This window comes from Dermacentor variabilis, chromosome 5 (assembly GCF_050947875.1).
Source record: "Dermacentor variabilis isolate Ectoservices chromosome 5, ASM5094787v1, whole genome shotgun sequence".
NCBI lineage: Eukaryota > Metazoa > Arthropoda > Arachnida > Ixodida > Ixodidae > Dermacentor > Dermacentor variabilis.
Genome location: NC_134572.1, coordinates 119487066 through 119631244, shown reverse-complemented (window position 1 = coordinate 119631244; position 144179 = coordinate 119487066). Strand labels below are relative to the sequence as shown.

The 144179-nt window shown below is 43.9% G+C and overlaps 1 protein-coding gene across 1 annotated transcript; it reads right to left on the bottom strand.

Moving 5' to 3' along the window:
• Positions 1–61792: 61792 nt before the first annotated feature.
• On the bottom strand, positions 61793–115528 carry LOC142581958 (uncharacterized). Its single transcript, XM_075691392.1, has 4 exons — positions 115409–115528; positions 105118–105235; positions 76681–76896; positions 61793–62098 (listed from the first exon to the last, which is right to left on the bottom strand). The coding sequence occupies exons 1-4, from the start codon at positions 115517–115519 to the stop codon at positions 61905–61907; spliced, it is 639 nt and encodes a 212-aa protein (XP_075547507.1). The 5' UTR covers positions 115520–115528; the 3' UTR covers positions 61793–61904.
• Between the last annotated feature and the right edge of the window lie 28651 nt (positions 115529–144179).

Sequence of the window (144179 nt, the reverse complement as noted above, 5' to 3'; positions counted from 1 at the left end):
GTTAAATAGGTTGCCTCAAAAGTGCTAGATCTTTGTTTAAATCACTCCCGACGCACGCGCGGACCCACATTTACGCAATAAATGAACGAATAGGCAGAAATAAATTTTCTCGAAAAATGGAAAAAACAGTAAGGCTATAGCCCAGGGAAATGCCGTCTCAGCCGCGTTAAATAGGTTGCCTCAAAAGTGCTAGATCTTTGTTTAAATCACTCCCGACGCACGCGCGGACCCACATTTACGCAATAGATCAACGAATAGGCAGAAATAAATTTTCTCGAAAATCGAAAAAACAGTAAGGCTATAGCCCAGGAAAATACCGTCTCAGCCGCGTTAAATACGTTGCCTCAAAAGTGCTAGATCTTTGTTTATATCACTCCCGACGCACGCGCGGACCCACATTTACGCAATAAATGAACGAATAGGCAGAAATAAAATTTCTCGAAAAATCGAAAAAACAGTAAGGCTATAGCCCAGGGAAATACGGTCTCAGCCGCGTTAAATAGGTTGCCTCAAAAGAGGTAGATCTTGGTTTAAATCACTCCCGACGCACACGCGGACCCACATTTACGCAATAAATGAACGAATAGGCAGAAATAAATTTTCTCGAAAAATCGAAAAAACAGTAAGGCTATAGCCCAGTGAAATACCGCCTCAGCAGCGTTAAATAGGTTGCCTCAAAAGTGCTAGATCTTTGTTTAAATCACTCCCGACGCACGCGCGGACGCACATTTACGCAATAAATGAACGAATAGGCAGAAATAAATTTTCTCGAAAAATCGAAAAAACAGTTAGGCTATAGCCCAGGGAAATACCGCCTCAGCCGCGTTAAATAGGTTGCCTCAAAAGTGGTAGATCTTAATTTAAATCACTCCCGACGCACGCGCGGACCCACATTTACGCAATAAATGAACGAATAGGCAGAAATAAATTTTCTCGAAAAATGGAAAAAACAGTAAGGCTATATAGCCCAGGGAAATACCGTCTCAGCCGCGTTAAATAGGTTGCCTCAAAAGTGCTAGATATTTGTTTAAATCACTCCCGACGCACGCTCGGACCCTCATTACGCAATAAATGAACGAATAGGCAGAAATAAATTTTCTCGAAAAATCGAAAAAACAGTAAGGCTATAGCACAGGCAAATACCGTCTCAGCCGCGTAAAATAGGTTGCCTCAAAAGTGCTAGATCTTTGTTTAAATCACTCCCGACGCACGCGCGGACCCTCATTTACGCAATAAATGAACGAATAGGCAGAAATAAATTTTCTCGAAAAATCGAAAAAACAGTAAGGCTATAGCCCAGTGAAATACCGCCTCAGCCGCGTTAAATAGGTTGCCTCGAAAGTGCTAGATATTTGTTTAAATCACTCCCGACGCACGCTCGGACCCTCATTACGCAATAAATGAACGAATAGGCAGAAATAAATTTTCTCGAAAAATCGAAAAAACAGTAAGGCTATAGCACAGGCAAATACGGTCTCAGCCGCGTAAAATAGGTTGCCTCAAAAGTGGTAGATCTTAATTTAAATCACTCCCGACGCACGCGCGGACCCACATTTATGCAATAAATGAACGAATAGGCAGAAATACGATTTCTCGAAAAATCGAAAAAACAGTAAGGCTATAGCCCAGTGAAATACCGCCTCAGCCGCGTAAAATAGGTTGCCTCGAAAGTGCTAGATCTTTGTTTAAATCACTCCCGACGCACGCGCGGACCCACATTTACGCAATAAATGAACGAATAGGCAGAAATAAATTTTCTCGAAAAATCGAAAAACCAGTAAGGCTATAGCCCAGGGAAATACCGTCTAAGCCGCGTTAAATAGGTTGCCTCAAAAGTGCTAGATCTTTGTTTAAATCACTCCCGACGCACGCGCGGACCCACATTTACGCAATAAATGAACGAATAGGCAGAAATAAATTTTCTCGAAAAATTGAAAAAACAGTAAGGCTATAGCCCAGTGAAATACCGCATCAGCCGCGTTAAATAGGTTGCCTCAAAAGTGCTAGATCTTTGTTTAAATCACTCCCGACGCACGCGCGGACCCACATTTACGCAATAAATGAACGAATAGGCAGAAATAAATTTTCTCGAAAAATGGAAAAAACAGTAAGGCTATAGCCCAGGGAAATACCGTCTCAGCCGCGTTAAATAGGTTGCCTCAAAAGTGCTAGATCTTTGTTTAAATCACTCCCGACGCACGCGCGGACCCTCATTTACGCAATAAATGAACGAATAGGCAGAAATAAATTTTCTCGAAAAATCGAAAAAACAGTAAGGCTATAGCCCAGGGAAATACCGTCTCAGCCGCGTTAAATAGGTTGCCTCAAAAGTGCTAGATCTTTGTTTAAATCACTCCCGACGCACGCGCGGACCCTCATTTACGCAATAAATGAACGAATAGGCAGAAATAAGTTTTCTCGAAAAATCGAAAAAACAGTAAGTATAGCCCAGGGAAATACGGTCTCAGCCGCGTAAAATAGGTTGCCTCAAAAGTGCTAGATATTTGTTTAAATCACTCCCGACGCACGCGCGGACCCTCATTACGCAATAAATGAACGAATAGGCAGAAATAAATTTTCTCGAAAAATCGAAAAAACAGTAAGGCTATAGCCCAGGGAAATACGGTCTCAGCCGCGTAAAATAGGTTGCCTCAAAAGTGGTAGATCTTAATTTAAATCACTCCCGACGCACGCGCGGACCCACATTTACGCAATAAATGAACGAATAGGCAGAAATAAGATTTCTCGAAAAATCGAAAAAACAGTAAGGCTATAGCCCAGTGAAATACCGCCTCAGCCGCGTTAAATAGGTTGCCTCAAAAGTGCTAGATCTTTGTTTAAATCACTCCCGACGCACGCGCGGACCCACATTTACGCAATAAATGAACGAATAGGCAGAAATAAATTTTCTCGAAAAATCGAAAAAACAGTAAGGCTATAGCCCAGGGAAATACCGTCTCAGCCGCGTTAAATAGGTTGCCTCAAAAGTGCTAGATCTTTGTTTAAATCACTCCCGACGCACGCGCGGACCCACATTTACGCAATAAATGAACGAATAGGCAGAAATGAATTTTCTCGAAAAATCGAAAAAACAGTAAGGCCCAGGGAAATACGGTCTCAGCCGCGTTAAATAGGTTGCCTCAAAAGTGCTAGATATTTGTTTAAATCACTCCCGACGCACGCGCGGACCCACATTTACGCAATAAATGAACGAATAGGCAGAAATGAATTTTCTCGAAAAATCGAAAAAACAGTAAGGCCCAGGGAAATACGGTCTCAGCCGCGTAAAATAGGTTGCCTCAAAAGTGCTAGATATTTGTTTAAATCACTCCCGACGCACGCGCGGACCCTCATTACGCAATAAATGAACGAATAGGCAGAAATAAATTTTCTCGAAAAATCGAAAAAACAGTAAGGCTATAGCCCAGGGAAATACGGTCTCAGCCGCGTAAAATAGGTTGCCTCAAAAGTGGTAGATCTTAATTTAAATCACTTCCGACGCACGCGCGGACCCACATTTACGCAATAAATGAACGAATAGGCAGAAATAAGATTTCTCGAAAAATCGAAAAAACAGTAAGGCTATAGCCCAGTGAAATACCGCCTCAGCCGCGTTAAATAGGTTGCCTCAAAAGTGCTAGATCTTTGTTTAAATCACTCCCGACGCGCGCGCGGACCCACATTTACGCAATAAATGAACGAATAGGCAGAAATAAATTTTCTCGAAAAATCGAAAAAACAGTAAGGCTATAGCCCAGGGAAATACCGCCTCAGCCGCGTTAAATAGGTTCCCTCAAAAGTGCTAGATCTTTGTTTAAATCACTCCCGACGCACGCGCGGACCCACATTTACGCAATAAATGAACGAATAGGCAGAAATAAATTTTCTCGAAAAATCGAAAAAACAGTAAGGCTATAGCCCAGTGAAATACCGCCTCAGCCGCGTTAAATAGGTTGCCTCAAAAGCGCTAGATCTTTGTTTAAATCACTCCCGACGCACGCGCGGACCCTCATTTACGCAATAAATGAACGAATAGGCAGAAATAAATTTTCTCGAAAAATCGAAAAAACAGTAAGGCTATAGCCCAGGGAAATACCGTCTCAGCCGCGTTAAATAGGTTGCCTCAAAAGTGGTAGATCTTGGTTTAAATCACTCCCGACGCACGCGCGGACCCACATTTACGCAATAAATGAACGAATAGGCAGAAATAAATTTTCTCGAAAAATCGAAAAAACAGTAAGGCTATAGCCCAGGGAAATACGGTCTCAGCCGCGTAAAATAGGTTGCCTCAAAAGTGCTAGATATTTGTTTAAATCACTCCCGACGCACGCTCGGACCCTCATTACGCAATAAATGAACGAATAGGCAGAAATAAATTTTCTCGAAAAATCGAAAAAACAGTAAGGCTATAGCACAGGCAAATACGGTCTCAGCCGCGTAAAATAGGTTGCCTCAAAAGTGCTAGATCTTTGTTTAAATCACTCCCGACGCACGCGCGGACCCTCATTTACGCAATAAATGAACGAATAGGCAGAAATAAATTTTCTCGAAAAATCGAAAAAACAGTAAGGCTATAGCCCAGTGAAATACCGCCTCAGCCGCGTTAAATAGGTTGCCTCAAAAGTGCTAGATCTTTGTTTAAATCACTCCCGACGCACGCGCGGACCCACATTTACGCAATAAATGAACGAATAGGCAGAAATAAATTTTCTCGAAAAATGGAAAAAACAGTAAGGCTATAGCGCAGGGAAATGCCGTCTCAGCCGCGTAAAATAGGTTGCCTCAAAAGTGCTAGATATTTGTTTAAATCACTCCCGACGCACGCTCGGACCCTCATTACGCAATAAATGAACGAATAGGCAGAAATAAGTTTTCTCGAAAAATCGAAAAACCAGTAAGGCTATAGCCCAGGGAAATACCGTCTAAGCCGCGTTAAATAGGTTGCCTCAAAAGTGGTAGATCTTTGTTTAAATCACTCCCGACGCACGCGCGGACCCACATTTACGCAATAAATGAACGGAAAGGCAGAAATAAGATTTCTCGAAAAATCGAAAAAACAGTAAGGCTATAGCCCAGTGAAATACCGCCTCAGCCGCGTTAAATAGGTTGCCTCAAAAGTGCTAGATCTTTGTTTAAATCACTCCCGACGCACGCGCGGACCCACATTTACGCAATAAATGAACGAATAGGCAGAAATAAATTTTCTCGAAAAATGGAAAAAACAGTAAGGCTATAGCCCAGGGAAATGCCGTCTCAGCCGCGTTAAATAGGTTGCCTCAAAAGTGCTAGATCTTTGTTTAAATCACTCCCGACGCACGCGCGGACCCACATTTACGCAATAGATCAACGAATAGGCAGAAATAAATTTTCTCGAAAATCGAAAAAACAGTAAGGCTATTGCCCAGGAAAATACCGTCTCAGCCGCGTTAAATACGTTGCCTCAAAAGTGCTAGATCTTTGTTTATATCACTCCCGACGCACGCGCGGACCCACATTTACGCAATAAATGAACGAATAGGCAGAAATAAATTTTCTCGAAAAATCGAAAAAACAGTAAGGCTATAGCCCAGTGAAATACCGCCTCAGCAGCGTTAAATAGGTTGCCTCAAAAGTGCTAGATCTTTGTTTAAATCACTCCCGACGCACGCGCGGACGCACATTTACGCAATAAATGTACGAATAGGCAGAAATAAATTTTCTCGAAAAATCGAAAAAACAGTTAGGCTATAGCCCAGGGAAATACCGCCTCAGCCGCGTTAAATAGGTTGCCTCAAAAGTGGTAGATCTTAATTTAAATCACTCCCGACGCACGCGCGGACCCACATTTACGCAATAAATGAACGAATAGGCAGAAATTAATTTTCTCGAAAAATGGAAAAAACAGTAAGGCTATATAGCCCAGGGAAATACCGTCTCAGCCGCGTTAAATAGGTTGCCTCAAAAGTGCTAGATATTTGTTTAAATCACTCCCGACGCACGCTCGGACCCTCATTACGCAATAAATGAACGAATAGGCAGAAATAAATTTCTCGAAAAATCGAAAAAACAGTAAGGCAAATACGGTCAAATACGGTCTAACGCAAGCACAGGTCAAATACGGTCAAATACGGTCAGTAAGGCAAGCACAGGCAAATACGGTCTCAGCCGCGTAAAATAGGTTGCCTCAAAAGTGCTAGATCTTTGTTTAAATCACTCCCGACGCACGCGCGGACCCTCATTTACGCAATAAATGAACGAATAGGCAGAAATAAATTTTCTCGAAAAATCGAAAAAACAGTAAGGCTATAGCCCAGGGAAATACGGTCTCAGCCGCGTAAAATAGGTTGCCTCAAAAGTGGTAGATCTTAATTTAAATCACTCCCGACGCACGCGCGGACCCACATTTATGCAATAAATGAACGAATAGGCAGAAATAAGATTTCTCGAAAAATCGAAAAAACAGTAAGGCTATAGCCCAGTGAAATACCGCCTCAGCCGCGTAAAATAGGTTGCCTCAAAAGTGCTAGATCTTTGTTTAAATCACTCCCGACGCACGCGCGGACCCACATTTACGCAATAAATGAACGAATAGGCAGAAATAAATTTTCTCGAAAAATCGAAAAACCAGTAAGGCTATAGCCCAGGGAAATACCGTCTAAACCGCGTTAAATAGGTTGCCTCAAAAGTGCTAGATCTTTGTTTAAATCACTCCCGACGCACGCGCGGACCCTCATTTACGCAATAAATGAACGAATAGGCAGAAATAAATTTTCTCGAAAAATCGAAAAAACAGTAAGGCTATAGCCCAGGGAAATACCGTCTCAGCCGCGTTAAATAGGTTGCCTCAAAAGTGCTAGATCTTTGTTTAAATCACTCCCGACGCACGCGCGGACCCTCATTTACGCAATAAATGAACGAATAGGCAGAAATAAGTTTTCTCGAAAAATCGAAAAAACAGTAAGGCTATAGCCCAGGGAAATACGGTCTCAGCCGCGTAAAATAGGTTGCCTCAAAAGTGCTAGATATTTGTTTAAATCACTCCAGACGCACGCGCGGACCCTCATTACGCAATAAATGAACGAATAGGCAGAAATAAATTTTCTCGAAAAATCGAAAAAACAGTAAGGCTATAGCCCAGGGAAATACGGTCTCAGCCGCGTAAAATAGGTTGCCTCAAAAGTGGTAGATCTTAATTTAAATCACTCCCGACGCACGCGCGGACCCACATTTACGCAATAAATGAACGAATAGGCAGAAATAAGATTTCTCGAAAAATCGAAAAAACAGTAAGGCTATAGCCCAGTGAAATACCGCCTCAGCCGCGTTAAATAGGTTGCCTCAAAAGTGCTAGATCTTTGTTTAAATCACTCCCGACGCACGCGCGGACCCACATTTACGCAATAAATGAACGAATAGGCAGAAATAAATTTTCTCGAAAAATCGAAAAAACAGTAAGGCTATAGCCCAGGGAAATACCGTCTCAGCCGCGTTAAATAGGTTGCCTCAAAAGTGCTAGATCTTTGTTTAAATCACTCCCGACGCACGCGCGGACCCACATTTACGCAATAAATGAACGAATAGGCAGAAATAAGATTTCTCGAAAAATCGAAAAAACAGTAAGGCTATAGCCCAGTGAAATACCGCCTCAGCCGCGTTAAATAGGTTGCCTCAAAAGTGCTAGATCTTTGTTTAAATCACTCCCGACGCACGCGCGGACCCACATTTACGCAATAAATGAACGAATAGGCAGAAATAAGATTTCTCGAAAAATCGAAAAAAACAGTAAGGCTATAGCCCAGTGAAATACCGCCTCAGCCGCGTTAAATAGGTTGCCTCAAAAGTGCTAGATCTTTGTTTAAATCACTCCCGACGCACGCGCGGACCCACATTTACGCAATAAATGAACGAATAGGCAGAAATGAATTTTCTCGAAAAATCGAAAAAACAGTAAGGCTATAGCCCAGGGAAATACGGTCTCAGCCGCGTAAAATAGGTTGCCTCAAAAGTGCTAGATATTTGTTTAAATCACTCCCGACGCACGCGCGGACCCTCATTACGCAATAAATGAACGAATAGGCAGAAATAAATTTTCTCGAAAAATCGAAAAAACAGTAAGGCTATAGCCCAGGGAAATACGGTCTCAGCCGCGTAAAATAGGTTGCCTCAAAAGTGGTAGATCTTAATTTAAATCACTCCCGACGCACGCGCGGACCCACATTTACGCAATAAATGAACGAATAGGCAGAAATAAGATTTCTCGAAAAATCGAAAAAACAGTAAGGCTATAGCCCAGTGAAATACCGCCTCAGCCGCGTTAAATAGGTTGCCTCAAAGTGCTAGATCTTTGTTTAAATCACTCCCGACGCGCGCGCGGACCCACATTTACGCAATAAATGAACGAATAGGCAGAAATAAGTTTTCTCGAAAAATCGAAAAAACAGTGTCTATAGCCCAGTGAAATACCGCCTCAGCCGCGTTAAATAGGTTGCCTCAAAAGTGCTAGATCTTTGTTTAAATCACTCCCGACGCAAGCGCGGACCCACATTTACGCAATAAATGAACGAATAGGCAGAAATAAATTTTCTCGAAAAATCGAAAAAACAGTAAGGCTATAGCCCAGTGAAATACCGCCTCAGCCGCGTTAAATAGGTTGCCTCAAAAGTGCTAGATCTTTGTTTAAATCACTCCCGACGCACGCGCGGACCCACATTTACGCAATAAATGAACGAATAGGCAGAAATAAATTTTCTCGAAAAATCGAAAAAACAGTAAGGCTATAGCCCAGTGAAATACCGCGTCAGCCGCGTTAAATAGGTTGCCTCAAAAGTGCTAGATCTTTGTTCAAATCACTCCCGACGCACGCGCGGACCCACATTTGCGCAATAAATGAACGAATAGGCAGAAATAAATTTTCTCGAAAAATCGAAAAAACAGTAAGGCTATAGCCCAGGGAACTACTGTCTCAGCCGCGTTAAATAGGTTGCCTCAAAAGTGCTAGATCTTTGTTTAAATCACTCCCGACGCACACGCGGACCCACATTTACGCAATAAATGAACGAATAGGCAGAAATAAATTTTCTCGAAAAATCGAAAAAACAGTAAGGCTATAGCCCAGGGAAATACCGTCTCAGCCGCGTTAAATAGGTTGCCACAAAAGTGCTAGATCTTTGTTTAAATCACTCCCGACGCACGCGCGGACCCACATTTACGCAATAAATGAACGAATAGGCAGAAATAAATTTTCTCGAAAAATCGAAAAAACAGTAAGGCTATAGCCCAGGGAAATACCGTCTCAGCCGCGTTAAATAGGCTGCCTCAAAAGTGCTAGATCTTTGTTTAAATCACTCCCGACGCACGCGCGGACCCACATTTACGCAATAAATGAACGAATAGGCAGAAATAAATTTTCTCAAAAAATCAAAAAACAGTAAGGCTATAGCCCAGTGAAATACCTCCTCAGCCGCGTTAAATAGGTTGCCTCAAAAGTGCTAGATCTTTGTTTAAATCACTCCCGACGCACGCGCGGACCCACATTTACGCAATAAATGAACGAATAGGCAGAAATAAATTTTCTCGAAAAATCGAAAAAACAGTAAGGCTATAGCCCAGTGAAATACCGCCTCAGCCGCGTTAAATAGGTTGCCTCAAAAGTGCTAGATCTTTGTTTAAATCACTCCCGACGCACGCGCGGACCCACATTTACGCAATAAATGAACGAATAGGCAGAAATAAATTTTCTCGAAAAATCGAAAAAACAGTAAGGCTATAGCCCAGGGAAATACTGTCTCAGCCGCGTTAAATAGGTTGCCTCAAAAGTGCTAGATCTTTGTTTAAATCACTCCCGACGCACGCGCGGACCCACATTTACGCAATAAATGAACGAATAGGCAGAAATAAATTTTCTCGAAAAATCGAAAAAACAGTAAGGCTATATATAGCCCAGGGAAATACCGTCTCAGCCGCGTTAAATAGGTTGCCTCAAAAGTGCTAGATCTTAATTTAAATCACTCCCGACGCACGCGCGGACCCACATTTACGCAATAAATGAACGAATAGGCAGAAATAAATTTTCTCGAAAAATCGAAAAAACAGTAAGGCTATAGCCTAGGGAAATACCGTCTCAGCCGCGTTAAATAGGTTGCCTCAAAAGTGCTAGATCTTTGTTTAAATCACTCCCGACGCACGCGCGGACCCACATTTACGCAATAAATGAACGAATAGGCAGAAATGAATTTTCTCGAAAAATCGAAAAAACAGTAAGGCTATAGCCCAGGGAAATACCGTCTCAGCCGCGTTAAATAGGTTACCTCAAAAGTGCTAGATCTTTGTTTAAATCACTCCCGACGCACGCGCGGACCCACATTTACGCGATAAATGAACGAATAGGAAGAAATAAATTTTCTCGAAAAATCGAAAAAACAGTAAGGCTATAGCCCAGGGAAATGCCGTCTCAGCCGCGTTAAATAGGTTGCCTCAAAAGTGCTAGATCTTTGTTTAAATCACTCCCGACGCACGCGCGGACCCACATTTACGCAATAAATGAACGAATAGGCAGAAATAAATTTTCTCGAAAAATCGAAAAAACAGTAAGGCTATAGCCCAGTGAAATACCGCCTCAGCCGCGTTAAATAGGTTGCCTCAAAAGCGCTAGATCTTTGTTTAAATCACTCCCGACGCACGCGCGGACCCTCATTTACGCAATAAATGAACGAATAGGCAGAAATAAATTTTCTCGAAAAATCGAAAAAACAGTAAGGCTATAGCCCAGGGAAATACCGTCTCAGCCGCGTTAAATAGGTTGCCTCAAAAGTGGTAGATCTTGGTTTAAATCACTCCCGACGCACGCGCGGACCCACATTTACGCAATAAATGAACGAATAGGCAGAAATAAATTTTCTCGAAAAATCGAAAAAACAGTAAGGCTATAGCCCAGGGAAATACGGTCTCAGCCGCGTAAAATAGGTTGCCTCAAAAGTGCTAGATATTTGTTTAAATCACTCCCGACGCACGCTCGGACCCTCATTACGCAATAAATGAACGAATAGGCAGAAATAAATTTTCTCGAAAAATCGAAAAAACAGTAAGGCTATAGCACAGGCAAATACGGTCTCAGCCGCGTAAAATAGGTTGCCTCAAAAGTGCTAGATCTTTGTTTAAATCACTCCCGACGCACGCGCGGACCCTCATTTACGCAATAAATGAACGAATAGGCAGAAATAAATTTTCTCGAAAAATCGAAAAAACAGTAAGGCTATAGCCCAGTGAAATACCGCCTCAGCCGCGTTAAATAGGTTGCCTCAAAAGTGCTAGATCTTTGTTTAAATCACTCCCGACGCACGCGCGGACCCACATTTACGCAATAAATGAACGAATAGGCAGAAATAAATTTTCTCGAAAAATGGAAAAAACAGTAAGGCTATAGCCCAGGGAAATGCCGTCTCAGCCGCGTAAAATAGGTTGCCTCAAAAGTGCTAGATATTTGTTTAAATCACTCCCGACGCACGCTCGGACCCTCATTACGCAATAAATGAACGAATAGGCAGAAATAAGTTTTCTCGAAAAATCGAAAAACCAGTAAGGCTATAGCCCAGGGAAATACCGTCTAAGCCGCGTTAAATAGGTTGCCTCAAAAGTGGTAGATCTTTGTTTAAATCACTCCCGACGCACGCGCGGACCCACATTTACGCAATAAATGAACGGAAAGGCAGAAATAAGATTTCTCGAAAAATCGAAAAAACAGTAAGGCTATAGCCCAGTGAAATACCGCCTCAGCCGCGTTAAATAGGTTGCCTCAAAAGTGCTAGATCTTTGTTTAAATCACTCCCGACGCACGCGCGGACCCACATTTACGCAATAAATGAACGAATAGGCAGAAATAAATTTTCTCGAAAAATGGAAAAAACAGTAAGGCTATAGCCCAGGGAAATGCCGTCTCAGCCGCGTTAAATAGGTTGCCTCAAAAGTGCTAGATCTTTGTTTAAATCACTCCCGACGCACGCGCGGACCCACATTTACGCAATAGATCAACGAATAGGCAGAAATAAATTTTCTCGAAAATCGAAAAAACAGTAAGGCTATAGCCCAGGAAAATACCGTCTCAGCCGCGTTAAATACGTTGCCTCAAAAGTGCTAGATCTTTGTTTATATCACTCCCGACGCACGCGCGGACCCACATTTACGCAATAAATGAACGAATAGGCAGAAATAAATTTTCTCGAAAAATCGAAAAAACAGTAAGGCTATAGCCCAGGGAAATACCGTCTCAGCCGCGTTAAATAGGTTGCCTCAAAAGTGCTAGATATTTGTTTAAATCACTCCCGACGCACGCTCGGACCCTCATTACGCAATAAATGAACGAATAGGCAGAAATAAATTTCTCGAAAAATCGAAAAAACAGTAAGGCAAATACGGTCAAATACGGTCTAACGCAAGCACAGGTCAAATACGGTCAAATACGGTCAGTAAGGCAAGCACAGGCAAATACGGTCTCAGCCGCGTAAAATAGGTTGCCTCAAAAGTGCTAGATCTTTGTTTAAATCACTCCCGACGCACGCGCGGACCCTCATTTACGCAATAAATGAACGAATAGGCAGAAATAAATTTTCTCGAAAAATCGAAAAAACAGTAAGGCTATAGCCCAGGGAAATACGGTCTCAGCCGCGTAAAATAGGTTGCCTCAAAAGTGGTAGATCTTAATTTAAATCACTCCCGACGCACGCGCGGACCCACATTTATGCAATAAATGAACGAATAGGCAGAAATAAGATTTCTCGAAAAATCGAAAAAACAGTAAGGCTATAGCCCAGTGAAATACCGCCTCAGCCGCGTAAAATAGGTTGCCTCAAAAGTGCTAGATCTTTGTTTAAATCACTCCCGACGCACGCGCGGACCCACATTTACGCAATAAATGAACGAATAGGCAGAAATAAATTTTCTCGAAAAATCGAAAAACCAGTAAGGCTATAGCCCAGGGAAATACCGTCTAAACCGCGTTAAATAGGTTGCCTCAAAAGTGCTAGATCTTTGTTTAAATCACTCCCGACGCACGCGCGGACCCTCATTTACGCAATAAATGAACGAATAGGCAGAAATAAATTTTCTCGAAAAATCGAAAAAACAGTAAGGCTATAGCCCAGGGAAATACCGTCTCAGCCGCGTTAAATAGGTTGCCTCAAAAGTGCTAGATCTTTGTTTAAATCACTCCCGACGCACGCGCGGACCCTCATTTACGCAATAAATGAACGAATAGGCAGAAATAAGTTTTCTCGAAAAATCGAAAAAACAGTAAGGCTATAGCCCAGGGAAATACGGTCTCAGCCGCGTAAAATAGGTTGCCTCAAAAGTGCTAGATATTTGTTTAAATCACTCCAGACGCACGCGCGGACCCACATTTACGCAATAAATGAACGAATAGGCAGAAATAAGATTTCTCGAAAAATCGAAAAAACAGTAAGGCTATAGCCCAGTGAAATACCGCCTCAGCCGCGTTAAATAGGTTGCCTCAAAAGTGCTAGATCTTTGTTTAAATCACTCCCGACGCACGCGCGGACCCACATTTACGCAATAAATGAACGAATAGGCAGAAATAAGATTTCTCGAAAAATCGAAAAAAACAGTAAGGCTATAGCCCAGTGAAATACCGCCTCAGCCGCGTTAAATAGGTTGCCTCAAAAGTGCTAGATCTTTGTTTAAATCACTCCCGACGCACGCGCGGACCCACATTTACGCAATAAATGAACGAATAGGCAGAAATGAATTTTCTCGAAAAATCGAAAAAACAGTAAGGCTATAGCCCAGGGAAATACGGTCTCAGCCGCGTAAAATAGGTTGCCTCAAAAGTGCTAGATATTTGTTTAAATCACTCCCGACGCACGCGCGGACCCTCATTACGCAATAAATGAACGAATAGGCAGAAATAAATTTTCTCGAAAAATCGAAAAAACAGTAAGGCTATAGCCCAGGGAAATACGGTCTCAGCCGCGTAAAATAGGTTGCCTCAAAAGTGGTAGATCTTAATTTAAATCACTCCCGACGCACGCGCGGACCCACATTTACGCAATAAATGAACGAATAGGCAGAAATAAGTTTTCTCGAAAAATCGAAAAAACAGTAAGGCTATAGCCCAGGGAAATACGGTCTCAGCCGCGTAAAATAGGTTGCCTCAAAAGTGCTAGATATTTGTTTAAATCACTCCAGACGCACGCGCGGACCCTCATTACGCAATAAATGAACGAATAGGCAGAAATAAATTTTCTCGAAAAATCGAAAAAACAGTAAGGCTATAGCCCAGGGAAATACGGTCTCAGCCGCGTAAAATAGGTTGCCTCAAAAGTGGTAGATCTTAATTTAAATCACTCCCGACGCACGCGCGGACCCACATTTACGCAATAAATGAACGAATAGGCAGAAATAAGATTTCTCGAAAAATCGAAAAAACAGTAAGGCTATAGCCCAGTGAAATACCGCCTCAGCCGCGTTAAATAGGTTGCCTCAAAAGTGCTAGATCTTTGTTTAAATCACTCCCGACGCACGCGCGGACCCACATTTACGCAATAAATGAACGAATAGGCAGAAATAAATTTTCTCGAAAAATCGAAAAAACAGTAAGGCTATAGCCCAGGGAAATACCGTCTCAGCCGCGTTAAATAGGTTGCCTCAAAAGTGCTAGATCTTTGTTTAAATCACTCCCGACGCACGCGCGGACCCACATTTACGCAATAAATGAACGAATAGGCAGAAATAAGATTTCTCGAAAAATCGAAAAAACAGTAAGGCTATAGCCCAGTGAAATACCGCCTCAGCCGCGTTAAATAGGTTGCCTCAAAAGTGCTAGATCTTTGTTTAAATCACTCCCGACGCACGCGCGGACCCACATTTACGCAATAAATGAACGAATAGGCAGAAATAAGATTTCTCGAAAAATCGAAAAAAACAGTAAGGCTATAGCCCAGTGAAATACCGCCTCAGCCGCGTTAAATAGGTTGCCTCAAAAGTGCTAGATCTTTGTTTAAATCACTCCCGACGCACGCGCGGACCCACATTTACGCAATAAATGAACGAATAGGCAGAAATGAATTTTCTCGAAAAATCGAAAAAACAGTAAGGCTATAGCCCAGGGAAATACGGTCTCAGCCGCGTAAAATAGGTTGCCTCAAAAGTGCTAGATATTTGTTTAAATCACTCCCGACGCACGCGCGGACCCTCATTACGCAATAAATGAACGAATAGGCAGAAATAAATTTTCTCGAAAAATCGAAAAAACAGTAAGGCTATAGCCCAGGGAAATACGGTCTCAGCCGCGTAAAATAGGTTGCCTCAAAAGTGGTAGATCTTAATTTAAATCACTCCCGACGCACGCGCGGACCCACATTTACGCAATAAATGAACGAATAGGCAGAAATAAGATTTCTCGAAAAATCGAAAAAACAGTAAGGCTATAGCCCAGTGAAATACCGCCTCAGCCGCGTTAAATAGGTTGCCTCAAAGTGCTAGATCTTTGTTTAAATCACTCCCGACGCGCGCGCGGACCCACATTTACGCAATAAATGAACGAATAGGCAGAAATAAGTTTTCTCGAAAAATCGAAAAAACAGTGTCTATAGCCCAGTGAAATACCGCCTCAGCCGCGTTAAATAGGTTGCCTCAAAAGTGCTAGATCTTTGTTTAAATCACTCCCGACGCAAGCGCGGACCCACATTTACGCAATAAATGAACGAATAGGCAGAAATAAATTTTCTCGAAAAATCGAAAAAACAGTAAGGCTATAGCCCAGTGAAATACCGCCTCAGCCGCGTTAAATAGGTTGCCTCAAAAGTGCTAGATCTTTGTTTAAATCACTCCCGACGCACGCGCGGACCCACATTTACGCAATAAATGAACGAATAGGCAGAAATAAATTTTCTCGAAAAATCGAAAAAACAGTAAGGCTATAGCCCAGTGAAATACCGCGTCAGCCGCGTTAAATAGGTTGCCTCAAAAGTGCTAGATCTTTGTTCAAATCACTCCCGACGCACGCGCGGACCCACATTTGCGCAATAAATGAACGAATAGGCAGAAATAAATTTTCTCGAAAAATCGAAAAAACAGTAAGGCTATAGCCCAGGGAAATACTGTCTCAGCCGCGTTAAATAGGTTGCCTCAAAAGTGCTAGATCTTTGTTTAAATCACTCCCGACGCACACGCGGACCCACATTTACGCAATAAATGAACGAATAGGCAGAAATAAATTTTCTCGAAAAATCGAAAAAACAGTAAGGCTATAGCCCAGGGAAATACCGTCTCAGCCGCGTTAAATAGGTTGCCTCAAAAGTGCTAGATCTTTGTTTAAATCACTCCCGACGCACGCGCGGACCCACATTTACGCAATAAATGAACGAATAGGCAGAAATAAATTTTCTCGAAAAATCGAAAAAACAGTAAGGCTATAGCCCAGGGAAATACCGTCTCAGCCGCGTTAAATAGGCTGCCTCAAAAGTGCTAGATCTTGGTTTAAATCACTCCCGACGCACGCGCGGACCCACATTTACGCAATAAATGAACGAATAGGCAGAAATAAATTTTCTCAAAAAATCAAAAAACAGTAAGGCTATAGCCCAGTGAAATACCTCCTCAGCCGCGTTAAATAGGTTGCCTCAAAAGTGCTAGATCTTTGTTTAAATCACTCCCGACGCACGCGCGGACCCACATTTACGCAATAAATGAACGAATAGGCAGAAATAAATTTTCTCGAAAAATCGAAAAAACAGTAAGGCTATAGCCCAGTGAAATACCGCCTCAGCCGCGTTAAATAGGTTGCCTCAAAAGTGCTAGATCTTTGTTTAAATCACTCCCGACGCACGCGCGGACCCACATTTACGCAATAAATGAACGAATAGGCAGAAATAAATTTTCTCGAAAAATCGAAAAAACAGTAAGGCTATAGCCCAGGGAAATACTGTCTCAGCCGCGTTAAATAGGTTGCCTCAAAAGTGCTAGATCTTTGTTTAAATCTCTCCCGACGCACGCGCGGACCCACATTTACGCAATAAATGAACGAATAGGCAGAAATAAATTTTCTCGAAAAATCGAAAAAACAGTAAGGCTATAGCCCAGGGAAATACCGTCTCAGCCGCGTTAAATAGGTTGCCTCAAAAGTGCTAGATCTTAATTTAAATCACTCCCGACGCACGCGCGGACCCACATTTACGCAATAAATGAACGAATAGGCAGAAATAAATTTTCTCGAAAAATCGAAAAAACACTAAGGCTATAGCCCAGTGAAATACCTCCTCAGCCGCGTTAAATAGGTTGCCTCAAAAGTGCTAGATCTTTGTTTAAATCACTCCCGACGCACGCGCGGACCCAGATTTACGCAATAAATGAACGAATAGGCAGAAATGAATTTTCTCGAAAAATCGAAAAAACAGTAAGGCTATAGCCCAGTGAAATACCGCCTCAGCCGCGTTAAATAGGTTGCCTCAAAAGTGCTAGATCTTTGTTTAAATCACTCCCGACGCACGCGCGGACCCACATTTACGCAATAAATGAACGAATAGGCAGAAATAAATTTTCTCGAAAAATCGAAAAAACAGTAAGGCTATAGCCCAGGGAAATACTGTCTCAGCCGCGTTAAATAGGTTGCCTCAAAAGTGCTAGATCTTTGTTTAAATCACTCCCGACGGACGCGCGGACCCACATTTACGCAATAAATGAACGAATAGGCAGAAATAAATTTTCTCGAAAAATCGAAAAAACAGTAAGGCTATAGCCCAGTGAAATACCGCCTCAGCCGCGTTAAATAGGTTGCCTCAAAAGTGCTAGATCTTTGTTTAAATCACTCCCGAAGCACGCGCGGACCCGCATTTACGCAATAAATGAACGAATAGGCAGAAATAAATTTTCTCGAAAAATCGAAAAAACAGTAAGGCTATAGCCCAGGGAAATACCGTCTCAGCCGCGTTAAATAGGTTGCCTCAAAAGTGCTAGATCTTTGTTTAAATCACTCCCGACGCACGCGCGGACCCACATTTACGCAATAAATGAACGAATAGGCAGAAATAAATTTTCTCGAAAAATCGAAAAAACAGTAAGGCTATAGCCCAGTGAAATACCGATTCAGCCGCGTTAAATAGGTTGCCTCAAAAGTGCTAGATCTTTGTTTAAATCACTCCCGACGCACGCGCGGACCCACATTTACGCAATAAATGAACGAATAGGCAGAAATAAATTTTCTCGAAAAATCGAAAAAACAGTAAGGCTATAGCCCAGGGAAATACCGTCTCAGCCGCGTTAAATAGGTTGCCTCAAAAGTGCTAGATCTTTGTTTAAATCACTCCCGACGCACGCGCGGACCCATATTTACGCAATAAATGAACGAATAGGCAGAAATAAATTTTCTCGAAAAATCGAAAAAACAGTAAGGCTATAGCCCAGTGAAATACCGCCTCAGCCGCGTTAAATAGGTTGCCTCAAAAGTGCTAGATGTTTGTTTAAATCACTCCCGACGCACGCGCGGACCCACATTTACGCAATAAATGAACGAATAGGCAGAAATAAATTTTCTCGAAAAATCGAAAAAACAGTAAGGCTATAGCCAAGTGAAATACCGCCTCAGCCGCGTTAAATAGGTTGCCTCAAAAGTGCTAGATCTTTGTTTAAATCACTCCCGACGCAAGCGCGGACCCACATTTACGCAATAAATGAACGAATAGGCAGAAATAAATTTTCTCGAAAAATCGAAAAAACAGTAAGGCTATAGCCCAGGGAAATACTGTCTCAGCCGCGTTAAATAGGTTGCCTCAAAAGTGCTAGATCTTTGTTTAAATCACTCCCGACGGACGCGCGGACCCACATTTACGCAATAAATGAACGAATAGGCAGAAATAAATTTTCTCGAAAAATCGAAAAACCAGTAAGGCTATAGCCCAGGGAAATACCGTCTCAGCCGCGTTAAATAGGTTGCCTCAAAAGTGCTAGATCTTTGTTTAAATCACTCCCGACGCACGCGCGGACCCACATTTACGCAATAAATGAACGAATAGGCAGAAATAAATTTTCTCGAAAAATCGAAAAAACAGTAAGGCTATAGCCCAGGGAAATACCGCCTCAGCCGCGCTAAATAGGTTGCCTCAAAAGTGGTAGATCTTGGTTTAAATCACTCCCGACGCACGCGCGGACCCACATTTACGCAATAAATGAACGAATAGGCAGAAATAAATTTTCTCGAAAAATCGAAAAACAGTAAGGCTATAGCCCAGGGAAATACCGTCTCAGCCGCGTTAAATAGGTTGCCTCAAAAGTGCTAGATCTTTGTTTAAATCACTCCCGACGCACGCGCGGACCCATATTTACGCAATAAATGAACGAATAGGCAGAAATAAATTTTCTCGAAAAATCGAAAAAACAGTAAGGCTATAGCCCAGGGAAATACCGTCTCAGCCGCGTTAAATAGGTTGCCTCAAAAGTGCTAGATCTTTGTTTAAATCACTCCCGACGCACGCGCGGACCCATATTTACGCAATAAATGAACGAATAGGCAGAAATAAATTTTCTCGAAAATTCGAAAAAACAGTAAGGCTATAGCCCAGTGAAATACCGCCTCAGCCGCGTTAAATAGGTTGCCTCAAAATTGCTAGATCTTTGTTTAAATCACTCCCGACGCACGCGCGGACCCACGTTTACGCAATAAATGAACGAATAGGCAGAAATAAATTTTCTCGAAAAATCGAAAAAACAGTAAGGCTATAGCCAAGTGAAATACCGCCTCAGCCGCGTTAAATAGGTTGCCTCAAAAGTGCTAGATCTTTGTTTAAATCACTCCCGACGCAAGCGCGGACCCACATTTACGCAATAAATGAACGAATAGGCAGAAATAAATTTTCTCGAAAAATCGAAAAAACAGTAAGGCTATAGCCCAGGGAAATACCGTCTCAGCCGCGTTAACTAGGTTGCCTCAAAAGTGCTAGATCTTTGTTTAAATCACTCCCGACGCACGCGCGGACCCACATTTACGCAATAAATGAACGAATAGGCAGAAATAAATTTTCTCGAAAAATCGAAAAAACAGTAAGGCTATAGCCCAGGGAAATACTGTCTCAGCCGCGTTAAATAGGTTGCCTCAAAAGTGCTAGATCTTTGTTTAAATCACTCCCGACGCACGCGCGGACCCACATTTACGCAATAAATGAACGAATAGGCAGAAATAAATTTTCTCGAAAAATCGAAAAAACAGTAAGGCTATAGCCCAGGGAAATACCGTCTCAGCCGCGTTAAATAGGTTGCCTCAAAAGTGCTAGATCTTAATTTAAATCACTCCCGACGCACGCGCGGACCCACATTTACACAATAAATGAACGAATAGGCAGAAATAAATTTTCTCGAAAAATCGAAAAAACACTAAGGCTATAGCCCAGGGAAATACCGTCTCAGCCGCGTTAAATAGGCTGCCTCAAAAGTGCTAGATCTTTGTTTAAATCACTCCCGACGCACGCGCGGACCCACATTTACGCAATAAATGAACGAATAGGCAGAAATAAATTTTCTCGAAAAATCGAAAAAACAGTAAGGCTATAGCCCAGGGAAATACCGTCTCAGCCGCGTTAAATAGGTTGCCTCAAAAGTGCTAGATCTTTGTTTAAATCACTCCCGACGCACGCGCGGACCCACATTTACGCAATAAATGAACGAATAGGCTGAAATAAATTTTCTCGAAAAATGGAAAAAACAGTAAGGCTATAGCCCAGGGAAATACCGTCTAAGCCGCGTTAAATAGGTTGCCTCAAAAGTGCCAGATCTTTCTTTAAATCACTCCCGACGCATGCGCGGACCCACATTTACGCAATAAATGAACGAATAGGAAGAAATAAATTTTCTCGAAAAATCGAAAAAACAGTAAGGCTATAGCCTAGGGAAATACTGTCTCAGCCGCGTTAAATAGGTTGCCTCAAAAGTGCTAATCTTTGTTTAAATCACTCCCGACGCACGCGCGGACCCACATTTACGCAATAAATGAACGAATAGGCAGAAATAAATTTTCTCGAAAAATCGAAAAAACAGTAAGGCTATATAGCCCACGGAAATACGGTCTCAGCCGCGTTAAATAGGTTGCCTCAAAAGTGCGACATCTTTGTTTAAATCACTCCAGACGCACGCACGGACCCACATTTACGCAATAAATGAACGAATAGGCAGAAATAAATTTTCTCGAAAAATCGAAAAAACAGTAAGGCTATAGCCCAGTGAAATACCGCCTCAGCCGCGTTAAATAGGTTGCCTCAAAAGTGCTAGATCTTTGTTTAAATTACTCCCAACGCACGCGCGGACCCACATTTACGCAATAAATGAACGAATAGGCAGAAATAAATTTTCTCGAAAAATCGAAAAAACAGTAAGGCTATAGCCCAGGGAAATACCGCCTCAGCCGCGTTAAATAGGTTGCCTCAAAAGTGGTAGATCTTAATTTAAATCACTCCCGACGCACGCGCGGACCCACATTTACGCAATAAATGCACGAATAGGCAGAAATAAATTTTCTCGAAAAATCGAAAAAACAGTAAGGCTATAGCCCGGGGAAATACCGTCTCAGCCGCGTTAAATAGGTTGCCTCAAACGTGCTAGATCATTGTTTAAATCACTCCCGACGCACGCGCGGACCCACATTTACGCAATAAATGAACGAATAGGCAGAAATAAATTTTCTCGAAAAATCGAAAAAACAGTGAGGCTATAGCCCAGGGAAACACCGCCTCAGCCGCGTTAAATAGGTTGCCTCAAAAGTGCTAGATCTTAATTTAAATCACTCCCGACGCACGCGCGGACCCACATTTACGCAATAAATGAACGAATAGGCAGAAATAAATTTTCTCGAAAAATCGAAAAAACAGTAAGGCTATAGCCCAGGGAAATACGGTCTCAGCCGCGTTAAATAGGTTGCCTCAAAAGTGGTAGATCTTGGTTTAAATCACTCCCGACGCACGCGCGGACCCACATTTACGCAATAAATGAACGAATAGGCAGAAATAAATTTTCTCGAAAAATCGAAAAAACAGTAAGGATATAGCCCAGGGAAATACCGCCTCAGCCGCGTTAAATAGGTTGCCTCAAAAGTGGTAGATCTTAATATAAATCACTCCCGACGCACGCGCGGACCCACATTTACGCAATAAATGAACGAATAGGCAGAAATAAATTTTCTCGAAAAATCGAAAAAACAGTAAGGCTATAGCCCAGGGAAATACCGTCTCAGCCGCGTTAAATAGGTTGCCTCAAAAGTGCTAGATCTTTGTTTAAATCACTCCCGACGCACGCGCGGACCCACATTTACGCAATAAATGAACGAATAGGCAGAAATAAATTTTCTCGAAAAATCGAAAAAACAGTAAGGCTATAGCCCAGGGAAATACCGCCTCAGCCGCGTTAAATAGGTTGCCTCAAAAGTGCTAGATCTTTGTTTAAATTCCTCCCAACGCACGCGCGGACCCACATTTACGCAATAAACGAACGAATAGGCAGAAATAAATTTTCTCGAAAAATCGAAAAAACAGTAAGGCTATAGCCCAGGGAAATACCGCCTCAGCCGCGTTAAATAGGTTGCCTCAAAAGTGGTAGATCTTAATTTAAATCACTCCCGACGCACGCGCGGACCCACATTTACGCAATAAATGAACGAATAGGCAGAAATAAATTTTCTCGAAAAATCGAAAAAACAGTAAGGCTATAGCCCAGGGAAATACCGTCTCAGCCGCGTTAAATAGGTTGCCTCAAAGGTGCTAGATCTTTGTTTAAATCACTCCCGACGCACGCGCGGACCCACATTTACGCAATAAATGAACGAATAGGCAGAAATAAATTTTCTCGAAAAATCGAAAAAACAGTAAGGCTATAGCCCAGGGAAATACCGCCTCAGCCGCGTTAAATAGGTTGCCTCAAAAGTGGTAGATGTTAATTTAAATCACTCCCGACGCACGCGCGGACCCACATTTACGCAATAAATGAACGAATAGGCAGAAATAAATTTTCTCGAAAAATCGAAAAAACAGTAAGGCTATAGCCCAGGGAAATACGGTCTCAGCCGCGTTAAATAGGTTGCCTCAAAAGTGGTAGATCTTGGTTTAAATCACTCCCGACGCACGCGCGGACCCACATTTACGCAATAAATGAACGAACAGGCAGAAATAAATTTTCTCGAAAAATCGAAAAAACAGTAAGGCTATAGCCCAGGGAAATACCGCCTCAGCCGCGTTAAATAGGTTGCCTCAAAAGTGGTAGATCTTAATTTAAATCACTCCCGACGCACGCGCGGACCCACATTTACGCGATAAATGAACGAATAGGCAGAAATAAATTTTCTCGAAAAATCGAAAAAACAGTAAGGCTATAGCCCAGGGAAATACCGTCTCAGCCGCGTTAAATAGGTTGCCTCAAAAGTGCTAGATCTTTGTTTAAATCACTCCCGACGCACGCGCGGACCCACATTTACGCAATAAATGAACGAATAGGCAGAAATAAATTTTCTCGAAAAATCGAAAAAACAGTAAGGCTATAGCCCAGGGAAATACCGCCTCAGCCGCGTTAAATAAGTTGCCTCAAAAGTGGTAGATCTTAATTTAAATCACTCCCGACGCACGCGCGGACCCACATTTACGCAATAAATGAACGAATAGGCAGAAATAAATTTTCTCGAAAAATCGAAAAAACAGTAAGGCTATATAGCCCACGGAAATACGGTCTCAGCCGCGTTAAATAGGTCGCCTCAAAAGTGCTAGATCTTTGTTTAAATCACTCCCGACGCACGCGCGGACCCACATTTACGCAATAAATGAACGAATAGGCAGAAATAAATTTTCTCGAAAAATTGAAAAAACAGTAAGGCTATAGCCCAGGGAAATACCGTCTCAGCCGCGTTAAATAGGTTGCCTCAAAAGTGCTAGATCTTGGTTTAAATCACTCCCGACGCACGCGCGGACCCACATTTACGCAATAAATGAACGAATAGGCAGAAATAAATTTTCTCGAAAAATCGAAAAAACAGTAAGGCTTCAGCCCAGGGAAATACGGTCTCAGCCGCGTTAAATAGGTTGCCTCAAAAGTGCTAGATCTTTATTTAAATCACTCCCCACATACGCGGACCCACATTTACGCAATAAATGAACGAATAGGCACAAATAAATTTTCTCGAAAAATCGAAAAAACAGTAAGGCTATAGCCCAATGAAATACCGCCTCAGCCGCGTTAAATAGGTTACCTCAAAAGTGCTAGATCTTTGTTTAAATCACTCCCGACGCACGCGCGGACCCACATTTACGCAATAAATGAACGAATAGGCAGAAATAAATTTTCTCGAAAAATCGAAAAAACAGTAAGGCTATAGCCCAGGGAAATACCGTCTCAGCCGCGTTAAATAGGTTGCCTCAAAAGTGCTAGATCTTTGTTTAAATCACTCCCGACGCACGCGCGGACCCACATTTACGCAATAAATAACGAATAGGCAGAAATAAATTTTCTCGAAAAATCGAAAAAACAGTAAGGCTATAGCCCAGGGAAATACCGCCTCAGCCGCGTTAAATAGGTTGCCTCAAAAGTGGTAGATCTTAATTTAAAACACTCCCGACGCACGCGCGGACCCACATTTACGCAATAAATGCACGAATAGGCAGAAATAAATTTTCTCGAAAAATCGAAAAAACAGTAAGGCTATAGCCCAGGGAAATACCGTCTCAGCCGCGTTAAATAGGTTGCCTCAAAGGTGCTAGATCTTTGTTTAAATCACTCCCGACGCACGCGCGGACCCACATTTACGCAATAAATGAACGAATAGGCAGAAATAAATTTTCTCGAAAAATCGAAAAAACAGTAAGGCTATAGCCCAGGGAAATACCGCCTCAGCCGCGTTAAATAGGTTGCCTCAAAAGTGGTAGATCTTAATTTAAATCACTCCCGACGCACGCGCGGACCCACATTTACGCAATAAATGAACGAATAGGCAGAAATAAATTTTCTCGAAAAATCGAAAAAACAGTAAGGCTATAGCACAGGGAAATACGGTCTCAGCCGCGTTAAATAGGTTGCCTCAAAAGTGGTAGATCTTGGTTTAAATCACTCCCGACGCACGCGCGGACCCACATTTACGCAATAAATGAACGAATAGGCAGAAATAAATTTTCTCGAAAAATCGAAAAAACAGTAAGGCTATAGCCCAGGGAAATACCGCCTCAGCCGCGTTAAATAGGTTGCCTCAAAAGTGGTAGATCTTAATTTAAATCACTCCCGACGCACGCGCGGACCCACATTTACGCAATAAATGAACGAATAGGCAGAAATAAATTTTCTCGAAAAATCGAAAAAACAGTAAGGCTATAGCCCAGGGAAATACCGTCTCAGCCGCGTTAAATAGGTTGCCTCAAAAGTGCTAGATCTTTGTTTAAATCACTCCCGACGCACGCGCGGACCCACATTTACGCAATAAATGAACGAATAGGCAGAAATAAATTTTCTCGAAAAATCGAAAAAACAGTAAGGCTATAGCCCAGGGAAATACCGCCTCAGCCGCGTTAAATAAGTTGCCTCAAAAGTGGTAGATCTTAATTTAAATCACTCCCGACGCACGCGCGGACCCACATTTACGCAATAAATGAACGAATAGGCAGAGATAAATTTTCTCGAAAAATCGAAAAAACAGTAAGGCTATAGCCCAGTGAAATACCGCCTCAGCCGCGTTAAATAGGTTGCCTCAAAAGTGCTAGATCTTTGTTTAAATTCCTCCCAACGCACGCGCGGACCCACATTTACGCAATAAATGAACGAATAGGCAGAAATAAATTTTCTCGAAAAATCGAAAAAACAGTAAGGCTATAGCCCAGGGAAATACCGCCTCAGCCGCGTTAAATAGGTTGCCTCAAAAGTGGTAGATCTTAATTTAAATCACTCCCGACGCACGCGCGGACCCACATTTACGCAATAAATGAACGAATAGGCAGAAATAAATTTTCTCGAAAAATCGAAAAAACAGTAAGGCTATAGCCCAGGGAAATACCGTCTCAGCCGCGTTAAATAGGTTGCCTCAAAGGTGCTAGATCTTTGTTTAAATCACTCCCGACGCACGCGCGGACCCACATTTACGCAATAAATGAACGAATAGGCAGAAATAAATTTTCTCGAAAAATCGAAAAAACAGTAAGGCTATAGCCCAGGGAAATACCGCCTCAGCCGCGTTAAATAGGTTGCCTCAAAAGTGGTAGATGTTAATTTAAATCACTCCCGACGCACGCGCGGACCCACATTTACGCAATAAATGAACGAATAGGCAGAAATAAATTTTCTCGAAAAATCGAAAAAACAGTAAGGCTATAGCCCAGGGAAATACGGTCTCAGCCGCGTTAAATAGGTTGCCTCAAAAGTGGTAGATCTTGGTTTAAATCACTCCCGACGCACGCGCGGACCCACATTTACGCAATAAATGAACGAATAGGCAGAAATAAATTTTCTCGAAAAATCGAAAAAACAGTAAGGCTATAGCCCAGGGAAATACCGCCTCAGCCGCGTTAAATAGGTTGCCTCAAAAGTGGTAGATCTTAATTTAAATCACTCCCGACGCACGCGCGGACCCACATTTACGCGATAAATGAACGAATAGGCAGAAATAAATTTTCTCGAAAAATCGAAAAAACAGTAAGGCTATAGCCCAGGGAAATACCGTCTCAGCCGCGTTAAATAGGTTGCCTCAAAAGTGCTAGATCTTTGTTTAAATCACTCCCCACATACGCGGACCCACATTTACGCAATAAATGAACGAATAGGCACAAATAAATTTTCTCGAAAAATCGAAAAAACAGTAAGGCTATAGCCCAATGAAATACCGCCTCAGCCGCGTTAAATAGGTTACCTCAAAAGTGCTAGATCTTTGTTTAAATCACTCCCGACGCACGCGCGGACCCACATTTACGCAATAAATGAACGAATAGGCAGAAATAAATTTTCTCGAAAAATCGAAAAAACAGTAAGGCTATAGCCCAGGGAAATACCGTCTCAGCCGCGTTAAATAGGTTGCCTCAAAAGTGCTAGATCTTTGTTTAAATCACTCCCGACGCACGCGCGGACCCACATTTACGCAATAAATGAACGAATAGGCAGAAATAAATTTTCTCGAAAAATCGAAAAAACAGTAAGGCTATAGCCCAGGGAAATACCGCCTCAGCCGCGTTAAATAGGTTGCCTCAAAAGTGGTAGATCTTAATTTAAAACACTCCCGACGCACGCGCGGACCCACATTTACGCAATAAATGCACGAATAGGCAGAAATAAATTTTCTCGAAAAATCGAAAAAACAGTAAGGCTATAGCCCAGGGAAATACCGTCTCAGCCGCGTTAAATAGGTTGCCTCAAAGGTGCTAGATCTTTGTTTAAATCACTCCCGACGCACGCGCGGACCCACATTTACGCAATAAATGAACGAATAGGCAGAAATAAATTTTCTCGAAAAATCGAAAAAACAGTAAGGCTATAGCCCAGGGAAATACCGCCTCAGCCGCGTTAAATAGGTTGCCTCAAAAGTGGTAGATCTTAATTTAAATCACTCCCGACGCACGCGCGGACCCACATTTACGCAATAAATGAACGAATAGGCAGAAATAAATTTTCTCGAAAAATCGAAAAAACAGTAAGGCTATAGCACAGGGAAATACGGTCTCAGCCGCGTTAAATAGGTTGCCTCAAAAGTGGTAGATCTTGGTTTAAATCACTCCCGACGCACGCGCGGACCCACATTTACGCAATAAATGAACGAATAGGCAGAAATAAATTTTCTCGAAAAATCGAAAAAACAGTAAGGCTATAGCCCAGGGAAATACCGCCTCAGCCGCGTTAAATAGGTTGCCTCAAAAGTGGTAGATCTTAATTTAAATCACTCCCGACGCACGCGCGGACCCACATTTACGCAATAAATGAACGAATAGGCAGAAATAAATTTTCTCGAAAAATCGAAAAAACAGTAAGGCTATAGCCCAGGGAAATACCGTCTCAGCCGCGTTAAATAGGTTGCCTCAAAAGTGCTAGATCTTTGTTTAAATCACTCCCGACGCACGCGCGGACCCACATTTACGCAATAAATGAACGAATAGGCAGAAATAAATTTTCTCGAAAAATCGAAAAAACAGTAAGGCTATAGCCCAGGGAAATACCGCCTCAGCCGCGTTAAATAAGTTGCCTCAAAAGTGGTAGATCTTAATTTAAATCACTCCCGACGCACGCGCGGACCCACATTTACGCAATAAATGAACGAATAGGCAGAGATAAATTTTCTCGAAAAATCGAAAAAACAGTAAGGCTATAGCCCAGTGAAATACCGCCTCAGCCGCGTTAAATAGGTTGCCTCAAAAGTGCTAGATCTTTGTTTAAATTCCTCCCAACGCACGCGCGGACCCACATTTACGCAATAAATGAACGAATAGGCAGAAATAAATTTTCTCGAAAAATCGAAAAAACAGTAAGGCTATAGCCCAGGGAAATACCGCCTCAGCCGCGTTAAATAGGTTGCCTCAAAAGTGGTAGATCTTAATTTAAATCACTCCCGACGCACGCGCGGACCCACATTTACGCAATAAATGAACGAATAGGCAGAAATAAATTTTCTCGAAAAATCGAAAAAACAGTAAGGCTATAGCCCAGGGAAATACCGTCTCAGCCGCGTTAAATAGGTTGCCTCAAAGGTGCTAGATCTTTGTTTAAATCACTCCCGACGCACGCGCGGACCCACATTTACGCAATAAATGAACGAATAGGCAGAAATAAATTTTCTCGAAAAATCGAAAAAACAGTAAGGCTATAGCCCAGGGAAATACCGCCTCAGCCGCGTTAAATAGGTTGCCTCAAAAGTGGTAGATGTTAATTTAAATCACTCCCGACGCACGCGCGGACCCACATTTACGCAATAAATGAACGAATAGGCAGAAATAAATTTTCTCGAAAAATCGAAAAAACAGTAAGGCTATAGCCCAGGGAAATACGGTCTCAGCCGCGTTAAATAGGTTGCCTCAAAAGTGGTAGATCTTGGTTTAAATCACTCCCGACGCACGCGCGGACCCACATTTACGCAATAAATGAACGAATAGGCAGAAATAAATTTTCTCGAAAAATCGAAAAAACAGTAAGGCTATAGCCCAGGGAAATACCGCCTCAGCCGCGTTAAATAGGTTGCCTCAAAAGTGGTAGATCTTAATTTAAATCACTCCCGACGCACGCGCGGACCCACATTTACGCGATAAATGAACGAATAGGCAGAAATAAATTTTCTCGAAAAATCGAAAAAACAGTAAGGCTATATAGCCCACGGAAATACGGTCTCAGCCGCGTTAAATAGGTCGCCTCAAAAGTGCTAGATCTTTGTTTAAATCACTCCCGACGCACGCGCGGACCCACATTTACGCAATAAATGAACGAATAGGCAGAAATAAATTTTCTCGAAAAATTGAAAAAACAGTAAGGCTATAGCCCAGGGAAATACCGTCTCAGCCGCGTTAAATAGGTTGCCTCAAAAGTGCTAGATCTTGGTTTAAATCACTCCCGACGCACGCGCGGACCCACATTTACGCAATAAATGAACGAATAGGCAGAAATAAATTTTCTCGAAAAATCGAAAAAACAGTAAGGCTTCAGCCCAGGGAAATACGGTCTCAGCCGCGTTAAATAGGTTGCCTCAAAAGTGCTAGATCTTTATTTAAATCACTCCCCACATACGCGGACCCACATTTACGCAATAAATGAACGAATAGGCACAAATAAATTTTCTCGAAAAATCGAAAAAACAGTAAGGCTATAGCCCAATGAAATACCGCCTCAGCCGCGTTAAATAGGTTACCTCAAAAGTGCTAGATCTTTGTTTAAATCACTCCCGACGCACGCGCGGACCCACATTTACGCAATAAATGAACGAATAGGCAGAAATAAATTTTCTCGAAAAATCGAAAAAACAGTAAGGCTATAGCCCAGGGAAATACCGTCTCAGCCGCGTTAAATAGGTTGCCTCAAAAGTGCTAGATCTTTGTTTAAATCACTCCCGACGCACGCGCGGACCCACATTTACGCAATAAGTGAACGAATAGGCAGAAAAAAATTTTCTCGAAAAATCGAAAAAACAGTAAGGCTATAGCCCAGGGAAATACCGTCTCAGCCGCGTTAAATAGGTTGCCTCGAAAGTGCTAGATCTTTGTTTAAATCACTCCCGACGCACGCGCGGACCCACATTTACGCAATAAATGAACGAATAGGCAGAAATAAATTTTCTGAAAAATCGAAAAAACAGTAAGGCTATAGCCCAGGGAAATACCGTCTCAGCCGCGTTAAATAGGTTGCCTCAAAAGTGCTAGATCTTTGTTTAAATCACTCCCGACGCACGCGCGGACCCACATTTACGCAATAAATGAACGAATAGGCAGAAATAAATTTTCTCGAAAAATCGAAAAAACAGTAAGGCTATAGCCCAGGGAAATACCGCCTCAGCCGCGTTAAATAGGTTGCCTCAAAAGTGCTAGATCTTCGTTTAAATCACTCCCGACGCACGCGCGGACCCACATTTACGCAATAAATGAACGAATAGGCAGAAATAAATTTTCTCGAAAAATCGAAAAAACAGTAAGGCTATAGCCCAGGGAAATACCGCCTCAGCCGCGTTAAATAGGTTGCCTCAAAAGTGGTAGATCTTAATTTAAATCACTCCCGACGCACGCGCGGACCCACATTTACGCAATAAATGAACGAATAGGCAGAAATAAATTTTCTCGAAAAATCGAAAAAACAGTAAGGCTATAGCCCAGGGAAATACCGTCTCAGCCGCGTTAAATAGGTTGCCTCAAAAGTGCTAGATCTTTGTTTAAATCACTCCCGACGCACGCGCGGACCCACATTTACGCAATAAATGAACGAATAGGCAGAAATAAATTTTCTCGTAAAATGGAGAAAACAGTAAGGCTATAGCCCAGGGAAATACCGTCTCAGCCGCGATAAATAGGTTGCCTCAAAAGTGCTAGATCTTTGTTTAAATCACTCCCGACGCACGCGCGGACCCACATTTACGCAATAAATGAACGAATAGGCAGAAATAAATTTTCTCGAAAAATGGAAGAAACAGTAAGGCTATAGCCCAGGGAAATACCGTCTCAGCCGCGTTAAATAGGTTGCCTCAAAAGTGCTAGATCTGTGTTTAAATCACTCCCGACGCATGCGCGGACCCACATTTACGCAATAAATGAACGAATAGGAAGAAATAAATTTTCTCGAAAAATCGAAAAAACAGTAAGGCTATAGCCCAGGGAAATACCGTCTCAGCCGCGTTAAATAGGTTGCCTCAAAAGTGCTAGATCTTTGTTTAAATCACTCCCGACGCACGCGCGGACCCACATTTACGCAATAAATGAACGAATAGGCAGAAATAAATTTTCTCGAAAAATCGAAAAAACAGTAAGGCTATAGCCCAGGGAAATACCGTCTCAGCCGCGTTAAATAGCTTGCCTCAAAAGTGCTAGATCTATGTTTAAATCAATCCCGACGCACGCGCGGACCCACATTTACGCAATAAATGAACGAATAGGCAGAAATAAATTTTCTCGAAAAATCGAAAAAACAGTAAGGCTATAGCCCAGTGAAATACCGCCTCAGCCGCGTTAAATAGGTTGCCTCAAAAGTGCTAGATCTTTGTTTAAATCACTCCCGACGCACGCGCGGAACCACATTTACGCAATAAATGAACGAATAGGCAGAAATAAATTTTCTCGAAAAATCGAAAAAACAGTAAGGCTATAGCCCAGGGAAATACCGCCTCAGCCGCGTTAAATAGGTTGCCTCAAAAGTGGTAGATCTTAATTTAAATCACTCCCGACGCACGCGCGGACCCACATTTACGCAATAAATGAACGAATAGGCAGAAATAAATTTTCTCGAAAAATCGAAAAAACAGTAAGGCTATAGCCCAGGGAAATACCGTCTCAGCCGCGTTAAATAGGTTGCCTCAAAAGTGCTAGATCTTTGTTTAAATCACTCCCGACGCACGCGCGGACCCACATTTACGCAATAAATGAACGAATAGGCAGAAATAAATTTTCTCGAAAAATCGAAAAAACAGTAAGGCTATAGCCCAGGGAAATACCGCCTCAGCCGCGTTAAATAAGTTGCCTCAAAAGTGCTAGATCTTTGTTTAAATCAATCCCGACGCACGCGCGGACCCACATTTACGCAATAAATGAACGAATAGGCAGAAATAAATTTTCTCGAAAAATCGAAAAAACCGTAAGGCTATAGCCCAGTGAAATACCGCCTCAGCCGCGTTAAATAGGTTGCCTCAAAAGTGGTAGATCTTAATTTAAATCACTCCCGACGCACGCGCGGACCCACATTTACGCAATAAATGAACGAATAGGCAGAAATAAATTTTCTCGAAAAATGGAAAAAACAGTAAGGCTATAGCCCAGGGAAATACCGTCTCAGCCGCGTTAAATAGGTTGCCTCAAAAGTGCTAGATCTGTGTTTAAATCACTCCCGACGCATGCGCGGACCCACATTTACGCAATAAATGAACGAATAGGCAGAAATAAATTTTCTCGAAAAATCGAAAAAACAGTAAGGCTATAGCCCAATGAAATACCGCCTCAGCCGCGTTAAATAGGTTACCTCAAAAGTGCTAGATCTTTGTTTAAATCACTCCCGACGCACGCGCGGACCCACATTTACGCAATAAATGAACGAATAGGCAGAAATAAATTTTCTCGAAAAATCGAAAAAACAGTAAGGCTATAGCCCAGGGAAATACCGTCTCAGCCGCGTTAAATAGGTTGCCTCGAAAGTGCTAGATCTTTGTTTAAATCACTCCCGACGCACGCGCGGACCCACATTTACGCAATAAATGAACGAATAGGCAGAAATAAATTTTCTCGAAAAATCGAAAAAACAGTAAGGCTATAGCCCAGTGAAATACCGCCTCAGCCGCGTTAAATAGGTTGCCTCAAAAGTGCTAGATCTTTGTTTAAATCACTCCCGACGCACGCGCGGACCCACATTTACGCAATAAATGAACGAATAGGCAGAAATAAATTTTCTCGAAAAATCGAAAAAACAGTAAGGCTATAGCCCAGGGAAATACCGCCTCAGCCGCGTTAAATAGGTTGCCTCGAAAGTGCTAGATCTTTGTTTAAATCACTCCCGACGCACGCGCGGACCCACATTTACGCAATAAATGAACGAATAGGCAGAAATAAATTTTCTGAAAAATCGAAAAAACAGTAAGGCTATAGCCAGGGAAATACCGTCTCAGCCGCGTTAAATAGGTCTCCTCAAAAGTGCTAGATCTTTGTTTAAATCACTCCCGACGCACGCGCGGACCCACATTTACGCAATAAATGAACGAATAGGCAGAAATAAATTTTCTCGAAAAATCGAAAAAACAGTAAGGCTATAGCCCAGGGAAATACCGCCTCAGCCGCGTTAAATAGGTTGCCTCAAAAGTGGTAGATCTTAATTTAAATCACTCCCGACGCACGCGCGGACCCACATTTACGCAAAAAATGAACGAATAGGCAGAAATAAATTTTCTCGAAAAACCGAAAAAACAGTAAGGCTATAGCCCAGGGAAATACGGTCTCAGCCGCGTTAAATAGGTTGCCTCAAAAGTGGTAGATCTTGGTTTAAATCACTCCCGACGCACGCGCGGACCCACATTTACGCAATAAATGAACGAATAGGCAGAAATAAATTTTCTCGAAAAATCGAAAAAACAGTAAGGCTATAGCCCAGGGAAATACCGCCTCAGCCGCGTTAAATAGGTTGCCTCAAAAGTGGTAGATCTTAATTTAAATCACTCCCGACGCACGCGCGGACCCACATTTACGCAATAAATGAACGAATAGGCAGAAATAAATTTTCTCGAAAAATCGAAAAAACAGTAAGGCTATAGCCCAGGGAAATACCGTCTCAGCCGCGTTAAATAGGTTGCCTCAAAAGTGCTAGATCTTTGTTTAAATCACTCCCGACGCACGCGCGGACCCACATTTACGCAATAAATGAACGAATAGGCAGAAATAAATTTTCTCGTAAAATGGAGAAAACAGTAAGGCTATAGCCCAGGGAAATACCGTCTCAGCCGCGATAAATAGGTTGCCTCAAAAGTGCTAGATCTTTGTTTAAATCACTCCCGACGCACGCGCGGACCCACATTTACGCAATAAATGAACGAATAGGCAGAAATAAATTTTCTCGAAAAATGGAAAAAACAGTAAGGCTATAGCCCAGGGAAATACCGTCTCAGCCGCGTTAAATAGGTTGCCTCAAAAGTGCTAGATCTGTGTTTAAATCACTCCCGACGCATGCGCGGACCCACATTTACGCAATAAATGAACGAATAGGAAGAAATAAATTTTCTCGAAAAATCGAAAAAACAGTAAGGCTATAGCCCAGGGAAATACCGTCTCAGCCGCGTTAAATAGGTTGCCTCAAAAGTGCTAGATCTTTGTTTAAATCACTCCCGACGCACGCGCGGACCCACATTTACGCAATAAATGAACGAATAGGCAGAAATAAATTTTCTCGAAAAATCGAAAAAACAGTAAGGCTATAGCCCAGGGAAATACCGTCTCAGCCGCGTTAAATAGCTTGCCTCAAAAGTGCTAGATCTATGTTTAAATCAATCCCGACGCACGCGCGGACCCACATTTACGCAATAAATGAACGAATAGGCAGAAATAAATTTTCTCGAAAAATCGAAAAAACAGTAAGGCTATAGCCCAGTGAAATACCGCCTCAGCCGCGTTAAATAGGTTGCCTCAAAAGTGCTAGATCTTTGTTTAAATCACTCCCGACGCACGCGCGGAACCACATTTACGCAATAAATGAACGAATAGGCTGAAATAAATTTTCTCGAAAAATCGAAAAAACAGTAAGGCTATAGCCCAGGGAAATACCGCCTCAGCCGCGTTAAATAGGTTGCCTCAAAAGTGGTAGATCTTAATTTAAATCACTCCCGACGCACGCGCGGACCCACATTTACGCAATAAATGAACGAATAGGCAGAAATAAATTTTCTCGAAAAATCGAAAAAACAGTAAGGCTATAGCCCAGGGAAATACCGTCTCAGCCGCGTTAAATAGGTTGCCTCAAAAGTGCTAGATCTTTGTTTAAATCACTCCCGACGCACGCGCGGACCCACATTTACGCAATAAATGAACGAATAGGCAGAAATAAATTTTCTCGAAAAATCGAAAAAACAGTAAGGCTATTATAGCCCAGGGAAATACCGCCTCAGCCGTGTTAAATAAGTTGCCTCAAAAGTGCTAGATCTTTGTTTAAATCAATCCCGACGCACGCGCGGACCCACATTTACGCAATAAATGAACGAATAGGCAGAAATAAATTTTCTCGAAAAATCGAAAAAACAGTAAGGCTATAGCCCAGTGAAATACCGCCTCAGCCGCGTTAAATAGGTTGCCTCAAAAGTGGTAGATCTTAATTTAAATCACTCCCGACGCACGCGCGGACCCACATTTACGCAATAAATGAACGAATAGGCAGAAATAAATTTTCTCGAAAAATGGAAAAAACAGTAAGGCTATAGCCCAGGGAAATACCGTCTCAGCCGCGTTAAATAGGTTGCCTCAAAAGTGCTAGATCTGTGTTTAAATCACTCCCGACGCATGCGCGGACCCACATTTACGCAATAAATGAACGAATAGGCAGAAATAAATTTTCTCGAAAAATCGAAAAAACAGTAAGGCTATAGCCCAATGAAATACCGCCTCAGCCGCGTTAAATAGGTTGCCTCAAAAGTGCTAGATCTTTGTTTAAATCACTCCCGACGCACGCGCGGACCCACATTTACGCAATAAATGAACGAATAGGCAGAAATAAATTTTCTCGAAAAATCGAAAAAACAGTAAGGCTATAGCCCAGGGAAATACCGCCTCAGCCGCGTTAAATAGGTTGCCTCAAAAGTGCTAGATCTTCGTTTAAATCACTCCCGACGCACGCGCGGACCCACATTTACACAATAAATGAACGAATAGGCAGAAATGAATTTTCTCGAAAAATCGAAAAAACAGTAAGGCTATAGCCCAGGGAAATACCGCCTCAGCCGCGTTAAATAGGTTGCCTCGAAAGTGCTAGATCTTTGTTTAAATCACTCCCGACGCACGCGCGGACCCACATTTACGCAATAAATGAACGAATAGGCAGAAATAAATTTTCTGAAAAATCGAAAAAACAGTAAGGCTATAGCCAGGGAAATACCGTCTCAGCCGCGTTAAATAGGTCTCCTCAAAAGTGCTAGATCTTTGTTTAAATCACTCCCGACGCACGCGCGGACCCACATTTACGCAATAAATGAACGAATAGGCAGAAATAAATTTTCTCGAAAAATCGAAAAAACAGTAAGGCTATAGCCCAGGGAAATACCGCCTCAGCCGCGTTAAATAGGTTGCCTCAAAAGTGGTAGATCTTAATTTAAATCACTCCCGACGCACGCGCGGACCCACATTTACGCAAAAAATGAACGAATAGGCAGAAATAAATTTTCTCGAAAAATCGAAAAAACAGTAAGGCTATAGCCCAGGGAAATACGGTCTCAGCCGCGTTAAATAGGTTGCCTCAAAAGTGGTAGATCTTGGTTTAAATCACTCCCGACGCACGCGCGGACCCACATTTACGCAATAAATGAACGAATAGGCAGAAATAAATTTTCTCGAAAAATCGAAAAAACAGTAAGGCTATAGCCCAGGGAAATACCGCCTCAGCCGCGTTAAATAGGTTGCCTCAAAAGTGGTAGATCTTAATTTAAATCACTCCCGACGCACGCGCGGACCCACATTTACGCAATAAATGAACGAATAGGCAGAAATAAATTTTCTCGAAAAATCGAAAAAACAGTAAGGCTATAGCCCAGGGAAATACCGTCTCAGCCGCGTTAAATAGGTTGCCTCAAAAGTGCTAGATCTTTGTTTAAATCACTCCCGACGCACGCGCGGACCCACATTTACGCAATAAATGAACGAATAGGCAGAAATAAATTTTCTCGTAAAATGGAGAAAACAGTAAGGCTATAGCCCAGTGAAATACCGCCTCAGCCGCGTTAAATAGGTTGCCTCAAAAGTGCTAGATCTTTGTTTAAATCACTCCCGACGCACGCGCGGAACCACATTTACGCAATAAATGAACGAATAGGCAGAAATAAATTTTCTCGAAAAATCGAAAAAACAGTAAGGCTATAGCCCAGGGAAATACCGCCTCAGCCGCGTTAAATAGGTTGCCTCAGAAGTGGTAGATCTTAATTTAAATCACTCCCGACGCACGCGCGGACCCACATTTACGCAATAAATGAACGAATAGGCAGAAATAAATTTTCTCGAAAAATCGAAAAAACAGTAAGGCTATAGCCCAGGGAAATACCGTCTCAGCCGCGTTAAATAGCTTGCCTCAAAAGTGCTAGATCTATGTTTAAATCAATCCCGACGCACGCGCGGACCCACATTTACGCAATAAATGAACGAATAGGCAGAAATAAATTTTCTCGAAAAATCGAAAAAACAGTAAGGCTATAGCCCAGTGAAATACCGCCTCAGCCGCGTTAAATAGGTTGCCTCAAAAGTGCTAGATCTTTGTTTAAATCACTCCCGACGCACGCGCGGAACCACATTTACGCAATAAATGAACGAATAGGCAGAAATAAATTTTCTCGAAAAATCGAAAAAACAGTAAGGCTATAGCCCAGGGAAATACCGCCTCAGCCGCGTTAAATAGGTTGCCTCAGAAGTGGTAGATCTTAATTTAAATCACTCCCGACGCACGCGCGGACCCACATTTACGCAATAAATGAACGAATAGGCAGAAATAAATTTTCTCGAAAAATCGAAAAAACAGTAAGGCTATAGCCCAGGGAAATACCGTCTCAGCCGCGTTAAATAGGTTGCCTCAAAAGTGCTAGATCTTTGTTTAAATCACTCCCGACGCACGCGCGGACCCACATTTACGCAATAAATGAACGAATAGGCAGAAATAAATTTTCTCGAAAAATCGAAAAAACAGTAAGGCTATAGCCCAGGGAAATACCGCCTCAGCCGCGTTAAATAAGTTGCCTCAAAAGTGCTAGATCTTTGTTTAAATCAATCCCGACGCACGCGCGGACCCACATTTACGCAATAAATGAACGAATAGGCAGAAATAAATTTTCTCGAAAAATCGAAAAAACAGTAAGGCTATAGCCCAGTGAAATACCGCCTCAGCCGCGTTAAATAGGTTGCCTCAAAAGTGGTAGATCTTAATTTAAATCACTCCCGACGCACGCGCGGACCCACATTTACGCAATAAATGAACGAATAGGCAGAAATAAATTTTCTCGAAAAATGGAAAAAACAGTAAGGCTATAGCCCAGGGAAATACCGTCTCAGCCGCGTTAAATAGGTTGCCTCAAAGGTGCTAGATCTGTGTTTAAATCACTCCCGACGCATGCGCGGACCCACATTTACGCAATAAATGAACGAATAGGCAGAAATAAATTTTCTCGAAAAATCGAAAAAACAGTAAGGCTATAGCCCAGGGAAATACCGTCTCAGCCGCGTTAAATAGGTTGCCTCAAAAGTGCTAGATCTTTGTTTAAATCAATCCCGACGCACGCGCGGACCCACATTTACGCAATAAATGAACGAATAGGCAGAAATAAATTTTCTCGAAAAATCGAAAAAACAGTAAGGCTATAGCCCAGTGAAATACCGCCTCAGCCGCGTTAAATAGGTTGCCTCAAAAGTGGTAGATCTTAATTTAAATCACTCCCGACGCACGCGCGGACCCACATTTACGCAATAAATGAACGAATAGGCAGAAATAAATTTTCTCGAAAAATCGAAAAAACAGTAAGGCTATAGCCCAGGGAAATACCGCCTCAGCCGCGTTAAATAGGTTGCCTCAAAAGTGCTAGATCTTTGTTTAAATCACTCCCGACGCACGCGCGGACCCACATTTACGCAATAAATGAACGAATAGGCAGAAATAAATTTTCTCGAAAAATCGAAAAAACAGTAAGGCTATAGCCCAGTGAAATACCGCCTCAGCCGCGTTAAATAGGTTGCCTCAAAAGTGCTAGATCTTTGTTTAAATCACTCCCGACGCACGCGCGGAACCACATTTACGCAATAAATGAACGAATAGGCAGAAATAAATTTTCTCGAAAAATTGAAAAAACAGTAAGGCTATAGCCCAGGGAAATACTGTCTCAGCCGCGTTAAATAGGTTCCCTCAAAAGTGCTAGATCTTGGTTTAAATCACTCCCGACGCACGCGCGGGCCCACATTTACGCAATAAATGAACGAATAGGCAGAAATAAATTTTCTCGAAAAATCGAAAAAACAGTAAGGCTTCAGCCCAGGGAAATACGGTCTCAGCCGCGTTAAATAGGTTGCCTCAAAAGTGCTAGATCTTTATTTAAATCACTCCCCACATACGCGGACCCACATTTACGCAATAAATGAACGAATAGGCAGAAATAAATTTTCTCGAAAAATCGAACGAACAGTAAGCTATGAAATACCGCCTCAGCCGCGTTAAATAGGTTGCCTCAAAAGTGCTAGATCTTTGTTTAAATCACTCCCGACGCACGCGCGGACCCACATTTACGCAATAAATGAACGAATAGGCAGAAATAAATTTTCTCGAAAAATCGAAAAAACAGTAAGGCTATAGCCCAGTGAAATACCGCCTCAGCCGCGTTAAATAGGTTGCCTCAAAAGTGCTAGATCTTTTTTTAAATCACTCCCGACGCACGCGCGGACCCACATTTACGCAATAAATAACCGAATAGGCAGAAATAAACTTTCTCGAAAAATCGAAAAAACAGTAAGGCTATAGCCCAGGGAAATACCGTCTCAGCCGCGTTAAATAGGTTGCCTCAAAAGTGCTAGATCTTTGTTTAAATCACTCCCGACGCACGCGCGGACCCACATTTACGCAATAAATGAACGAATAGGCAGAAATAAATTTTCTCGAAAAATCGAAAAAACAGTAAGGCTATATATAGCCCAGGGAAATACCGTCTCAGCCGCGTTAAATAGGTTGCCTCAAAAGTGCTAGATCTTTGTTTAAATCACTCCCGATGCACGCGCGGACCCACATTTACGCAATAAATGAACGAATAGGCAGAAATGAATTTTCTCGAAAAATCGAAAAAACAGTAAGGCTATAGCCCAGGGAAATACCGCCTCAGCCGCGTTAAATAGGTTGCCTCAAAAGTGCTAGATCTTGGTTTAAATCACTCCCGACGCACGCGCGGACCCACATTTACGCAATAAATGAACGAATAGGCAGAAATGAATTTTCTCGAAAAATCGAAAAAACAGTAAGGCTATAGCCCAGGGAAATACCGCCTCAGCCGCGTTAAATAGGTTGCCTCAAAAGTGCTAGATCTTTGTTTAAATCACTCCCGACGCACGCGCGGACCCACATTTACGCAATAAATGAACGGATAGGCAGAAATAAATTTTCTAGAAAAATCGAAAAAACAGTAAGGCTATAGCCCAGGGAAATACCGTCTCAGCCGCGTTAAATAGGTTGCCTCAAAAGTGCTAGATCTTTGTTTAAATCACTCCCGACGCACGCGCGGACCCACATTTACGCAATAAATGAACGAATAGGCAGAAATAAATTTTCTCGAAAAATCGAAAAAACAGTAAGGCTATAGCCCAGGGAAATACCGCCTCAGCCGCGTTAAATAAGTTGCCTCAAAAGTGCTAGATCTTTGTTTAAATCAATCCCGACGCACGCGCGGACCCACATTTACGCAATAAATGAACGAATAGGCAGAAATAAATTTTCTCGAAAAATCGAAAAAACAGTAAGGCTATAGCCCAGTGAAATACCGCCTCAGCCGCGTTAAATAGGTTGCCTCAAAAGTGGTAGATCTTAATTTAAATCACTCCCGACGCACGCGCGGACCCACATTTACGCAATAAATGAACGAATAGGCAGAAATAAATTTTCTCGAAAAATGGAAAAAACAGTAAGGCTATAGCCCAGGGAAATACCGTCTCAGCCGCGTTAAATAGGTTGCCTCAAAAGTGCTAGATCTGTGTTTAAATCACTCCCGACGCATGCGCGGACCCACATTTACGCAATAAATGAACGAATAGGCAGAAATAAATTTTCTCGAAAAATCGAAAAAACAGTAAGGCTATAGCCCAGGGAAATACCGTCTCAGCCGCGTTAAATAGGTTGCCTCAAAAGTGCTACATCTTTGTTTAAATCACTCCCGACGCACGCGCGGACCCACATTTACGCAATAAATGAACGAATAGGCAGAAATAAATTTTCTCGAAAAATCGAAAAAACAGTAAGGCTATAGCCCAGGGAAATACCGTCTCAGCCGCGTTAAATAGCTTGCCTCAAAAGTGCTAGATCTATGTTTAAATCAATCCCGACGCACGCGCGGACCCACATTTACGCAATAAATGAACGAATAGGCAGAAATAAATTTTCTCGAAAAATCGAAAAAACAGTAAGGCTATAGCCCAGTGAAATACCGCCTCAGCCGCGTTAAATAGGTTGCCTCAAAAGTGCTAGATCTTTGTTTAAATCACTCCCGACGCACGCGCGGAACCACATTTACGCAATAAATGAACGAATAGGCAGAAATAAATTTTCTCGAAAAATCGAAAAAACAGTAAGGCTATAGCCCAGGGAAATACCGTCTCAGCCGCGTTAAATAGGTTGCCTCAAAAGTGGTAGATCTTAATTTAAATCACTCCCGACGCACGCGCGGAACCACATTTACGCAATAAATGAACGAATAGGCAGAAATAAATTTTCTCGAAAAATCGAAAAAACAGTAAGGCTATAGCCCAGGGAAATACCGTCTCAGCCGCGTTAAATAGGTTGCCTCAAAAGTGCTAGATCTTTGTTTAAATCACTCCCGACGCACGCGCGGACCCACATTTACGCAATAAATGAACGAATAGGCAGAAATAAATTTTCTCGAAAAATCGAAAAAACAGTAAGGCTATAGCCCAGTGAAATACCGCCTCAGCCGCGTTAAATAGGTTGCCTCAAAAGTGCTAGATCTTTGTTTAAATCACTCCCGACGCACGCGCGGAACCACATTTACGCAATAAATGAACGAATAGGCAGAAATAAATTTTCTCGAAAAATTGAAAAAACAGTAAGGCTATAGCCCAGGGAAATACTGTCTCGGCCGCGTTAAATAGGTTCCCTCAAAAGTGCTAGATCTTGGTTTAAATCACTCCCGACGCACGCGCGGACCCACATTTACGCAATAAATGAACGAATAGGCAGAAATAAATTTTCTCGAAAAATCGAAAAAACAGTAAGGCTTCAGCCCAGGGAAATACGGTCTCAGCCGCGTTAAATAGGTTGCCTCAAAAGTGCTAGATCTTTATTTAAATCACTCCCCACATACGCGGACCCACATTTACGCAATAAATGAACGAATAGGCAGAAATAAATTTTCTCGAAAAATCGAAAGAACAGTAAGCTATGAAATACCGCCTCAGCCGCGTTAAATAGGTTGCCTCAAAAGTGCTAGATCTTTGTTTAAATCACTCCCGACGCACGCGCGGACCCACATTTACGCAATAAATGAACGAATAGGCAGAAATAAATTTTCTCGAAAAATCGAAAAAAGAGTAAGGCTATATATAGCCCAGGGAAATACCGTCTCAGCCGCGTTAAATAGGTTGCCTCAAAAGTGCTAGATCTTTGTTTAAATCACTCCCGACGCACGCGCGGACCCACATTTACGCAATAAATGAACGAATAGGCAGAAATGAATTTTCTCGAAAAATCGAAAAAACAGTAAGGCTATAGCCCAGGGAAATACCGCCTCAGCCGCGTTAAATAGGTTGCCTCAAAAGTGCTAGATCTTGGTTTAAATCACTCCCGACGCACGCGCGGACCCACATTTACGCAATAATGAACGAATAGGCAGAAATAAATTTTCTCGAAAAATCGAAAAAACAGTAAGGCTATAGCCCAGGGAAATACCGCCTCAGCCGCGTTAAATAGGTTGCCTCAAAAGTGCTAGATCTTCGTTTAAATCACTCCCGACGCACGCGCGGACCCACATTTACGCAATAAATGAACGAATAGGCAGAAATGAATTTTCTCGAAAATCGAAAAAACAGTAAGGCTATAGCCCAGGGAAATACCGCCTCAGCCGCGTTAAATAGGTTGCCTCGAAAGTGCTAGATCTTTGTTATATCACTCCCGACGCACGCGCGGACCCACATTTACGCAATAAATGAACGAATAGGCAGAAATAAATTTTCTGAAAAATCGAAAAAACAGTAAGGCTATAGCCAAGGAAATACCGTCTCAGCCGCGTTAAATAGGTCTCCTCAAAAGTGCTAGATCTTTGTTTAAATCACTCCCGACGCACGCGCGGACCCACATTTACGCAATAAATGAACGAATAGGCAGAAATAAATTTTCTCGAAAAATCGAAAAAAACAGTAAGGCTATAGCCCAGGGAAATACCGCCTCAGCCGCGTTAAATAGGTTGCCTCAAAAGTGGTAGATCTTAATTTAATCACTCCCGACGCACGCGCGGACCCCACATATACGCAATAAATGAACGAATAGGCAGAAATAAATTTTCTCGAAAAATCGAAAAAACAGTAAGGCTATAGCTCAGGGAAATACGGTCTCAGCCGCGTTAAATAGGTTCCCTCAAAAGTGGTAGATCTTGGTTTAAATCACTCCCGACGCACGCGCGGACCCACATTTACGCAATAAATGAACGAATAGGCAGAAATAAATTTTCTCGAAAAATCGAAAAAACAGTAAGGCTATAGCACAGGGAAATACCGCCTCAGCCGCGTTAAATAGGTTGCCTCAAAAGTGGTAGATCTTAATTTAAATCACTCCCGACGCACGCGCGGACCCACATTTACGCAATAAATGAACGAATAGGCAGAAATAAATTTTCTCGAAAAATCGAAAAAACAGTAAGGCTATAGCCCAGGGAAATACCGCCTCAGCCGCGTTAAATAGGTTGCCTCAAAAGTGGTAGATCTTAATTTAAATCACTCCCGACGCACGCGCGGACCCCCATTTACGCAATAAATGAACGAATAGGCAGAAATAAATTTTCTCGAAAAATCGAAAAAACAGTAAGGCTATAGCCCAGGGAAATACGGTCTCAGCCGCGTTAAATAGGTTCCCTCAAAAGTGGTAGATCTTGGTTTAAATCACTCCCGACGCACGCGCGGACCCACATTTACGCAATAAATGAACGAATAGGCAGAAATAAATTTTCTCGAAAAATCGAAAAAACAGTAAGGCTATAGCCCAGGGAAATACCGCCTCAGCCGCGTTAAATAGGTTGCCTCAAAAGTGCTAGATCTTTGTTTAAATCACTCCCGACGCACGCGCGGACCCACATTTACGCAATAAATGAACGAATAGGCAGAAATAAATTTTCTCGAAAAATCGAAAAAACAGTAAGGCTATAGCCCAGGGAAATACCGTCTCAGCCGCGTTAAATAGGTTGCCTCAAAAGTGCTAGATCTTTGTTTAATCACTCCCGACGCACGCGCGGACCCACATTTACGCAATAAATGAACGAATAGGCAGAAATAAATTTTCTGAAAAATCGAAAAAACAGTAAGGCTATAGCCATGGAAATACCGTCTCAGCCGCGTTAAATAGGTCTCCTCAAAAGTGCTAGATCTTTGTTTAAATCACTCCCGACGCACGCGCGGACCCACATTTACGCAATAAATGAACGAATAGGCAGAAATAAATTTTCTCGAAAAATCGAAAAAACAGTAAGGCTATAGCCCAGTGAAATACCGCCTCAGCCGCGTTAAATAGGTTGCCTCAAAAGTGCTAGATCTTTGTTTAAATCACTCCCGACGCACGCGCGGACCCACATTTACGCAATAAATGAAAGAATAGGCAGAAATAATTTTTCTCGAAAAATCGAAAAAACAGTAAGGCTATAGCCCAGGGAAATACCGTCTCAGCCGCGTTAAATAGGTTGCCTCAAAAGTGCTAGATCTTTGTTTAAATCACTCCCGACGCACGCGCGGACCCACATTTACGCAATAAATGAACGAATAGGCAGAAATAAATTTTCTCGAAAAATCGAAAAAACAGTAAGGCTTCAGCCCAGGGAAATACGGTCTCAGCCGCGTTAAATAGGTTGCCTCAAAAGTGCTAGATCTTGGTTTAAATCACTCCCGACGCACGCGCGGACCCACATTTACGCAATAAATGAACGAATAGGCAGAAATAAATTTTCTCGAAAAATCGAAAAAACAGTAAGGCTTCAGCCCAGGGAAATACGGTCTCAGCCGCGTTAAATAGGTTGCCTCAAAAGTGCTAGATCTTTATTTAAATCACTCCCCACATACGCGGACCCACATTTACGCAATAAATGAACGAATAGGCAGAAATAAATTTTCTCGAAAAATCGAAAAAACAGTAAGGCTATAGCCCAATGAAATACCGCCTCAGCCGCGTTAAATAGGTTGCCTCAAAAGTGCTAGATCTTTGTTTAAATCACTCCCGACGCACGCGCGGACCCACATTTACGCAATAAATGAACGAATAGGCAGAAATAAATTTTCTCGAAAAATCGAAAAAACAGTAAGGCTATAGCCCAATGAAATACCGCCTCAGCCGCGTTAAATAGGTTGCCTCAAAAGTGCTAGATCTTTGTTTAAATCACTCCCGACGCACGCGCGGACCCACATTTACGCAATAAATGAACGAATAGGCAGAAATAAATTTTCTCGAAAAATCGAAAAAACAGTAAGGCTATAGCCCAGTGAAATACCGCCTCAGCCGCGGTAAATAGGTTGCCTCGAAAGTGCTAGATCTTTGTTTAATCACTCCCGACGCACGCGCGGACCCACATTTACGCAATAAATGAACGAATAGGCAGAAATAAATTTTCTGAAAAATCGAAAAAACAGTAAGGCTATAGCCATGGAAATACCGTCTCAGCCGCGTTAAATAGGTCTCCTCAAAAGTGCTAGATCTTTGTTTAAATCACTCCCGACGCACGCGCGGACCCACATTTACGCAATAAATGAACGAATAGGCAGAAATAAATTTTCTCGAAAAATCGAAAAAACAGTAAGGCTATAGCCCAGTGAAATACCGCCTCAGCCGCGTTAAATAGGTTGCCTCAAAAGTGCTAGATCTTTGTTTAAATCACTCCCGACGCACGCGCGGACCCACATTTACGCAATAAATGAAAGAATAGGCAGAAATAAATTTTCTCGAAAAATCGAAAAAACAGTAAGGCTATAGCCCAGGGAAATACCGTCTCAGCCGCGTTAAATAGGTTGCCTCAAAAGTGCTAGATCTTTGTTTAAATCACTCCCGACGCACGCGCGGACCCACATTTACGCAATAAGTGAACGAATAGGCAGAAATAAATTTTCTCGAAAAATCGAAAAAACAGTAAGGCTATAGCCCAGGGAAATACCGTCTCAGCCGCGTTAAATAGGTTGCCTCAAAAGTGCTAGATCTTTGTTTAAGTCACTCCCGACGCACGCGCGGACCCACATTTACGCAATAAGTGAACGAATAGGCAGAAATAAATTTTCTCGAAAAATCGAAAAAACAGTAAGGCTATAGCCCAGGGAAATACCGTCTCAGCCGCGTTAAATAGGTCTCCTGAAAAGTGCTAGATCTTTGTTTAAATCACTCCCGACGCACGCGCGGACCCACATTTACGCAATAAATGAACGAATAGGCAGAAATAAATTTTCTCGAAAAATCGAAAAAACAGTAAGGCTATAGCCCAGTGAAATACCGCCTCAGCCGCGTTAAATAGGTTGCCTCAAAAGTGCTAGATCTGTATTTAAATCACTCCCCACATACGCGGACCCACATTTACGCAATAAATGAACGAATAGGCAGAAATAAATTTTCTCGAAAAATCGAAAAAACAGTAAGGCTATAGCCCAGGGAAATACCGTCTCAGCCGCGTTAAATAGGTTGCCTCAAAAGTGCTAGATCTTTGTTTAAATCACTCCCGACGCACGCGCGGACCCACATTTACGCAATAAGTGAACGAATAGGCAGAAATAAATTTTCTCGAAAAATCGAAAAAACAGTAAGGCTATAGCCCAGGGAAATACCGTCTCAGCCGCGTTAAATAGGTTGCCTCAAAAGTGCTAGATCTTTGTTTAAATCACTCCCGACGCACGCGCGGACCCACATTTACGCAATAAATGAACGAATAGGCAGAAATAAATTTTCTCGAAAAATCGAAAAAACAGTAAGGCTATAGCCCAGTGAAATACCGCCTCAGCCGCGGTAAATAGGTTGCCTCGAAAGTGCTAGATCTTTGTTTAATCACTCCCGACGCACGCGCGGACCCACATTTACGCAATAAATGAACGAATAGGCAGAAATAAATTTTCTGAAAAATCGAAAAAACAGTAAGGCTATAGCCATGGAAATACCGTCTCAGCCGCGTTAATTAGGTCTCCTCAAAAGTGCTTGATCTTTGTTTAAATCACTCCCGACGGACGCGCGGACCCACATTTACGCAATAAATGAACGAATAGGCAGAAATAAATTTTCTCGAAAAATCGAAAAAACAGTAAGGCTATAGCCCAGTGAAATACCGCCTCCGCCGCGTTAAATAGGTTGCCTCAATAGTGCTAGATCTTTGTTTAAATCACTCCCGACGCACGCGCGGACCCACATTTACGCAATAAATGAAAGAATAGGCAGAAATAAATTTTCTCGAAAAATCGAAAAAACAGTAAGGCTATAGCCCAGTGAAATACCGCCTCACCCGCGTTAAATAGGTTGCCTCAAAAGTGCTAGATATTGGTTTAAATCACTCCCCACGCACGCGCGGACCCACATTTACGCAATAAATGAACGAATAGGAAGAAATAAATTTTCTCGAAAAATCGAAAAAACAGTAAGGCTATAGCCCAGTGAAATACCGCCTCAGCCGCGTTAAATAGGTTGCCTCAAAAGTGCTAGATCTTGGTTTAAATCACTCCCCACGCACGCGCGGACCCACATTTACGCAATAAATGAACGAATAGGCAGAAATAAATTTTCTCGAAAAATGGAAAAAACAGTAAGGCTTATAGACCAGGGAAATACCGCCTCAGCCGCGTTAAATAGGTTGCCTCAAAAGTGCTAGATCTTTGTTTAAATCACTCCCGACGCACGCGCGGACCCACATTTACGCAATAAATGAACGAATAGGCAGAAATAAATTTTCTCGAAAAATCGAAAAAACAGTAAGGCTATAGCCCAGTGAAATACCGCCTCAGCCGCGTTAAATAGGTTGCCTCAAAAGTGCTAGATCTTTGTTTAAATCACTCCCGACGCACGCGCGGACCCACATTTACGCAATAAATGAACGAATAGGCAGAAATAAATTTTCTCGAAAAATCGAAAAAACAGTAAGGCTATAGCCCAGGGAAATACCGCCTCAGCCGCGTTAAATAGGTTGCCTCAAAAGTGCTAGATCTTCGTTTAAATCACTCCCGACGCACGCGCGGACCCACATTTACGCAATAAATGAACGAATAGGCAGAAATAAATTTTCTGAAAAATCGAAAAAACAGTAAGGCTATAGCCAGGGAAATACCGTCTCAGCCGCGTTAAATAGGTCTCCTTAAAAGTGCTAGATCTTTGTTTAAATCACTCCCGACGCACGCGCGGACCCACATTTACGCAATAAATGAACGAATAGGCAGAAATAAATTTTCTCGAAAAATCGAAAAAACAGTAAGGCTATAGCCCAGGGAAATACCGCCTCAGCCGCGTTAAATAGGTTGCCTCAAAAGTGCTAGATCTTTGTTTAAATCACTCCCGACGCACGCGCGGACCCACATTTACGCAATAAATGAACGAATAGGCAGAAATGAATTTTCTCGAAAAATCGAAAAAACAGTAAGGCTATAGCCGAGGGAAATACCGCCTCAGCCGCGTTAAATAGGTTGCCTCGAAAGTGCTAGATCTTTGTTTAAATCACTCCCGACGCACGCGCGGACCCACATTTACGCAATAAATGAACGAATAGGCAGAAATAAATTTTCTGAAAAATCGAAAAAACAGTAAGGCTATAGCCAGGGAAATACCGTCTCAGCCGCGTTAAATAGACCTCCTCAAAAGTGCTAGATCTTTGTTTAAATCACTCCCGACGCACGCGCGGACCCACATTTACGCAATAAATGAACGAATAGGCAGAAATAAATTTTCTCGAAAAATCGAAAAAACAGTAAGGCTATAGCCCAGGGAAATACCGCCTCAGCCGCGTTAAATAGGTTGCCTCAAAAGTGGTAGATCTTAATTTAAATCCCTCCCGACGCACGCGCGGACCCACATTTACGCAATAAATGAACGAATAGGCAGAAATAAATTTTCTCGAAAAATCGAAAAAACAGTAAGGCTATAGCCCAGGGAAATACCGCCTCAGCCGCGTTAAATAAGTTCCCTCAAAAGTGGTAGATCTTAATTTAAATCACTCCCGACGCACGCGCGGACCCACATTTACGCAATAAATGAACGAATAGGCAGAAATAAATTTTCTCGAAAAATGGAGAAAACAGTAAGGCTATAGCCCAGGGAAATACCGTCTCAGCCGCGTTAAATAGGTTGCCTCAAAAGTGCTAGATCTTTGTTTAAATCACTCCCGACGCACGCGCGGACCCACATTTACGCAATAAATGAACGAATAGGCAGAAATAAATTTTCTCGAAAAATGGAAAAAACAGTAAGGCTATAGCCCAGGGAAATACCGTCTCAGCCGCGTTAAATAGGTTGCCTCAAAAGTGCTAGATCTTTGTTTAAATCACTCCCGACGCATGCGCGGACCCACATTTACGCAATAAATGAACGAATAGGCAGAAATAAATTTTCTCGAAAAATCGAAAAAACAGTAAGGCTATAGCCCAGGGAAATACCGTCTCAGCCGCGTTAAATAGGTTGCCTCAAAAGTGCTAGATCTTTGTTTAAATCACTCCCGACGCACGCGCGGACCCACATTTACGCAATAAATAACCGAATAGGCAGAAATAAACTTTCTCGAAAAATCGAAAAAACAGTAAGGCTATAGCCCAGGGAAATACCGTCTCAGCCGCGTTAAATAGGTTGCCTCAAAAGTGCTAGATCTTTGTTTAAATCACTCCCGACTCACGCGCGGACCCACATTTACGCAATAAATGAACGAATAGGCAGAAATAAATTTTCTCGAAAAATCGAAAAAACAGTAAGGCTATATATAGCCCAGGGAAATACCGTCTCAGCCGCGTTAAATAGGTTGCCTCAAAAGTGCTAGATCTTTGTTTAAATCACTCCCGACGCACGCGCGGACCCACATTTACGCAATAAATGAACGAATAGGCAGAAATGAATTTTCTCGAAAAATCGAAAAAACAGTAAGGCTATAGCCCAGGGAAATACCGCCTCAGCCGCGTTAAATAGGTTGCCTCGAAAGTGCTAGATCTTTGTTTAAATCACTCCCGACGCACGCGCGGACCCACATTTACGCAATAAATGAACGAATAGGCAGAAATAAATTTTCTCGAAAAATCGAAAAAACAGTAAGGCTATAGCCCAGTGAAATACCGCCTCACCCGCGTTAAATAGGTTGCCTCAAAAGTGCTAGATATTGGTTTAAATCACTCCCCACGCACGCGCGGACCCACATTTACGCAATAAATGAACGAATAGGAAGAAATAAATTTTCTCGAAAAATCGAAAAAACAGTAAGGCTATAGCCCAGTGAAATACCGCCTCAGCCGCGTTAAATAGGTTGCCTCAAAAGTGCTAGATCTTTGTTTAAATCACTCCCGACGCACGCGCGGACCCACATTTACGCAATAAATGAACGAATAGGCAGAAATAAATTTTCTCGAAAAATCGAAAAAACAGTAAGGCTATAGCCAGTGAAATACCGCCTCACCCGCGTTAAATAGGTTGCCTCAAAAGTGCTAGATATTGGTTTAAATCACTCCCCACGCACGCGCGGACCCACATTTACGCAATCAATGAACGAATAGGAAGAAATAAATTTTCTCGAAAAATCGAAAAAACAGTAAGGCTATAGCCCAATGAAATAACGCCTCAGCCGCGTTAAATAGGTTGCCTCAAAAGAGGTAGATCTTGGTTTAAATCACTCCCGACGCACGCGCGGACCCACATTTACGCAATAAATGAACGAATAGGCAGAAATAAATTTTCTCGAAAAATGGAAAAAACAGTAAGGCTATAGCCCAGGGAAATACCGCCTCAGCCGCGTTAAATAGGTTGCCTCAAAAGTGGTAGATCTTGGTTTAAATCACTCCCGACGCACGCGCGGACCCACATTTACGCAATAAATGAAAGAATAGGCAGAAATAAATTTTCCCGAAAGATGGAAAAAACAGTAAGGCTATAGGCCAGGGAAATACCGCCTCAGCCGCTTTAAATAGGTTGCCTCAAAAGTGCTAGATCTTGGTTTAAATCACTCCCGACGCACGCGCGGACCCACATTTACGCAATAAATGAACGAATAGGCAGAAATAAATTTTCTCGAAAAATGGAAAAAACAGTAAGGCTATAGCCATGGGGAAATACCGCCTCAGCCGCGTTAAATAGGTTGCCTCAAAAGTGGTAGATCTTGGTTTAAATCACTCCCCCCGCACGCACGCACCCACATTTACGCAATAAATGAACGAATAGGCAGAAATAAATTTTCTCGAAATATCGAAAAAACAGTAAGGCTATAGCCCAGTTAAATACCGTCTCAGCTGCGTTAAATAGGTTGCCTCAAATGTGCTAGATCTTTGTTTAAATCACTCCCCACGCACGCGCGGAACCTCATTTACGCAATAAATGAACGAATAGGCAGAAATAAATTTTCTCGGAAAATCGAAAAAACAGTAAGGCTATAGCGCAGGGAAATACCGCCTCAGCCGCGTTAAATAGGTTGCCTCAAATGTGCTAGATCTTTATTTAAATCACTCCCCACATACGCGGACCCACATTTACGCAATAAATGAACGAATAGGCAGAAATAAATTTTCTCGAAAAATCGAAAAAACAGTAAGGCTATAGCCCAGTGAAATACCGCCTCAGCCGCGTAAAATAGGTTCCCTCAAAAGTGCTAGATCTTCGCTTAAATCACTCCCCACGCACGCGCGGACCCACATTTACGCAATAAATGAAGGAATAGGCATGAATGAACTTTCTCGAAAAATTGAAAAAACAGTAAGGCTATAGCCCAGGGAAATACCGTCTCAGCCGCGCAAAATAGGTTCCCTCAAAAGTGCTAGATCTTTCTTTAAATCACTCCCCACGCACGCGCGGACCCACATTTACGCTATAAATGAACGAATAGGCAGAAATGAATTTTCTCGAAATATGGAAAAAACAGTAAGGCTATAGCCCAGGGAAATACCGTCTCAGCCGCGTTAAATAGGTTGCCTCAAAAGTGCTAGATCTTTGTTTAAATTACTCCCCACGCACGCACGCACCCTCATTTACGCAATAAATGAACGAATGGGCAGAAATAAATTTTCTCGAAATATCGAAAAAACAATAAGGCTATAGCCCAGGGAAATACCGTCTCAGCCGCGTTAAATAGGTTGCCTCAAAAGTGCTAGATCTTTGTTTAAATCACTCCCGACGCACGCACGCACCCTCATTTACGCAATAAATGAACGAATCGGCAGAAATAAATTTTCTCGAAAAATCGAAAAAACAGTAAGGCTATAGCCAAGGGAAATACCGTCTCAGCCGCGTAAAATAGCTTCCCTCAAAAGTGCTATATCTTTGTTTAAATCACTCTCCACATACGCAGACCCACATTTACGCAATAAATGAACGAATAGGCATGAATGAATTTTCTCGAAAAATCGTAAAAACAGTAAGGCTATAGCCCGGGGAAATACCGTCTCAGCCGCGTACAATAGCTTCCCTCAAAAGTGCTATATCTTTGTTTAAATCACTCCCCACGCACGCCCAGAGCCACATTTACGCAATAAATGAACGAATAGGGATGAATGAATTTTCACGAAAATCGAAAAAACAGTAGCCCAGGGAAATACCGTCTCAGCCGCGCGAAATAGGTTCCCTCAAAAGTGCTAGATCTTTCTTTAAATCACTCCCCACGCACGCGCGGACCCACATTTACGCAATAAATGAAGGAATAGGCATGAATGAACTTTCTCGAAAAATTGAAAAAACAGTAAGGCTATAGCCCAGGGAAATACCGTCTCAGCCGCGCAAAATAGGTTCCCTCAAAAGTGCTAGATCTTTCTTTATATCACTCCCCACGCACGCGCGGACCCACATTTACGCTATAAATGAACGAATAGGCAGAAATGAATTTTCTCGAAAAATCGAAAAAACAATAAGGCTATATTGCCAGCGAAATACCGTCTCAGCCGCGTAAAATAGATTCCCTCAAAAGTGCTAGGTTTTTGTTTAAATCACTCCCCACGCACGCGCAGACCCACATTTACGCAATAAATGAACGAATAGGCTGAAATGAATTTTCTCGGAAAATCGAAAAAACAGTAAGGCTATAGCCGAGGGAAATACCATCTCAGCCGCGTAAAATAGGTTCGCTGAAAACTGCTAGATCTTTGTTTAAATCACTCCCCACATACGCGAACCCACATTTACGCAATAAATGAACGAATAGGGATGAATGAATTTTCACGAAAATCGAAAAAACAGTAGCCCAGGGAAATACCGTCTCAGCCGCGCGAAATAGGTTCCCTCAAAAGTGCTAGATCTTTCTTTAAATCACTCCCCACGCACGCGCGGACCCACATTTACGCAATAAATGAACGAATAGGCAGAAATGAATTTTGTCGAAAAATCGAAAAAACAGTAAGGCTATAGCCTAGGGAAATACCGTCTCAGCCGCGCAAAATAGGTTCCCTCAAAAGTGCTAGATCTTTATTTAAATCACTCCCCACATACGCGGACCCACATTTACGCAATAAATGAATGAATAGGCATGAATGAATTTTCTCGAAAAATCGAAAAAACAGTAAGGCTATAGCCAAGGGAAATACCGTCTCAGCCGCGTAAAATAGCTTCCCTCAAAAGTGCTATATCTTTGTTTAAATCACTCTCCACATACGCAGACCCACATTTACGCAATAAATGAACGAATAGGCATGAATGAATTTTCTCAAAAAATCGTAAAAACAGTAAGGCTATAGCCCGGGGAAATACCGTCTCAGCCGCGTAAAATAGCTTCCCTCAAAAGTGCTATATCTTTGTTTAAATCACTCCCCACGCACGCCCAGAGCCACATTTACGCAATAAATGAACGAATAGGGATGAATGAATTTTCACGAAAATCGAAAAAACAGTAGCCCAGGGAAATACCGTCTCAGCCGCGCGAAATAGGTTCCCTCAAAAGTGCTAGATCTTTCTTTAAATCACTCCCCACGCACGCGCGGACCCACATTTACGCAATAAATGAAGGAATAGGCATGAATGAACTTTCTCGAAAAATTGAAAAAACAGTAAGGCTATAGCCCAGGGAAATACCGTCTCAGCCGCGCAAAATAGGTTCCCTCAAAAGTGCTAGATCTTTCTTTAAATCACTCCCCACGCACGCGCGGACCCACATTTACGCTATAAATGAACGAATAGGCAGAAATGAATTTTCTCGAAATATCGAAAAAACAGTAAGGCTATAGCCCAGGGAAATACCGTCTCAGCCGCGTTAAATAGGTTGCCTCAAAAGTGCTAGATCTTTGTTTAAATTACTCCCCACGCACGCACGCACCCTCATTTACGCAATAAATGAACGAATCGGCAGAAATAAATTTTCTCGAAATATCGAAAAAACAATAAGGCTATAGCCCAGGGAAATACCATCTCAGCCGCGTAAAATAGGTTCCCTGAAAACTGCTAGATCTTTGTTTAAATCACTCCCCACATACGCGAACCCACATTTACGCAATAAATGAACGAATAGGGATGAATGAATTTTCACGAAAATCGAAAAAACAGTAGCCCAGGGAAATACCGTCTCAGCCGCGCGAAATAGGTTCCCTCAAAAGTGCTAGATCTTTCTTTAAATCACTCCCCACGCACGCGCGGACCCACATTTACGCAATAAATGAACGAATAGGCAGAAATGAATTTTGTCGAAAAATCGAAAAAACAGTAAGGCTATAGCCGAGGGAAATACCGTCTCAGCCGCGTAAAATAGGTTCCCTCAAAAGTGCTAGATCTTTATTTAAATCACTCCCCACATACGCGGACCCACATTTACGCAATAAATGAACGAATAGGCATGAATGAATTTTCTCGAAAAATCGAAAAAACAGTAAGGCTATATCCCAGGGAAATAACGTCTCAGCCGCGTAAAATAGGTTGCCTCAAAAGTGCTAGATCTTTGTTTAAATCACTCCCAACGCACGCGCGAACCCTCATTTACGCAATAAATGAACGAATAGGCATGAATGAATTTTCTCGAAAAATCGAAAAAACAGTAAGGCCCAGGGAAATACCATCTCAGCCGAGCAAACTAGGTTCCCTCAAAAGTGCTAGATCTTTGTTTAAATCACTCCCCACGCACGCGGGGACCCACATTTACGCAATAAATGAACGAATAGGCATGAATGAATTTTCTCGAAAAATCGAAAAAACAATAAGGCTATATTGCCAGCGAAATACCGTCTCAGCCGCGTAAAATAGATTCCCTCAAAAGTTCTAGATTTTTGTTTAAATCACTCCCCACGCACGCGCAGACCCACATTTACGCAATAAATGAACGAATAGGCTGAAATGAATTTTCTCGAAAAATCGAAAAAACAGTAAGGCTATAGCCGAGGGAAATACCATCTCAGCCGCGTAAAATAGGTTCCCTGAAAACTGCTAGATCTTTGTTTAAATCACTCCCCACATACGCGAACCCACATTTACGCAATAAATGAACGAATAGGGATGAATGAATTTTCACGAAAATCGAAAAAACAGTAGCCCAGGGAAATACCGTCTCAGCCGCGCGAAATAGGTTCCCTCAAAAGTGCTAGATCTTTCTTTAAATCACTCCCCACGCACGCGCGGACCCACATTTACGCAATAAATGAACGAATAGGCAGAAATGAATTTTGTCGAAAAATCGAAAAAACAGTAAGGCTATAGCCGAGGGAAATACCGTCTCAGCCGCGTAAAATAGGTTCCCTCAAAAGTGCTAGATCTTTATTTAAATCACTCCCCACATACGCGGACCCACATTTACGCAATAAATGAACGAATAGGCATGAATGAATTTTCTCGAAAAATCGAAAAAACAGTAAGGCTATAGCCAAGGGAAATACCGTCTCAGCCGCGTAAAATAGCTTCCCTCAAAAGTGCTATATCTTTGTTTAAATCACTCCCCACATACGCAGACCCACATTTACGCAATAAATGAACGAATAGGCATGAATGAATTTTCTCGAAAAATCGTAAAAACAGTAAGGCTATAGCCCAGGGAAATACCGTCTCAGCCGCATAAAATAGCTTCCCTCAAAAGTGCTATATCTTTGTTTAAATCACTCCCCACGCACGCGCAGAGCCACATTTACGCAATAAATGAACGAATAGGGATGAATGAATTTTCACGAAAATCGAAAAAACAGTAGCCCAGGGAAATACCGTCTCAGCCGCGCGAAATAGGTTCCCTCAAAAGTGCTAGATCTTTCTTTAAATCACTCCCCACGCTCGCGCGGACCCACATTTACGCAATAAATGAACGAATAGGCAGAAATGAATTTTCTCGAAAAATCGAAAAAACAGTAATGCTATAGCCGAGGGAAATACCGTCTCAGCCGCGTAAAATAGGTTCCCTCAAAAGTACTAGATCTTTGTTTAAATCACTCCCCACATACGCGAAGCCACATTTACGCAATAAATGAACAAATAGGCAGAAATGAATTTTCTCGAAAAATCGAAAAAACAATAAGGCTATAGCCGAGGGAAATACCGTCTCAGCCGCGTAAAACAGGTTCCCTCAAAAGTACTAGATCTTTGTTTAAATCACTCCCCACATACGCGAACCCACATTTACGCAATAAATGAACGAATAGGCAGAAATGAATTTTCTCGAAAAATCGAAAAAACAGTAAGTCTATAGCCCAGGGAAATAACGTCTCAGCCGCGTAAAATAATTTCCCTCAAAAGTGCTAAATCTTCGCTTAAATCACTTCCCACGCTCGCGCGGACCCACATTTAGGCAAGAAATGAACGAATAGGCACGAATGAATTTTCCCGAAAAATCGAAAAAACAGTAAGGCTATATATAGCCCACGGAAATACCGTCTCAGCCGCGTAAAATAAGTTGCCTCAAAAGTGGTAGGTCTTCGCTTAAATCACTCGCCACGCACGCGCGGACCCACATTTACGCAATAAATGAACGAATTGGCACAAATGAATTTTATCGAAAAATCAAAAAAACAGTCAGGCTATTGCCCAGGGAAATATCGTCTCAGCCGCGTAAAATATGTTGCCGCAAAAGTGCTCGATCTTCGCTTAAATCCCTCCCTTTGCACGTGCGGATCCACATTTACGCAATAAATGAACGAATGGGCTCCGAACAATTTCCTCGCAAAATCGAAAAAGCAGTAAGGCTATAGCCCAGGGAAATATCGTCTCAGCCGCGTAAAATAGATTCCCTCAAGAGTGCTAGATCTTCGCTTAAATCACTCCGCGTGGACGCGCGGACGAATAGTTACGCAATAAATGAACGATTAGGCAGAAATGAATTTTCTCGAAAAATCGAAAAAACAGTAAGGCTATTGCGCAGGGAAATGTCGTCTCAGCCGCGTAAAACAAGTTCCCTCAAAAGTGCTAGATCTTAGCTTAAATCACTTCCCACGCACGCACGGACCCATATTTACGCAATAAATGAACGAATAGGCGCAAATTAATTTTCTGGAAAAATCAATATCGTCTCTTGCCGCATAAAATAGGTTCCTTCAAAAGTGCTAGATCTTCGCTTAAATCACTCAGCACGCATGCGCGGGCCCACATTTACCCAATAAATATGCGAATAGGCACAAATTAATTTTTTCCAGGCACGTGCTTAGACCGGGTTACACGAATAATAAGCCAATGGGCATAGATAAATTTTTAAAGAAAATGCAAATGCCGTTCGCCTATAGCCAACAAAATATCTTCTCAGCCACGTGAAGTATGTTCTCTCTAAAGTACTCACTTCTCTGGAAACCGCTGCTTCGTCTGATGCACCATTTCGCGTGCTACTGCAAGCATAGCTGTCCATTTAGGCTTTGTAATAAGTGGACTGCGGGTACTGTCTTTTGAGGCAATAAAATGCTAGCGCAGGCATTGTGCCCGTGCTTACCTTTAATGCGGCGGTTAGTCACGTAGATCACTGTCCGTGCTTATGCAAGTGCTACCGCCGGCCCGCGTGATCACTACAGGGATAGCTCAAGTTCCATTATGAGGGAGGAAAACGGAAAAGCTCCTTAAAACGTGTACTCACGGTGTACTTTCTTTGGTGGAATTCGCTGTCTCGTCACATGCATCCTTCTGCTTGAATATGCAAGTCATTGCAGCAGCCGTAGAGTCATTGCGCCGGGGTAAGGGGCTGATTGCTAATTGGAGCTTCGTTGGTCCGAAGCACAGGAATGAGACATGTTGCAGAACGAAAACGATGACCTAACTGGTTTTTCGTCGCTATAATAGTAGAGGACGAAGACGATTGAAGGTGCTTGGATTTCTCTGCAGTGGAAGCTTGCCAATGCAATAATGATGCTTAAGAAGGAAGGGGGAGGGTATATACTTGAGAACAATTGGCCCGTTACACTTATATCTAGCGGAGTAATATTGAAACGCTTCTCCACCTTTGTATCATGAAATATATTGGTAGTTTCATTATTAGTCCCTGTCAGATTTGTTTCAGGGCCGGCTGCTGCAGCTAGCATGACCATGTTGAATTAGAAAGCCAAATACAACTCGCTCGACGTCATAAGCAATGCGCTGCCTTATTGACGCTCCACTTCGCTAAAGTATATGATACCCCGGAGCACACTGTATTGATGAATCGGTTAACATGCTTTGGTGTTCCTGGGTATATAGTAGCGTGTATTCACTTAGTTTTTGGTGAAAGAGAATTTATTGCTACAAAAGCTACTTTTCTTCTGCTGGGTATATAGTACCGTGTATTCACACATACGTGGGTGGAAGAGAATTTCATTCTAAAAAAGCGACGTTTTTCTCCTATGTATGAACAAACGAGAGGCGTACCGCAACGCTCAGTCCTCTGCCTGGTGCTTTTTAATATTCTCATGAGCAGACTTACCTGTTATCAAGAAGTAACAACTTATGTTTATGCAGATGACATTGCGTTTGTCGCAGCCGCAAACGATATCGACACGTTATACCAACGACTGCAAACTTACCTTTGCGCTCGTGCGATGTGGTTAGATGTTAATCCCTTTTTCCTAAATGCCAGCAACTGTGCTCTCCTCGTCTTTCTGATACAGGACACAGTGCACATCTCATTGTCTCATCACCTTCAAGATCACAGGTAGAGTATGACAAATACCTTGGAATGACTTATAGCACCTCTGTCAACTGGCGCACATACGTAGATCATGTGAATATAGGAAAGGTACCCATGCAATTGGCATATTGCGTGCGCTGAGCAATCGCCTAACAGGATTGAAAAGGGATGCACTCCTAATCATATATCGTATGTACGTTCACCCTGCATTAGAATTTGGTTGCGCGGTCTTCTCTGGATATACAGCCTACGAGACCCGTCCTTTCATCCTGTTAGAAAGAGAGGCACTACGTTTGTGTTTAGGTCTTCCTAATTTGTTGCAAATTCTGTTCTTTACCTAGAATCCCCGCGTTTCTCCTGTTCCCTGCAGGTTCCGGCTTTTGACACTGCAAATGTTCTTGGGAATTTATGAATCACCACTGTGACAATCTCAAATATTATTTATTTCACAGCCGGCGCCGTTCTTCAGTGCCATCTGACCGCGGTTACAAACTCCGCAAATTATATTCGTGCAAAAATAACTTGGCTCTCTGGACGTGTGCAGAGAGCCAAGTATATCGCATATGCGATATACTTCCGATTCCTCACAAATTGTTTACTGCGGATGTTCAACTTATTACATTTTTCCTAATAACGCAAAATTACTTCCACATTGTATTCTAGAAGCTATATTACAGTATCATCGGCAGGGCCTTCAAACAAACATCGTAATTGCTTCAGATGCTTCGCAACGTCAAGAACAGCCCGCTGTAGGAATATTTTCCCCACCTCTTTTTCCCTTAGGCTGCCAGATTTTATGCAGATCTTTTTTGCTTAATATATGACAGTGGTGCTGGCATTATGCAAATTAGAACAATCCGTTACGTGAGCCGTGATAATTACTGATTCATTATCATTGTGATCATCCCTTACTGCTTCTCGTGATCCTCGCGTAATGAGGACGTTTCATTCAATGGTACCTGGGTACTTGAGAAGCGTGCGTTTGATTTGGGTGCCTGGTCATGGCTCTAACTATAAATGAAGTTGAAGATTTTCTAGCCAAGGCATCAATATATCGATTGCTTCGATAGAGAATTGGGCCACATATAAGTGGCCCGATTCTCCCTTATAGCCCTTTGACCGCTCATGTCACTGCTGCTAGATTTCGTTCGAGTGTCATTATGCAGGCAATATCAGGCTCCGCAATTACCAACTCTGTATATGGCCAACATCTTCTATACCCTTGGCACAGAGACTTTTGCCACACACGAAAAGTTTAAGGGTCCATCACGAGGCTGCGCTGCCGTATACTTCCGTTGAACTTCTATCTACAAAGATCTGGTCTGTTGTCTTGCAGGCGTTCTTCTGGTATAAGAAAACGACTACTGAAAATCCTGCGTCTCAGTATTGGCCTAAATTTATCAGTGCCCATTATCGTATCTTTTGGAGATTCCATTATTGGGTTAAGTAGCAGAAATGTTTGCTTGGCAATCCAATATGACCTAATCGAAATCAATCGTTTACCATGTTAGACTGATCGTCCCCCCTCGTCACCATAGCTTTATTTTATTTATTTATTTATTTATTTGATATTTTTATGCACGGTTTTCTTCGGATTGTTTTTATTTTTCACACAGGAAATTTTCACTTTTACAGCTCCAACGTTTGAATTGTGAATTCCCTTGTTTTTTATAGATATAATTTGATCACCCTAGTCATGGCCAATCCCGCATTGTGGGTATGCGCCACAGCCACTTAGGAGGACAACAACAAGAATTTAGTTGACATGTTGCCCGCCGACGATCCGGGGATATGGACTAACGAGGAAATATGTGAGCGGTTTTCAACCTTTGTATGCTTCTTGCCGTCATTTGTGCTTTTCTTTCACAGAATTACGGGCTTCGCCTGCAGGTGTCCACACATTTGGGGCTACAGATGCGCACCGTTTTTCAGAATACATTTGATAACGAACTTTCTGCTCCTAGATAGGAAAGCTCAGGTTAATTGCAACGTTTAGGGCCCTTTTCTTGCTGGCTGCCTTGTGCGTGATTAACCGCATACGCGTCACGAATCCTCGACCTGTTTGTCTAAAGCAAAGGAAGAGTTGATGTTTGCTCTGCACCATCGCCAGGATACTCTTTTTCTTCTTTTTCAGCAGATGTGAACTTTTTTTTTCATTCAAGAGGAATCACGCGGCCCATCCTTATTTGAATGTTAACCGTAAACATGATAAACGCAGGGTACCTTGCGGCGCATTGCATTGAAAGGTGAACAGGACCATTGCACTATTTAAACTATTATTATGTTGAATTTGAAAATATTCAGCACTGAATATTGAACTGAATAGACACACATCCGCCAGTAGAATGCAGTGTTTGTTTATTTACAGACACCGTGTCACGTGAGTCAGTGCGTCTCCACAATTACAGAATTCCGCAAGTAAACTGTGTCCTTGGAAGTATGCTTAGTAGACCATTTCACCTCCTCTTTCTTATGCAGCATGGCCTTCTTCATGCGGGAGCACGGAGATGGTGGCATCCACGGACGCAAATCTCATGGCGCTGCAAGATTTGTCAGCTGGCATGTGCCCAAGGACCCGTGCAGGTGATGGCGCGTACGAAGAGGAGCAGATCGGCGATGAAAAATCGGAAGGACAGCCATCAACCAAGGTGCGAAGCTCTAACCCTGTACGATAGAGGGACATAAGGCCGTAGGACCATATAAGATCGGCGTTTCACGTGTCAAAACAGCGAACTCGTTATTAGGCACGCCGTAGTGGAAAACTCCGGTTAAATTTTGACCACCTGAAGTTCTTTAACTTGCACCCAATGCACGGTTTCCGGGCATTGTCGCATTTCGGCCCCATCGAAATGGGGGCTACCATGGCCCGGATTGGATCCCGTGACCTCGTGCTTGAGGGCTTATAGAACGTGGTTGGACAAAACAAACGCCAGATCCCATATCAACAATGTATGAAAAATTCGCTTACGGGAAAAAGATTCTATGTGATTATTTCGATGCCTAACAATGTACCAATATATCTTCGTTACGCGTCGGTCTACGGGGCTCGCAGTAATTGCATTAGAATAATTTTATTGCGCTATACAATTGGCAATTTTTTATGTCACCTTTGTAATCGGCAGGAGGCACGGCTGTGCCAGGAGGCGATACTAAAGCGCGTCAGCGACTTAGGTTCCTAGTTTATATAGCAGTTTAATTTTCAGTACCTAATCTTCATATTACGCACTAACATGTTGTATGGACATAGCAATGTTCGTACGTCGCGATAAATGGTTGTCGATTCGTCTTCATCGTGGCACTCCATTATTTGAAAAGTAAAGTTCGTGGAGAAGGAGTACGTTCCGCTCATGACTGTCTTGCGAAACGCACCTTTTAATTTCACCTTGTTATCGCTAAACGAAAACGTTGCGGTAATATTGTACCGTTGAATTCCTCCCTTGTACAAATCCAGCAACAAGCAGTCTCCATTAAACTATCGTCCGATTTCAATAACGTCTCAATCATGTAAATTTCTTGGACATATAATCTTTAAGCATATTATGAGTGTTTCTAGAAAATAGTAACATTTTGATTGATGCACAGCATGGTTTTGTTCGCGGGTTTAGTACAATAACTCAGCTCGTAGAATTCTCGCATGACATTTCATACGCTCTCGACAGTGGAAATCAAATGGATGCCAACTTCTTAGATTTTTCCAAGGCCATTCGGCCTTGGCCATATTCCTTATTCATATTCGGCCATAGGCCATATGACTGTTACACACTCATAACTTCTCCATAAGCTACGCGCTGTACTGAATAAATCTTCCTTCGTTGACTGGGCCGCTAGCTTTTTACATAACCGCTCCCAGTATGTTTCGCTTAATTCCTCGAACTCCTCTGTAGTGAAACGTCCGGAGTTTTCCAAGGTTCAGTGCTGAAGCCATTTTTGTTCTTATTCTATATGAATGATTTTCCGAATTATATGTCCGCAAAAATCCGCCTTTAAGCTGACGACTGTGTGCTATATAATGTAATTAACACGAATGTTGACCACCTTTCACTTAACGATTCTTTTTCGCAATTTCGCCGGTAGTGCGTCAAATGGCCAACGAATATAAACTTATAAAGTTTTTTTTAAACTGTCCCTTTATCTTTTAGCAAGCGCACTTCTGTTTCTTTGTTTAACCATTTGTTTAATGTATCTTGCCTTGAACGGGTGTCTGAATACAAGTACCTTGGCCTCATCCTCACATCTAACATGTCATAGTCAAGGCATATTGAATACACATGCAATAAAGCACTAAAGAAAATAGACTATCTAAATCGTACATTGTAAAAAGCTCCGCGCGAAACAAAACTGCTATCACATAAGTTGCTCATCCGACCCATTCTCGAAGGTAGTTGCCCCATCTGGAATTCTTATAAAGTATCTGACATTAACACCCTCGAATCAGTTCAAAAGAAAGCAAACTGTTTCATATACCACAGTTATGACTGGGGATTTTTCACCCTCATCTCACCTTGTTGCACTAGGTCTACAACCTATGTCTGAGCGCCATGATCGTGGAAGCCTGGAATTGTTACATAATCTAACACCCCACGCTACTCATTAAAGAACAAGTATCTGTCACCTGATAAATTGAAAGCTACTAGGAATAGCTACAAACTTAACCTTGCACAATTTCAACCACATAATAACCTATTTCAGTATTGCTTCTTTCCTCATACAATTGTATAATGGAACTTACTAACAGGTGAAACTAGGTCACTGCCTTTAAAAAAATTCTTGTATAAGTTCATTTGATTCATGCTGTGTTTATTATTATTCATTGTATGTTTTATTTTGAAATTATCATAAATGCTGCAGTGCTGAAGTTGATATGCACAGAAAAATATTTTGTTATAGTCACTGTACAAACCCACTGTGTGCGCGCGTGCGTGCGCGCGTGCGTGCGTGCGTGCGTGCGTGCGTGCGTGTGCGCGTGCGTGCGTGCGTGTGCGCGTGCGTGCGTGCGCGCGTGCGCGCGTGCGTGCGTGCGCGCGTGTGCGCGTGCGTGTGCGCGTGCGTGCGTGTGCGCGTGCGTGCGTGCGTGCGTGCGTGCGTGCGTGTGCGCGTGCGTGCGTGTGCGCGTGCGTGCGTGCGTGCGTGCGTGTGCGCGTGCGTGCGTGTGCGCGTGCGTGCGTGCGTGCGCGTGCGTGCGTGCGTGCGTGCGTGCGTGCGTGCGTGCGCGTGCGTGCGTGCGTGCGTGTGCGCGTGCGTGCGTGCGTGCGTGCGCGTGCGTGCGCGTGCGCGTGCGTGCGTGCGTGCGTGCGTGCGCGCGTGCGTGCGCGTGCGTGCGCGTGCGTGCGTGTGCGTGCGTGTGCGTGCGTGCGTGTGCGTGCGCGTGTGCACGTACGTACGCACGTACGCACGTACGCATGCATGCATGCATGTATGAATAAATCAATAAATAAAGAGTTATCGAAGTTTCCGTGAATGCTTTTTTTAATGATTCATGTGAGATAACGTTTTATGTCTTTGACTCTGGGAACGTGGTACTTAATAAGAATATCCATCCTCAGCTCCTTAGAAATTCCTAGAATATAAGCTCGCAAGTATGCAAGAGATCTCAGTGTCCTCCTGCATTTGGCAACAGACACCTTTCGCACTCTGGTAAGAGGGGAAAAAATATGGCAAAGGACGTTGACTCAGAAGAGAGGAAATTCGCCTCGAAACTAACGAGTAATTCTTACACTAACGGACGATAGGATAGAGGTCGCGTAAAGGTTGTTAAGCTTGTTGTGTAGGACGGAGACATACAGCATACTTTATAGGCGTCGTGTAGAGGGAACCAGATATGGAAATGAATCAAATCACAAAGAATGCAACCAAAAGAGAGAAGTCTTACGATACTTCAAAGCTCTGAACACTACTGTTAGAACTCGCTTATGGGTGTCTGATTCCGAGAAGGCGAAATTTTGTCGATGACGACTATTGATCCGTAAGTGATCCGGTGTAGAAACACCGCAGATACTAATAAGTATGTGAAAGTATCCGTAATAACTCAAGTTATCGAAGTAAGCACATAATGCTCTGTCGGATGGCTAGAGTCACCGACTCATACAGAGCCGCTACAGAATCTAAGCAAGCTTCTTGTGTACGCCACACCCTGCCCCCAAATTTTGATGGAAGCCATGTTGCTCGGTCTTGTAATATACAGGTCACTGCTGGTTGAATAAGGTGCAGCATTTGCTAAAAAAAATCTTCCAACAAATTTTTTAGGTCACGTGACTTTAAATAGCATGCTGGCGTGAAGGAAGATACGCACTTCGGCCACCGGATAACGAAAGTGAGCAAAGAAAGTCCAATGAGACATTGCTTGCGATGATCAACGGTTGTTTGCGCCTGTGAAATGAAATTTTAGGATTTAAAATCTCAGTACTGCGCAGCGGTTTACGAAGGAAGCCATGGTGCAGGGCTGCGGAACAATTTTGACCACGAAAGGTTTCTTTCTGTAACGTTGCCTGAAAGCACTGTAGCGGCTTCGAAATCTTATGGTGTATTAGTATATTCATCAGTGGGTGGATCAATGTTCGTAAAATGTACTCAAATAGCTGAACACCTGCAGTTATATGCGTTGTCGTTTAATATAATACATTAGTACATTTGTGCACTGTGACAAATGCATTGAAACTGTCAGCGGAATTTGCAATGTGCATTTCACGCCTACATGTTCTTCCCGTATTTCTCAAAACTGCTTCTAAGCAAAGTTTTCATAAGAGGATGGCTGATTTCAATTCTGCATTTGCGTCATTCCCCTCAAAGACAGTAATTTCGCATTTACGTCATTTATTAATACAATGTGTGGGTGCCTTGCATAACATTCGAACTTTTTAGTCGTGCTTGGTTATTAGAAATTATTGCTTATAGCGTCCTGTCTCAGAATACGTTTCCAATAGCGTGATTTGCTTTCTGTGATTTCTATGGATTTTGTGGACAGATGTATCGCAAGGGACATCTGATGCGTACTGAACGAGGAAGCTCCCATTCAGGAGCCGTAAAAGCACATAGCGATACCAATAGAAGCCACACAGGGCTTAGCTACTTTGACCGAGTGCAAAAGAAACATATTGTGTCCCATTAGACACTCTCTCAACGAGTGCACCACGTTAGGCGCTAGAACAAATGGCCACAGTGAAGAAAGCACGCATTTCCAAGGTGGGAAGCACCTTGAATACTTTTTCACTAAGAGCCATCATACACACGCCCCATAGTTGCGGGTAGAAGACAAAGACAAGACAACCGTAGATGGTTAAAAATTACCTACAGAGCCTTGTAGACAATGTCATTGTAATTCGTGTCTACCACACTTTATTTCTCATGGACCCCAAGCGGTCATAATTAAACCGCAGACCCTCACAACGGCATCCCTCATAATTATATCACGTTAAACACCGCATTGTATTATTGCGTTAGCGTTAGGACTGTGAAAGTGTGAAAAAAGTACATGTGTCTGAAGTGTGGAAAACCGCTGAAGGTGTCGCAGGAGTGACAGGACGCACGCGCTTTCATGCCACCCTTGCACCGCTGTTACTCCACCCCTACTGAAAATAATAGAGGACGTAAATGCTACGGCACGCTAAACATCGGGTCGCGCTTATCCCTAACACTTTTGAAAGAAAGATAGCCTGAACGCCCTGCTGGAGATGCCGAGTAACTGACAGAAAGGCTCCCCAGTTCAATTTATCATGGCTCGCTTACTCTGGAATTGACGCCGTAAGAAGACAGATTCCTCGGCCACATATCTCGCTTAATGATCCAGACAGCCTCCGAGCATGGGTGTACGGTCTTCCATCATAACTATCTCCTCTCCTACATTATAAAATATGTTGTACGAAATGGGCCCTACAGCAGGCCCTGAGGTCCCCTTTTTCTTTGTTTCTTTTTTTGAATAACCCATAAGTGCGCCGTGTTGCATATTTGCTGGGGAAGTATTCTGTAAGAGTCCATCTAGCGGACGTGTTCATTTCGTCCAATATTGAAGTTCTGATTGGCTGTGGCACCTGGCTGCTGTGGACGTGCAGCCCAGCCCAGCCAATGAAAACTTCAGCAGCAGAGGCAATGGACATGTCCACTAGGTGAACTCCTACAATATACCTCCCCCAACACTCAGTTCAGTACTGTGCCGTTTGCGAGAATCCTGATGTATTGTTAAAGATTGTCCGCGCTAACGTAAATAGATGGTTTTTCTTGCCGCCAAGTTACCATTTTAGCCACCTAGTGGCCAATGGTCATCGTTTCTGCAGTTTGTAAAATGGCGGCACCCACATCGTCCACAAGCTCCAAAAATAAGGTATTGTAAAGCTTTTTAATGAACCGTAAACTGAATCTCTGCTACCTTTTTCTCTTCATGGATACACAAAAAACACTGTAGAGATTGGTGTACTAACTGAAGTTTTGTTTTCTGTTTGCTCTGCTCACGAAGATAATTTTTGCACGTCGTGTGATTTATATATGCAACAGCGGCCCGTAAATGACCATCATTTCGACTGTTGCAGATAAGCAACATTGTTCCTTTTTGTGAAATTGGTCCTCTATTTCTTTGCATGCGTTGATACAACTACCGCTAGGGCATCTGCCTTGATTTTGTTTGCTCAGTTTGCTTCTTTCAGCTATTTTTGGGGCACCCACTGCCATCACAACGTCGATGTTCTATTCATTTCCAAGAAAGGCCAAAACGGTTTCTTCGTGCAGACCTGCTTGATGTTATCGGCACCAATGAGAGCTACTTTACCGCTGACGAGAGTAGTGAAGATGAAGTGTCTAACGAGAGCAATGAAGAAGAGGTCAATTCAACTAAAGCTGACGAGGTTGAAATTCCTAGCACGACAGGGCAAACAAGCAGACAGCCGGAACTTCCTGCAGATGATCTCAAATCTAAGTATGTGAAAAAGGGGTACACATGGCTAAAGAGGGACTTTGGTAAAGAAGCAGTGAGCTTTGAGAACGATATTCCGCTGCCACCTGCAGAGCCGTTGAGCGCACAGCAATACTTTGATATGTTTGTTTCGAGATTCATGTTGAAAGCCTTTGTGGAAGAATGCAACAAATGCTACTTTCACAAACACGGGATCCGACTAAACCGTACTGTCAAGGAACTAATATCTATGCCGGGGATAATCCTTAGGATGGCACTTGCGAACATGCACACGGTTCGAGCATACTGGTAAATTGAAAGCAGGTACGAACTCGTGGGCCGAGTTATGTCCCGAAATAGCTTTGAAAAAGATAACACGTCACTTGCATTTTTTTCACTAATGATGCGGGTACAGATAAAATTAAAGGCAAATGTTGAAAAGTGCGTCCATAGCTGGCTTCTTTGCGCAGCAATATGGTTGGTGTAAACCAAGAGAAAAACTCTGCAGTGGATGGAATTTTGATCACATTTCGTGGGCATTGTTGCATCCGTCAATACATGCGAAATAATGTGAAAGGCAAATGGGACCTGAAGCTTTGGGCACGTTGCGGAGAATCGGGTCACTACTACGATTTTGACATGTACCAATGCTGTAACAAAGGTTTGTACGGCTACCAGGATGGCTATCACTTCGGGTTGGGAGCTGGTGCTGTGCTCGATTGTGTTAGAGCCTTCCGGAGCGAGACGACAATCTAGTTGAGACAACTTCTTTACGGGCCCACGCCTTGTAACAGAACTCACGACAATGGATATCTTATATATTGGCACCGCGTCCGCAAAACAGACTCCAGTGCTGCAAGTTAATGAACGAAAAATTGATGAAAAAGTGAGACCGGGGTAGCTGCGACACTTCAGTTGCCTCCTGTTATGAAAAGACAATGGTAGCCGTGAAGTGGTATGACAACTGCACTGTGACTCTTCTTTCCAACTGGGTATCAACCCAGTTGCCTTTGTGGAAAGATGGGACAATAAAGAGAAAAGGCATGTTCTTCTAAAGTGTCCAGCCATCATTCTTGCCTAAAACAGATCGATGAGTGCTGTCGACCTTCTCCACAAAACGTGTTTCTCCTATCGCTTTTCCATCAGGTCCATAAGTTGGTATATGTATTTATTTTGGCACACTGAATATGGTTGCTGCAACTGCGTGGTTCGTGCAGGAAGGAAATCTTCATTAGCATGGATTATCGGCCGTACTCTTGAAGGAATTCCTCTCGGAGCTCACTAAGAGCCTCACCCTGTACCGCTAGCGTCCACCAGGACGTCCTTCTATCGAGAATGCCGCACCACTCAAAAAAGAAAGTGTGCTTGAAAATCCATCGCTACGTCAGAACAGACAGCAATGAACACTTACCCAACTGAAATGCACGGCAAAGCCGCTGAAAGGCATGCCCAAGCAGTACACGTATGTCTCTTCCTCGCAGTGCCGAGCAATGCTTTGTTTGAACAAGGACCGCAACTGTTTTCTAGGTTAAAGTCAGTACACTGCCAACAGGCAGACTTATGCTTTGTACCGTTTTTCATGTGATAAGTGACGAAGGATACGGCACAAAATAAATAATATAATTGGCTTGGCTTGGCATCCATTTCGTACATTACTTCCCAGTGTCGCACTTATGCAGCATTTGATGTTTAATTCACAAATTATACCTTCGAATTCTTTATCGAGGTGTTCCCAGTGACCTTATAAACAAGAGAAATAAATATTTTAGAGTTCTGAATGCTGTTTCCCATAACGGGAATTCAAGGGTTAAGCCGTTTATACCACCACCTCGACACTAAATTAAATCTCCAGTTACTACCGGGACTGCCCCGCAGAGATACAGGTTATCGTTGGGCGTCGCGTTCACCAATACCTACGCCTTCCGCGTAGGAATAGTCGACAACACATCGTGTGACCACTACGGTCCCTACAGAGACGCTCATTTACTGTCGCGCTCAACCAGTACAATGGCCGACCTCTGTGGCAAGAACGTGAACCTTACTTTATGCCTTACCAGCAGAATTTAAAGCACTGCTGTAGTACTTCAGATCTACAAGACTCAGTGAACGAATTTCCAACCAGCTTTGTGACGATGACCAAAACGAGAACAAGGTAAAAGGAGGAGCCAACGTGTCGACAGGTGAACTTGTCTTTTTCAAAGCGACATATTCGTGTTGGTCAACGTGTTGAATTTCTATCTCCCGCCTTCCCTGTGTTTTCTTTGCACCCAGTTTTGTGTAACTTCAGTCTAAACGCTAACGTGGGGCACTTGCTGACACAAAACCATGCACTGCATTCCGAATCAGTTCGTTGCAGAACACTTATGTGGTTCTACCGCGCTGCGCATGCCTCGCATTACGTAGATGGGATCTTTATTTGGCTCTGCTTAAGTTTTGATAGTGGTTATGAATTCCACGCCTGGCCGGCGGAGAGGGGGGACTTCGTTCCGGCCGCGAAGCTCTCCACATCCCCGTAAGGAGCCTGGCGGTGGTCCCGTGCGGACGATGCCCTCTCGGTGAGCGCATATTTCCCCCCTCATCTTTTAAGAGATTCAATACATACAAGCATTTGTCTCGCAAACCAGATTTATTTCAAGGGAATTTTCCACGTCTCAATTATTTCTCTCGTCGTATTCGAGTGCTCATTGCCGTGTTATAGTTTGTTAACGAAGCTTCCCCTCAAGTCTAAATATTGTAAGGCAGTTTGTCGTGTGCGTATCATGGCCACGCATGCTTATATCGCCTTTCCGTTTCTCCACCACGGTTGCGCCTTAAAACCACGGCGCTGCAAGTTTGCTTTCTTTTCCTTCACTCTTCTCCGCCCTTAAACTGGCTCTCTTAACTACTACACGCAGAGGCAAGAAACAACGCGCGCTTTAGATACTATAGATGAGATGAATATTTACAATTATTATTAGGGTTATAATTATATTCAAGTGGTGATTGCCGTGTTATAGTTTGTTAACGAAACTACCCCTCAATTCTAAATACCTTAAGGCAGTTTGTCGTGTGCGTATCATGGCCACGCATGCTTATATCGCCTTTCCGTTTCTCTACCACGGTTGCGCTTTAAAACCACGGCGCTGCAAGTTTGCTTTCCTTTCCTTCCCTCTTCTCCGCCCTTAAACTGACTCTCTTAACTACTACACGCAGAGACAAAGAAACAGCACGCGCATGCGATCGCATAGATGAGATGAATACATAATATAGAAAAGCATCAGTCATAGCTCTCGAAGTATAATATCATATAATATAGAATAGCTCTCGAAGATAGCTATTCCGGCGGCTAGCTTCCCACGCTATGCGTGCCGTCCTCGCACCTGTTAAAACTTTTCCTAGACGCTAGAACTATACCATTCCTACGCAACCTTGAGCGATCGGAAAGCGCGTTTTCCACGCCTGGCCGGCGGAGAGGGGGGGCTTCGTTCCGGCCGCGAAGCTCTCCACATCCCCGTAAGGAGCCTGGCGGTGGTCTCGTGCGGACGATGCCCTCTCGGTGAGCGCATATTTCCCCCCTCATCTTTTAAGAGATTCAATACATACAAGCATTTGTCTCGCAAACCAGATTTATTTCAAGGGAATTTTCCACGTCTCAATTATTTCTCTCGTCGTATTCGAGTGCTCATTGCCGTGTTATAGTTTGTTAACGAAGCTTCCCCTCAAGTCTAAATATTGTAAGGCAGTTTGTCGTGTGCGTATCATGGCCACGCATGCTTATATCGCCTTTCCGTTTCTCCACCACGGTTGCGCCTTAAAACCACGGCGCTGCAAGTTTGCTTTCTTTTCCTTCACTCTTCTCCGCCCTTAAACTGGCTCTCTTAACTACTACACGCAGAGGCAAGAAACAACGCGCGCTTTAGATACTATAGATGAGATGAATATTTACAATTATTATTAGGGTTATAATTATATTCAAGTGCTGATTGCCGTGTTATAGTTTGTTAACGAAACTACCCCTCAATTCTAAATACCTTAAGGCAGTTTTCCTAGTCTCTAAAGCCGCTCGAGTTCACGCTGCTCCTCTGGCGGCCATTTTTCCAAGAAATTATGCCTTAAGGTATTTCGACTGTCGCGGACAACACCAGCCCCTTTCCACATAAGTATGAGGCTCGGAGCAGGAGCTATAGCGCTTGAAAGTAACCGCTGGCTTGACGAACCAACCGACTGAGCTACCTTTCCGGGCAACATTGAAGGATCCCGAGTTCAAATCACATGTTATGTTCCTTTTTTTTTTAAAGGTATTTTCCTTCCTTTTATCACAGTACGGAAACCCTCCTAAAAAAAAAAAATTCTATATCCTCAGTTATGTGTGGCCACACATGTGCAGGTCATAAATACCAGGTTCTCTAGCCGAGTGCCATCCATGCGGTATAACCGAGCTCAGATTGGTCCACCTTGACTGATCAAATAGGGCGTCACTGTAGGTTAAATGAGGCGTACAACTCCTGCGGGACCCGCCGTGGTTGCTCAGTGGTCATGGTGTTAGACTGCTGAGCACGAGGTCGCGGGATCGGACCCCGGCCACGGCGGCCGCATTTCGATGGGGGCGAAATGCGAAAACACCCGTGTACTTAGAATTAGGTGCACGTTAAAGAACCCCAGGTGGTCGAAATTTTCGGAGTCCTCCACTACGGCGTGCATAATCAGAAAGTGGTTTTTGTCACGCAAAACACCATAATTCAAATTTTAATTTAACTCCTGCGGGGACGCTAGAGTATCCGTCTCCAGTGCAAGGGGACCGTGATTCAAATCCCGGTGCCGCGCAATTCTCCTCCGGGAAATACAAAAAAAAAAGAAAAAAGAAACCGTGTGTTGAGAAATTGCACAAACAGGCCTGGAGTGCGGCCTGATCCCGGTGACCAGAACCGGTAACGCACTCTCTCACCAGAGCAGGATTGGCCACCCTGGTGCAGTACTTAGCCACAACCTCCTATATGAATACAACAATCAAACCCCGGCCCTCAGTCCCCAGCAGCCGCGAAGCAACTGACCACGGCGGCGGTCAGATCTGTAACGCTGCAGAGGGTGCTAAGAATACCTGGCTCCGGACAGGCCGCCATTGGAATCTGAACCTGGCAACGTTTAACGTTAGAACGCTATCTAGTGAGGCGAGTCTAGCAGTATTATTGGAGGAATTAGAGGGTAGTAAATGGGATATAATAGGGCTCAGTGAGGTTAGGAGGACAAAAGAAGCATATACAGTGCTAAAAAGCGGGCATGTACTGTGTTACCGGGGCTTAGCGGAGAGGCGAGAACTAGGAGTCGGATTCCTGATTAATAAGGAAATAGCTGGTAACATACAGGAATTCTATAGCATTAAGGAGAGGGTGGCAGGTCTTGTTGTGAAACTTAATAAGAGGTACAAATTGAAGGTGGTACAAGTCTATGCCCCTACATGCAGTCATGATGACCAGGAAGTTGAAAGCTTTTATGAAGACGTGGAATCGGCGATGGGTACAGTCAAAACAAAATACACTACACTGATGGGCGACTTCAATGCCAGGGTAGGCAAGAAGCAGGCTGGAGACAAGTCAGTGGGGGAATATGGCATAGGCTCTAGGAATAGCAGAGGAGAATTATTAGTAGAGTTTGCAGAACAGAATAATATGCGGATAATGAACACCTTTTTCCGCAAGCGGGTTAGTCGAAAGTGGACGTGGAGGAGCCCGAATGGTGAGACTAGAAATGAAATCGACTTCATACTCTGCGCGAACCCTGGCATCATACAAGATGTAGACGTACTCGGCAAGGTACGCTGCAGTGACCATAGGATGGTAAGAACTCGAATTAGCATAGACTTGAGGAGGGAACGGAAGAAACTTGTACACAAGAAGCCAATCAATGAATTAGCGGTAAGAGGGAAACTAGAGGAATTCCGGATCAAGCTACAGAACAGGTATTCGGCTTTAACTCAGGAAGAGGACCTTAGTGTTGAAGCAATGAACGACTATCTCATGGGAACCATTAAGGAGTGCGCAATAGAAGTCGGTGGTAACTCCGTTAGACAGGAAACCAGTAAGCTATCGCAGGAGACGAAAGATCTGATCAAGAAACGCCAATGTATGAAAGCCTCTAACCCTACAGCTAGAATAGAACTGGCAGAACTTTCTAAGTTAATCAACAAGCGTAAGACAGCGGACATCAGGAACTATAATATGGATAGAATTGAACAGGCTCTCAGGAACGGAGGAAGCCTAAAAACAGTGAAGAAGAAACTAGGAATAGGCAAGAATCAGATGTGTGCGTTAAGAGACAAAGCCGGCAATATCGTTACTAATATGGATGAGATAGTTCAAGTGGCTGAGGAGTTCTATAGAGATTTATACAGTACCAGTGGCACCCACGACGATAGTGGAAGAGAGAATAGCCTAGAGGAATTCGAAATCCCACAGGTAACGCCAGAAGAAGTAAAGAAAGCCTTAGGAGCTATGCAAAGGGGGAAGGCAGCCGGGGAGGATCAGGTAACAGCAGATTTGTTGAAGGATGGTGGTCAGATTGTTCTAGAGAAACTGGCCACCCTGTATACGCAATGCCTCATAACCTCGAGCGTACCGGAATCTTGGAAGAACGCTAACATAATCCTAATCCATAAGAAAGGGGACGCCAAAGACTTGAAAAATTATAGACCGATCAGCTTACTGTCCGTTGCCTACAAAGTATTTACTAAGGTAATCGCAAATAGAATCAGGAACACCTTAGACTTCTGTCAACCAAAGGACCAGGCAGGATTCCGTAAAGGCTACTCAACAATAGACCATATTCACACTATCAATCAAGTGATAGAGAAATGTGCAGAATATAACCAACCGTTATATATAGCTTTCATTGATTACGAGAAAGCGTTTGATTCAGTCGAAAGCTCAGCAGTCATGGAGGCATTACGGAATCAGGGTGTAGATGAGCCATATGTAAAGATACTGGAAGATATCTATAGCGGCTCCACAGCCACCGTAGTCCTCCACAAAGAAAGCAACAAAATCCCTATAAAGAAAGGCGTCAGACAGGGAGATACGATATCTCCAATGCTATTCACAGCATGTTTACAGGAGGTATTCAGAGGCCTGGAGTGGGAAGAATTGGGGATAAAAGTTGATGGAGAATACCTTAGCAACTTGCGATTCGCTGATGATATTGCCTTGCTTAGTAACTCAGGAGACCAATTGCAATGCATGCTCACTGACCTGGAGAGGCAAAGCAGAAGGGTGGGTCTGAAAATTAATCTGCAGAAAACTAAAGTAATGTTTAACAGGCTCGGAAGAGAACAGCAGTTTACGATAGGTAGCGAAGCACTGGAAGGAGTAAGGGACTACATCTACTTAGGGCAGGTAGTGACCACGGATCCGGATCATGAGACTGAAATAACCAGAAGAATAAGAATGGGCTGGGGTGCGTTTGGGAGGCATTCTCAAATCATGAACAGCAGGTTGCCACTATCCCTCAAAAGGAAAGTGTATAACAGCTGTGTGTTACCAGTACTCACACATGGGGCAGAAACCTGGAGACTTACGAAAAGGGTTCTGCTGAAATTGAGGACGACGCAACGAGCTATGGAAAGAAGAATGATGGGTGTGACGTTAAGGGATAAGAAAAGAGCAGATTGGGTGAGGCAACAAACGCGGGTAAACGACATCTTAGTTGAAATCAAGAAAAAGAAATGGGCATGGGCCGGACATGTAATGAGGAGGGAAGATAACCGATGGTCACTAAGGGTTACGGACTGGATTCCAAGGGAAGGGATGCGTAGCAGGGGGCGGCAGAAAGTTAGGTGGGCGGATGACATTAAGACGTTTGCAGGGACAACATGGCCACAATTAGTACATGACCGGGGTAGTTGGAGAAGTATGGGAGAGGCCTTTGCCCTGCAGTGGGCGTAACTAGGCTGATGATGATGATGATGATGAATGCATCACATGTAGCTCGACTTAAAGCTGGATATGTTGCAGCTCACGAATACATGGCCATCGCCACAAGACGACCACTATTTTCGATTTCGTAGGATTATAATGGTGTTCTCCAAGCTAGTTTCATGACAGACTGTGCAAACAGGTACAATTTACAACACAGGAATAAAAGTTTCACTGCTCCTTTTCTGCTGGACATACTGTTTGCACATATACCAAGCGCTAAGCTTAACTAATAACCGCAGGCCGAGACCACGGAGCAGCACATTTTCGCTTCAAGTGACAAAATACAACGATAACAATGTATTCGTGAACCTAAGTGCGTCCTCGCTGGCACCTCAAGTATGGTTAAGTCGTCATTTGCAAATCACGGAAACTATATGAATGTTTCTGCATGCAACGTTGTAACACAAATATCCGCTCCTCACCGCAGCACTCGTGGCTGAATGTTGTTCCACCGCTGGTGATCTGGTTCCTGATCGCCATTTCCACCTCCACAGTCATAGTGTTCGCCCAGCTGGAAAGTCGCGGAGCCAGGTCATCGCCGCAGCCCAAGGAGTCGGCCAGGAAGGCGGCCGAGGATTTCTTGGTGCCCCGGCTCCAGCATGAGGCAGACACGAACGAATCATTTTCCGTCGACGGGGCTGACCGCGACGAAGACAACGGAAACTTCACTGTTGACAATGCTGAACCCTGGCTCCGCAAATAGACATGTGGGCAAGTCATACAGAATATAAGTACGATAAAAGGTTTACGGTATGTTGCATATCGGATTCAATAAAGAAGCACGTACTCTCTGAATACGCTTGCATAATTTTGAGTCTGTGTGTGCACGCAGCAAAGCGCCTCAAGATCACTCAAGGCTCGCACTCGCGAAGGCCCCGGCGTCCGAATCCCGGCGCCCACGTTGCATATTTTCAGTTTACCTGAGGCAGGCATTCGGTAACTTGTATTCCCACCGAGGTGCTGTAGGCTCGGTTGCCGGAGTGTGGTGGATGAGGTGAGAAGCTTCGTGCCTTTCAGGTACATCGTATCCTTTCATCTCGATGTCCCCTGGGCATCCAAAGGCGTTTGCCTATCGTTGAGTGTTCTTTTTTCTTCTTTTTTCGCACAGTGCACGGCAATTGTCTTCGCGCAATGTCTCGTGCATGGCTTGCACGGCGTTTCTGCGGATAGATTCTCTCGCAGTAAAAAAGAGGGGGCCGCATGAAGGCTGGAGTACATTACATTCTCACAGATTCGAAATCCGCCCTTCAAAGGTTAGAGCACGGTTTCCCTACTGATGCTTTATGTCTAAGCTCCCTACGCTCGGTGCACAATCTCCATATCAAAGGCTTCTCCATACGATTCCAATGGGTGCCCTCGCACATAGGTATCATAGGCAACGAGATGGCGGACAGCCTCTCCCATAGTGCGCTGTCTGGGAATCCTTTAAAAAAGTGCCTAAAGAGGACAAGAGACTCTTCAGAGAAGCGGTGTCGTGCCACTTCAGCTCTTTGTGGAGCTCACCTCACAAGCCATGTGTGACTAAGGGTCTCAAAAGAAACCAAGCCACTTTACTGCTCCGCATTCGCACAGGCTCTGCTCGTACCCCTGCGTGGATGTGTAAGACTGGCCTGGCGTTGTCTCCATTATGTTCAACGTGTGGTGTGTGCGGTGACATAGAACATTACCTTATGTGCTGTACTCTGTATAACGCGGAAAGGAGCGTGTTATTCGGGTCCCTCAAAAAGACAGGAATTCCCGACAGTTCTCTTCAGGACATTGTTTTCCCGCGCGGGAACCAGTTAGATATATATATAGGAAGGAGGTTTCTCGCCTTCTTTTAAATTACCTGCAGGACACGGATTTGGCCTCCACATGGTGACCTTAGGAGTGACTATGTGTAGTTGTGAGGTCTGTGTCTGATTTATATGAGTCATGTATTTTAGGTGTCGCTACGGTGGAGCAATTGCCGGCAGCTACTGCAAGGCTAATCCCACCAGTAGCCTACAACCACTCAACTCAACTCACATTACAGCGCCTGTTCCGGGCCAGTTGGTTCTACTTAGCACTATCCCGCCTCTTTCAACTCACTCGCAAGTTTTTGAGCTAATGCAGTATACCAGTTTGGCCCATCAGCAGATTAGGTCCATTTCTAGTTTAGCCGTCCCTTTCGTTAGTTCACGCTTACGTCTTCACCTGTGGGGCTTCCACAGTTGGGCCCGTCGTAGCGGTGTATGTGGATGAATGTTTGAGTTTTATGACATGCTGGCAAGGCAGCACACGATAAACTCATAAAACAGCATTACACCGAATAATCTACTACTGCTATGATTTGCGATTAAAGGCTAAACATTCGTCTATAATCTGGCGCCCCCTAATCGGAGGGATGACGTAGTACATGTTTCTAGGGCCTTCATGATATTTCGCGATTTTCACAACTGGAAGCTCTGCTGTAATATATGAACATAGCTAATCTGGCCCCTGCCGCAAACAGCAGCGGGAGCTCAAAGAGGAGGAATACGTCCGGCTGCATACAATTCTAATCGCATTAATATCATAGTGAGATGCGCTGTACCAAAATTTTGAGAAAAAAAATAACCAGCTGGCTTCAGCGATTGCTGTGGCAGTGAACTCATCTAGTGGCACAGCAGCACAGAGCTCTCTTTTCGAGAGAGGAATTTGAGAACGACTGCAGATTGCAGTGCACCTTATGCTTTCTGCCCTGATTTGCTCAGCGCTTTTACCACGTCTCACAATGTAACTCCGGCTTTGCACGTGTTGGAATGACGTTGTTCCGGAAGCACCTTTGCGAGTGCTCGGCGTGGTAGGAAAGAACTAAGTCACCACCGCTCGATGAACAGGCCATGGCTAGCGCTCTTGGATTCACACTGCGGGTATTTTTTTTATCGTTTGTTGTAAGTTGTCACCAAGGTTGTTGAAATATTCCCTGTTAATCTTATATGCTTCATTTCGACTGCCAGCAATGGCCAGAGTTTTCTTGTTGGTAGTGGCTACGCATGAGAACTACGACAACTATGCATATCAAGCCTCAAATAGAGCGATCAGAGGTCAACACAACGTTTCAAACTTTTAGCTGCGGTCTACCCCCATGTCTGAAAGAATAAAACTTAAAAAACTTGTTCTGAGGTTTCATAGACAAAAAAGTTGTGGGTGACACAATGAGTACGAGCGTTATGCAGCTTGGTTGTTTTCAAATTCGTCATACACTCTTCCAAATTGTCAGAGAATACAGTAGGAGCGAGCGCTGCCCGTCTAGCATGAAACTCCACGTGAAAGATACTGCAGTTTTGCCCGAAAGGCAAAGCATTGATTGCGATGGCAAATTATTAGACCACTATACTCAGTAAGGTTAGTAATTCTATTAGGGTTATAACTGCTGTCAACATTCGCTTACTAACTAAAATAACAAGCACTGTGTCATGCACGCACAGGCAAACGTGAACACCTCTAATTCTCATTCAGAACACTGGCGTGATGAACAGCGGTAGCAGCAGCTAGCGAATTCCTCTTCATCTTCGTGCTGCCTGTCGCTTCAACGCGAACTAGGCGCACGAGAACACAGCGCACACGAAGCTATGTCGGGTCGGCTAGCCTTTGAACCCACCACATATTACCTACAGCGCGCTGCCCGCATGCGAGCACGAAAAGGCACGAGCGTGAGAAGACCATCCTTCTTCGCTTTCCCTTGCACTACACAATATGCGGCCGTAATCTTATCGCACTTGGATTTCATACGGAAGCTCACAGCGACGACGACAGCGGAAATTCGCCCTGAGTGTCCATATAATCGTTATCGCAATAAAACATCAAGCAGATCGCACTGTGAAACTCATTACGATAATCGATGTTATGCGAAGCATTTGGCTGGCAGCCGGCGATCTAGCATTTTTTGGCATTATCAGGCTAACCAGCGTGCTTGTGTAAGGCGAACAGCTATGTATGAACGACGGTGACGCCGACTGCATTTCTACTCCGGCCGCTCGAGGCGAGCTTACGGAATGCCGATTGTTGGGTTCTACACACATAATGGAGGCGTGTTAGTGAAACAAACGAGGATTGTTATATTGTACAGTCGTACGTAACCAATGGCTGTATCATAAGGTGTATGTTAAAATCTTTTCGTCCCGGCCCATCATGAATGTGGTACAGCAACGCACAGTTGATATACGTAGCGCTGCTTGCTACGAGGATACCCGCCGTGGTGGCTTAGTGCCTTAGCATTGCACTACTAAGAGAACAAATCTCAGCTGCGGCGACTGTATTTCGATTGGGGCGAAATGCAGAAACGTGCGTGTACCGTGAATTGGAGCAGACTTTATATAAACTAAAGTGCTCCAATTTATTCCGTAGTCCCCCACAACGGCGTGCTTCATATTCATGTTGTGGCTTAAGAATTTAGAATAAAATAAAAGCTTCTACGAGGAAAGTACTGGGGAATGTTGGCTGTCCCGGAGACGCTGAAATCTAACAACGCGTCTCGAAGCCACGAGGAAAGGACACCATAAAATGACATGTGGTGCGCGTTCCAACGTCTCAAACAGCTAGTAGGCACGAGATGAGTGTACGTGCGATTGTGGCCAGGTGGTTATAGCATTGGGCTGCCGTGCTCGAAAGAAGAGGTTCGATTGCAGTGTCGGCCATGCACCTCATTTTATTACAGAGGTCCGCAAAGTGCCTCGGAGGTGTAAAAGAATGCTTCGCGTTAAAAAGGTATACGAAACCCATATGGCTGTGGGAATTTGTTCAAGCGAATATTTGATTGGTGTGTCTTGAGAACGGCTGTTCTTGGTTACTCACCCGGGTTGGACACATATTCAATGGGAACCACCTCGCCCCACATAAGCTTGTTGGTCATGCACATGCCGCCGATGACGACACTGCATGGGATCACTACAACAAAATTACGTAACAGTGCAATGATGAAGCTGGGATCCCGATGCTAAAATGATCAGACTGGACGGGACGACGATGAAATGACCACGACGGTGTGACGACAACACGAGAAGGCGGAAAGATGACGATGACATGGCAATGAACGGCATGCCATTGTGATATACATATCACAATGGCATGAAGGCGTTGTAATGACAATGACGGCGTGTTGCCGTTGAAGCTCACGTCCGCGTTTATGTGCATCACCTACTGTTTCAAGGCGCCTCGATCTGCATTTAGTTCAGAGTGAGCTTCAGGAAACAATTTGCACTAAGTTCAACCTGAGCTATTGGACAAGAGATTATCATTTTAGAAGCTTAACGCCACCAGAATCATAATGTATCCAGAGCATTTTGTGGGTATGCGCTGTGTGATAGGACGCTGTATATGCAAGCTCAGCAGGCCACCTGGCAGTCGCTACAGGTAGATGCGGGCGTTGTAGACTGTAAAACTCGTGTCTGCTGTGGCTGGGCGTAGTCGTGTGTGCGTACAAAACGTGTGAACATTGTCTCGCGCTGTGATTGTTGCTTTTCGTGCACGTGCGCTACTCGTGATGTTCTTTGTTGATATTTCGTGGTATCAGTTCATGGTATAAATGTGCCGTCTTTGCCAATAGTGTAATATTTTGAGAGGATAAAATGCTCTGATTTTCTCCAAACATATGAAGTGTACATTTTTCGGTGTGTAATGTCTTCAACTTTATAGCTATACGCCTTTTCTTGACTATATGTGGCAAAACGCCAAATGTGGCGTTTTTTCCCCCTGTCGAGTACTGTTTTTAGTCAACTGATGGTAGGGTGCTATTTATTAGTAGCCTCAAGGCCAGGCGGCAATAAATAGTTGAGTGGTACAGGTAGGAGTATACAGTGTTAGCTACTATCCCGCGAAAACAAACTTGGTATTGGATGGAGGCAACCGACTAGAAAACATGATTTGAGTCCTTTGACATTCGGGGAATAAATTAGTGCAGGCAGGTGATTATACGGCACGGCGCAATACCGAATTTGTTGGCATGATCGATACAAGTAGGTTGGTGGGGACATCAGGTGATAGTGTAGCTGTGGAATATTATAATAAATTTTGTGAAGCAATAAAGGGCGAGAAAGTGTGCGGCGGGATGCAAGTGAAGGCAGTGCAAATATATTTTCCATGCTAGTGATGCTAACTGTGCTGTCATACCTGCAAATGATAAACGTAACGGTGTTATCATAAGCCAGTTAAGTACTATAGATGACACGTATACCAAATGTCGTTATGACGAGAGGTTTTTAAAGTAAAATATGAGCGAAGAAGGAGTAGAAGAAAATTTACGACGGAGATAACCAAGCATTAGCGTCGTTAACTATGCTATTGATATGCAGTTTACAGTAAATATTTGAAGTAACGCGGATGTCGAGATATCGGTAGTCAGGAAGAGATTCTAGAACCGTGTTATTAAGAAGATAGCAGGGAGAGGTGAATGTGGTGCGTGTTACAGGCGTATCTCGGCTCCCATATTAGGGTTCAGTTCTATCAACCACGTGTTACACCAGTTAGATGATGAGTCACGATCACTTTGTAGACCATTGGTGCTGTTATTAGTAATTTCAAGGAAAATATTGCGATCATCATAAAATAAGAGAATGTTAGAGAAAACGAAATACTGAAGGTCCTTAATACACATAAGCAACAGGACTGGACCTAAAAGTGGCCGCAGTGGACGGGATTAATATGTGATCGGTGCTTATTGTACTCAACAAACTGAAGACTGGAAATACTCGAACCAGTTAAGAAAACGGAGAGGGTATATTTAATTGTTTAGCCTAAAGAAAAGTAGTTCGGGACATACTTTATCGAATGCCTTCGAGTAATCAAGAAAGATGCAATGGTTCCAAATAACTGTGGTCGCAAAAGTCAGTGTTTATTATAAGTGAAAGAGAATAGGTGGGTTTTGCAAGAGAACGATTTAAGAAAGACATGTTGAGAAGACGAAAAGAATTAGATTCGAGGAACGAGGTCAGTTTTGCAGACAGGATGTGTTCAAGTAATTTACAGAGAACGCTACCTAATGAAATAGGGTGGTAATTGTGAGGTATATTCTTATTGCCTGACTTGTGGAGTTGAGTGACCTCTAGTCAGTGGGCATGTGGTAGGTGCCATGTGGCTGCTAAAAAACATTTAAAGCATAATTGATGCATGAAGAACGGTGTCTTTGAAAACATTTGTGCTAATGAGGTCGGCACTTTACTAGTTGAAATCTTAAGGTATTCATAACCTTAGGAATACGGTGTGGCTCAATAATTATTGGATTCCAATAAAGACACTCGCGTGTTGCGAAGGTGGGGAGTGAGGTTGCAGAAGCTTATCACTTGTGTTATTATTACATAATAATCGGTTAAGGCACTTTGTATCGAGTAGTCGTTTAACGGCACTAGACAGAAGATATCTTGAACACTTGCGGATCTACGCAACCCTGTCTTAAAAGCAAAGCAAATGGAGTAGCATAAAATCCCGAATACAGCCGATTCTTAGAAAGTTTATTCGGCGAAAAATGTTAAATATGGAAATGTGTCAGGCAAGCTCTCATGAACAAACAGGGTCACGTTATTTCCCCTGCTATTCGCTTTATGCTTAGAAGTAGTGGTGCAAAAAATAAGTTCTCGGGTTTTACGTGCCAAACCCACGATATGATTATGAAGTATCCAAGCCGTGAGACTGGGAGACATTATGTATGAGGATTAAAGAGGAATATGTCACGAACTCTCGTGTACTCAGGTGTCCTGAAGCATTGTGCTAGCATTTATTCCAACAAAACCAATTGTCTATGGGCACAGTTGAATGAGCAAACTTCCATTTAGGGGCGAGACTCCGAAATTGAGCACATTCCGCTTATACAGTGAATTTCCTACAACCCACCTATCTTTGTGCAAGAAGGAATAATTGTTGCTGCACCAATTCAACCCAAAGCCCAATACACAAATACATTTAAAGCATAGCTCTCTTTTCCATACTTTGCGCTTTGGCTGCAGCTGCTGTCTTGAACGATTGGCCGACACACACACACACTATATATATATATATATATATATATATATATATATATATATATATATATATATATATATATATATAAGATCAGATATTGACACGTGACCTCGTTTATCTTTTACGGGTGAGCGCTTTTACCGGCTAAGAAATGTTATCACTCAGCGCAGGACGCGTCTACATGTATCGGAAGTTTCTAGAATGTTATGGATGCTTCTATTCGCTGTCGTCGCCGAACCTTGTGTAATCAGATTGCATGTATGCGCGACGCGAATGGCGTAGAACTTTGTGGAAGGCACGCGGGTCCCAGCAATTACTCTGGAGCCTTCGACGGCTGATCTATAAGAGACGACGTGCTTGACCCGCTGATCAGACTTTGACGATCGCCGACTGTGTTCGCCGCTATCGCCGTTCTTTAAGTGTAGCCTGTTTTTGTGGGCACAGGATCGCCCAATAAAAGTTAGTTTCGTCTTCCACACTATTGCTACTGTGTTCTTTATACGGCACTACCACTTGACAATATATTGCAAGCCAATGTGTCCTGTGCCGGCCTGTGATGGACGTGAGCTCCAGCATCAACACGCCGTAATCATTTTATCACCCACATGGCCTTGTGATCATTCCTTCGTTGTCATGCCGCTCTTATCACTGCGCCGTCTTATTGTTGTCATCAAAACACCGTGATCGATTCGTCGTGGTCCTTCTGTCACCGTCGTCATGGCGTTGTAGGTGCTCTTTGCCGTCATCACTTTCTCGGAGTGATTCCACCTCTGTCAAGCCATTGTCGCGATTTCTGGGATACGCATCATCGAGCACCGCAAGTTTCTGTTGAGCGAGGAAGGTCTCAGGGGGAAAATGTAACCAACTTGACCATGTGCTTTTATTCTTGCAACCGGTCGCTAAACATGAACATCATTCTTAGCAAACATTAAACATTTTGGCCGATTGCCGCAGCACGTGGTATCTGTGTACTGTTTCTTCGCAAGCCACTCTCATCGAGCTTGAGGAACTTATGCCACAGTTCTTCGAGCTCATTAAGCAACCAATGAATGTGATAGAGGGCCTTGAATTTCTTCATCCCTCCTGCACCTGCAAATATAGCTTTCCTCCAGTGCTGTCACACACGGCAGGTCAGCTTTATAAGTTCATTGGTGACCGGCCTAACATTTCAGTTTGGTTCAGCTTTACGATAGAGTTGCCATACATGTAACATGTGACTTGCAGCTGGTGTCTTGTACATTCCAGCTGTGACACCAGTTATTCGTCCAGTCTACCAGCTTATCAGGCCTAAGTCTTCAAATTTATCTGTTTTTTTAGCTGTTTCGCCCTTCCATAGCAATCCATAGCAGTCAGTGCAACGGGCTGTTTGGAACCTAGTCACTCTAGGAACGACGTTGATCCTCTTGAGCCCTATAGATCTATGCGAACACCTGAATTCGCATTCTCTACGCTAGTTATTCTGTATGGTTGCGATGCTTAAAACAGCATTATTCGTTGCCTCATGTAACCAGTGGTCCTTAGGTGGTTTTACACGCTGCTCATGTTGGAGCTACGTTCGAGTATATATAGGTGGTTCTGCATGCTGCTCATGTTAGAGCTACGTTCGAGTATATAGAGGGCCACATTTACAGCTGCCCAAAAGGAGATGTGCACGTGTCAATTAAGCATAGCTTTACTGCCTATAAATTGTTCCTAAAGGGAGGCGGATGGGCAGAATACACAATGATAAAGGCCGAGAGAAAAACAGAAGCTCGTGGTCATAAGTGGGCTGCGGGCTCGAAGAACGGCGCACAGAAAAGATAATATACATGCAAATGGAGGACAGGATGCGTGCAGCGAGGGTTGAGTGAAGGAAAGAAGCAGCAATATGGGCGAGACTCCGTTTCGTAGACTCCCGATCGGCAACGGACAAGATATACAGCGCAATTTCTTCTCTACTTATTTTTGCGAGAGCTTTCTTTTGGTTTCATATTTGTGCCTCATGTGTGACGTCTTCTGTGCGTTTGCGTCAGTTATTTCCTGGTATAGTTGATGCTACGTTAAGAAAGTGGGTGAGAGAAATAGACGCAATAAGGAGTAGAAATTCAAATACTTAAACACATAACTGGAAGCATTGAAAAATCCTAGACTATTCACCAAAGAAATAACATGAAGCTAAATAAGATGTATAAATAGAAGGTTGTATATTTATCCACGCTTCAACGTTAATCAGGATGAAGGATAACTCGGAGAGTTAAATTGCGAATCAGAAAGGCTAAACTCGAGCCATGCCAAAGTATGGATAAGGCAGGATGGAGGACAGGGAACTGGGATCTAAATCATCTGTTCAAAAAAGAGTACAGGAGATATATTGACATAGTTCATGAAAAAGAAATAATAGAATTTTGCTCTGTGCCGATCACCGCATTGCGTAAAATGTGCGGGTATTAGACAGGGTAAAAGACAGTTATTACAACTGAGCGACGTCAAGAATTGAATTCACGAGAAGAACCCGCGCAGAAGATAGAGTAGCAGTTGACTGATAAAAGACGGAGGGGACATCGTACTTTCTGGAAAAGTTGTGACACATTTAGCCTCATGACTTCACGTGTATGAGAGACTTGGTAGAATGCTTATATATTATCAATACATAAGAAAGACCGCGTTACTTATACACAGGTTTTGTGTTATACACAGGTTCTGCTTCGATGACCATTTGTCGATTATTGAACTTTTAACTATTCGCTACTAAATTATACTCGGAAGATAAAGCCATGTTAAACGAGAAACTTGGATGTGTAATAATATATACTTTCTTATATTATTATTATATAATAATAATATATAAAACATACTTGAAGCGCCTGCGAGACTGCGTTGGTTATGACTGCGTTGTCAGTCATAAATTGAAAAGCGTTAAGAACTCGTTTTATGCGTCACAATTGTACTGACAGTAATCACCAAAATGCGACATGTAATTTCCACACCATTTATGAGCCCGAAACTCGGTTTGATGAAATCGTCGTTTTGGCACGCTGCACCACATAATCCAATCTGGTTCATCCGGCCATGACATTATGAGCAGCAGATGGATTTGCCTAAGCTTTGTCGATTTGCAAATAGATAGTTTCTAACCAAACATGGCGTTATAAAGGCAGCAATTTGCAAAGATCATTCATGGGCTTTGAAATCTATGATTGGAGATCGAGAATAAAGAAATATTGCGCAAAAATTGCAACAAATGATGCAACAAGAACAAAGATTAAGTAAGTCAGTGTACTACCCATCATTTTCACGGCAGCTTAAGGATTGCAGCAACGGAGTTCCCTCCATTCATTGTAGTAAGAAAGTCCATGGTATGGTCCATCACACGAACCCTGAGCATGGTGACGTCTGCGCACGTACTTCGGAGGCCATGACCTCAATGACGTTGTGCGCATCGCAAAGGAGCCGTTTTTTCAAGAGACAGTGGCGACCACTGTAAGAGCCTATCACTGACGCTTTAAATAAAGTAAAAATGAAACAATTACTGAGTATTCCGTTTTTTTATTCCTCTTCTTCATCTCATTCTTTTCAACACAACACCTTTCATTCGTGTGTATTACGCGGCTGCTTCAAGACATCATTTTTGTCGTCCGCGTGTAGTTATAGGAATATTGTAGTTGGTTCCAAGGTGGAGCTTCCTCATTTCTATTTGGGGACATCCTTGTCAAATTATGTTGTTTTTTTTTAACTTTTCATGTATTAGCATAGAGAGGGGCTGTCTATTCTTTCCGTATGCAAAAGGATCGTTGGCGACCTTACTTTGTCCGTGAAAGAAGAATCGCGTCACTTCAAAAACGTTCTGAACCATCGCTCTTTCTACCCCAAGAACATGCCAGCACTCGCTTCATAAGAACGTGAACAAATATAACGAAATTCCCAATCTATCATAGGGTATTTCGTTTCCTCCCCTCATTGTTACCCGCGCATGATAGCTCGTTGCGCAGAAGGGCTCTCGGTGAAACGGTTGCAGCATATCACATCGCTCAATTCCACGTGAATTCTTTCCCAAAGTTCTGATTTCGAAACTAGCTTTTCTCTGAGGGCAGAAGCTTGCGCAACAAAGAATGAATGCATATCGCTTTTCGCTGTAAGACTCCTCTCAGTTCAAGCCTACTGATTCGCAGCCGCTTACCACAATATAGAAAACAAAACAAACAATGTCCTACTGAAAGAAACTGTGGCCCACACTGTTGAATTTTCTTGTAAGCTCTGATGAAGGGACGATGAATGGGCGGCTACAGCGACTGAGCGTAGCGTTGAGTTGACGCAGGAGTTGCGTAACGAGAAAACCGAAGCATGCTGTTGACTGAAACGCATAATGCCACCAGAGTGCCCATCCATCTAGCGATTATGCAAATTCCACTTGCATGAAATATTCACGCAGCAATTCTTTTTATTATCTATTTTTTCTCTCCATCTCTCACTCTCATACATCCCCTCCCTTGGGGCCCAGTTTTCGAATGATCACTTTCTCGGGTGCTATCACTGGCGCTTGATATAGTGCGCGGCACGATGCCTCACAAGGACAAGGGACGTTCTGGCAGCTCGAGCAACAAGTAATGAGTCCACTGAAAATGATCTATTAGAGCAAGGCTTGATTTTAGTGAGTTGTTTAGGGTTCACGAACATTATCGTTGTATTTGTGTTCCTTATCTCGACATTACTTTATTTGAATGGCATTTCTTAACTATTTCACCTCTAGTGTTGTGGCCTCGGAGTTGAGTGCTCCGATTTTTTTCATGAAAAGTGGTAAACATAATAAAAGAGGACAGAAGGAATAAAGGAATAATAAATTGAGGAGGGAGGTGCAAAGTTCACACATTGCCGCGGTGCAACTCACTACAGCTCTAGCCAGTCGGTCTGCAAAATTCACACATTCCAGCGTATAGGAGCAGAATTTTTAAGTTCTGAAACCCATCCAGACAAACGTACTGAGACTTTTTCCTCCGCGAAGGTGCGATCGTCTAGCTTCTGAAGTGCTGTTGCGAGCAACTGGGACTTTTTCCTCCGTGAAGGGGCGATTGCCTAGCTCCTCAAGTGCTGTTGCGAGCACTTGTTTTGTCACACTGTAATGGAGACAGTCGTGACAGTCGTTAAGGAGGTGCTTGATCGTCTCCTCGCAGCCGCAGTTGCCGCAAGCAGGGCTGTCGGCCGTTCTGATCATTCCAATGTTTTCTTTGTCATTTCCAGCCTCCTTGTGGCTGCTGGCCGCTGTCTTGCGCTATGTGCCAGTCCCGAACATAGTGCGAGCTTGAGCTACAACAGAAAACAGGCCACTTTCATTCCAGCGCTATCAATCATTAGTTGCCATGGCGTAGTCCTACATGCCGAGGTACTAACCCCCTTATTTTCATGCCTTCTTTTTCACGTATGGCATCCACATTTTCGAGCACCACAAGGTTACAATCAACAAGGCGTTGTCCTGTGAAACCTGAACAGCCTAGCCGATAAGGTTCGGACAAGAGCATGCTTATGTGCACATGCAGCTACCCTCGAAAATTCCGCAGGGTCACTCCGTGGCACGGTGCTAAATAGCCGTCGCGTCTGTCGTTGGTCTCACGATATAACTAAGACATTGAGAGCAGTAGTTGCCTAAGTTCTCATCGTTGACAATACCAGAACTTATGCACATTTTAAGCGTAACTTTCTTCGCCTACTTTCCTGGGTTTCTCCTGGCTCCTGGGCCGGTCTGTATCTCGGCAGATATTAAGGCGACAGCCTTAAGTGACTCATAACCCCTATAGCTTTGAAAAAAAACGCGTCCTCGGGTCCAATGGTACAAAAAAACACGTGACCTTCTCAGTGGGTGGGTGGTGGTAACAACTTTATTGACACTCTGCTCAGTTATGACCTGGCAGGCCCGAGTCCTAGAATGGTCCCTCACGAGGAGCGACCCTTTCGGCCCAGACAACGAGGGCTTTTTGTACTTTTTCTTCCGGCGTTCTGAGCAGCTCTTCCCACGTGATTTTGGGTAGCCAATGTTTGATTTGTGCAATTTTGACATATTGGGTTCCATTGCCCGTTGGTATTTATGGATAGCCAATGTGGGTTGGGGAACGATTTAGTTTGGATTCGACGCAGGATCGAGGCTTGCGCTCGCGTGAGGCTTGCGTTTGGAGGCGGGTAAATTCGCCTTTTTTGCTTGTAATAGTTTGTTATTTCCTGGTATGTCGTCGGTGCCTCATCCATGGGATCCGAGTCTGAGGGGCACATCTCCCGGTTGATTAGACCTCGGGCTACCCAGTGCGCCTCCTCATTCCCTTGATTCCCCGAATGGGCAGGGACCCATACGAGTTCAACAGTGTTTTCATTATTAAAGTCCCGTAGGACTCGCGCTGCACATACGCCTATGCTGCCTCTCGAAAAGTTGACTATTGCCCTTTTGGAGTCGCTTATGATAGTTTGCACGGAGGGATTCATGATGGCCAAAGCAATGGCAGTCTCTTCCGCTTCCACGGTGGACGCTGTTTTTATGGTCGCGGCGTTGAGGATACTTCCCTCTCCGGTCACGACGCTCACTACGTAAGTTTGGCGATTTTGCTTTGCTGCATTGACATAAGCGGTGTGCTGGTTGTTTTGGTACCTTTCCTGAAGGGCCTTGGCTCTGGCAGACCGCCTCTTGTCGTGTCTCCCAGAGAGCATGTTCTTGGGTAATGGTTTTATAACCAAACGGCTTTTGACCGCACCGAGTAATGTTGTTCTTCCTGCTGAATTCATAACGGGATTCAGCCCGAGTTTACTTAGAATAACTCTGCCAGTTATCATACCCCGGTAAGCAATGGCTCATACCCCCATAAGCAAGCAAAAATGCCATGACTCATACCCCCGTAAAGCTGAGGCTACAAGCAATCAGCAAAGTGAAGCGAACAGTCCACACATTCATTGAAATCACCCATACACACACTGAACAGCATACGTTTCAATCCCCTGCTGAAAGGATGCAACATAAAGTCGAAGAGAAACGTCCTTGGCGCGAGTCTGATCCTGCTACACGAGCGCGAGAAGCCGCAGCTTAAACTCGAAAACAAGCCGAAGCAGCAACGCGACGATGCGAGACAGTGAATTACCAAGTGTGCAGCAGGCTTTCGCCTTCACGTGTTACAGTAGTGTAGCATGCTGCCAAAATTTATTGTGGATACGAAGGTGCTTTCTTGCACAATTTTGCAGCACCAGATCTAGTGGGAGTCGAGAGTGGCAGGTGATGTACGTAGGCGTGGACGTGAGCTCGAACAAAAATAGACCGTCGTCCTTCAGTTGTTGTGATTTCATCGCCTTTATTCCGTTGTGACCGTTCCTACTTTTTCAAGGCATCGTCATTGTTCCGCAGGTCTTTGCTATTTAGCCGTCTCTTGGTCCTCACGACGCCGCCATCACCGGCTACGTCAGCTTTACCTCGTCGCCGTCAGTCCATCGTCCCCTAGCCGTTGCCATCACGCAGCCGTAATCGTGCTGTTGTCTGTCCATCATCGTCATTCCGCCATCATCGTTGTCATGCATTCACGGTATTACCGTCGTCATAACGCAGTCGTGGTTGTTCTATCGTTGTCAATCCATCTTCGTCATCCGATTGTCGCCTGCCATCACCATCGTGACAACGTCTTCACACCATCGTCGTCATACCATCGCCACCATTTCAATAGTATCATCTCATATTCGTCATGCCATCGCCGTCATATCGCCTTTGTCGTTCCGTTGTCGTTGCGTAGTCATTCTACAGTCACCATGCATCCATGGATATATGGTCATCATAATGCCACGGCCTTTGTTCCTCCGTGGCATTCCAACTTGGTCATCCGATTCTCTTCATGCCGGGGTCGTCATGCTGCTATGGGGCTCAATTGTCGTCACACCGTCGTTGTCCTTCCATCGTCGCGATGCCGTCCTCGCCAATCCTTCGTCGTCATATGGGGGTGCACATGTTCGAGTGCCACACTTTTCATCTAGGCAATTTCTCTGTGAAAATGTGTCCAACTTGCTCGTGTTGTTTATACTCGCATATCGTCGTTAAATTAGAACAGCGTTCTTTGAAAAGAGCTATGAAAGCTTCGCTCAGATTCCCACATTGCTATGGGTCTGCAAATGCTAACCATTTAATTTGACTTTCTGGTGCATATACACATAAAGCTGGGTGGTGTTCCGCGATAGCAGTTATTTTTCGCAGTATATCCTAGTAACAGGAAGTTCTCCTGCTCACAATATGTGGATCACATAGCGGCGTACAATGCATTAAACTGTTTTCCGTTATACTTATAGTAATAAAACATACATTTAATTAAAACAGGAACCCAAGAAAGATTATTAGGGAAATTCAACCAACACATATTTTCTGCTCTTTTTTGAAGTAGCAATGTGGGGCACTTTATTTCTTCTCCGAAGTCGGAAGATCACTCATCGTTTCTATTTTCAACATCTATTCTATCCTAGTATCACCTGATATCCTCATAGTTCGTAAGTGGTGGATATGGTTGTTATTCTGACGCTTTTAGTTTTTTATGTTTCAGCTGTCACGTGTTTTTGACAGATTATGGAAATCTTGCATTTCAAATTTTCTCATAGCTTACCAAATTGTAACGAAACCATTTCATCACAACAGCCCTTTCAGTTAACGAACAAAACAAAGAGCGCCGGATGCGTTGGACGGTTGACAATAGTTAGGAATATGTGACCATTCAAAATTTCAATACAAATCGAACAGCCTTTGATGTTCAATTCGTGTTCGATTAGACAATTAACTATTTCAAATTGGCGAATACTCATTCCGTTCAAACACTAGAAGGACAACAAAAGTTCTAGCAGTCAAAAGGAAAAATGACTGATGCAAGCGGAAACTCCTCCAAATTATTCTAGTGAAGATGAACCGCGATCGTCGTACAGACGATTCTCTTCCTGCGAAAACGAATTGATTAGATCACTTATGCACAATATTTTCAAGTCATTAAACAAGCATGTCTCGCTTAGGAAGCCAACAAATTCGGTGCCTCGATTTAGGCAACAAAAATTATTTGATCAATTTCACCGAGTTTCGATTACAACACATGCTGCGGCGCTGCTTGGCGTTGGCCGGTGATGGTTCTCGAGGTGAACAGTGGTGGCAGCGAATGCTGCACAGTGAAGTGCTGGCGGACCAACTCAGGGCTGTCCAGAGGGCCCGTGTGATGGCAGAGGGGCTCGGCCTCTCTGTACCGACGTGGGAGCGGCCCGCATCAGTCCCAGACTGATCCCTCAGGACCTAAATAAAGTTCTTCATACCATACCATACCGAGTTTCGATTCTCTTGAAAGGATTTGTAGTGCTGTAGTACTGCACATAGCTCCTTTAACGAACACTACAGTCTTCTACGTACAACTTGTGAACTACTGGCACTTTGTTTCATTACTGTCATTGTTATGGTGTACCAGGTACAACCCCGTTTTTGTTGTTTCGCGTTTACGAGCTTGTCAGTGTAGATGAAATCCAGTTGATAACAGCATTCGATGTTTCATGTAACGTAACTAAGCCTTTTGTTACCAAGCAGATTACTTAGAAAGTTTATCACAGGGGAATGTAAGAAGCTTCACTTACTTTCGGTGGGGTGTATATTGGCCGGTTATCTGCCCTGTACGAATTACATGGCCTGCCCAGCTTCATTTTCTCTTAATGTCAACTAGAATATCGGCTATGCCCGTTTGCTCTGTGATCCTCCCCTCTCTCTTCCTCTCTTTTAATGTTACGCATAACATTCTTTGTTCCATCGCTCTTTCCGCGGCCCTTAACTTGTTCTCGAGCTTCTTTGTTAACTTAAAGGGGTTAACCTAAAAACGCTTGCCCTCGTCTTTCCTGTGCCCCTTTGTCCTGCTGCACCACTTAACACTCTTGGTTAACCTCCAAGTGTCTGCCCCATATGTTAGCACCAGTATAGTGTAATGATTGTGATTTTTTTTTCAGTGACAGTGGTAAGCTCCCAGTCAGCAAGATTGCCGCTGTCACTGAAAAGAAAAGTGTACAATCGTTACATTCTACCTGTGCTAACATACGGGGCAAACACTTGGAGGTTAAGAGTTAAGTGGTGCAGTGCGAAGCAGGATAAAGGGGCACAGAAAAGTGCAGGGCAAGCGCTTTTAAGTTAACCCTTTTAAGTTAATCCTTTTAACTGAGGTCTTGGTCAAAGTGGAGACCCAAATATTGAACTGTTCGCTCTGTTTGCATGGCTTCGCAATCACACGGGTAACAGCAAGAGGAGTGTAGATACAGTGGTTCGGTTAAAGTAACTATATTATGGGTTTTTTTAAACATGGCAGTTTTGTACTGTGAAGGTTTAAAAATATATACATTTTTGTGAAAACCAGTCAACTACTTTAGTTATATCTGTCTGAAACGTTTGAACGCCTCTGCAATATTGAGGGGGTTCAAGTGCGAGCGCTGCGTCGTCAGTGTATTGAAAGATGTTTGAATTCATCGGCAATAAACCCAAATCACAAACATGAACTTTAAAAAGCAGTGGGCCGAGTGTAGGTCCTTGAGGCACACCGAAAGTAAATTCTTCAATCCTCCGTACGTATTATCAAGCATAACACACTGAAACATGTTTGTAAAATATTTGACAAAAGCTTTTTGAAATGACCACGGAAACCAAATGAGCTGTTTCAAATAACAACTTACGGTCTATAGTGTCAAATGCCTTAATAAATCCAGAAAAAGAGACAATACAACATGTTTATTTTATATTGTATTCTAAAGATAATCAGAAAAATTTTCAGGAACTGTTGAAGAAGAAAATTGTTCATATGCAGCCAATGAATTCGATGGAGGCCCTTCAATCTCTTCATAGCTCCTGTGCCTGCATATACAGCTTTCCTCCAAAGTGTTGTAGCGCTTGCGCATTTACCGGCCACCTTAACGAGTTCACTGATACACGGCCCAACTATGCAGTTTGATTCAGCTTTATGAGGTGCCATGCATGTAACTTGTGGCTTGCCGCTAATGTGTTGTACATTCAAGCTGTTGATTCTTACGGCGTTCAAAGTAGTTAGTCATCCAGTTTACCAGCCGATCAAGCATTTTGCCGCAACCTATCTGTTCTTTAGCTGTTTCGGCCTTGTATAGCAGTCTGTGCAGCGGGCTGTTATTGAACTATAGTCACTCTAGGAACGGCGTTGATCCTCTTGAGCCCTATAGATCTATGTGAACACCTGAATTCGCATTCTCTGCACTAGTTATTCTGTGTGGTTGCGATGCTTAAAACAGTATCATGCATTGCCTCATGTAACAGACGGTCATCAGGTGGTTCTACATGCTGCTCATGCACGAGCAATGTTCGAGTACACCGGGGACCACATTGGCAGGTCCACAAGAGGAGCTGTGCACCTGTCAGTAAAGTATAGATTAACTGCCTATAAATTGCTCTTAAATGGAGGTGGATGTGCAGTGTACCGAATGATAAAGGCCAAAAGAAACACAGAAGATTTTGGCCACAAGTGGACCATGGGCTCGAAGAATGGAGAACGGAAAGGATAATATACATGCAAATGGAGGACAGAACGCGCACGGCGAGAGGAGTGAAGGTAAGCGCCAGCAATATGCGCGGGGCTCCGTTTCGTAGACTCCCAGCGAACAGTGGACAAGGCGTAAAATGAAATTTCCTTGCTCCTTGTTTCTGTGTAAAGCTTTCGTTTGGTCCCTTATGTTTGCGTGTGCTTTACGTGTAACTTGTCTGGTGTGTTATGAATTTTTCCTTGTTATAGTTCAAGTTATGTTAGGACATTGACTTTGCATTACTGTTTGCAGCGCGAGCCTAATGCACACACACAGTACGAAACTAGTAAATTCGTCAAGCGCTGCGATCCAATGTTCGTTCAGTCTACTTATTGCTTTCTGTGTGCGTGTACTAAGTTCGCTCTGCAAACATGACTGCGAGCTCCAGCTACCAATTAGCCCGCTTCGTCCCATTGTTCTAAATGGAACAACCCATGCCACACAGCCACTATAGATAACAAACAATAAAGAGTAGAATTTCAAATCCTTAAAGACGTGGTTGGAAAGATTGATAAATTGTACAGTTTTCACCAAATATATAAAATAAACTTAAATGACGTGCGTTAACTAAAGTTTGTATACCTAACTAATCTACAACATCCAGCCACGATATAAGAAATTGTAACAGTTCTTCGAAAAGGCCATTAATTAGCAAACACGAAGCGAAGTTCGGTTTATTACACTTTACTCAAAGCTAGCTTCGATGTTAAAGGTATAGAAAAGACTGGTTGGAGGAGAGGCAATTAAGATCTAGACCATGTACTTAAGAAATAGCAGAGCATATGTATTGGTAGAGCTCTCGGAACTGAGATAATCGACTTTTACTCTGTGCCTGTCGCCGCATTGTGTAGGATAAAGGGCAGTGATCGCAGGTTACTGACGTCAAGAATTGAACTCATGCGAGGAATCCGGTCAGGTTCATAGCAGTCGAGTGATAAAAGACGGAGGCGGTATTGTACTTTCTAGGATAGCTTGGGTTACTTTAGGCCTTATGACTTCAAGTGTACCAGAGACCTGGCAGTGCTTATACCGTGTGTTCCAGCTAACTTTAACCAAGATGTTCAGCGAAAAAAAATGGTTAAATAACGCAGTACACGATACAATTATGAGACATGTCGTTGAGTCGTCAGAGGCCTTACGACAGTACGCTGTAGTTTTTAAAATTGTTTCAGAATTTCAGAATTAAACAAAAGTTATTACAAAATGCAAGATACAGGAGGAGGTCCTGGAGTCGGAGACTGAATTGGGGCTCTCTGTACATGGTATACACAAATGGAAAAGTAAACTCAGTTATAGCAATGACAGTAAAAAGTACAAAACTAGATAAACAAGTTAAAAAAGGCATTAAGGATAGGAACAATAGAACACGAATTAAAACAATTAAGCAACATAGGAAATATGAACAAGCTGAAAAAATAGGCATGTTTAAACAGTTTTATACGTGATTAATAAGCATGATGTAGTTATGATGGACCATTAATATGAAAAGCGTTCTTGATGGACCATTAATATGAAAAGCGTCATGTACCCACTCCTGCCCTGGCTACCAAAAGGCGGCCGGCAGTATTGAATAAATAAAAAAAAACTGTTATTTACCAATGGAAACGAGAATGCATACAGTATGTGGCACGTACAAAAACAATGTTATGTAGGACTGGGTTGGTTAAAAAAAGTTTTTTGAATTCTGTAATAACTGAGTGTAGCGTTATTAATTTTAAAGGAAATGGTAGCGAGTTTCATAAAAAAAAAACGCGCTGAAATGAACAGTTTGCTTGCCGTAGTTAGTTCGGACTTTGAGTAAGATTAAGTTCTTGTTAACAGCAAATCTTGTACTGTTAGTTTTATCTAGTGAAGAACACGGGATGAAAGAAAAGAGGAATCGATTGTTGATATGCTTACATAACCAGATACCTAGATTATATTTAATTATGTCGGAAACTGATTATATTATTGGCTAGAAAAATTGTTTGGCGTTGGTGTGGTATAAGCTAAAGGTTATTATTGTGATTGCTCTATTCTGGACAATTTGCAGTGGCGCAAGATGAGCACTGTATTACCACATGTAATTATACAGTAATTGATATGGGAATGAATGAATGCATAGTACAATGATGAGAGAATAGAACGCGAAAGAAAGGGACGAGCTCGAGCGAGGATGCGTACTCCATAGGACACCCTCTTTACGTCATAAATGTGGTGATGGAATTTTAAGTTTCTATCTAGTCTGACACACCGAAATACATGCAGTCGTCGCTAGCCTGGATTGAGTACTGTAGCATACAGAGGGAAGGAACAGGAACTAATGATCGTTGATGCGACGTAAAGTTAATTAATTTAGTTTTTGCTGGATTAAATTGTAATTTGTTTAACACCAGTGTAATGAGCTCAGAAGGTCCGCACTAAGTTTATCTACTAGGCTATTCATTCTTTTATCAGAGTTAAGTATTGTAGTATCGTCAGAATACAGCAAACAATTACAGTGCGTGATGAAATTAGGCAGGTCAAATATATAAATTAAAAACAAGAATGGGCGCAAAATGGACCCTTGTGGTGCCCCTTTATTAGTCGCTTTTTGTTTTGAGTAGGTACCGATAACACTCACCACGTGGTTTCTACTATCGAGGTAACTGCGGATAACAAGCAAGGCAGGACCAGATATTCCCATTGCTTCTAGTTTTAGAAAGAGTATTTGTTAATCTATAGTGCCAAATGCTTTAGATAGGTCAACAAAAATAGAGCCAGCATAGCTGCCATCACCAGTACCTTTATTTAGATAATCTGTGAGAAATATTAGAGCAGGATCTGTAGAATATCCTGATCGCAAACGAAACTGATAACTCGTAAAAATATTAACTTTGTTCACAAAATTTTTAGGCGTTTCTCAGTTGGTTTCTCATTGAAGAATGGCAGCACGCAGATGGGTCGGTAGCTAGTTAATAAATAAGGATATGTCTTTTTAAAACCTGGCCTAACTTTGGTGCTCTTGAATTCAGGAGGAAATCTCCCGGTTTTAAATATTAAATTTATAACATCCGCAACGATATTAGATATCGGTTAAGCAACTAATTTTATATGGCATGGCCTAATATCGTCGAGACCGGCACTTGTGATTTTTACATTAATAATTACAGAGATCACTTCATCGGGTGTAGTGGGAAACATGTAAAAGGCAAGCCAGAGGCGCGTCAATTGGTCGTCAAAAAACTTGTCCGAAGGTGAGTTGTTCAAGAAAAAGGAGTCACTGAATGCTTCTACAATGTCACGGGGGTTTCAGTATTCATTGCCATTGTGCTTTATTCTAGTTACGGTTTCTTGGTTGCTGTTTCTATTTAGGAAATAATTTACTATTGTGTTTTTTTTTTCATTTTTTAGCAGAGTTATTCCCACACTCCGATATATTTCGTTCAAAGTAGCTTGTTTTTGCTCTTTTCAGCTGTGCACAGATATAGTTGCAGTACTTCTTCTAGCGGGGTATCACCTTAACAATAAAGAGCTGTTTTTGTGTTTTTTCTAATAAATATTCTCACGTCTTTGCATTGATTTGAGTAATCTATCAGTAAGCCACGGGTTTTGCGGTGACGCTATCACCTTCTTCCATTTTTTCTTGTGGGAATGGAAGTTTTGTAAAAGTACAAACAAAAAGCACGACAAAGCTTGTTGAGGGTCATTCGTTTCCTTCGCTGTGAACCAGACTACCTTTGTTACGACATCGAAATTATTCTTCTTTGTCAAGAATAAGTTTGTAGTAGAATACGGTGCGAGAAAAGGGAATAGAATAGATCTTGAGAAATATGGGATAATGGTCTTATGTCACTCGTAAGAATGACTGCTTCGGGCATTCTAAAAGTTTAGATAATGGGTGATCAACGAGTGAGCTTCCACCATCGGCCGAGTAACGTGTTGGTAGAGTAATTAGGCATTTATACCCGAACCTATGATAACAAATGGAATATGTCATGCAGTTTAGGGACGTTGTGTCATTTAAATTTAGGTTCATGTTACCCATAAATATCACGTTCTTCTTTTCAGATGATAATGATTTTATTACATTATCTAAGGCACTACAGAAATCGCTGATGGAAGTGGAAGGTGAACGATAAATTCAACCCAAAATATAATTCTTGCTGTATATGTTAAGGAACGGATGATCGAATTATACCCAAACTGTTTCTCAGTTATATAAGTTTAGTGCGAGGTCGTGTCGTCATTTGAATGCTAAGTTTGCCGAAACATATATGGCTGCTCCAACATGGCTACTTGATTGCCTATGTATGTATTCTGGTGTGCAATTGGGGAAGCAGAATATATCATTGTCATTGTCACAGAGCCAATTTTATGTGACACAAGTGATGCAGAATGATTTGGTGAACGTAGAAGGAAAGAATCTGAATATCATCGTAATGCTTTCGCATACTACGCGCATTGAACATTAGGTAACATTACTTGGGATAACATAAGCTGGGCAACCCTATATAATATCAATACAGAAGAAAGGCACCGCTAGAGAACTAATCATTCATAGGCTTGATATCTTGATATTGTATTGTAAAAGATAATCACCAACGCAATTTACAACAGAATCAGGGAAAGTGTTGGCTTGTGACTGGCTTACCGAAGGAATATCCAAAGATGGATAACATCCATGTCATCACTGAAACAATTTAAAAATATGTGGGATAAGCTAACCGCTTATCCCACGAGAAAAAGAAATCAAGAAAAAGAAATGGGTATGGGCAGGACATGTAATGAGGAGGGAAGATAACCGTTGGTCATTAAGGGTTACGGACTGGATTCCAAGGGAAGTGAAGCGTAGCAGGGGGCGGCAGAAAGTTAGGTGGGCGGATGAGATTAAGAAGTTTGCAGGGACGGCATGGCCACAATTAGTACATGACCGGGGCTGTTGGAGAAATATGGGAGAGGCCTTTGCCCTGCAGTGGGCGTAACCAGGCTGATGATGATGATGATGAAGCTAACCGCACTATACGGTTTTTATACATTACGATAAAAGTTTCCTTTTCAACTCCAAATGCAGCAGTCAAAAAGACAATGTGTAATTAAGGAGTATAGTAACAGACTTATTTTAACACATACGTCTACAGACATCCCACATATTCTGTAATTTTCCTGAGGAAAAGGGAAATGATGGTGGAGAAACCGTGTATGATAATTGTCAAATTAAGCAAACAGCTTGTGTGAAAATCAATGGGCTGCACAGGCAATACCTCCGTGGTAGACTTTTAATTTCGATAATGGCGTTTGATAATAGTGACACAAACTATCGCCGACATGTTTTCCTACAGCATGGCGACAACGATGGATGTCACGACTTCATGAAACGGCTGCCCACCTGCACTTGTTTGCTCCACGAAGGCTTGATACTGCTCCTAACATGCGCTTAAAAATGATGCAGGATGAAACAACCCATCTCGGCCAGAGACGCGCAATGAAGTACGGTGATCAACGGGACGCAGGGTGCTTAGCAATGAACGAGTTCACAATTTCACAAACTTCACCTATACCTATAGGAAAGCGGACAAGGTTGACGCATTAAGCGCCACTCTTAAGTATACCAACAATTTGTGAGTAGAACTTCTACTAAATCCTCGTAAGCCTTGTAACAATTCTATGTGAGCTGCCAATTCATATGTCAAATTTGTCTGTTCTAAATTCTTTAAGGTAGGCAGATTAAAGTATTGGGCTACCTGTCTCTGATGCAAAATTACAAAGTTGATAACTCTGGGCTTCAATTATTTTTAACTTTATCAATTTTCATCAATATTTTTTAAAAAGTATGAGCTCTTAAATTCTAAGACATCTTACTATGGTTGCTATCATGGGATTTTCGCTGTAAGATGCAACGAGTTTCATTCAAATCAGTGAAGTGCTTCCGTCTCGACAGTGTCTCTGCATTTTACATGTATGTATATGAATAGAAAAATCGGAACTGGCACCATGCTAAAGCTCCCTCTTAACAGGGAAGCTTGAGAAGAAGCTAAGGGCCGCGTAACGAGCGATGTAAGAAAAATGATATGCAAAACATTATGACAAGCGAAGATAGAAGCTTGGAAGAAACATCGAAGCAAGGTAGCCCACATTTTAACCTAGATTATGCAGAATACATAGAGACAGGTAACTCCTGCAATGCGACAACAGAGAGCGAGAAACCGCTTTAATGAAATTTACAAAATTCTGCAGGCGTATTTGTAGGCAGCTAAAAACTACTCTGGATATAGGGAAAGAATCGGGTCTGCAAATGTTTTAGAAGGACGGCGTTAAAAGGAAAGATTGAGGCAAGAAAATACAGGATCCTGGTAAGTACAAGTAAGACAAATGCCATGGTGTTGGTGCAAACGGGCTAAAACCTCTAAATTCAGCGACTGTCTAGAAGAAATTACAAATTAAATTGAAAGCGTCACAGGGGCTGTGCGCGCCTCCTTCATCCAGCTTCTTGCATGCCGATGCCAAGGGCTGGTTCAGAACTTCAGACAGAGAGTTCTGTCCCACATTGATGCGATAACAGGTGGTCTATCAGAGTAAGTGAACGAGTGCCAAGGGAAAGTAAATGCAGGCGATCACGGCAAAAGTTTATGCAATGTGACGAGAAAGAAAAATTGTAAGCATTCATAATAAGTGGGAGAGGCCGTCAACTGCGGTTGACGTTAGACATGTTGGGAGATGATGGTTGTCGTTTGTGTATACGTGCCAACCCACCCTGCTACGTGAGATGGTGCCATTGTAGGACAAACATGTTAAATACCAGTGCTAGAAAATTGTACAGCAAACAGCGACGAACGCCTTTGACGCGCAATCGCATGGTTATCAATGTGTAAACAACGCGTAATATTTCTGCAGCCGGTCTCTATACGTCTAGTATTCCCAAGTTTTGAAGTTTGAATTAAGCCAGTGTTACAAATGCAGGTGAACCTGGAAACGAAACAACGCAGCGTAGTACTTTCAAAAGATATCGCGCTTCATTTTTTTAGAACAAACTTAAAGTGTGAATACGTGTTTATGTACAAGAGTCAGGGCTCGTGTGCTACAAAACGGATGGTAGTAGTTAAAATAAAGATATGCTAGTAGATAATAAAAAGAAAAGGTCCATAACAAATAAGTGAAAGGGATACTTGTAACGTCATAGAAGTACAGTCGCAGAACTAGTAAAGAGTACGCTACGATTGCTGCACCATTGGCGGACTCCCGACCACCAGCTTACGAGGATCTTTGACTAAGACATCCGAAATTGCGGACTAACGAAGCATTTGATATAGACATAATGACATATAGCTTTCACCGCTGTTCACATAACTGACCACCATGCTGCTCTCTATATCCTAATTAGGTACGCATATTTATCTTTTTCTTGCGCCTCTAACAAAACACGTTGAGCAGAAATCTGCGATGTAGCGACTAATTCGTGGAATGCAAAGTCCAGCTTGAATTTTTTGTATTGTTACGTGCTAAAGGGGCAGATGAATGCCAGCTGTCATCATCATCAACCTCTCATGTTTGTTGTACGCACCTCACGTGCAACTTCGTTGCTGAGGTTAATAGCGATTCTACTCTGCTATTTGTAGTTTATGGGCATAATTTGAAGATAACTACGTAGCTTCGTGGGGTCATGGAACATATCATATGCGCGCACATACTGGTAGATCTGTAAACGTACAGTTGGATTGGGCGGCTCCAAAATAGTCGGATTCAAAAGTGGTCCTAAGAAAGGCGCAAAAATAAACTGTCGGGCTAGTTAACTCATTATGAATAGCTTGAAGCGCACGATGACGAGACAAAGGGAGACGCAGCGTTTGCGTCTCGCTTGGTCAATCCATCGAGTGCTGCAAGTTTTCTTAAGAGAAGCGAACATTGAAAACATTTGCTACAAAACTATAAGAGCCCGCTATATATATACGACATACAAAGGGTATAACTCAAGACATGATAGTTGTTGCATACGTTAACGGAAGGAAAGCTTACGCATACTTTAACGGAGTGCCTTAATTAAGGCACATCTCCCCTTAGAGGGGCAATTGCTTCTTAACTGAAATAGCGTTGGCGCTGTTTGTGATCAGTGGGAACGTATATATTAGAATGCCCAAAACTATCCGTGAAGATCCCATCGTTGCAAAATTTACGTCGTTTTTAACGGTGATATTTGGGTTCTGTTTGAGTGATCCTTTGTAAATTCTTTAACATCGGACGAATCGACGCCAAATGTTATTCTGACAATCGAGTGACGTCAAACTAGAAACTCGCCTGGTAATAATAAATGGATGCAGTCGGCGTGAAACAAGTTTGAAGCGCTTGCAAAAGTGCGTTGGTTATCACGAACTGGAAGCGCGTGTTTTGCGAATATCATCAGTAATTTGGAAACGGCAAAACAACGCGTGCGATGCGTGGCAAATCTGCTGACGCTAATCGCAAAATTGCGACATTTAACTTGGGCAGCCGTTAAGACCTCAAAATTGGGTTTTCTGCGTCGATCTCTTTTTTTCTGTTGAGGCATCGTTACCATCAGCTCACATTTTACATATGGCAAAAAGAAGTGCCCACCAGTGCCAGTATTCATATAAGTCATGCGATTCGCATGACTGAATACATAAATTATTCGCGTCGCAAGGAAGTTGGTATTAAGAAAATGACGCTGTGAGAGCCTGTCACTGTCGCTGTAAATAAAGTAAGAAGGGGAGGAACTCCTGCATACCCTGTTTTTTTTTTCATCGTCTTCTCCTTCGTTTTAATAAAACATTTACCTCGTGTATGCTGACCGGCTCCTTCGCGGCAACATTTCTGTAGTCCGCATGCATTTAAATGAAAATATTATTACCGCTCCCATGGTGGAGTTTCCTCTTAGCCCTTTGGTGACATCCTTATCATAGGATGTTTTTCGCAGCTTTTTGTACGTTAGCACGGGTGTTGTCTATCCTTTCCGTATGCAAAGGCGTTGTTGGCGACCTGGAAGTAGCCGTGAAAAAAAAAATCGCGTAACTGCAAGAACCATTCGAGCCATCGCTCCATCGACCCCAACAAAATGTGAAAACTCGCTTCATAAGTGCGCGAACAAATACAACGAAATTTCCGATCTATCGTAGCGTTTTGAACTTCCTCCTTTCATTGTAACCCGCGCATAATCGCTCACTGCACAGAAGGACCCTCGATGAAACTGGTACAGGATGTAGCATCCCTCAATCCCCGTGCGTTCTTTCCCAAAGGTCCGCTTTCGAAACAAGCTTTCCGCTGAGAGCAGGAACTTGCGCAGCACATAATGAATGAATGTCGCGTTTCGCTGCAAAACTGCTCTCGGCTCAAAGCCTGCTGTATCGTAGCCGGATAGCACACAAAAAAAAGACAAAGCAACGCAAAGAACGTCTTACTGAAAGAAACCGTGGTCCACGTTGTCGAATGTTCCTCCCCGGCTTGTAAGCTCTGATGAAGGGATGATGAATGGTCGGCTACAGCTACGTGGCTTAACGTTGAGTTGACGCCGGAGTTCTGGGACGAGAAAAGCGAAACATGCCGTTCGACTAAAACGCTTAATGCCACCGGAGTGCCCATCCATCTAGCGATTATGCAAATTCCTTTCGCATGAAGTATTCACAAAGCAAGTCTTTTATCTATCTTTCTCTCCGTCTCTCACTACCGCACATCCCCTCCTTCGGGGGCGCGTTTTCGAGTGATCACTCGCTGGGGTACTTTCACTTGTGCGTGACGTAGTGTGTTGCACGATGCCTCACAGAAACACGGGACGTTTTGCCAGCAGGCGCAAACAATAATAAGTCCGTTAAAAGTGATAGATATACGATGACTTGATTTTGGTGACAAGATTGGTTAAATATAGTTATCTTTTTATTAGTTTTCCCTATATCCCTATTTCTTACTTGTTTTATCTGTATGGTTGTGGACTCGGCGTCGTGTGCAGTAAACATTTAGAAAAGATAGGTAAAGGGGATAAAAGGAAAGAAAGGATAAAAATCTGGGGCAGAATTGGCAGAATTGGCAGATTAAGGCAATGCAACGCGCTACAAATTTCAGTATTGGTTCGACAATTCACAAGTCCTAAGTAGCGGAGCAGAGCATTTAACGCATCAATGCTGAAAGTCGTCTGGACCAGTGTACGTCTTTTTTCTCTATCAAAAGGCAATGGACGCGTCTTCACAGCATTTCACAAACGGCATAAAGATAGACAAGGCCCACACGAACTGTTCCCAATCTGAGTAGAACTTGTTGCTGGGCGAGTTGGTTGGGATCTAATGAATACATTGTTGCACCAAAAAAAAGGAAAAAAAAAGACTTGGGAAGGAAGAGTCTCGCTTTTATCAGCCCTCAATCTGTCGTTTCGTACTCTTCCTTCCCAAGTCTTTTTTTCCTTTTTGGGCGCAACAACGTATTCATTGTTCCCAATCTGTAACTGCTTCACACCACAGCGCGCTGTTGAATTGCACGTGTGGTGCCTTTTTTGTTTTTTTTTCTCTCTGCTGTGGTGCCTATATTCATTTTTGGCTCTGGTGTTCAGACGCCGTGCAATACAGTGTGGCTAACCGCGCGTTTGCAAGGTTGTTGGGGATTGTCACGCTATCGTTGAAGTCGGAGCACCCCGTAAACAGCGAAGACCTCAACATTTACGAATGCCTGCAGCACAATAACAACGCGAGAATTAAGCATTTCGGGGAACGTGCGTGAGACAGAACACGCGAGACGCTCGATTGGGCGACGACTTGACACTAGCGGCGGCGAAGGCTGACACCAGCGTGACACTAAACTTGCAGATCGCGTTTGTCCTCCGTTTACAGGGTAAGTGCATGTGCGACCTGTCTTGGCTCGGTGTAGCGTTCAGGCCAGAAACCCTCCAGGCACAGGGTTTAGTATACGTAGGAGTGAAAAGAAGAGGCTTATTTACATGTTGAAGCAAGTAGTCAGGTTCTAGTCAGAGCACTCTCTCAGACACACTCGAGAGATCGTTTTAACCCTTTACAGGCGAGTGTTGCCGACAGGCAACATATGAAAAAAATTGTTTCTTGCCGTGTTTAAGTATTGTGTACGACGTTTCTGGTTGAATGTCTTGGGCCACACTGAATGGCAAGCAGCAAGCATAAGCAGGAACACTGGACGAAGAACAAGTAGTTTGACGCGTGACTCACTGTCTTTTCAAAGCAAGGTGAGAGGAAGTAGGCCGATGCAACATATCTAACTGCACTGGTGTCACACGTGTGATCTAAAGCCAGTGAAGTGTACACCTACCGTATGGAAACAGTGTTCCTGCAGTGTTCCCATACGATGAGAGCTGTCTATACAAACTGAAAACGAAGCCTTAGGTGGCTTGGGGTGAATCGTACTTCCAGTTTCCTTCCTAGGGTTTTCCTCCTACTGCTGAAGAAGTTTCGGCTACATTGTTGATTTTGCTTTTTCTTGATGTGTTTCGCATATTTAGATAGAAAAAAATGTTTTTCGGGGTATTCATATACATCATCATTAAAGGGTTAAAACAGTTCTTTTCCCTAATTCTCTAGTCAAGGGAATTCGATTACCTTGTTCCGGCCAATCAAAGGGGTCGCACGGTCCACAGATCCGCCCATGATCGCACCACCTTGCTAGATGTTCACCTCTGATGTCAAACCTACTAACCCGCCTACGATGCAGTGACGTTGCGATCGGGAAACAGGGCTCCACGCTGTTCCAAAGCAAGTCATCGGCGTTGGTTCCTCGGAGAAATTAGTGGGTTCTCAATGACGGTCAGCGTGCAGCAATTTCAGCAGCCTGGTCTTGGGAGTCGTTGCCGCTCCCACAGAATGCGACTGTTGCTTTCAGCTGGAAGGGAGCTTCTTGCCGGTCACTAGCCAACGCCGGCCCCTTCGTCGTCTAGGCGGGCGTGAGTGACGTGGTCGCTTCGGGGGCAGTACACCCTTACCCGCCGTTGTTGCTTAGTGGCTAAGGCTTTGCGCTGCTAAGCACCAGGTCACGGGATCGAATGCCAGCCACGGCTGATGGATTTCGATGGCGTCGAAATGCAGAAACGCCTATGTGCCATGCTTTTCTAGCACGTTAAAGAACTTCATTTGTCCAGAATTAATCAGGTATCCCCCACTACGGCGTGAATCGTCATCATATTAAAAAAAAGATTGTGTTATGGTGTTTTACATGCCACAACCACTTTCTGATTATGAGGCATGCTGTAGTGGAGGACTCCAGAAATTTCGACCTCCTGGGGTTTTTTAAAGTGCTCCTAAATCTAAATACACGGGTGTTTTCGCATTTCGCCCCCATCGAAATGCGGCCGCCGTGGCCGGGATTCGATCCCGCGACCTCGTGCTCAGCAGCCCAACACCATAGCCACTGAGCTCGTCATCATATCGTAGTTCTGGCACGTAACACAAGAGAATTTCTTTCATTCTTTAAAAAATGCTCTTGCCGTTTTGTCCTGAATTGATTCGCACAAACTCGGTTCCACGCCAGAACAGAAAATACAACACCAACCTAGCAACCACAGTGTGACAGTTGCCCTTGATAATTACTCATTAGTTTCATGCATGTAGTGCCGTGCCTGTGAAATTTTCTTGCTCTTAAGGTGTTCTAAAAGCAAGCTCTTCTAAGGCGTGAAAACTGGAACCATTCGCGTTATGGTATTTTAAGGCAACAAGCATAAGACATTATGTACGGCCCTGATATACTGCGCAATATCCGGGGTTTTCGACAGAGAAGTGGCTAAACCCCGATATTCACAACTTTCGCATAGTTTTTAATCCTACGCAATTATTCGCGCATACCGGGGTGGCCGTTGTTGGGGTGTAGCCATCGCAGCCAAGCGAATTTAGCCGTTTCGAATACAAAAAAACATCCCTGGTCAAGAAAGTATGCCGTGTATAATTGTAGTTAATGTACTGATGGGTTGTGTCTACCGACCGTCCCATTGCCCCTGATAATTATCTCATACAAGTTCACAATTTCCTTCCCAGCTGTGTGAATGAGAGAACTAAAACCATAACAGGACATTTCGATATGCCGGAATTAGTATGGGGCACTTTCACCATCCGAAACACTGAAGTCAAAGACTCAGGAATCCTTTTTTACATAACATTTTGTTTTGCGTTGCCTTCCTTCCTTTCTTTCTTTCTTTCAGGCCATTTCATCACGTTACTTCTCCATTCACGGGCTACGCCACTGCGTAACGCTGAAGTTCATTTAATCGTGGTGAACACAGCATTTGAGGTAGTTACAAAACCGAAGTGTGTAACGTAGCTGTCATGCTTACGCGCGGCGCTCTTCCACTGTTCCCATAAGAATATGCCACTACCCAGTAAAACTACGTCTCGGCCAGCTCTAGGAAGCAACAGCTCACAAAGTCACCTTGCGGAGGGAGAAGAACAAGATACTGTCAGCGCATCCACGAAAAGATTTGCGAACACAGAGAGCCTTTTTGCGTGCTGAACATTCCAGAATTCCATATCACCAACCACAAAAAAATAGATAACTAGCAATCTACGAAATTGCCCTTCAAATCGCTTCCCAAGCCCTTCAAACCAATTCTATAAATAGTGAATTAGGCGCCACTCAAGTTAGGAACCCAGAGCTATTCAGGGCCTATTTCGAGCCTATCCCTGTATTGAGAATGCTGTTAGGCTACGCTCGAGATAAAGACATCGAAAGGCAACCGGTGAAGGCGAGTGTACGCGGTGAAAGTGCTGCATGCAAAAGCAAGCGTATACGAATAGCGATTTCTCACTTAACGTATGAGGACGCTCTCACAGGCGTTAAGAAGGTAGCAAGCCAGCTTTTATGTGACGCTGAATGTTTCAGTCGGTGCCCACGAAAGTGTCCTGGCATAAAAGGGTGCTTCTCCACTACGAAGCAACGGCTGCCCAATATTGTGTTTTATAAGAATTGCCGGAGCAAGGTAACTCCTACCGCAGGAGCAGTAACTGTATTGCTATTGGCGGACAGGTAACTATTCCGGAACTATTCCATCCGGAGTGCAAGGCCATCAGCACTCGATTTTCCAAAGTGGTGTCTCTCTCCCAGGGGCAAACCGTGTGCAATACCATTAGGCTTCGATGATCTGACCCTCAAGGAGTGCACGCATTACTTGGTCGATTCCCGACAGTGCAATTCATTATTTAACGCCACCTTCTTCGCCATCATGCCCTTTTTGTTGACGTGCAACGCTAAATAAGGATATGCTTGCTCAAGAGGTGGTGCTCCTCTTCAAACAACAAATGTAAATATACATCCCAAGTGACAGAAGAAAACAAAAGCAAAAAAAAGCTGATACACGGAACTCGGAATGCTGCAAGAGAGAAAGAAACGGACCTTAATGGGTAACTTACAGCCTATGTAATAAGAACAGAAAATTCCATAACACAGGTAAACTAACGCATACGACTGCTTCATAAAGATAATGAAATTCAACGCTTAACGTCATTCTCACCGGCCAAAAGCGTTACATTATCATGTTCTAGCATTGGTCGACATCCATTCTAAGATTTCGTTGGAGTGTCCCAATGAAATATAGCATCTCTACAGTCTATGAAACAGGGATCTATGGTCTCGCCAAGTGGACAGAGTCAACAGCTCGTGTAAAACGGCACTAATCAGCCCCTCGAGTTTAACCAAGTTTAGGCACGAAGTGTTTCTGAATCCAATTTAAAGAAAAATGTTTTAACTCCAAGAGATATGACATTTTACGGACCCGCCTAAGTACATACTCATAAGGCGGACCTAAATAAGGCGCACGATACAAACAATCTGGGAAAATTGAGTCCACTAGTGCAGGAGTAATTGATTTTTGACTCACCGTGAAAATGTACTGCAGTCTGAATCTAACCTTTCAGAAAAGGAATGAGTCAGCGACCTACTTGAGAAAGCCACAAGAAGCCTGTGGGACAAATTTGGCATGTTTGACACTACTACATTAGGAAGATAACGAACTAATCGGAGCTGTAACATTTCAGGCAAGAACGGATGGGCATTGTCTCGAAAGAAAAACTGGGGAGAAACAATTTGCCTGACGAAGAGATGAACTAATCTTAGTCCACCGCGTTCAAGGGGGACGAACAGATTATGGCGCCGCATCGATTCAGAACTCGAGCTCGCATATCTGCGACATCGCTTAATTTTTTTTACTGCATTAGGCCATGATCGCACGCATCCTTACCTCGTTCCGAAGCCAGCCGGCTCTTTGAAACACTCAGCGCATGTCCCTCGTGCCACTTTTTCTTTCCTTTGCACAGCTATGTATGCATGTATGTATCTATGCACGTATGTATGCATGTATGCATGTATGCATCTATGCACGTATGTATGCATGTATGCATGTATGCACGTATGTATGCATGTATGCATGTATGCATCTATGCATCTATGCACGTATGTATGCATGTATGCATCTATGCACGTATGCACGTATGCACGTATGTATGTATGCACGTATGCACGTATGTATGTATGCACGTATGCACGTATGTATGTATGCACGTATGTATGTATGCACGTATGTATGTATGCACGTATGTATGTATGCACGTATGTATGTATGTATGTATGTATGTATGTATGTATGTATGCATGCATGCATGCATGCATGCATGTATGCATGTATGCATGTATGCATGCATGCATGTATGTATGCATGTATGTATGTACGTATGTATGTATGTACGCACGTATGTATGCACGTATGTATGCACGTATGTATGCACGTATGTATGCACGTATGTATGCACGTATGTATGTATGTGTGTATGTACGTGTGTATGTATGTGTGTATGTATGTATGTATTTTTATTTATACCATACTGCGGGCTGCTGGTCCGAGTAGGATGGTCGATACAAATACAAAATAAATACAAAAAGAAACAGCAACGAAACAAAACCAACAATAATACAGGCTCAGAAAGGTTGCTTCACAGTTTCATCAGTTGCTTTGGTAAAGCAGTTCCATTCACTAATGGTTCTTGGGAAATAAAGAAACTTAAATAGGTTTCTGCGAGCAAAATATTGGGTTAGAGCGTTTTCATTGTGATGTCGGGTGGACCTGCTAGTTAAGGGTGATAAATATGTGGAGGCGTAAATATGTGGGGGCATACCAAGAGTTGGGGAAGAAACCTTAATCTAAGTTTCTGCCTTCGTGTCTGTAATAGGGGAATGCCATTTAATTGTATTTTATCAGAAAGTGAGTCTAATGCGGAAAATTTATTAAAAATAAACCTTACGACCTTTCTCTAAATGCGTTCAAGACTATCAATGTTGAACTTAGTATGAAGATACCGTATAATGCACGCATACTTAAGTTTTGGCCGCGCAAGAGCAGTATAGCACAGGAGCTTAACCTTAGTGTGAGAAGTATTAAGTTTATGTTTAAGGACACAAAAATTAAAAAATTAAATTATGGGGTTTTACGTGCCAAAACCACCTTCGATTATGAGGCACGCCGTAGAGGAGGACTCCGGAAATTTCGATCACCTGGGGTTCTTTAACGTGCACCTAAATCTAAGTACACGGGTGTTTTCGCATTTAGCCCCCATCGAAATGCGGCCGCCGTGGCCGGGATTCGATCCCGCGACCTCGTGCTCAGCAGCCTAACACCATAGCCGCTGAGCAACCACGGCTGGTGTTTAAGGACACAGAGCTTGCGGAAGGTAGATGAACAAACGTTACCAAGATGAAGATTCCAAGACAGGGTTGAAGGGAGTTTCACACCAAGTTATTTATAGCAACTTTGTTCTTTTAATAGTGAAGACCCTAATGTGTAGGTATGTGTTAGCGCATTCTTTCTTTTTTTTTTAGAGTTACTGGAATGCACACATTTGCTCGTGCTAAGGGTCATTCCCCATTTTACACACCATTCATGTACATTACCTGGACTAGTGTTGAGATCGTTCTAATCGTTAGTGGAACTAATTTCTTTTAACAAAACACAATCATCAGCAAACAATCTTATTTCCACACCAGGGCAAACATCATCAACAATATCATTAATATACAATATAAAGAGCAAAGAGCCTAACACACTGCACTGAGGCACACCAGGTGTGACCGGAAGACAGCCCGAGTGTTGACCCACTACATCAACGTATTGTTTGCAATTATTCAAGTATGCTGAAATCCAAACAACATGTATTTGGGGAATGCCTATTGTTTCAAGTTTGAAAATGAGTTTACTATGAGAAATCTCATCGAAGGCATTGCAAAAATTCAAGACAAGCGTATCTATCCTACCGTGTCTATCGAGGATGAATGCGAGAGAATGAAATAATGTGACGAGTTGGAGTCACGGTTTATCATCCTTTCCGAAACCCATGCTGATATTCAGTCAATATGCAGCGTTCCTCGAGGATGTTTGTTATACCAGTACCTATGATATGTTCAATAATTTTACAGCATTGCGAAGTTAGTGAAACAGGACGGTAATTTCCTAGAGTCAGGCGGTCTCCCTTTTTAAAGATGGGCACAATTCTGGCCGCCCTCCACTAACTGGGTAGTTGTGAAGTCAGCAAAGAAATGCGAAAAATAAACAAAAAGTTTGCAAAAAGTTAAGCATATCGTCGTAACGTTTGGGATATTGTCGGGACCGCACGATGCTTTGGTTTTCAAATTTAGCAGCATAGATACCACACCAGGATAAGAAATGAAGAGTGCGTCTGCACGTGAAAAGATTGTCGTGTTACATGCGCAGTTTGAAACGGTAGTGCTAAACACGCTCTGAAAATATTCTTTGAAATTCTGGGCAATGGCTCTCTGATCCGTTACGTTGATTCCGTCGACTGAAATTTGCGATACCGTTTTATTTTTCGCTGATATAATTCCAGAATTTACTAGGGGTACACTTTTAATAAAGTTAGGCAAGTATCGAATGCTGGCTCGAGCTGCACACCACTTGAGTGAGATTGTTCTGCGCATCATATATCACATCCGCCGCTGCCTCTCGTTTCTTTAATCGCTTAACTTTGCGTTTCATGTGAATAATGCTGCGAGTTATTCAAAGTGTTTGCTTGTTAATCTTTTTTTCACTTGGTTGGCACAAAGTTATCTAAGCAGAAAGGACACATTGCTTTGAACCATGCCCAGAGTACGCTGACAACTGCATCATCAAAATCGGTTAGACATGTTTCCATGTGTTGAACTATGCGCGCATTGTTAGCCCTAGAGCAGCCTTTAAATCAAAGAAGTAATGAATTTTTATAGCTGTTTACTGGAACAGAGAGACCTTGTCCTACTTCCACAGTGTGTCCAGAAAAATTGCGGTTTTAATACACAAGATCCAATATATTGGAGGAATCGCCTTGTACTCGCGTTGGTACTTGAACAGGTCATGCATAAGCATAACGTCGAAAACTATGTTAACATGTTTTCATGTAATAATGCCAGCATCAAGGCGCTCCCAATCTACTCCAGGTTAGTTTATGTCATGATATGGTAAGACCTTATTTTCAAATTTAGCCATGTATTTTTTCAGTGTGCTCAGGTATTCCGGGTGACAACAGGTGGCCTGTACAGCAATTATAATTGTAAATAAAACTAGACTGTGACCCCAGCAAGTCACCATAATACACATGAATTCTATTTCGTCCATCTTCCATTACCACAGCGTCGACACAGCTTTTAACTAAGATTGCTACACATCCTCCCTTGTGCGCCTGTCTTTACGAAAAATAGCATAGGATGGGGGGAAGACATCATCGGGCAGTTGATTGTGCAACCAAGTCTCATTAACAAGAGTGATCTGTGGATCATGTTGCAGGAGACGTATTTCGAGAGCTTCAGTTTTATTCGCCATGCTTAGGGTATTAATATTTAGTAGCCTTAAATGCTTGTTACTAGGCGACAGGGGAGGTTATATGTGCGGCTTGGTCGAATGACGCTCTCCTGCCTTTACTCACCTGTCTTGCCATTCATCCCAATAAAATGTTTCTTTATCAATTATAAACCTGTAATTAACTAAGATTACTTTTCTTCCTTGCTGCTTTTCGTTTTTAGCGCTATCTCACAGCAACTTCCGTTTAATTAGCGTCAACTGTCAATAATCATCTTATAAGGACACTTTTGATCCCTTAGGCTTTCTGACATTTCTTAAACATTACCTTCTTTTCATTGAAAGTTTGAATGTGTATGATAATGGGCCTTTTACCGGACTGTATCCCTAGTCGGTGAATGCGTCTGATGGAAACGCATCTTACGCCCAAACTTTTCTGTAACTAATTCTTTGACTACTTTTTCCTTCAGGGTTGCATCAGTTTCTGCAGTTGCATTCGGGAATCTCGTGAATAAGCAAATTTGACCGTCTTCTGCGGTCTCAGAGATAGACAAGTATTCTTTTTTTTAAAGTTCACAATGCGTTCTAGTGAATGCAACGTATTTTCCACTTTGTCATTGTGAGAAGAAGCCCAGCGTACCTGGGAATCCTCTTCCGTCGCACTCAAGTAATCCACCATATTTTTCAATTCAGTGAACTGCTTCTTCAGTTCAAGAACCTCACCAAGAAGCTTAGCTTAGAGCTTTATCATTTCTTCATAGAGTTCTTAATGCGTGAGGCCAGGGTATAGCTTTCGCATCACTGCATAAAATCAAACGACAGGCAAGAAAACATTCATACGCTATATTCCGACAACGCCGAGCGCACGGCAGGACTAAAGTACCACGATAGTCACCACGAAATGAACTTGCGTTGGGACTAACCTGCACGAAGCAGAACAAGGTTGTGCCGGGTCCGCCGTTCCCGCAAAAGTCGACGGCGTGCGATGCTCCCTTTGTAGCGGTGTCCACCGATGAAGTGGCTCCGCGCTGCATATCGGTAGCTACCCATAGGCGGCCGCCTGCGCCAAGGTCGATTCAAATAGGTCGCGAAGCTTCGGGCGAAAAGCGGTTCAGTACAGATTGTCACCGACATCAGCATGGGGGGTTATGGGAGCAGCGATTGAAGCGCGACTAGGTTTGGAGGGAACAAACATTGGGAAAGAAAAACGCGTTCTTTAATTCAAACGATACACAGTTAGATTCATTCAACGAAAATAAAGCTCCTAGTCAATTTTATATATTCGTGACGAGTTAAGAAAATACAAGTTTAATTTTATTATTATTAATAAATGCATCCCTTTTCAGCGCCCATCGCTACAGGGGGCGTTGACGCCACTATCACTCGCAATGCAATGCACGTCTTGAAATGGGCAGAAAGGCGCACTCGTATCACCTGTTGAAATACGCCCCCCTCACAGTTTCTGCTTTCTTGCTTGTCGAAGTTTGTCTGAATTTGGTGACGCGGGTAGCTTCATTGCTTCTTAATCTATTCAGTCAAAAGTAGTGAGTTACGACCGCCAGATAATTGTGTAGTTGTTTTCGTGCGGCTGCGCTGGCCGACGGGCTTGGCATCCAGCAATAGGATCAGCACTCTACACCTAAAGCTTTCGTCGGCCTCCAAAAAAAGTATGTTCTGTGCAGGGATGCGATTTCGACAACCGTACGGCTGGCCTTTTCCTGCATCGCTTTCCACGCTGAAAGCTTGAAACGCCCATCAAGTCGAATGGCGGGGCATTTGAATATGTAGCTCCAAAGGAAGAACAACAAAACAAATTTCGCGCCTTCGAAAACAAAATGACGTCACTTCTGCTTTTAACGGACATGGCGTCACATTATTTTTTCTTCCGCCGGAAGTGTTCCCACCACATACAGATGGCGCTAAGCCCCATGGACCGCCGATGGACCGCCATGTTTTGAACGTATGGGCTCCTATGGAAGCTTCGCTACCAGGTATATTTACCTTGCCTGCGCTGCGCGTAGTTTGTTGCGCAGTCGTGGTGGCCATATCGTTGAGTGATAGTGGCTACAGATGATGACTCATTGGCAGTTCGGTGGACTGCTGGTCTGCATCACCGAGGCAAAGTTTACTGCTGTACATACGGTCGGCAGTTGGGAGTGTGGCGAATCCGAGAATGCCCTGCACAAGGCAGAACGAAGTTGTTAGTGCCGTGAGCGCTACATATATATATATATATATATATATATATATATATATGAAAATATATATATATATATATATATATATATAGGTACAAATTGGTTAAGGCATCGCAAGCGTAACGCGAAAACGTGGGATCATTCCCCACCTGCGGCAAGTTGTTTTTTCATGCACTTTCATTGCCTTTAATTTATCATCTCTATATTTCAATTATTAAGTACAAGTAATTTCCTCTATGTAGTCCTTGGTGTCTTTGTTTGTTGGCTTCGCATAATATGTATATATATATATATAACGATGGTGGCCTCAAAATGAGGAATCGGCCGGGCAACAACAAAACAAAATGAAGTCAGTGAAGTCAACCGCCGTTCTCGGCGGCGTAACGTTATGGACGGGCGGACAGGGCCAACATAGTTTCACGCATTTAACTGTTGTTTCAGTAGAAAATGATGACGGAGGCTGTTTGGATGAAGACTTATTCCAGCGGAACATGTTCTTGTGAAGTTTAGCGTTCAGATTCGTTTTATATTAATCTGTTTGGCGCAGTGTAAGAAGCTGAGGAGAAGTTCGCGATTTTCACCCTGTGCTCTTTCCCTGTTTCACATCACTCACACCACGCCAAGTAGAATACCACATAGATTACATATCTCTCTCGAGACTATGGAATCTGGCACGACCTATAACCTTATTCGTATCGTCTCAATCAAGCTCCTTCATGGATATGAGCTCCCACAAACTCATTTGTTTTTGCTTTTTCACGTGCTAATGAAGGCTTAGCAACGACAGATATAGTCTGCTGTGCTTGAGACTGGTTTAGGTCTACTTACGGTTCACAATTCAAGCCTAAAATGTGTCTTATTGCTAGCAACAAGCAAGATTGTTATAGAACGTTAAGGTTTATTTCTCATTTCTCTAAATCATTTGAGACCATAGGCAGCGGCTCATTCCAAGGCGCCTGCACAAACGTGTGTAATTTATCTAACACAACTGAACAAACTCTAAGAAACTTACGCATAAGTATTCTGCTGACTTGAATTCCTTACTTATGAGACATAAACGCGGTATAACACGCAAAAAGAAATATTGTATGCATTGGACACAATTCGTTCCGATTTAGTTTTGGTCTCATTCCTCACCAATCCTGGCTGTTACTAAGCACTAAATCTTGCGAAATAGGTTCAAAGGTTCGTCGGTTGCTTTCGAAATTTTTTTACCCGCCAGTACACGCACACGTACGCCGCTGCATCTACCACCAGTACAATTACGATCGTGAAACAAAGCAATTTCAAAAGTCCTCGCCATCCGAAGTTTTTCGAAGAGGTGGGATTACTGAAAACCCTATTCCCCTGCTACGTTGAAACGAAGCATAGGCAGCAAGGCCGCCTCTCAGGCAGCTCGCTGCAACACGCAGTAAACAAACCAGCAATACCGTGAGAGCATGTGGAAGCGAGCACTCGGAAAGTATGGAGCTCCCGTAAAAGGAATGACAAAACTTAGCGATAACCGTTATTGAGAGACGCAAAAGAGCGCAATGAAAAGGAGACTAAAACTGTTGAAGAAAGCGCTCATCCAATCATAACGTACAGCGCATTAGTGTGAGGCAGATGAGACGAGAAAGGCGATCCTCTTGGGATCAACCCTTTTATGAATGCTGAGCAACGCCGATTCTGCCGCTCTGGTTCGCAAGCGTGATTGCCTGCTTTGAAAAGCAAAATGGGTAAATCCTTAAAGCTCGCGCCTGTCCGCAAACTTTTCCGGGCCATCCTCAGCTGAAAGAACTAATGCGAGACTTAAGCTCGCGAAGCAATCAGCATGCAGCGGTCCAGCAAATACCAGCATATTTCATTACAGACAGGTATATACCAGTTCAACACGTACATTTCTTTTTCAGAAATTTCAATAAACATTGATTTTGCCACTTTGCTTCCCTTAAAACGTAAAGGGTAAATGCAAAACAAAACGCAGATTACTTTTAACATTAGCTCTTGCAAAATGTTTGCGACAGAAGAATTAAAGGCAATATATTTCGACAGAGCACTAGTAATCACGAATCGCATGTTGTAAATACGAAAAAAAAAGGCAACCAAACTAAGAGGGGCCAGACACTCCTTAATTAATCATTCTTTCGCTCACAAGTGCGGATCCAATTTTCCCCAGCAATCTTGCAAATCAGCTTTTACCATGATTTCTACAGAGGAGTCTTGTATTTGAGCAGATGTATACGGAGCATGCGATTGTCCTCCTTTCACAACCAGCATACATCGTCTTACGGATGATACGTGTTCATTTACGTACAAAGGGGGTGATAGAACGGGGACGTAGCCGCTGGGCTCTACCTCTTGCATGAGACATTTTCCCTTTTATTCACTACCTTTTCTACAGTGGTGTCGCACTTGCCGTTTGGCAGACGACGATCGCTGGGAGAGTGAGCGTTTTGCGAAGTGTAGTAGCGTTACGATATGTTTGTTCCTTCCATAACCAACACACTGCGCACGAACTGGCAAGAAGCATTGAGCATGTTTTGGCAAATACTGATGTCGCGGCTATTGCCAAGGGGTCGTTCATCTATTCATTCATCTATTCATTCATCTATTTATTTATTCATTTATTTATTTATTTTCTAAAAGCGTTTATTAGTCGCCGGCATTTGGGACCGACTGTTACAGCAGGGCACAGACTTTCAGCACGAGCGGCATTCACGAGCAAAAGCGCACAAGAGGACGACGCACTGTGTCGTTCTAATCCTTTTCTGCAATTACCCCCGGGAAAGAAAAGGGAGAACCTAACAGCTTGTCACTATGAGTGGGTCATAGTAGGCTTTGAGGCGATGCCTCGTCCACGACGGTGCATGTCCGAAGACGGTTGAACGGTCTCGATCACGTAGTTGACCGGAGATGTGCATTCGACGAGACGCGGTATAGGGGTCTTCAATCTTGGGCAGTAGTTTCGACGACAGCCCAGTTTCAGTGGAAGGGACCGAAAGCTGCACAAGCGCTCCGGGGAGCAACGTGGGCGCAGTAGTGGTGTCGCGGCTAACGCTCCTCTTGGTCATTTGAAGCAAAGGCCCACGCGAGATCGCGACTCTCTTCGGCATGTCTTGCTGTGGCAGAAATAGGCGCACAGTCAGATGCACCCCGCTTGTACGGAAGGATTGTGTCGATTCTGTGTCGATGTTGTCGCAGCCCTTGCCTCTTGGACTGCGACGATTAGTTTTCCTCGTCAGCGACAGTGAGCGACGGCGTGGAGAATGTGAGCGGCGGGTAGTTGCGGTCGGGCGCAATGTCGGCGACATAGCCGACGGGGGCCATAATGCGGATGGTTGGACTCGTCGTAGCCGCACGCAAAGCATATTGGTCGGTTGTCGGGTATGTGCCACCGGCTCGCCGGGGCACAGGACGCGTTGTACGTGGCGGCTGCTGACACGACTGTAGGGCGGGCGGCAGTCGGGGTCTAGGCACGAAGTCGGCAGAGCAGAAAGGCACACTTGAAGAGAGTGGCTAAGTCCTCGCGATGACTTCAGCGTAGCTGAGTGGTGCAGCCGCCGCGACCTGTTTGGGGCGGCGCAACGACGTCCGCGTAGCTTAGTCGTGCAGCCACAAGATGTTTTCTCGGGTCTGGCAAGACCTCGGCAATTTCCTGTTCGAACGCGCGACGCAGCAGAGGTAAAAAATTCGATGCAGGCTATTGGAGGTGCAGCGGCTGAGCGAAGGATATCAAGGGGAGCTGGCGTGTAACTTCCTCCCGAACGAACGCTTTCGTTTCATCAAGCAACGCTGACTGGTCGGAGATGGTAGCCAAGCCAGCAATGAGGTCGTCGCGCGATGAAGGGCGACGTGTCAACGACGGTGCCTACGTATAGCTCCTCGTAGCTTTGACATAGAGTGATGATGTCTGTCATGGACTGAAGCTTCTTGGCATGTAGCATGTTTAAAGCATTGTCCTGTATCCCTCTTAAGACATTTCTGATTGCGTCGGACTGCAACGTCATCGCAGTGACTTTTTTACACAAGTTCAGTACATTTTCATTGTAGCTAGTAAATGATTCACACGGCTGATGTGCACTTTCTCGCAAACACGATGCCGCTCGCAGCTTGTGCAAAGCAGGGCGACCAAACACAGCCACTAAAGAAGTCTTGAACGAGGACCACGTCGGAAAGTCGGTCTGATGCTTGTTCTACCAGAAACTGGCGACACCCGCGAGATAGAAGAGCACGTTACTCAATTTGACGGGATCGTCCCATTCGTTGTAGGTGCTTACCCTTTCATATGTCGTCAGCCAGTCCTCGACATTGGTCTCATCCGCGCCGCTGAATATGGCAGGGACCCTGTGGCCAGGCACACAAGGACCGGCTTGCATGAACATTTAATAGACAGACAGACAAGAAACCTTGTTGGTAGTGCTGAGAGGCTCCGATGCTCCCAGGGAATTATGAAGCCGCGGGCTGCTCCCACGATGGGACGGGAAGGCCAAACCTCACTGTCGCATCGTGGGCTCTCTGAAAGCCCATACTTGACGTGAAAGTTCGGAGCTCCGTAGCGCAGAGCTCCACTCTTCTGCGGTACAGCTATGCGGGCCTCTCTGTAACGAGTGGCATTCCCAGAGCATGTGTTCTAAATTACTTCTCTGTCCACAGCGCGGGCAGTCCGGACTAAGGGCGTCTGGAGTGATGGAGGGAAATAAAGTCAAGTTTGGATACATCCTGTCTGAAGCATGCGCAGTGTAATAGCTTGCGCTCTATTTAGTTTACCAGGGGGGGGGGGGGGGGGGGGGGGGGGCGAGTAGACTCTCCTGCCAAGGTACTAGTGCTTAGAGAATTCCATTTAAAGGTGGAAAGAATGTCTCGGAACTCGGCAAGCCTAGGTTCAACAAGACCTCGGCTCGCATTAGCGTCCGCGCGGTGGGTTTGTTCGCGCGCTTGGACGTGTGCGATGTCATTGAGGTTGGTGGGTTTGGGGAGGGAATCCAGCTGGGAGTCGAGATGGGCCGGGAACCACATGATACTATGTGGACGTATTATTCAGCCGTCGATGATTCTACGTACTTCTTCGGCGATGGAGCCAGAGGCGAATGCCTGACCCCCGCCCTTGAGTCGGTGCAGATTTGAGTTCTCTCTTCGCCTAAGAGTGCCAAAACGACCACTGCCTGCTCCGCCCTAGCCGGGGAGGGGAGGGCGGAGGGGGGGAGCGCGCAAGTGGCTTGTCCTTCGTGATTGACTACCGTTGCGACGAAGCCCGGTGAGCTCCCATACAAAGCCGCGTCAAAGAAGCTGACCATGTGAGGCGATTCCTTGATCTTCCAGAGCAGTACCACAGCCCGAGCTCTGCATCTGCCCGTATTGTGTTGCGGATGTACGTTTTTGGGGAAAGGAGCAACCATGGTGTCTCTTGGGTGGTCCGGCATTGCACATTTACGGTCCTCCACTATAGTGGAGCTGACTCCCAAGACCGCGAGAATCTCCCTCCCCGCGGGGGTGCTCGTGAGACGAGACATATATTTGAGCAGTTTCCTGAGCTTCGATTATTTCGCCGAGTGTGTCATGTACACCCAGCTGGAGAAAGCGTTCCATGCTGGCATTTATCGGAACTCCTAGGACTTGCTTGATGCTCTTGCGGATTAGCCTATCCAACTTGTGTACTTTTCAGACTCATACCACTTGTACATTGGAGCCACATAGGCGATGTGGCTCATTCAATAAAGAAAATAATATCGAGTGTTCCACAGACAGCCTAGTCCGCACAAGAACACGTTCTTAGATTCGCTATTATTTTCGTTATGAAATGTTCGTTCAAGCCGCCCCAGACTACAGGACTGACTGAGGAGGCGCTTGCTGGGATACGTCTTCAGGCGTGGTTCAGCGTATGGTACGAGATTGAAGTTCCAGGGTTGACGTTGGAGACCGAAGCAACCTCCACCACTTTTAAAGGCGTTTATTAGTCACGGGCGTTTGGGACCGACCGTTAGAGCAGGGAGCAGATTCTCAGCCCGAGCAGAATTCACGAGGAAAAGCGCTGAAGAGAACGACCCACTAGAACGCACCGGAGGTGACGACCCACTATATCGTTCCAATCCTCCTCTACAATTTATTTATTTACTCGTTTATTTATTTGTTGATTTATTTATATAAATAAACCTTACAGGCCCCTAGAGGCCTTGTGTAAGCAGTGAGAGAACAACGAAAGATCGTAGCGTACAATAATTAGAATTGCCTTAATAGTTCTGCGGAAACCCACAAAGCGGAGAGAAATAATTAATGAAGGGAAAATGACACATCCACCCAAACGTAGGTAAGTGCTACAAAGGATACCCATAGGGGTCCCTCGAAAGAAAAGCCTCGCAGTTGAAGAAAAAGTCGTCCTGGTCCAAGACTCGAACCCGGGACCAACGCCTTTCCGGGTCAGCCGCTGTACCATGTGAGCTAACGAGGCGGCTAGCAGGCAGGGCGAAGTTGAATCTATCAACAACTCGATGCAAAGGCAAGAGTATGACGTAATAGTTATGCGGAAACCCGCGCGTGCGTCTAATTGTCGTACAAAAATCCTTCACGTGACCTGATCCTAGGTGCCTAGGGACAGCATTTGTTTAGGGATTTTTGAGAAGGCGCGATGCTGGCGCCGAGCGACGCCGTGGCGTGTTCGTCCTCGGCCTGATCGTTCTCTGGACCGCGCGTTGTTCAACATTGCTCATCTGATTGTACAGTACGTGCGTTGCTTGTGTGTTGGTTGTAGGTTCTGTGTTACTTGGCGGAAAGACGTGAGTAGTGGCGGTGCGGCAGCGCGGCTTTGGCCTCGGTGAACTCTGGCAGTACAGAATCTGCGTTGTGTGACCCGTGCTTTCTAGAGAACCCGGCGGTGGTGACGATTGAAATATCGAAGTGGCCTAGCGCCTCGGCAGCGAAGTTCAGCGAACCACGATGTGGCGTCGCCGTGTCCGACTTTGCTTAACGGACATCGAGGGATGTGCTGCTCGTTGCAAGTCATGTAAATACAACTGCGTCGACCGCCCACTGTTCAGCGCTGAATGTGTGTTTGGTGCGCTGTGCTTGAAACGAGTGGTGCAGCCTGGCAGCGGGGGTAGCGGAGGAGCAGAGTGGCTTAGGGTTTGCTCGTTCACAGACATGTGCTCCCGTCTTGGTCTCATTAGCGGCTGTCGCGGGACTGCGGTGTGCTATGCTCCTTGCCTAGTATAAAGTTTACGACGCTAACACACAGCATGTTCACGTTTTTCCGCGCTGTATGTCATTTGCATGACGGCCGAGTTGAAAACGAGACATATAGTGTTCTTTGCTTTTGTGTGTTGTAAATTACTTTCTATTGTGGAAGTTCTGGGAGTCTTATTACGCAAGGAGTGCGAACGTAAACATAAACACATATGTGTCTCTGAAATTTTGAATTACCCATAATACCTTTTACGACTGATAAGTGGCCTACACGGCCTGTGTGAATCAGCTACCGTATGTTGCGACGCTCTTCCGTGTGGTAGACTGATGCATGGTGCGCGTTTATTTCTGTACTGTTGTAAAAACCATTTGTTTATTCACTCAATACAAATGTGCGGCTTCTTCGCCGCAGTACATTTTAGGTACGCGGTGAAGCATACTAAGAAGTGGGAGGGGGCCGCTATCAGCCAGCATAGTATGTCCACTTAGGCGACCTGAGAGGCGGAGGGTTCGCGAGTGTATGATTAAAGAACTCTTGCCCCTTTTCACTTTTAGTATGCTTCACCGCAGTACATTGCTTAGGCTTCACCGCGAAATATTAGTGTGTTGCGAGAAAGATTATCCTAAAAAGCCTAATTATGCAAAGTTTCTTTTGTAGCTTGCTACACCGCAATACATGGGTGTAAATAAGCATTGTGCAGTAAAGCATACTAAGAGTGGAAAGGGCACATAGGTTTGCTCATTATCTTCAATTGTGATATAATTTGCAAGTGCATCTGTGCTTGTGGTAAGCTTCATTGACAATTCTTTGTACATTACAAATTCATATTGCAGGGAAGCTTACTAAAGCACATTCGCCATTATGGTATGTGTTATTCACCTTCAATGCAGGAGCGCAATGCGGATTCTTGCCCCTGCTTTTGTCTGCACTGCACATGCTCTTTGAGAATTGATTCATTGTTCATAAGTGCACTGGTACTTTACTCTAAACTGGAGGGCTCAAGTTAATATGGAAGCACAATTTTTATTAAAGGGACAAGATGTTGCCGAGATGGTTGCAGCACAGCTTTTTTTTTTTCTTCCGGGCACCTTTTATACTTGAAGCTTCCATTGCAGTGTTTCGAACCTCTTTGAACCAGCACATAGTGTATATAAAAATTGGACACTGATTGGGAACATCACCTAAGTTCATGCCTATCTATAGTAAAAAGATGTAGCACGACCAGACAAAATAAAAGAAGGAGGTGGGCTGTAGCAATACTAAGTGTTAAATGGTGCTTTATCCTTTTCCTTGAGTTTTCTGTTTTTGTGCTTTTTATGGATCCTCCGCAGTAACCATGCGAGTGCCGAACTTGAGCTTGTTGGTTTCAAGTCTCGTGGTTGTTACTAACAGAACAGTGTGATAAATGAACAAGGGCTTGGAGGCATCCGTTCACCTTGCTTGCCTCATGGTGCTGCTTCATAAGCACCATGAGCGTCCAGGCCAACTAGGAAGGGAGGATTGTTGCAATTGCTTCTGAATTTTATTGCCACCAAACCAACAGTGCTCTCAATGACAGCTTTTGGACAGTAGAATGCTTGCACCCAGCAAAGTCTTGAGAAGGAAGCATTCAGGATGTGCAAAATGGGCGTTTGAAGCTGGCAGCATTACTGAAGGGGCTTTGCCCATCTTCCCTCTTTATGGATACACATAGATGATTTCCTCTGTAAGAGGGATTGTTTCAGAGGTCGTTACATGGCAACAGTGTAGGGTGTTTAGTAGCTTGTCTTTGTCCACTGTTAATAACCTGTTCCTTCTCCAGTGCTCCGGTGAAGTGCCTGCTTATTGGACAAAATGTGCTCTCCATGCATGCATGTATTTTTAGCTTGTAAAGACGTCCATTACCCCTTGCCTCAAGCTGGTCCTTGCTGATGTCACCCAAGAAGGCATTGGGGAGTATGGCAATGTACACTTACAAAACACTGTTGATACCAGTGAAACCAAATTAATGGAGCTGTTGTTCTTTTTTTGTCCACTCCATCTTTGTTAGTTACAATGAGCAATGTCCGAACAGAAGGCATATGTAGTTGGTTGTGCATAGCCTGCGCACTAAGACTTGTTGGCATGTTATGACCTTAGCACAGTGTTTATATGTAAAAACCTTCTGATGTGTTGATGACCTCCTTCTCTTTATCATACTTTGCCTGATGGAGCCAGCAAGTGGGTCAACCAGATGTTCAACAGGCTTCCCACTAGTTTTCCCAGAGTCTCCTTTACCAGGGTGCTGCTCATAGATATGTTTTCTTGACCTTGCACTGCACTTCAACCATGGCCACACCTGCTAAACCTATAGCATGCAATCAAAAAAGTGCTATACATCATGTTGCTCCAAACTCGTCACATGTGCTACAAGGCCTTGAGGAACACCCTCATTTATTTACGCCCTCATCATACCGTACGAAGCTTCGCATGATAAGTGCGAGAATTAACATCTGCTGGTTTTTCAGTGTTATTCCTGTCCAGCTTGCTGAAAGCTATCCCGAGTGTTTCAAAAGCAAATGACTGCTGCTGGACAAGAAGTGCTTAAAACAAGGGTCGCTATAACCACATATGTCACACGAAATGAAAAAGGCTACCGAGTATACAGGCGGTTTACTTCATATCCAATAAGCTTGGTTCTCCCTTTGCTAGTGAGTGAACTCAACTTGCCCCGAATACATGGCCTTTGACAAACTATGTGCCAGATGCTGTGTCCCCTGCAAAGCTGAAGATGTGTACGAGATCCTGACACCCTGCAGCGGCTTCTACACTGGGCAAACAGGCTACTATAAAAACGACTGCCTTTACTAATATGCTAATAACATGAAAACGGGCAGAAATTTGGCTATTTATTGGGCCCAACTGCAGGTGCAAGGCACTCTTCCACCAGATGTGTGTTGTTCATTGAAACTGGAGCCATACAAATGCAGATAAAAACAATGATGTTTGAAAGTAGTAGAGTTGAACTATATTCTGCACAAGCAGTGCTATCTGCAGCGCTGGTACCTTATAGCCACAATTCATGGCTGCACCACCATGCAAAGGCACTATTCTTGAATTATTAACTTCTATTATAATTATGGTGGCCATATATTGCAATTACATATCATCCACATTGTGTGCAGTATGGTTAAATGTCAATTATGATAGCCATTCCTAATCTGAAATGCAACAAAAGAGCAAATATAGGCAACAAATTGCAATTCAAAGAGACAAAAGACAACCAGTGCACAGGATAAGTGACAGACTTTCTTTTATTGAAAAAGAAATGTCACATGTGTCATGCCACCAGCAGTGGGTAGCAATCTTTCAAGCTTGGGTGACAGAGGCAAAACTTAGCAAAATACTACAATCGCACTGTAAAACGGCCTTGGACACAAAAAACCGACATAAAATTGTACAGAATGAACGGGCAAGACTCCGTCTAAGAACAGTCTATGGCACCACATACTTGAAATGGTGTAAAAAATGTTGACATGCCCTACCCATAAAGAAAAAGCAACAAACACAGAAAACACGCCTTAGAATGCAATGTGCAGAGTCTGAAACCGAGAAAAAACAACCCGAAAAAGGTTTCGCTAAGTCTTTCAACGATTAAAATTGTCAAACTGTATCATCACTTCTTAATGAACCTGCACAGCTGAAAAGGAAGGAAGGAAAGCCCAATAGCAGGGCTGCAGAAAATGTCACCGAACAAGTATACTTTGCTTACCAACGATACCTGTGGTTTAGTTGTGGTCTGTGTATAAACTAATTGTGTATAAACTTTTCTTGTTTAGAATGGTTTAGCGGATAGGGAAAAAATGACCATAAGAGCACCAGGTGTATGCATAGTCTACGCACAAAAAGCCACTGCTTTCTTACTTTTTTTTCTCTCTACTACAATTCATGAGTTTTAAGTGCCTTAATAGCACTGCTAACATCCTACTGCAAAACACAAAATTGGGCAACTTGTAGCATAAAGAAAATTGCAGTTTCACTCATAATAGGAAACAATGATGCAGTAGCTGGTGGAATATGCGCAGGAGGCTTACTTCATGCAGTGTTTGTTGAAGTGAACACTTGCCAATGCAAGTCGGTAATCTCCTTAAAAAAGTAAAATAAGTAAGAGTCGTATTTATTTGTGGGAGTTGTGCCTCACAGTGTTAACGTGGAAAGACTCTGCTTTTCTTCCTCCTCTTTCATATCCGGACTTAGCCACTGATCTACACCAAAACAACCCTTTAGCTTCTTACTGCTGAATTCGTTTTGGTTTTCTCAAATCTCTACTTGGGCTAGCCATTGCTAGGTCTTGCGCTTTGCTTGAGGAAAACAAGACACCAACAGCTCCATCCAGTAAATCTGAGAAGCCAAGCACTAGAAGAAGATTAATGAAGCAGGTGCACCCAATCATTGTCATCACATGTAAGAAGAAAATTTAACATAAGACTGCCTTCACAAGTGGGAAGGTGATGTGTAAGAACTTGAAGGTGTGGATGCCAGCTCTAGATACAGTACACAGACATTGAGCAGGCGTTAGCCAATCATGGCACCTGTTGGCTAGATCACGCTCTCCGGGATTGGTATTCACCGCGACTGAACCTTCAGCAGAGTGGCTAAAATGTAGAATTGTGGACTGCTACTCTTTTGATCATATGTTTGAATCCTCGCAGCACAATGAGAACATTATTTGCAATATTCCAGCAAGAAATTCGGGAATTCCAGTGACAACACCAGTAACATCAGAACAACCAGAGGAGTTCGCCCATAGCAGCTATTGCTGTAAAAAAGAAGACTGGCATAAGCACAAGAGTTGAGATGGGCATACTACATGCCTTTGTTCTGGTAGTGGTCCACTACTTTGGTGCTACAGTTAATGATCTCCACTGTTACTGGACATAAGAGCTCTTTAATTATACACTCGCGCACCCGCCGCCTCTCAGATCGCCTAAGTTGACATACTATGCTGGCTGATAGCGGCCCCCTCCCACTTTTAGTATGCTTCACCGCGTAACTAAAATGTACTGCGGCGAATAAGCCGTACATTTGTATTGAGTGAATAAACAAATGGTTTTTACAACAGTACAGAAATAAACGCGTACCATGCATCATTCTACCACACGAAAGAGCGTCGCAACATACGGTAGCTGATTCACACAGGCCGTGTAGGCCACTTATCGGTCGTAAAAGGTATTATGGGTAATTCAAAATTTCAGAGACACATATGTGTTTATGTTTACGTTCGCACTCCTTGCGTAATAAGACTCCCAGAACTTCCACAATAGAAAGTAATTTACAACACACAAACGCAAAGAACACTATATGTCTCGTTTTCAACTCGGCCGTCATGCAAATGAAGCGCGGAAAAACGTGAACATGCTGTGTGTTAGCGTCGTAAACTTTATACTAGGCAAGGAGCTAGCACACCGCAGTCCCGCGACAGCCGCTAATGAGACCAAGACGGGAGCACATGTCTGTGAACGAGCAAACCCTAAGCCACTCTGCTCCTCCGCTACCCCCGCTGCCAGGCTGCACCACTCGTTTCAAGCACAGCGCACCAAACACACATTCAGCGCTGAACAGTGGGCGGTCGACGCAGTTGCATTTACATGACTTGCAACGAGCAGCACATCCCTCGATGTCCGTTAAGCAAAGTCGGACACGGCGACGCCACATCGCGGTTCGCAGAACTTTTTGCCGAGGCGCTAGGCCACTTCGATATTTCAATTGTCACCACCGCCGGGTTCTCAAGAAAGCACGGGTCACACAACGCAGATTCTGTACTGCCAGAGTTCACCGAGGCCAAAGCCGCACTGCCGCACCGCCACTACTCACGTCTTTCCGCCAAGTAACACAGAACCTACAACCAACACACAAGCAACGCACGTACTGTACAATCAGATGAGCAATGTTGAACAATGCGCGGTCCAGAGAACGATCACGCCGAGGACGAACACGACACGGCGTCGGTCGGCGCCAGCATCGCGCCTTCTCAAAAATCCCTAAACGATGCTGTCCCTAGGCACCTAGGATCAGGTCACGTGAGGGATTTTTGTACGACAAATAGACGCACGCGAAACCCGCAAGGTGGACTGAAGTAATTAATAAAGGGAAATGAGATTACACCCCTAATGGTACACAACAACTCTTTCGACATCCGTTTTCCTTCTTTTTTCTTTTCAGGCTTGTGCGCGGCGGCATCGCGACGATTTGATAACTACGAGGAATTCAGCGCATGCCGTGATAGGAGGCCCTCTGTCGCTTCAATCCTGAACCTAGGTGAGCTGTTTCCCGGCACGGCCGCTAGGGGGCGGGGGCGAGCATTTAGGTGGGTCGCCTCGCAGTGGACGCTCACGGGAAGACAACAAATGAACCTGTGCAGAGTGATATGGGCTGGACTAGTTTCCGACGAGCACGGCGTCCCACGCCGTTAACGTGCAGCGCAAGAATATTACGGCATTTAGCCAAATACAAGAACCGGCGAGTTTAGTTATTTTTTTTTTTCTTGCGAGCGCGCTTTCACTGCTTTTACGAAGCAGTGTTCATATCAAAATTCCTCATTAACAATAAAGCGTGGCTAAGAACGAGTTTTGGCACATCACAGCTCGGGGCTATGTAACGAGCTTCCGCGAAGTTCCGCTTCCGGATGAAGCATCTGCACAAAGCGCAACCATCCGGCCATTTCAACCATCCAGCCGGAGGGCTTACGGAAACGACAGAAATATGGACAAGCGTGAAGGGTGAGGTTAATTTTCAAGTAAAAGCATCCGCGAAGTTAGAAAGAATTATTAAGCGCTTCTCGTATATAGTATGAGAATGGAAAGATCGGCAAGCGCGGAGGATCCGGGCCCAAGTACATGATCCTCAAATTTCAAGAGGAAGCATTATCTCGGTACCAACTCTGGTCTCCCCATTCAACTACAAGTGAAACGCTTCAGTGATTTCATGAAATAGACCGCTCAACGTGACTTACACTGAAAGAAAATTTGTTTCCTCATTCATTGACCAATTCATTCAATCCTGCGCCTCTTGGCCGGAATGCTTATTAGTCTCTGTAGGCTAGAGGTGTCAAAAGCAAAAATAATGCGGCGGAACCCATCTCACGATGACTGTAGACTGCAATGCGCTAGCACTGAGTCAACACAGCGACACAATGTATTGACATTGTCGAAACGAGTCATGCATCAGGCGTGTGCTACAGCGGGACTCCTCGTTCGCGCCTCCCTAACAACACTCGGCGCCATCTGGCGACGACGCCGCGAAGCCTGCGCGTGGCCTCCGAAATGCATGGCACGCCGTTGTGTGGCAACTCGCCATGTGGCAACCGGGCTCCTCTCGCGCGCTTCCTTCCGGAGACGCTGAGCCAGTCAGTGGCACTGCCGAGAAGTCCGCGCATGAACACCGGGACCAGTAGCGGGACGCGCCGGTGCCTGCGGACGCTGAGAATCGTTCCCTGACTTACCGCACACTAAGCGACACATACTCAGTGACTCAAGTTGGCAAAAGGTTTGTTAAAGACTGGCACAGTCCCAGTTCATTCATGGCCCAGCTTGCTAAAGCGTTGGTGTGAAAGACGTTTATTGAAAAGCGGCACACACCCAGGGCATTTGCCACGCAGCCTGCTAATCCGTCGGGTTGCCATCCTTGAGGGAATCTTTTTTGACGTGGGTTCGATTTCGCTCAGCATCAAAGAAATTGAAGGGATTTTTTTTTTCGCCCGAGCTGCACATTCCCAGTGGCAGATACCCAGCACTCCAAGTCGGCACCATAATGTTTTTTAAAGAGCGGCACGTATGTACGCATTGCCATATGCTCAGGTGACCTCCGATGGTTGGTTTCTAACCATGTTCCCTCAGCATAGACGTGAGAACGGTTATATAAACACACAAACACACGCGCGCGCCCGCGTGCGGTTAGTGCGTGAAGTACTCTAAGAATGCCGTAGTGGGTTGAGCCATAACACCAGGCACCAGGTGAAAACAAGTCAATTAATACGAGAAATATAAGAAGAAGAAGAAGTCGAAGAAGAAACCATAAGCTTGAAACACGACGCGAATATTTTCGTTTCGCAAGGCTTATAAAGCAGTCAACAATCTCGCGTTGATCATCCTTCCCTCTTGAGCAACTGGCGAGATGACGGGCAAGCCGCCACCAACCCTCAAAAAACTGGAGAAAATCGTAGCCTAGGACCACCAGCGGCTTGCCAAGGTAGGCACTCGGCTGGCATTCAAAGGGCGTGAGCTGGATGAATGGATCAAAGAACAACAGCGTCGGAACAAGGATAGCCAGGCGCTTCTGAAGTAACTCGAGGATGCCAAGAAACGGGAACTGCACGTCGACAGCAAGGGCCCGGAGGCTCCTAGTGCGCAGGGAAAACCCAAAGCCTCGCTCGAACCTTCCCTCAAGACAGCCGAGGAGGAAATGTCGCGGTCAAAACCGGAGCCGTCATCCGTGGGTAAGAAGAAAGCTGAAAGACAAGTCAGTCCACGGACAAGTAAGCTCCCGTTCACTTTGATTATACATCGCGAAATATTGAAAGTCAAGTGCGTCGCCAACTCATCATTTTAAAACCGATGTATTGTAGCTCGGTGGCATCTATACTAGCGTTTTTCGTGACTTTAGTCTTTCACAGTCCCCTTTACTCGCACACAGGTTATTCAAAAGCGCTATCGTTACTACGAGCGCGTGTATAAAGATGTACTTTGCAGTTGGAGGACCACAATTAGGAGCATGCTTTACTTCATTCTCTCTGGCCTGGTCACATTTTACTTGTCGGGTAGTCAATGGAAGTACTTACAACACGTAACTGGTATAGGTTTGTATACTCCCTCCCTTACTCATGCTTCTTCCACGCCGGCTTCATAGACGGGGAATGGAGTGTCGGTGAGCGACAAAAGGTGTGGTTCGAAGTGGGTATGAACTGGAATAAGGGCCGGTGAGGTTGAATGCAAGTGACTATGAAGAAGACTGTATGCTGGTTAACGTGAGCGTCACCAAAATTCAGTGACAGTGAATCAAACGGGACTGTCGGCGAGTGTGAGTGGACGCTAGAATTAGCGGGTTCCGGTAAGTGTGGATAAAACTAACTGTTAACGTGAGCGAGCGTTGGCGAGTATGTTGGGGCACGTGTGAGTGCGCGAGTAACTGCCGACTAGAGTGAGTAGGCATGACTGTGAGCTAGAAAAGAGAAAAACTCGTGAATGAGTGTGAGGGAGCGCACACTTAATCTGACGACTGATGAGCGAAAGAAATGTCACATTCCGGAAGCCGTATCACTGCGCAACATCTCAATGAAAATAGCCCCAATGCAGGTTTGAATGGAAAGCTGTTTTCGTTTATTCTCAACGAGTCCTCTATTGAAATAACAATAAATCTCCTTTTTGTATGTGGAGGCATTTGCCAACTGCTCCGCTCGCTTTTTCAAAAGATTATGTTTTCGAGATATTAGTAAAAGGTGGCTCTACAGAGCGTCTCGCTGTGGACCCTTTGGACCTGGTGGAAGCTTCTGAGGTCCTAACTCCGACTTGTTGCTTTTCTTTCTTTCTTTTTCATGCTGGTATGACCCCCAGATTCGGCGCAGGTGTGACTAAGAACAGCTAGCTGGGGTTCGTGGCCGGGACATCTATACAAATTAAACATTGCCAAAATCTGTGCCAGTTGGGACTTATTCACTAAATATTTTCAGCTGGCCTGTGTGAGAATTGTCTCTTCGCGTTGCATTTTCTTGCGCTACCCAGCTCACCATTTACCATTCCATACGCCCAGACTCGGTGAATCTTCGGGATTCAAGGGCCGATGTTTGAGAAAGGATATGGTAAAACTGACATCAGGCCCGCCGAATCAGGGCAGACGGGGGGATGACAGGACATTGTTGTTGTCAGCTCTGTGAAAGTAATTGAGCAGATTTGCAGATTTATTGCGAACAGCAGCGCAAATTATTCGTTCAGCGTTACTTCTCTTATTTGTTTTCCTTGCATACCAAGATGCTGGTAAGATTTATTCCTAGTTTAGTTTTCTTTCTGCACAAAAGCAGTGTTTTGAAAAGCAGTGAGCTGCGTTTTCCTGATAACTTCTATTTCCCTGAATGGAAAGCACGTTATCGAACTTGTGGTAATAAGTTGGAATGCACTTGAAAGCATGCAAGTGATTGAAAGTATGCTACGTATCTACAAAGGAAAGCTGTATGGCGTCCTTGGAAAAGGGGTAGCACCACCACGTTTTTGGGACGGCCGGTCTATCAGCTGAGCCAACGTGCAGGAGACTAGCAGATGACTGAATGGAGGCTCAATAACGGTCGATTCGGAGCACTAGAAAACTGATTAACCGAGTGACTTCTGCAAAAGATTGCAAGTTTGAGCAAGGTAGATGGACAGCTTTCGGGTGGGCAATGGAAGAACGAACAATTTCTTCTCAAACAACGGTTACTCGTTATATTTGGCGTCCAATCCAGTATATGAACATGCACCGTGTAGCTTTTAGGTAAGCCATTTGCTTTGTCGCATTCAGCACAAGACCTTCACACGTTATGCCATTTGAAATCTAATTGGGCTGTTCCCTGATCTATGGCTCATGGTGACCTACATTTGTTTAGTGTAGGAAAGGAAGCATTCTTTTGCATAAAAAAAGGTTCAAAATTTTTCGGAAGGAACAGAGGTACCTCCGCCTCTGGAAATTAGAATCGCTCATACGGAGAACATGACATTCGGTGCCTCGATACCCAGTTTTGCCATCGCGAAAGATAATGCGCTTCTTAAACCAAGCAACCAGTTGCGGCGATGAAAACTTCAGAGACATGTCTATAATGAGAACAAAATGCGTGGTGCACCAAACACATTCTAGTATCACGTGTAATGTTTGGCTGTACAGATGACAACAATAGCAACGAAGACGATGACAATGCTGTTACCAGATGCACGACACAAAACATTCGCAGTATTAATGCATCAGCCTAACGTGACCTTTAAGGATGGACAGCACAATGCAAATAGTAGGATTCATGCAGACTTCCTTAGACAACAATTATGTCCCTCCGGCGCATATGTTCAAAAAAAGAACATGTATTGCATGCAACTGTGCTGGGTCATCAAATACAACATTATTCTTGTCGGTTGATTAATCATAAGCGTTAGCGCGAAGCAGTTTATGTTGGCATGAACCGGATGAAAGTGCCTCGCAAGTTATCTTTTCTTTTGATCTCCTTCTGATGACTGTATCACGGCGGCGCAAATCCGACGATGCCATGGCAACGGCGACAGGATCACAATTTAATGACGACAGCATGATTACGGCGGCGTAGTGACGACGCCGGAAGGTTTAAATCATTTTAAAGGTATGGATATCAAAAGCGGCGAAACGAGGCTAGGTATATAGGTAGAGAGAATGTGGCTCAAGTAGGCTTGGAATGTATATCGCATTAAAGCAACTATGCCTGTACACACTGCTACTCCTGAAACACTTCCAATGGCCAAGCCGGGGAGCGCTGTGCAACTGTGCACGACGTCATACATTTACTGTCATGCAAAGAGCGACGCGCAACGATATGTTTCATTATGACGAGGTGTTGAGGTGAGGGAGAAAGCGACCTGCATTTATTCTCTTCCACTGCTTTTTCCACGTCTTCTATAAACTCCGAAAAGGAGAAGGTGGCACAGACACCTAGTGCTTGCTGAACACAACGACGAGAAATCACCACCCATAGCTGCAGCTGTCAATGACAACGCTACAAGGCGTACGGGCCTTTAAAGTGCATTGCAAGATGAAACTGGGAGTAGGGGCTATGCTAGTTCACGTACAACACGAGTTGTTAGATTGGCTGATACGTGATGACTTTCAAACGCACCAGAAAACTGGCAATACAAATGAGATGTCAAGACGATCTCAAGGCTCCTTTGTGTCGTGCTGATGTCTCCCTATTCACCAATAGCGCAGTCAGTGCAAGTAGAGTTCCATAGCGACTCTCCTCGCAATGCTGCAATGAAGGTCGCCTATAATGGCTCCGCTAATAAAGAAAAAAAGAGGGGGGGGGCTACCTATCGAAAGTGACTACTCTTGAACGACAAGGCAAAAGAACCTGCGGAGGACTGATTCAAGAAGATTCGAATGTCACCAAGAACTGACCAACGGCGAAATTTCGCCCGCAGAAGCAGACGACTCGCTGACCGTAAAAAACGCATCACAAGACGTAAGGTTGCCAGGAAAAAAATTGGACAGGCGTCGATAACGGATATCCAAACTGCACTGTTGCAAATACAAGAAAGAGAGAGAGACTTTGAAAGAAGACAGAGAGGTTGGTCTGAGCTAGCGCGCCCTAGTTTGCTACTCTGCGCAGGAAGAGGGGGAATGGGGATATGAAGGTGTGGTGAGAGATGATGATGAAATAGAAAGAGTGATGCACAACAGTGAAAGCAAATTCAACATTTTGATTATAAACTTTCAGAAATACCTTCCATGAAGCCACTGCCGGGTTCTATATCTTGTCCGTAGTCACTAGTTCAAGTGAATCTACAGATAAAGACGCTAAAAGGAAGCTGGTGTGTGGTCGTCCCCTGCGTGAGCAGCACAGGCGCCAAGCAAAAACCTTACAGCAAGTAAAGCGCTGCGATAAGCGGCTTCAATATGGTGAGCACCTGCACAGTGCTTTTAGCGGACGGATTCTGGAGACCACAGAGAAACGCGCGCATTGACTCTACCAGGTGTTTCAGCATTTTCTGAACGCTTTCATTCTCATTATCTCTATCTCCTTGCTAGCCTGTTGTGACGCTGGTTTCATTGACCCTATCAATCTTGGGTTCCCCACCCCACGGCACAGAGGGCCACTAGGGCCCGCTATCATGGCCGTAGGTCTAAAGGGTAGCAAAGGTCATTCCGTGTCTGTATAAGCCGATGGAGACGAATATTCGCTGCGTACTCTCACCGACCTTGAACTACAAAGTTCTGCACATGTAAATTACGCAGGAGAAAGTGAGCACCACCTAGTAAAGCTACTCGGGAGCGAAGCAAGAACAAGGCTTGAAAAGTAAAAATGTGAACAGTTCCCCACTAATATACCTGTTGCGTCCCTGAAAATATTGTAAAATAGAGCAGGTTTCTCCAACAAACTCCAATATATGGAACATACATGATGCCACAAGATAAATTTAAGTGTTTAAGAGTAGTTAACAGAGGTTGGCTAACAGAGGTTAGATTAGCGTTTTAAGCACAAAGTCAGCATTTATTTTTTCACGTATAGTCAATGGTGCACATGACGCAGAACAATGTTGAATTTCAAATGGCAGATTCGACACCGGCGTTCATCTACAGCGCTCACCGTAGCATTCTTCTTTTGGTATAGAGCAACGTCTCAAATTGCGGGATTGTACCACAAGGCGCGCTGTTCGGTCGGGAAAGCAAGACAGAACAAATGTTAAAACTGTTCCGGAGCGACATCGGTTCAGATGCACTCTACCGACTTTGGCGCCGTGTGCCTGGGCTGTTCCGTGGCATGATCTCTGCTCGACATTTGATATCGGTCAACCATTATAACCCACGGTAAGACCTCCCAGTCTACCAATAGAATGACCTGCCAATAAAATGACCTGCCCCGGAAGCAGCTGCCGTGTTTCTCCTGCAGCGCTCCGAAACGGCCATTAGAAATAACCACGTCTCCTATGGAACGCCAAATTCTTCCCATCGTGGGGAAGAGGACGGGGAAGAGCACGACAGACAGAAGACGACAGCGATTATTATATTTATTCCTCCTCTATTGCCACATCGATATATTATAGATAATTTTTTTTCCTCTACGTAGCATGACAGTCTACTGAACCGTTTCGATTTTCTCTCGCCTAAATTCATGTAACAAAATTTTAGGTTGTTACCTCCATTTTCTGAACACTTAAGCAAAGTCTGCCCGACTCTTGGCCAATCCCCACGAGTGGGTAAGCGCCAAACTCCTCAAGGACATCATCATCATCATCATCATCATCATCATCGAAACACGGCCCTCCGATTGGACCCTCCGATCCTCCGAATTAGGAACGCCAAATTCATCCCATCGAGGGCAAGAGGAAGAGGAAGAGCACGAGAGACAGAAGAAGACGACAGCGACGGAATCGCGACCCTCCGATTGTGGCCGCCGTGTTCTGACCCATCCGAGGCCTAACTATCGCTGGATCTTACCCGACAAGGTACACAGGTTCGCCATCCTCCGAGCCATGGTGGCGACGTCTCACAGAACGGGTGCGTCTGATAGCCTAGACGAGGCCTTTCTCTCGGTGATGGACGCCAGGGGCGACCTCATCGCAGCCGCCTCTTGGTCACCACTCACCTTGTACCTTTTCATCGTTGGATCCACGTTGGGACGTCAATTCCACCCAGTTGCAACGAAGCGGGCACCACGGTTCTCAGCCCAAGCCGAGTCTTTTTTGTTGCGGCAGCGGACGGCAACCAAAGTCGCCACAATGTCCCAGCGTCCGTTCATCAGAGGCTCAAAGTCCGCACGAATTCGAGCACGTTTGTCAAGATCAGCGGTGTTTTGTGGTGGGTAATCTCTTTTCATGACGGCTGGTTATATCATTCTGGTTCAAGCGACATTGCATTGCTCAAGGTTAAACCCGGCCCAATATTCTGTAGTGCTTCTACCATGCGTTGGCGTTTAGCAAAAAACAACTTTGCGATCTGGTTCTAGAAGTTCAGTCTACCGCTACAGGCTTTCATTAGCCTGACGCGTTTCAACACTACCAGCCTTCAAAGTTCAATGAAGCGTAGCTATAAAAAATGCCATCGACATGTTTATTCCGCAGCGGTCACATCGGTATTTTATCGTTTTTTACCTGTTCCGGCAGGTATTCATCCATGAGCACTCTCGATCCGGCATACTTTGTGATTTACACAAATGTTTGAGATAGAAAGCAGTAGGCACAACTTGATGAACTTTGTTAACTGGTGAAATGTAACTTATTGCTACTTGTTGTTGGGCTAGCTGATTCGTCGATAAAAGTACAAATCAGCTAGCCCAGCAACAAATAGTAATACGTTACATTTCTCGTATATTGAGCCCTGCTTTCTGTTGTTTTCGGTCTTATGCGCAGTCTTCCCTGCTAATTACGTATATCGTCTCTGCAACGTACCACACACGGTACCTGACGTATTGCCTCGACGACAGACTGGTGCCGATTGAAGTGGACGCTATTTTGCGTGCCTTTTATTTTTTGTCATTTATACTTAGCGTTCTAAACGTCGACAAAAGCATGAGCCAACTGGCACACCAGCAAGTAGTGATAATTGCACTGCTGTGATTGAGCAGAAAGGGAGCGTACGCCGTGGTTAGAACCTGGACAGCGGAAAATAAGGTGGCACCTAAGAAGCTATTGTGACGCCAACCTCGCGCGAAGAGGCCGCCGTACGAAGGCCACTCTAACCTTCCTCAACACAGCCTCGCCCAGAATTACAGCGTGACGACGCAAGAAGTGAGCAATGCTTGCCTTCGCTTGCAGTGGAACTGCATTCTTCGCACGGTTAAACACCGACATATATTCGGAGGCGAGGTTTGGGAATAGCAAAGTTTCATCAAAATAGGAGTGAGGCAAACCCAGCGAAAACATTTACATCGGCGCTTCAATCGTCGTTATCGCCGTTTCTCTGCAACTAAAATCTTCCTTTTAAAGGCAGCTGAGTGCTGCTTTTGTGGTCTTAATTCTTCCCGGCTTCACTGCGGAGAAAAAAATTCCTTTTGCATGTAGTGTGTATTTCACGTGGTTAGCATGCTAGCTCGTCACTGCAGAGGTGCGCACTATGTCAGCACGTTATGACGGCCAAGACCACGCCGCCTCTAAATGGCACCTTCTTTACGCTAGAGGTCGATGAGCATGATGGTCGTAGCCACGCAGCAATAATGAAGTAAAATATTTGAGCCCAATTCGTGGCTCAAATTTTGGTTTGGATCCGCATATTGTACGAGGCATTGAACTTGTTCTCAGCGAGGTTGATGTTCTAGATGTATGTCTCACCACTTAAATTGGTTACTGCGGGACCCCATATACTTTTCCTTTGAGAGACCCCTGGGCGTAGCCATATTTCCAACCGGTCTGTTGTGAAACAATGCCAACCAACACTCAAAAAACACTGCGATGTGCGGCAGTACCTGAGGTACTCCGGCCAAGCAGTTTAGAGAGGAAGTGTCCTTACGCCCAGCGAAAGGTCGATGGCTAGATGGTCGTTATATTGTTTCCACCAAAAACATCTCTGCAAGTACGTCGTGTCGGCAATATTTTCCTATTCTCATATATACATAACAATTTCACGTTCACCTGTGTTAGAGACGTCATGGATATTACAAGAAACTGACAGCGTTCTGTTCTTGTTTTTGTTTTTCGCAGAGAAACATCCGGAGGACACTCACGGTGCTGATGCCGAGGAAGGCGTGCTTGAAACCAAGCCAAAGCCCAAGCCTCATCCTAAGCCTGTGCGGAAGCTCGAGTCTAAGCCTCTGTCCAAGACTGAGCCTAAACCTCAGCCCATAAAGACGGAAAAGGTGAGATATTGCATTACGTCTGTTCTTTCTCTGTGTATCGGCATAGTTCAATGTGCGTGTGTAAAGTTGCGCTGCGCAGTTATAACAAGACAGACGAAGGAATCCTTATTCTCAATGACGTGCTAGATAGTGTGTGTGTCTTGTTAGAAATATGGAGCGCATCTTCGCATCTATGACCAATAACCACATAACGTACACACAATTCTTATTATCGTTAAATGTTCATCGCAACCGAGTGCATGTACATTAGAGACAATGCCGAACATATACGACGCGGATTTCATGGAACCACAGGATTAAAATGCAGCAGCCGGGACACGTATCATGCGGTCATCTTCCTAACGCTTCAGGAACGGTCCTTCAGCGAGAGAGAGAGAGAGAGAATAAACTTTATTCAAGAACCCCGGTCCGGGTTCGCCCGCTTTATTGTAGTTGTCTGCCAAGCCGAGCATCGTGATGAGCTCGATCATGGCACGTACGTAGTCGGAGGAGAAGTCCGCCAGCCACTCCTCAAGTGTCGTAGGTCTAGGGGTGGGTGAGAGTTTGGCAAGGCTAGCCTGAATAGCGAGACGGCTCCCCGGACAATCCCACAGAATGTGAGCATTATCCGGGAAGCCGCCACATGCCATGCAAGCAGGTTTAGCAGGCAAACCTTGTATCTAGTGTTGGAAGTGTGGGGACAAGAGAGAGTGCGTCTGTGCACGCCTCCATAGTATCGCCTCTTTTCGATTCGTGTGTGTCTCCGCTTGTGGATACTTCATGGAGTTGTTTAGTAAATCGTCAAGTTTTTCGCACCTTTCCGCCCGCGCGAAGGCATATTGCTCATTCAGACTCAGTGGGTCCGGTCACCACAGAGGAGAGCCCGGAAGATTTGCGCGGGATGTGGCATGTGCCACTTCGTTCCCTCTAATCCCTGTGTGACTCGGAATCCACTGAATACGCACTCTAATGTTAGGGTGTGCAGCGAAGCTAGTAAACTCCAAGTGAAACCCCTGAAACGCCAAAGACAGTACGGACTATCGCATTCAATGTGAGCTGCAAGGCATGGGCCGGGAGAGAAAGAGAGTGATTGAAGAGAGGAAGAGACACTACTTATGCAGCCCTTTAGGGAGCACGCCTCTGCGCCCGAGCAGAGGCTCGGGCACTGAGACATATGTTCATGTGTATTATTATGTATTATTGATAACAGCGTGTCAACGTTCCACGAAGAATAAGCCAGACGGCGGAAAGCAGAGGTATGCGCATCGCTGAAATTGCGAATCTCTCTCCACTTTTTTTTTATCGAGAGCGTTCTTGCGGCCACGGCTTGCTCGTTGTGGTTCATATTGAACACCACAGCGTGTAAGACATTACTGCGATAGCAATCACATGGAGACGTCAGGCTAATCGTTGCCGTCGCCGTAGCCGTGATGCTCCGTATATATTTGTCTATGCGTATGCCGCATATGCAAGGTATGTAAACAACTATTCAACCTCCAAAGTTGCTCAAACTGGGTCTTATGTTCTTGACGCAATTATTCCTCAGCCTTTTTGAGAATTGTACCGTGCTAGAAAAATTACGAAATACATTACTTACAGAGCATTCCTTTTACCTTCAATTTCGTCAGACTATTAAAAAGTGTAAAATAATACTGCTGCTCTTGCATCGTCTAAAAGTGATGTACAGTTTTACTGGCGCCACTAGGCAGCGCAGTGGCGCTTGTGCAGCGTCATTGCAAGCCCTAAAAGGCGTATTAAAGATTCTAAGTGTGACAGAAATTTTGATACACCAACCTATAGTTAAAACACCATCCGAGCAGTTCCGGCGCATTGCTGAACCATGCAACCGCTGGCTTTCAGTGCTTCGCCCATCTAGCGAAACTACCAATTTCTTTTTTTTTCGTGAAATGCCGATACAACAAATTTTGTGACAGCACGAAAGGAGATGATGTTGAATGACGTATTATGGCGCAAGGGCGTGAATGAATATACAGGGAAAACGAGTCTATGCATCTACTTCTGCAAAAACTGCGCACGCTACAGTCGTTCGGGAAGAGATCGCAGGACCACGCTGAGTATTTCGGTCTCCTGTAGTCTAATAGAAATAGTCCAAGTGCCTAGTCGGCAGTTGCATTACAGGCTTCTCCATGAAATACTCCTGATAGCTATATAACATACTACTATTCGGCATTGAAGATGTATTTGAAGATTTTGAATACCAAACTGCTAAAATGGACGAGAGCTGAATGAAAAATATTCCAGTCGTGTTTCATATCCTTCAAAATTTCAATGTTTACCGCCAAACCAGTAATCATCATAGTTCCGTTCGCAGGCGTTACCGGCCATTCACAAAAAGCCAGCGAAGACTGCATCGGCAAGCAGGAATAAGGAACTAGAGCAAGATGAGGAAAATGCAAAAAAAGAAAGCAAACCTCGCAAGGTCACTTCTAAGGAGGGCAGTGCGGGCAAGAAGAAGCCTGGCAATGACATCCTCGATAAGGCCATGATGGAAAAACAAAAACCTGTCAAGGAGGGAGCCGGGAAGGACAAGGGCAAGCCAATGAGAGACCAAGCAAGCAAGAGTAAAGCAGACGGGGAGACGTTGACTCGTAAGAAAGCTGGCAGGGATAGAGTGGGGAAGGACAAAGCACATGAACCTCCGCAGGATGACGAGGCTGATGAGGTTGAGTCATCTCAGGCAGAAATATATGCCGAGATCGAAACGAATCAGAAAGGCAAGGCAAGAGCCAAGGCCAAGCAAGAGACAGCAACGCACGGCAAGAAAGTCAAGAAGGATGCCAAGGATCACGAGACGCCTTCGGAGGAGAGCACGATGATTAAGCACAAGGTGAGAAGCTGCGACAGGTCCTTAAGACTTCATTTCTTGCGCTAATTGGTAATCGACCTCAACACCATATATACGCGCATATAACGACTAGCTTTAGAGAGCCCTTAATTTGCGATGGTAGCGTTTCTATGAACCAGCTTAGGCTCAGTTTTAACGGGAGGTAAGCGTGTCAAGACGTCATGAGGCACAAGGTGGTCGCGTAAATGAGCAAAACTTTGTTACGTTTCGCACTGGCTTCAGAGCTGGCTCGGTTCTCTGTGATGCTGAAACTCGTTGTGCCCCCCCCCCTCCCCCCGCGACCCGCGGTGCGATGTACAAATCGCACTAAACTTCACTTCTGCCAAAGCAACCCGGCATCTGTTACCACGACAGGAAGTGCGTTAAGCCAGATAACTAGCTAAAACAAAAGCCACTTTGCGACGCTGCCTTGAAGCTTTCTCGCACCGACTATCCGTGACGTCATAGTATTTGACATCGCATGTGCTTAGCTTTAGTTCACTATTTATCGTTAAGAAAGGTTGGCACGGGATTTTAAAGGAATCGGACACTAAATCTATCAAGTTTCAGTAACTTTTACAGTGCCACGTCTAAAACGCGGGAACGTAGCGTAATATTTGCGACATCAAACTGGCGCACCTATATTTACGTTGCCGCACGAAAGTGAAACAAATAGGGGGTCGACCTCAATTTCCGCTAGTAATAATCTTATTCAACCTATTATTAAACACAGACTTTTGAAAGAACGCAGAAGAAAAGCGCGCCGAAGTGGTATATTTTTGAGTTGAAACTAAACGAGTTTTACTTCCATAGCAGTGTATTTTTTCAGTCCGTTCGAATTAAGCGAAAGATCGAATTAACCAAATTAGAAATAACGAGAGTTTGCAGTATCCGCACCTCTCGAGAACTACGCTGCAGAAAGCGAAAGCACATAGGACAGGTGTGGTACGTTTTTGTGAACGGCACTTCTATTGAGTTCTTGGTTGTTAGCGAGCTCAGGACCGCA

Coding starts and splice junctions, on each gene's coding strand:
- LOC142581958 (XM_075691392.1), bottom strand. CDS start 115,519: ATGCAGCGCGGAGCCACTTCATCGGTGGACACCGCTACAAAGGGAGCA. Junction 105,236..115,408: donor CCTTGTTCTGCTTCGTGCAG/GTTAGTCCCAAC, acceptor TTCTCGTCCCAG/AACTCCGGCGTCAACTCAAC. Junction 76,897..105,117: donor GTGGACCACGGTTTCTTTCA/GTAAGACGTTCT, acceptor CGTCGCGGTCAG/CCCCGTCGACGGAAAATGAT.